The sequence below is a fragment of the Phyllobates terribilis genome, unplaced genomic scaffold (genome assembly GCF_046119375.1).
Source record: "Phyllobates terribilis strain yellow unplaced genomic scaffold, ASM4611937v1 Scaffold_8__6_contigs__length_399053987, whole genome shotgun sequence".
Classification (NCBI taxonomy): Eukaryota; Metazoa; Chordata; class Amphibia; order Anura; family Dendrobatidae; genus Phyllobates; species Phyllobates terribilis.
Window position 1 is genome coordinate 211,809,380 of NW_027362768.1, and position 144,179 is coordinate 211,953,558.

Consider the following 144,179-nt stretch of genomic DNA (forward strand, 5'->3'; position numbering starts at 1 on the left):
TAATGCCCCTTGGAAGAGACGTGGAGGTTACAGTAGCATAACAAGATGGTTTTAATGACCCTTGGAAGAGTGGTGGAGGTCGCAGTGCAATAAAAAGACAGTATCAATGCCCCTTGGAAGAGTTGTGGAAGTCACAGTGGAATAAAAAGACAATATCAATACTCCGTGGAAGAGTGGTAGAGGTCGCAGTGGAATAAAAAGACAATATCAATGCCCCTTGGAAGAGTGGTGGAGGTTGCAGTGGAATAAAAGACACTATGAATGCCCCTTGGAAGAGATGTGGAGTTCACAGTAGCTTAACAATACGGTTTTAATGCTCCTTGGAAGAGACGTGGAGGTCACAGTAGCATAACAAGATGGTTTTAATGACCCTTGGAAGAATGGTAGAGGTTGCAGTGGAATAAAAATACAATATCAATGCCTCGTGGAAGAAACGTGGTGGTCACAGTAGCTTAAAAAGACGGGTTTAATGCCCCTTGGAAGAGAAGTGGAGGTCACAGTAGCTTAACAAGACAGTTTTAGTGGCCCATGGAAGAGACGTAGAGGTCACAGTAGCTTAACAAGAAGATTTTAATGCCCCTTGGAAGAGTGGTGGAGGTCGCAGTGGATTAAAAAGATAATATCAATGCCCCTTGGAAGAGTGGTCGAGGTCCCAGTGGAATAAAAAGACACTATCAATGCCCCATGGTAGAGATGTGGATGTCACAGTAGCTTAACACGAAGGTTATAATGCCCCTTGGAAGAGACGTGGAGGTCACAGTAGCTTAACAAGATGGTTTTAATGCCCATTGAAAGAGTAATGGAGGTCGCAGTGGAATAAAAAGACAATATCAATGTCCCGTGGAAGAGACGTGGAGGTCACAGTAGCTTAACAAGACGGTTTTAATGCCCCTTGGAAGAGACGTGGAAGTCACAGTAGCTTAACAAGACAGTTTTATGCACCTTGGAAGAGACGTGGAGGTTACAGTGGAATAAAAAGACCATATCAATGCCCCGTGGAAGAAACGTGGAGGTCACAGTAGCTTAACAAGCCTGTTTTAATGCCCCTTGGAGGAGTGTTGGAGGTTACAGTGGATTAAAAATACAATATCAATGCCTCGTGGAAGATAAGTGGATGTCACAGTAGCTTAACTAGACTGTTTTAATGCCCCTTGCAAGAGCCGTGGAGGTCACAGTAGCTTAACAAGATGGTTTTAATGCCCATTGACAGAGTAATGGAAGTCGCTGTGGAATAAAAAGACAACATCAATACCCTGTGGAAGAGATGTGGAGGTCACAGTAGCTTAACAAGACGGTTTTAATGCCACTTGGAAGAGACGAGGAGGTCACAGTAGCTTAACAAGATGGTTTTAATGCACCTTGGATGAGTGGTGGAGGTCGCAGTGGAATAAAAAGACAATATCAATATCCCGTGGAAGAGATGTGGACGTCACAATAGCCTAACTAGACGGTTTTAATGCCCCTTGGAAGAGCCATAGAGGTCACAGTAGCTTAACAAGATGGTTTTAATGCCCTTTGGAAGAGTGTTGGAGGTTGCAGTGGAATAAAGAGGCAATATCAATGCCCCTTGAAAGAGTGGTGGAAGTCGCAGTGGAATAGAAAGACAATATCAATGACCCTTGGAAGAGTGGTGAAGGTCGCAGTGGGATAAAAAGACAATATCAATGCCCCTTGGAAGAGACGTGGAGGTCACGGTAGCTTAACAAGACGGTTTTAATACCCCTTGGAAGAGAGGTGTGGGTCACAGTATCTTAACTAGACGGTTTTAATGCCACTTGGAAGAGTGGTGGAGGTTTCAGTGGAAAAAAAAGACAATATCAATGCCCCGTGGAAGAGAAGTGGAGGTCACAGTAGCTTAACAAGACGGTTTTAATGCCCCTTGGAAGAGTGGTGGAGGTCGCAGTGGTATGAAGAGACAATATCAATGCCCCTTGGAAGAGTGGTGGAGGTCGCAGTGGAATAAAAAGACAATATCAATGCCCCGTAGAAGAGACGTGGAGGTCACAGTAGGTTAACAAGATGGTTTTAATGAGCCCTTGGAAGAGTGGTGGAGGTCGCAGTGGAATAAAAAGACAATAACAATGCCCCGTGGAAGAGACGTGGAGGTCACAGTAGCTTAACAAGACGGATTTAATGCCCCGTGGAAGAGACTTGGAGGTCACAGTAGCTTAACAAGACGGTTTTAATGCCCCTTGGTAGATTGGTAGAGGTCGCAGTGGAATAAAAAGACAATATCAATTCCCGTTGAAAGAGTAGTGGAGGTTGCAGTGGAATAGAAAGAAAATGTAAATGCCCCCTTGGAAGAGTGGGGAGGTCGCAGTGAAATATAAAGACAATATCAATGCCCTGTGGATGAGACGTGGAGGTCACAGTAGCTTAACAAGATGTTATTAATGCTCCTTGGAAGAGACGTGGAGGTCACAGTAGCATAACAAGATGGTTTTAATGCCCCTTAAAAGAATGGTGGAGTTCGCAGTGGAATAAAAAGACAATATCAATGTCCCGTGGACGAAACGTGGGGGTCACAGTAGCTTAACAAGATGGTTTTAATGCCCCGTGGAAGAGAGGTGGAGGTCACAGTAGCTTAACAAGACGGCTTTAATGCCCCATGAAAGAGATGTGAATGTCACAGTAGCTTAACAAGACGTTTTTAATGCCCCTTGGAAGAGTGGTGGAAGTCGCAGTGAAACAAAAAGACAATACTAATGCCCCTTGGAAGAGTGCTGGAGGTCGCAGTGGACATAAAAGACAATATCAATGCCCCTTGGAAGAGACGTGGAGGTCACAGTAGCTTAACAAGACTATTTTTATGCCCCTTGAAAGAGTTGTGGAGGTCGCAGTGGAATAAAAAGACAATATCATTGCCCAGTGGAAGAGACGTGGAGGTCACAGTAGCTTAACAAGATGATTTTAAAGCCCCTTGGTAGAGACATGGAGCACACAGTAGCTTAACAAGATGTTTTAAATGCCCCTTGGTAGAGTCGTGGAGGTTACAGTGGAATAAAAAGACAATATCAATGCCCCATGGAAGAGACGTGGAGGTCATAGTAGCTAAACAAGAAGGTTTCTGTGCCCCTTGGAAGAGAGGTGGAGGTCGCAGTGTGATAAAAGACGATATCAAGACCCCTTGGAATAGTGGTGGAGGTCGCAGTGAAATAAAAAGACAATATCAATGCCCTGTGGAAGAGACGTGGAGGTTACAGTAGCTTAACAAGACGGTTTTAATGCCCCTTGGAAGAGTGGTGGAGGTTACAGTGGAATAAAAAAACAATATCAATGCCCCTTGGAAGAGTGATGGAGGTCGCAGTGGAATAAAAAGACAATATCAATGCCCCGTGGAAGAGATGTGTAGGTCACAGAAGCTTAACAAGATGGTTTTAGTGTGCCTTGGAAGAGACGTGGAGGTCACAGTAGCTTAACAAGAAGGTTTTAATATCTCTTGGAAGAGTGGTGGAGGTCGCTGTGGAATAAAAAGACAATATCAATGCCCTGTGGAAGAGACGTGGAGGTCACAGTATCTTAGCAAGACAGTTTTAATGCCCCTTGGAAGAGACGTGGAGGTCACAGTAGCTTAACAAGTCTGTTTTAATGCCCCTTGAAAGAGTGGTGGAGGTCGCAGTGGAATAAAAAGACAAAATCAATGCCCCTTGGAAGAGTGGTGTAGGTCGCAGTGGAATAAAAAGACATTATCAATGCCCCGTGGAACAGATGTGGAGTACACAGTAGCTTAACAAGATAGTTTTAATGCCCCTTGGAAGAGACGTGGAGGTCACAGTAGCTTAACAAGACGGTTTTAATGCCCCTTGAAAGAGTGGTGGAGGTGGCAGTGGAATAAAAAGACAATATCAATGCCCTTTGGAAGAGTGGTGGAGGTCGCAGTGGAATAAAAAGACAATATCAATGCCCCGTGTAAGAGACGTGGATGTCACAGTAGCTTAACAAGATGGTTTTAATGCCCCTTGGAAGATACGTGGAGGTCAGAGTAGCATAACAACACGGTTTTAATGACCCTTGGAAGAGTGGTGGAGGTCGCAGTGGAATAAAAAGACAGTATCAATGCCCCTTGGAAGAGTGGTGGAGGTCGCAGTGGAATAAAAAAACAATGTCAATACCCTTTGGAAGAGTGGTGGAGGTCGCAGTGGAATAAAAAGACAATATCAATGCCCCTTGGAAGAGTGGTGGACGTCACAGTGGAATAAAAAGACACTATCAATGCCCCGTGGAAGAGATGTGGAGTTCACAGTAGCTTAACATGACGGTTTTAATGCTCCTTGGAAGAGACGTGGAGGTCACGGTAGCATGACAAGATGGTTTTAATGACCCTTGGAAGAGTGGTGGAGGTCACAGTGGAATAAAAAGACATTACCAATGCCCCTTGGAAGAGTGGTGGAGGTCGCAGTGGAATAAAAAGACAATATCAATGCCTCGAGGAAGAAACGTAGTGGTCACAGTAGCTTAACAAGATGGTTTTAATGCCACTTGACAGAGAAGTGGAGGTCACAGTAGCTTAACAAGACGGTTTTAATGCCCCTTGGAAGAGTGGTGGAGGTCGCAGAGGAATAAAAAGACAATATAAATGCCCCTTGGAAGAGTGGTGGAGGTAGCAGTGGAATAAAAGACAATATCAATGCCCCTTGGAAGAGTGGTGGAGGTCGCAGTGGAATAAAAAGACACTATCAATGCCCCATGGAAGAGATGTGGATGTCACATTAGCTTAACACGACGGTTTTAATGCCCCTTGGAAGAGACGTGGAGGTCACAGTAGCTTAACAAGACGGTTTTAATGCCCATTGAAAGAGTAATGGAGGTCGCAGTGGAATAAAAAGACAATATCAATGCCCCGTGCAAGAGACGTGGAGGTCACTGTAGCTTAAGAAGAAAGTTTTAATGCGCCTTTGAAGAGACGTGGAGGTTACAGTGGAATAAAAAGACAATATCAATGCGCCGTGGAAGAGTGGTGGAGGTCGCAGTGGATTAAAAAGACACTATCAATGACCCGTGGAAGAAACGTGGAGGTCACAGTAGCTTAACAAGACGGTTTTAATGCCCCTTGGAGGAGTGTTGGAGGTTATAGTGGATTAAAAATACAATATCAATGCCTCGTGGAAGAGACGTGGAGGTCACACTAGCTTAACAAGACTGTTTTATTGCCCCTTGCAAATTACGTGGAGATCACAGTAGTTTAACAAGATGGTATTAATGCCCCTTGGAATAGTGGTGGAGGTCGCAATGGAATAAAAAGACAATATCATAGCCCCGTGGAAGAGACATGGAGGTCACAGTAGCTTAACAAGACGGTTCTAATGCCACTTGGAAGAGTCGTGCAGGTCACAGTAGCTTAACAAGATGGTTTTAATGGCCCTTTGAAGAGTGGTGGAGGTCGCAGTGGAATAAAAAGACAATATCAATACCCTGTGGAAGAGATGTGGAGGTCACAGTAGCTTAACAAGACGGTTTTAATGCCACTTGGAAGAGACCTGGAGGTCACAGTAGCTTAACAAGATGGTTTTAATGCCCCTTGGAAGAGTGGTGGAGGTCGCAGTGGAATAAAAAGACAATATTAATACCCCGTGGAAGAGATGTGGAGGTCACAATAGCCTAACAAGGCGGTTTTAATGCCCTTGGAAGAGCCGTAGAGGTCACAGTAGCTTAAAAAGATGGTTTTAATGCCCCTTGGAAGAGTGGTGGAGGTCACAGTAGAATAAAAAGACTATCTCAATGCCCCTTGGAAGAGTGGTGGAGGTCGCAGTTGAATAGAAAGAGAATATCAATGCCCCTTGGAAGAGTGGTGGAGGTCACAGTGGAATAAAAAGACAATATCAATACCCCGTGGAAGAGACCTGGTGGTCACAGTAGCTTAAGAAGACGATTTTAATGTCACTTGGAAGAGACGTGGAGGTCACACTAGCTTAACAATATGTTTTTAATGCCCCTTGGAAGAGTAGTGGAGTTCGCAATGGAATAAAAAGACAATATTAATGCCCCGTGGAAGAGACGTGGAGGTCAACGTAGCTAAACAAGACGATTCTAATGCCCCTTGGAAGAGACGTGGAGGTCACCGTAGCTTAACAAGACGATTTTAATGCCCCTTGAAAGAGTGGTGGAGGTCGCAGTGGGAAAAAAAGACAATATCAATGCCCCTTGGAAGAGACGTGGAGGTCACAGTAGCTTAATAAGACGGTTTTAATGCACCTTGGAAGAGATGTGGAGGTCACAGTATCTTAACAAGACGGTTCTAATGCCACTTGGAAGAGTGGTGGAGGTTACAGTGGAATAAAAAGACAATATCAATGCCCCGTGGAAGAGAAGTGGAGGTCAAAGTAGCTTAACAAGACGGTTTTAATGCCCCTTGGAAGAGTGGTGGAGGTCGCAGTGGTATGAAGAGACAATTTCAATGACCCTTGGAAGAGTAGTGGAGGTTGCAGTGGATTAAAAAGACAATATCAATGCCCCGTGGCAGAGACGTGGAGGTCACAGTAGGTTAACAAGATGGTTTTAATGCCCCTTGGAAGAGACGAGGAGGTCACAGTAGCTTAAAATTTGGTTTTAATAAGCCCTTGGAAGAGTGGTAGAGATCGCAGTGGAATAAAAAGACTATATCAATGCCCATTGTAAGAGTGGTGGAGGTCGCAGTGGAATAAAAAGACAATAACAATGCCCCGTGGAAGAGACGTTGAGGTCACAGTAGCTTAACAAGACGGACTTAATGCCCCGTGGAAGAGACGTGGAGGTCACATTATCTTAACAAGACTGTTTTAATGCCCCTTGGTAGAGTGGTAGAGGTCACAGTGGAATAAAAAGGCAATATCAATGCCCCTTGAAAGAGTGGTGGAGGTTACAGTGGAATAGAAAGACAATGTAAATGCCCCCTTGGAAGAGTGGGGAGGTCGCAGTGGAATAAAAAGACAATATCAATGCCCCGTGGAAGAGACGTGGAGGTCACAGTAGCTTAACAAGATGTTATTAATGCCCCTTGGAAGAGAAGTGGAGGTCACAGTAGCATAACAAGATGGTTTTAATGCCCCTTGGAAGAATGGTGGAGGTCGAAGTGGAATAAAAGAGAATATCAATTCCCCGTGGACGAAACATGGATGTCACAGTAGCTTAACAAGACGGTTTTAATGCCCCTTGGGAGAGAGGTGGAGGTCACAGTAGCTTAACAAGATGGTTTTAATGCCCCTTGGAACAGTTGTGGAGGTCGCAATGGAATAAAAAGACAATATCAAAGCCCCGTGGAAGAGACGTGGAGGTCACAGTAGCTTAACAAGACGGTTTTAATGACCCTTGAAAGAGACGTGTAGGTCACAGTAGCTTAAGAAGACGGTTTTAATGCCCCTTGGAAGAGATGTGGAGGTTACAGTAGCTTAACAAGATGGTTTTAATGCCCCTTGGAAGAATGGTGGAGGTCGCAATGGAATAAAAAGACAATATCAATACCCTGTGGAAGAGATGTGGAGGTCACAGTAGCTTAACAAGATGGTTTTAATGCCCCTTGGAAGAGACGTGGAGGTTACAGTAGCTTAACAAGATGGTTTTAATGCCCCTTGGAAGAGTAGTGGAGGTCTCAATGGAATAAAAAGACAATATTAATGCCCCGTGGAAGAGACGTGGAGGTCAAGGTAGCTAAACAAGATGATTTTAATGCCCCTTGGAAGAGACGTGGAGCTCACAGTAGCTTAACAAGACGATTTTAATGCCCCTTGGAAGAGTGGTGGAGGTCGCAGTGGGAAAAAAAGACAATATCAATGCCCCTTGGAAGAGACGTGGAGGTCACTGTAGCTTAACAAGACGGTTTTACTGCACCTTGGAAGAGATGTGGAGGTCACAGTATCTTAACAAGACGGTTCTAAAGCCACTTGGAAGAGTGGTGGAGGTTACAGTGGAATAAAAAGACAATATCAATGCCCCGTGGAAGAGAAGTGGAGGTCACAGTAGCTTAACAAGACGGTTTTAATGCCCCTTGGAAGAGTGATGGAGGTCACAGTGGTATGAAGAGACAATTTCAATGACCCTTGGAAGAGTGGTGGAGGTCGCAGTGGATTAAAAAGACAATATCAATGCCCCGTGGAAGAGAGGTGGAGGTCACAGTAGGTTAACAAGATGGTTTTAATGCCCCTTGGAAGAGACGTGGAGGTCACAGTAGTTTAAAAAGTTGGTTTTAATGAGCCCTTGGAAGAGTGGTCGAGATCGCAGTGGAATAAAAAGACTATATCAATGCCCCTTGGAAGAGTGGTGGAGGTCGCAGTGGAATAAAAAGACAATAACAATGCCCCGTGGAAGAGACGTTGAGGTCACAGTAGCTTAACAAGACGGACTTAATGCCCCGTGGAAGAGACGTGGAGGTCACATTAGCTTAACAAGACTGTTTTAATGCCCCTTGGTAGAATGGTAGAGGTCACAGTGGAATAAAAAGGCAATATCAATGCCCCTTGAAAGAGTGGTGGAGGTTACAGTGGAATAGAAAGACAATGTAAATGCCCCCTTGGAAGAGTGGGGAAGTCGCAGTGGAATAAAAAGACAATATCAATGCTCCGTGGAAGAGACGTGGAGGTCACAGTAGCTTAACAAGATGTTATTAATGCCGCTTGGAAGAGACTTGGAGTTCACAGTAGCATCACAAGATCGTTTTAATGCCCCTTGGAAGAATGGTGGAGGTCGCAGTGGAATAAAAGACAATATCAATGCCCCGTGGACGAAACGTGGAGGTCACAGTAGCTTAACAAGACGGTTTTAATGCCCTTTGGAAGAGAGGTGGAGGTCACAGTAGCTTAACAAGATGGTTTTAATGCCCCTTGGAACAGTGGTGGAGGTCGCAATGGAATAAAAAGACAATATCAAAGCCCCGTGGAAGAGACGTGGAGGTCACAGTAGCTTAACAAGACGGTTTTAATGCCCCTTGGAAGAGACGTGGAGGTTACAGTAGCTTAACAAGATGGTTTTAATGCCCCTTGGAAGAGTGGTCGAGGTCGCAATGGAATAAAAAGACAATATCAATACCCTGTGGAAGAGATGTGGAGGTCACAGTAGCTTAACAAGATGGTTTTAATGCCCCTTGGACGAGACGTGGAGGTTACAGTAGCTTAACAAGATGGTTTTAATGCCCCTTGGAAGAGTATTGGAGGTCGCAATGGAATAAGAAGACAATATTATTGCCCCGTGGAAGAGACGTGGAGGTCAACGCAGCTAAACAAGACGATTTTAATGCCCCTTGGAAGAGACGTGGAGGTCACAGTAGCTTAACAAGACGATTTTAATGCCCCTTGGAAGAGTGGTGGAGGTCGCAGTGGGAAAAAAAGACAATATCAATGCCCCTTGGAAGAGACGTGGAGGTCACAGTAGCTCAAAAAGACGGTTTTAATGCACCTTGGAAGAGATGTGGAGGTCACAGTATCTTAACAAGACGGTTCTAATGCCACTTGGAAGAGTGGTGGAGGTTACAGTGGAATAAAAAGACAATATCAATGCCCCGTGGAAGAGAAGTGGAGGTCACAGTAGCTTAACAAGACGGTTTTAATGCCCCCTGGAAAAGTGGTGGAGGTCGCAGTGGTATGATGAAACAATTTCAATGACCCTTGGAAGAGTTGTGGAGGTCGCAGTGGATTAAAAAGACAATATCAATGCCCCGTGGAAGAGACGTGGAGGTCACAGTAGGTTAACAAGATGATTTAATGCCCCTTGGAAGAGACGTGGAGGTCACAGTAGTTTAAAAAGTTGGTTTTAATGAGCCCTTGGAAGAGTGGTAGAGATCGCAGTGGAATAAAAAGACTATATCAATGCTGTTAGAACCTTGCTGTTATTTTTTTTTTCCTTTGCTGGTCACATGACCTTGTTGGCCTATTTAATCCTGCTCCGCCCTTCTGGCTTTGCTGGACTTCATTGTATATCTACTTTCTAGCTAGCCTGTGCTCTGTATCTAGCTCTGTTAGTTTGCTTGGTCTATGGACCTCTATGTTCTATCTATTTTGTTTGTTCGTCTGTCTGCTACTATTTCTGTTAGGAGGTGTCCCATATTCCTCCCAGTCCTTAGTACTTGTAGGGATTCCCTCCCCACATCTATAGGTCTCCGTACAGACTAGATTAGGACTTTAGCAGGTCTGATCGCAGGATCAGGTTCCCTGTTACATCGTAGGGATTCAGCTGAGTCCTATAGTAGGGACAGATCTTCTCTCTTTCCTTAGCTTTGGTAGCAGAACATAACAGTAAGTCCAGCCAAGCCAGAAGGGCGGAGCAGGATTAAATAGGCCAACAAGGTCATGTGACCAGCAAAGGAAAAAAAACCTAACAGCAAGGTTCTAACAGTGGTGAACCGATGGAGATTGGATCGGTGGCACCTCGCTCTCAAGAAAAAGACCGTCGTTTTTCGGAAGGCTTGTGTTTCTATTGCGGAAAATCTGGTCATTTGATTAAAAGCTGTGAGCTTCGTATGAAGAAAGAAAAAAAAATGGTCAGTCACGCCCGTATTGCCTGTTTAAATTCCAAGGGTATATTTTTAGCTGCTTCCACGATTGCTCAGGAAAAATTAATGGAATTTCGGGTGTTTGTTGATTGCGGGTCTACACTGAATGTAATTGATGTGGGATTCGTGGAAAAACTCAATTTAAAACCTGAACCTTTATCATCCCCCATTGCTGTGGTTTCTGTGGATGGCTCCCCTTTGAAGAATATTACTCTCAAGGTCAGTGAATTTCCTCTCACTATTAATGGTGTTCACCATGAGAAATTGGATTTGGTAGTGTTGAATAACTTGCCTTCTCCAGTAATATTGGGTTTGCCCTGGTTAAAATTTCACAATCCTGTACTGGATTGGTCTACCAGTGAAATTAAATCCTGGAGCCATAAATGTTATGACAAGTGTTGTAACGGGCGTATTGCAGCTTTGGATAGGGGAGAATTGCCTGTTCCTATTCAGGATTTTTGGAGAGTTTTTTCTGAGAAAGAATCGCAGGTTTTGCCTCCCCATAGAGACTATGATTGTTCTATTGAATTTGTCCCTGGAGCGATTCTTCCTAAAAGTCGTTTATTTAACCTTACTATTCCTGAGAGGAAGGCTTTGGAGGAATACATACAGACAAGTTTGGCCGCTGGTCCCATTAGGCCCTCTAAGTCTCCTGTGGCGGTTGGATTTTTTTTTGTAAAAAAAAAGGACGGCGGTTTACGTCCTTGTCTGGATTTTCGTGAGATTAACAAAATTACGGTACGCAATCCTTACCCACTGCCATTGATTCCTGATCTGTTTAACCAGTTATTGGGGGCCAAGTGGTTCTCTAAAATTGACCTTAAGGGGGCATACAATCTGTTGCGCATGAAGGAGGGTGATGAATGGAAGACTGCTTTTAACACTCCTGTGGGTCATTTTGAGAATCTGGTTATGCCTTTTGGTCTTACTAATGCTCCTGCATTTTTTCAGAATCTGATTAATGACATCCTTAGACCTTTGATCGGTAAAAATGTGGTTGTGTATTTGGATGACATTTTGATTTATTCGCCAGATCTGGAGTTTCATTGGCGGAGCGTGCGTGAGTTATTACAGTTATTAATGGACAATTCGCTTTTTGCTAAGCTGGAGAAATGTGAGTTCGCTGTACAGAGAATTAGTTTTTTGGGCTACATTATCTCCAGCAAAGGTTTTGAGATGGATCCGGTTAAGGTTCAGGCTGTGCAGGAATGGCCTAGGCCTATTGGTTTGAAATCGATACAGAGGTTTTTGGGTTTCGCCAATTACTAAAGAAAATTCATAAAAAATTTTTCTAGTATTGTCAAACCTCTGACTGATCTCACCAGGAAAGGTGCTGATGCGGTTCAGTGGTCTTCTGAGGCCATTGAAGCTTTTGTGTATCTCAAGGAGAGGTTCACCTCTGCTCCCATCCTTATGCAGCCTGATGTTACTAGGCCGTTTTTGGTTGAGGTTGATGCTTCCTCTGTGGGGGTTGGCGCAGTATTGTCTCAGGATAACGGGGATGGATTACATCCCTGTGCCTTGTTTTCAAAAAAATTTTCGGAGACTGAATTGAATTACGATATTGGTAATCGGGAATTATTGGCTATTAAACTCGCATTTGAACACTGGCGCCACTTCTTGGAAGGTGCGGAATTTCCCGTTCAGGTTCTTACGGATCATAAAAATCTGATATATCTTGATGCTGCCAAGCGCCTGAATGCCCGTCAGGCTAGGTGGGCACGGTTTTTCTCGCGGTTTAATTTCTCCGTTACTTACATCCCTGGTACTAAGAATGTTAAGGCGGATGCCTTGTCTCGCAGTTTTTCTCCCATAGTCGGTGCTGAGAAAGAGGAAAACATTTTACAAGAAGGTGTTGTGATAGCTGCTTTAGACTCCGTTTTGGAAGATGAGATTCTTAAAGCTCAGGAGAATGCCCCATCTAACACTCCTCATGGGAGGTTGTTTGTGCCTGGGACCTTTAGGAGAGATTTGTTTGTTGAGTGTCACGAATCTCGGTTGGCAGGTCATCCCGGAATCTCTGAGACCAAGAGACTGGTGGGTCGCAGTTTTTGGTGGCCTGGATGGCAGAAGGAAGTCATTAAGTGGGTGCGCCAATGTACTATATGTGCTAGATCTAAGTCCTCACATACTCCTGCTGCGGGGTTACTTTGTCCTTTGGAGGTCCCCAGTGCTCCTTGGACACATTTGGCTATGGACTTTATAACTGACCTTCCCCCCTCTGAGGGTTTTACTGTCATCTGGGTGGTCGTGGACCGTTTTAGCAAGATGTGTCACTTGGTTCCCTTCGTCAAACTGCCCTGCGCTAAAACTCTCGCTAAGGCCTTTGTCAAGGAAATTGTCAGACTTCATGGCGTTCCTACTGACATTGTTTCTGATAGGGGTCCTCAGTTCGTGGCTCGTTTTTGGCGTGCCTTTTGTGACAGGTTGGGAATTCATTTGTCGTTTTCGTCCGGATATCATCCTGAATCTAATGGCCAGACAGAAAGGAAAAACCAGGATGTTGAGCAGTTCTTGCGTTGTTTTGTGGCAGACAATCAAGAGGGGTGGTCTGAGTTTCTGCCACTTGCCGAATTTGCTCTGAACAATCATACATCTTCTTCTGCTGGTTGTTCGCCTTTTTTTTGTTGTTCTGGGAGACATCCGTCGTTTGGGTCGTTCTCCAAGTTGGGATCTGCCGTGCCTGAGGAGGAGAATTTTTCCGGTGATTTGGAAAGAGTTTGGACGGATGTGCGTGGTAATCTTCAGGAGGCCAACAGAAAATCTAAAGACTACTTTGATAGGAAACGACAGGAGGTTTTGTTCGCTGTTGGTGACATGGTTTGGTTGTCCTCTAGGAATCTGCGGTTGAGGATTCCTTCTAAGAAATTGGGTCCCAAGTTTGTAGGGCCCTTTAAGGTGCTTCAGGTTGTCAACCAATCTGCTGTTAGGTTGGAGGTTCCTACCTCCTGGAGAATTAATCCGGTCTTTCATGTCTCTCTGTTAAAAAAAGCTGTTGTGTCGGATGGTGACGCCTCTGCCTCTGTTCCTCCGGTGGTGGAGGACGGGGAATATGAAATTTCTCACATCCTTGACTCTAGACGGTATAGAGGTAGTTTGCAGTATCTTGTGGCCTGGAAAGGTTTCGGACCCGAGGATAACTCTTGGGTGAGGTCAGATGATGTTTCCGCGTCCAGACTTATCAGAGCGTTTCACAGGAGATTTCCTGATAAGCCTGGTCCTAGGGGATCCGGAGGATCATCTTAGAAGGGGGGGTACTGTTAGAACCTTGCTGTTAGGTTTTTTTTCCATTGCTGGTCACATGACCTTGTTGGCCTATTTAATCCTGCTCCGCCCTTCTGGCTTTGCTGGACTTCATTGTATATCTACTTTCTAGCTAGCCTGTGCTCTGTATCTAGCTCTGTTAGTTTGCTTGGTCTACGGACCTCTATGTTCTATCTATTTTGTTTGTTCGTCTGTCTGCTACTATTTCTGTTAGGAGGTGTCCCATATTCCTCCCAGTCCTTAGTACTTGTAGGGATTCCCTCCCCACATCTATAGGTCTCCGTACAGACTAGATTAGGACTTTAGCAGGTCTGATCGCAGGATCAGGTTCCCTGTTACATCGTAGGGATTCAGCTGAGTCCTATAGTAGGGACAGATCTTCTCTCTTTCCTTAGCTTTGGTAGCAGAACATAACATATGCCCCTTGGAAGAGTGGTGGAGGTCGCAGTGGAATAAAAAGACAATAACAATGCCCCGTGGAAGAGACGTTGAGGTCACAGTAGCTTAACAAGACGGACTTAATGCCCCGTGGAAGAGACGTGGAGATCACATTAACTTAACAAGACTGTTTTAATGTCTCTTGGTAGAGTGGTAGAGGTGACAGTGGAATAAAAAGGCAATATCAATGCCCCTTGAAAGAGTGGTGGAGGTTACGGTGGAATAGAAAGACAATGTAAATACCCCCTTGGAAGAGTGGGGAGGTCGCAGTGGAATAAAAAGACAATATCAATGCCCCGTGGAAGAGACGTGGAGGTCACAGTAGCTTAACAAGATGTTATTAGTGCCCCTTGGAACAGACGTGGAGGTCACAGTAGCATCACAAGATGGTTTTAATGCCCCTTGGAAGAATGGTTGGAGGTCGCAGTGGAATAAAAAGGCAATATCAATGCCCCGTGGACGAAACGTGGAGGTCACAGTAGCTTAACAAGATGGTTTTAATGCCCCTTCGAACAGTGGTGGAGGTCGCAATGGAATAAAAAGACAATATCAAAGCCCCGTGGAAGAGACGTGGAGGTCACAGTAGCTTAACAAGACGGTTTTAATGACCCTTGGAAGAGACGTGTAGGTCACAGTAGCTTAAGAAGACGGTTTTAATGCCACTTGGAAGAGACGTGGAGGTTACAGTAGCTTAACAAGATGGTTTTAATGCCCCTTGGAAGAGTGGTGGATGTCGCAATGGAATAAAAAGACAATATCAATACCCTGTGGAAGAGATGTGTAGGTCACAGTAGCTTAACAATATGGTTTTAATGCCCCTTGGAAGAGACGTGGAGGTTGCAGTAGCTTAACAAGATGGTTTTAATGCCCCTTGGAAGAGTAGTGGAGGTCGCAATTAGTGTTGAGCCACCCCCGTAGTGTTCGAGTTCGGTTTGGTTCGTCAAACACCCGTGTGTTCGCCGAACTGTTCGTCGAACTGTTCGTCGAACTTCTTCGAACACCGTTAAAACCAATGGCAGGCAAACAAAAACACATAGAAACACATAGAAAACACCTTCAAAGGTGTCCAAAAGCTGACAAACTGCTCAGAAGACATAACTAACACATGGAAAAGTGACAAGTACATATAGTCATGCGAAAAGAAAAGAGGTGGAGGAGTAAAAGGAGGGGGAGACACAGATATAGGCATGTCATGCCCTTCTAAAATCCAAAAAGTGAGAAGCCGACACGGCCAGTTCGTTCCTGCCCGTGCCACCTCCGTGTCGCCGGGTTTGTGCCAGAGCCGCGGTGGACCCTGACGGCCAGCCCCCCTCTCCCAATACTGGTGCCTGTCCGCTGGTGGGTCGAGCCCCCCTGCAGTGGGGGGGGTAACATCTGCAGAAGAAAGACCATCTTCCAGCCAAGCTAAGATGTCGACTTCTTTTCGTGGACAATGTGATACGATCCCTTTCTTACGGACACGCCCATCGCTACAAATTCCAGATGAGGCACAAAAACAGCAGGTGCTTCAGCGGATATCAAGTGCTCCTTCAAGGGGGCTCTCCTCCACCTCAATTTCAACATCACAAATATTCCAGTCCTCAGAGGTGTCACCCCAATCGCACTTGCTTCCTCACAGCTCCCAAGTCTCCAGCTGCCCGTCTGAGTATGGGGTAACACAGATGGTTGAGTCTGCAGAGCTGTTTACTCATATTATAGCCTGCTCCAGAGCTTCTGTTAATCCAGACGAGGAAATGATCTGCACTGATGCCCAGAATCTTTATAAGTCGGATCCAGGACCAGATGAAGAATGTTCTGAGCATAATGTAGACCCTCGTTCCCAAACTGTCACTCCTGTTGGTGGAGACAATGATGAAGACGATGATGAGACTCAAATACCTGATTGGAGCGACAACTTGACTTTTCGGTCAGGGCAGGAAGAGGTTGGCTTTGAGGACGACGGGTGTGATAACACACAGGGTGATGATGACGAGGTTGGAGATCGCACTTACTGTCAACCCACAGTCAGCCAGTCGATGAGGTCAACGGAGGAGGTGGAGGAGGATGTGACTAGCCCAGGGGATGGGGATGACTCGGTACCCGGGCCTTTGCCTGGCCTTGGGGATGTCGCGGTGGTCGGCTCCCTGGCCCGTACCCTGGGGTCACTCTTTAAAAGAGTGGATAATTGTTAATTATATAAGAGTTTGTGAAGCCACCTGTGGTATCTGGTGAGAAGCACCAGCACTGCAGCAGTCCACTGAGACCCGTGATAAGGCTGCTCGATGGTATAGCTCCCAACAGGTGGAGCTAGGTCTCAGGGCAGCTTATGCAGGGGGAATGCAGGACAGGCGAGACCCAGCTGGGTCAGAGCAAGAACGGGAACGGACACGGTAGTCACTTCAGTACCTTTTACTGGAGGAAATTCAGGCACATCCCGGAGCACTGTAGGGTGAAGGGTGAATATCAGGATCCTCCCCAATGAGCGGGTGTAGGGCCTCCTGTTTCTTGTCTCTGCGTAGTAAGTTTCTGACCTGCCTGGAGCTAGGCCTAACTTTGTCTCTGTCCTGCGCTGGCTGACCTTGTGGTAGGGCCTTCTCTTGGAGTTCACGCTCCCACTATGCGGGGCCTAAGCATCTCCTGGCTCTGTTACGTATCAGCACCTTAGCCATCCTGGGACTTGTAGTTCTCCAGGGATTCCAGTTATGCCTTACTGAATCTAGTTAGAAGGAGCCTCGTGCTCCACTGCTGAATTATTAACTGAGTTCTCTAGACTAGACTGAGCTCCACTACAGACTGACCTCTCTTAGGCTTCTCTACTGAAGGAACTCTTCAGAGGAACTGAACTGCCTAGCTCCACCTTCCCTATTTATATCCCTAACGGGCTCCCTCTGCTGGTCTGAGGTGGAAGGTGGAGATGTGTGAATGTTTATGGGGGCCTCTTGTGGAGGATTCCATCAATACACTCTTCTAGGATATGTGATACCAAGCACAGTGGGGCGTCACAGATGCTATTGACGACGAGGTTAGGTTGCGCCTTCCTGGACACAGATGGAGTACTGGAAGCACGTCAACAACTGCATCCTCAACCACAACTCTGCCTCTGACCACAAGTCGTAGTGGCTCTTCAGGTCGCATGGGCTCTAAGCCTTGCATAGCCTGGGCATTTATTCAGAATGATAAGGATGACCCAACTCGTGTTATCTGTAATATTTGTAACCAAAACATAAGTAGAGGCCAAAAAATCCATAGTTTGAGTACTTCATGCATGAACCGGCACATGGATATGAAGCATAAGTTGCAGTGGGAAGCTCACTGTCCTACAATGCGGCCTAGCAGGCTGGGCCAACCTCCGTCAGCCCCATCTTGTGCATCCGCGGCCTCTTCATCCTCTGTGACTGGGGGGACAGTAGTCACACATGTTTTTGGACGCAGACCTGCCACCTCTTTACCTGCAACAGCCAGTGTGATTGGCAGGTCATCAGTTCATTGGGAAGTGGAAACACCTGCTGGTGTTGAGCGCTCTCTGACATCGAGAGCACCAGCTTTGGATCAAGGCAATCTAACATGTCCGCCTGCATCTTCCTCACAGACCGGCAGTTTGCCGGGGACATCTTACTCAACCCCGTCTAAGCACAACAGCCAGCCCTCGGTCCCTCAGATGTGGAAAAGTAAAAGACCATTTCCTCCTAGCCATGAGAAAGCTAAGAGGTTGAATTTCACCATCTGCAAGCTCTTGGCTACAGAAATGCTGCCTTTCCGCCTGGAGGACACAGTGGATTTTCGAGACCTTATGTCCGTCTCAGTGCCCCAGTACCAGATGCTCAGTTGGCACTACTTCTCAAAGAAAGGTGTGCCTGCGCTCCACCAGCATGTCGCACACAACATCACCGCTTCTTTGAGAAACTCTGTGTGTGACAGGGTGCATTTCACCACAGACACTTGGACGAGTAGGCATGGACAGGGGCGTTACATGTCGCTGACTGGGCACTGGGTAACTATGGTGACAGCAGGACAAGGGGCTGCTGTCCAAGTCTTACCGTCCCCACGAGTTGTGCGTCATTCCTCTTTATCTCGAAGTTCCTCCACTGCTTCTGCCTCCTCAACCTCCTCTCGGTCCTCCACCTGCACCCAAAGCCTGTCTGGTAATGCCACCTGCATTCTAACTGCACAGAAGGAATCCTGCACACCTCCTTACTATGCTGGCAGCAGGGCCCAACGGCATCAGTGTTTACTTTGAAATGTCTGGGAAATGTGAGTCACACAGCTGAGGAGTTGTGGTCAGCTCTGGAGACCAAGTTTCATGAATGGTTGTCTCCACTGGACCTGCAACCAGGGAAGGCCGTGTGCGACAATGCTGCATCGCCGGGGCAATGTCACACACGTGCCTTGTATGGCTCACGTGTTGAACCTGGTTGTCCATAAATTGTTAGCCCACTATCCCGGACTAGATGGCCTTCTGCAGGGGGCACGGTCGCTGTGTGCTCACTTCCGCCGTTCGCATCCCGCAGCTCAATGACTTACATCTAGAGATGAGCGGTGTTCGACTAGAACTGTTCGCCAATCTCAAATTCGAGCTGTTTTGGGCGTTGTTCGACTTGTTCGACGAACCCGAACGATTTGCAAAAAATTCGGCTGTTCGAGGTTATGTTCGATAACTGTTCGTGCACCAAAAGCGTGTCCTGCATGTCTGGTGCTATTTAGAGCACCAATCATGCAGGGATTGTCTGCCACTCACTGTAATGCCACAGCCATGGTGGTTGTGGCATTACAGTGATTGCCCAAATCGATGGGAACAGTGCCAACAGTGAAACATGAAAAGCCGGCAATTCAGCAGCGGCATACACCGGTACCTGACAATTTAGAACCGAAAGAATAGAGCTTCACACATAGATTAGATAGATATAAACATGTCAGTCACATATATAAGAAGTACAGTGACAGTGTTGCTTACTGTACTTGTCATTTAGCGTAAAGGATTTATCAAAAAAAATAATAGTGTTTTCATGCACCGTCTCTTTAAAAAAGCCAGCCGGCAATTCAGCAGCGGTACCCGACAATTTAGAATAGAAGGAATAGAGAATCACAGATAGATTAGATAGATAGAAACATGTCAGTCACATATATATGAAGTACAGTGACAGTGTTGATTACTGTACTTGTCATTTAGTGTAAAGGATTTATCAAAAAAAATAATAGTGTTTTCATGCACCGTCTCTTTAAAAAAGCCGGCCGGCAATTCAGCATCTGTACCCAACAATTTAGAATAGAAGGAATAGAGAATCACACATAGATTAGATAGATAGAAACATGTCAGTCACATATATATGAAGTACAGTGACAGTGTTGCTTACTGTACTTGTCATTTAGTGTAAAGGATTTATTAAAAAAAATAATAGTGTTTTCATGCACCGTCTCTTTAAGAAAGCCGGCCGGCAATTCAGCATCTGTACCCAACAATTTAGAATAGAAGGAATAGAGAATCACACATAGATTAGATAGATAGAAACATGTCAGTCACATATATATGAAGTACAGTGTTGCTTACTGTACTTGTCATTTAGTGTAAAGGATTTATTAAAAAAAATAATAGTGTTTTCATGCACCGTCTCTTTAAGAAAGCCGGCGGCAATTCAGCATCTGTACCCGACAATTTATAAGAGACAGAATAGAGCTTCACACATAGATTAGATAGATAGAAACATGTCAGTCACATATATATGAAGTACAGTGATAGTGTTGGTTACTGTACTTGTCATTTAGTATTAAAATAAAGGATTTATTATTAAAAAAATTGGCGTGGGGTTCCCCTTAATTTTAGGCTCTAGCGGAGGTTAAGCAGACAGCTGGGGCAGATGTTTGAAGCCTGGGAAGGGGGTAATACCCACGGAGCTTCCCAGGCTACTAATATCAGCCCCCAGCTAAATACATAGCCTTTACTAGCTATTAAAATGGGGGACCCCCCCAAAAAAATGACGTGGGGTCCCCCCTAATTTAATAGCTAGCAAAGGCTAGGCAGACAGCTGGGGGCTGATATTAATAGCCCAGGAAGGGAGCCATGAATATTGGCCCCCTCCCAGGCTAGAAACACCAGCCGTCAGCCGCCCCAGAAATGGCGCATTCATAGGATGCGCCAATTCTGGCACTTAGCCTCGCTCTTCCCACTGCCCTGGTGCGGTGGCAGGGAGTGATAGGGCTGGCTTTGATGTCAGCTTATAATGCCAGCTGACATCAAGCCCAGGTTAGTAATGGAGAGGCGTCTATAAGACACCCCCATTACTAACCCCATAGTCAAAGTTAAAAAAAACACAAACACCCAGAATAAAGTCCTTTAATTGAAATAAAGACACAATTCTTTATTGTTCTAAATTAAACCATACTTACCGTCACGCCCATTCCAGCTGAAGCCAACGATCTCCTGTAATAAAAATAAAATAATAAAGCTACCTCATCCTTACTTTCCATGGTTCCCACGACAGCTTCAGCTCTGCTACATCGAGATGACAGGCTGGACCGCAGCAGAACGCTGCCATCCAGCCTGTCATCCCGCAGACACTGAGAAGAGCAGGCTTGCTTGCGCTCCACATTGTCTCTCTGTGACGGCATAAAGATGAGCCGAGGTCATGTCCAATGAACTCGGCTCACCTCATGCACGTCACTTACAGCGTAGGAGAATTCTCACGCTGAAGCGCTGAGTGCAGGAGAATTCTCCCACGCTGTCAGTGACGTGCAGGAGGTGAGCTGAGTTCATTGGACATGAACTCGTCTCATCCTTATGCCGTCACAGCCAGACACTGCAGAGCGCAAGCATGCCTGCGCTTCTCAGTGTCTGCGGGATGACAGGCTGGATGGCAGCGTTCTGCTGCGGTCCAGCCTGTCTTCTCGATGTAGCAGAGCTGAAGCTGTCGTGGGAACCATGGAAAGGTAAGGATGATGTTGCTTTATTATTTTTCTTTTATTGCAGGAGATCGTTGGCTTCAGCTGGAATGGGCGTGATGGTAAGTATGGTTTAATTTAGAACAATAAAGGATTGTGTCTTTATTTCAATTAAAGGACTTTATTCTGGGTGTTTGTGTTTTCTTTTAACTTTGACTATGGGGTTAGTAATAGGGGTGTCTTATAGACGCCTCTCCATTACTAACCTGGGCTTGATGTCAGCTGGCATTATAAGCTGACATCAACCCCAGCCCTATTACCCCCTGCCACCGCTACAGGGCAGCGTGGAAGAGCGAGGCTAAGTGCCAGAATTGGCGCATCCTATGAATGCGCCATTTCTGGGGCGGCTGACGGCTGGTGTTTCAAGCCTGGGAGGGGGCCAATATTCATGGCACCCTTCCTGGGCTATTAATATCAGCCCCCAGCTGTCTGCCTAGCCTTTGCTAGCTATTAAATTAGGGGGGACCCCACGTCATTTTTTTGGGGGGGTCCCCCATTTTAATAGCTAGTAAAGGCTATGTATTCAGCTGGGGGCTCATATTAGTAGCCTGGGAAGCTCCGTGGGTATTACCCCCTTCCCAGGCTTCAAACATCTGCCCCAGCTGTCTGCTTAACCTCCGCTAGAGACTAAAATTAAGGGGACCCCCACGCCAATTTTTTTTAATAATAAATCCTTTATTTTAATACTAAATGACAAGTACAGTAACCAACACTATCACTGTACTTCATATATATGTGACTGACATGTTTCTATCTATCTAATCTATGTGTGAAGCTCTATTCTGTCTGTTATAAATTGTCGGGTACAGATGCTGAATTGCCGGCCGGCTTTTTTAAAGAGACAGTGCATGAAAACACTATTATATTTTTTAATAAATCCTTTACACTAAATGACAAGTACAGTAAGCAACACTGTCACTGTACTTCATATATATGTGACTGACATGTTTCTATCCATCTAATCTATGTGTGAGGCTCTATTCCTTCTTGTCTAAATTGTCGGGTACCGGTGTATGCCGCTGCTGAATTGCCGGCCGGCTTTTTTAAAGAAAGCGTTTTCTGAGCAGTTTGTCAGCTTTTGGACACCTTTGAAGGTGTTTTCTATGTGTTTCTATGTGTTTTTGTTTGCCTGCCATTGGTTTTAACGGTGTTCGACGGTGTTCGACGGTGTTCTAAGGTGTTCGACGAACAGTTCGACGAACAGTTCCTCGAACATCCCGGTGTTCGACGAACCGAACCGAACCCGAACACTACGGGGGTGGCTCAACACTACTTACATCTCTACAGAAGTCGTTGGGCCTGCCAGTTCACCGGCTGAAATGCGATGTGCCGACACGGTGGAATTCAACTCTGACCATGTTGCAGCGACTGTGGCAGCACCGACAAGCCCTGGTGCAATACGTTCTGACGTATAGCCTGGGCCAACGAGATCCAGAGGTGGGGCAAATCACGCTGCAGGAGTGGTCTCAGATCAGGGACCTATGAAGTTGACGCGCCCCCTGGGCCGTGGGGTACCCTTAACCGGGCCGGTAGACGCTGGGGGTTGTAGTCACTGTGGCGGTGACCCGGTCCGTGATCGAGGGCGGTCAATCCAAGGGTAATTTGTATATATGGGTTTTATAATGTCCGACTACGCCACCTCTGGAGTGGGGCAAAAGGGGCCGCCGCTGTGGAACAGTCCTCTGAAGCTGGTGGTTTTGCAGCAATGGTATTATTACTCACCACAGGAAGAGTGTAGCTTGAGGGCAGTGTGGGTGGATGATGGTGGTTGTAGTGCAGGGAGTCAGTAATGAACACAGAGTCCGTGTGATGCAGTCCCAAGATCTTTACTCACAGTTGTTGCAGTCCAGATTACAGGTACCAGAGCAATCTCACCCGTCGTGCTGTGCGTACTCAGTGAGGGGCTCAGTCCACCCCCAGATAGCTCCGGAGTACTTAGCAGGACCCCCTTCTGTGTGTCCTTTCTCTGGCCTTCTACCTGCACCTCACACCCAGTGACACTTCTATCCGGTATCCTCGGGCCTTGGCGGGCGACTTGTGTTCCGTCCCCTGGGTCCTATGTGGCTACCTTCTTAGTGAGACTGGTGTGGACTTTTACCTGCAGTACATGAAATGCTGCAGCCTCCGGTTTCTAGTTGAGCCTTGCTGTTTCTCCGCTAGTTGAGGGACCGGTTCCCCTTATCTGGTCTGACCCCTCTACCTCCTGGTAGCAGCAGGAGTACGGGTGGCCTTCTGCATGGCCCATAGCCCTAGGGTCCCTTCGGTTCCTGGAGCCTTCCTGCTCCCACTCCTCTCTTCTCTCCTTCAGTCCTGGGCCTCCCAGGCTAGGCCCGCCTCCGGAGCAGAGCTCATGCCGAGCCTCTGCTCCTGTCACTTTTCCTCCTCTGACTGGCTTGCTCTTTCTAAGATAGCTTCCTATTTATACTCTCCCTGTCATGTGCTCCGCTAAGCTGCTCCCCTAAGCACCCACTACATAGGACCCTTCCACCAGCTAGGGACCTGGGACTGTGCTCTCCCTTAGGAGCAATCTTGCCCTACCCCCACTGCGGGTATGTGTTGGATGCAGGTGTTAGGGTCCCGAGCCATATGCCTTCCTTACCTGAGGGTGAGATACCACACCTCTGGGTGAGATGCAGTAACTCTGTGGCGACTGAACCCTCAGGGGCGCCACACACCCTTCTGCACAGTTTTGAAATGGCGACGAAGATGTTTAGTGCTGACGACGATGCCATTATCAGCATGACTATTCCGGTGATTTACATGCTGGAGCACACACTAAACAGAATTCAGAGTCAGGTGGTGGGACAAGAGGAGGTGGAGGAAGTAGAGGAGGAGTCGTATGCGGAAGGGATAACATCTCCAAGGTCCAGACGGTTGGCAGCACCAAGGCGGCAGGCATGGGAGGGTGGGGGAGAGGGATTAACCAGGGCGCCTGATAGCAGCCAAACTGTTGAGGAAGGTGCAGGAGCCGAGGAAGAAGTGGAGGACGAACTGGCGATGGGCATGGAAAACTCATCAGATGAGGGAGACCTTGATCACATTTCTGTTGTGCGAGGTTGAGGGGAGAGGGCAGAGGAAGGAAGCATGATTCTTACCTCGCTACCAACACAACAAGGACTTGGTCCTCCTGGATGCGCAAGACTCATGAGTGCCTTCTTGCTGCACTACCTGCAACATGACCCTCAGATTGTCAGAATTCGAAGTAATCCCGACTACTGGGTTGCCACACTCTTAGATCCCCGGTGCAAAAGTAAATTTGCCGAAATAATTCCTGCCATAAAAAGGGATTGACGCATGCAGGATTATCTGCAGACGCTGTTGCAGAATCTTACATGTGCTTTTCCACAAAACACCAGTGGTGCACGTAGTGAATCTCACAGTTCTAACTTGCCAACCGTGGGACTATCGAGTCTTCATCACTCAAACCGTAACAGTAACACAGTATCTGCTGGTAACAGCAATTTTGTGGAATCGTTTCACCACTTTTTTAGACCATCCTTTGCAAGGCCACAGGAGACAAGAAGTCTGACACATAGTCAACGCCTAGAGAGGATAGTGCAGGAGTATCTCCAAGTGAACATCGAAGCCATGACTGTGTCACTGGACCCTTGCTCATTTTGGTATTCCAATCTGGAAAAATGGCCGGAGCTCGCCACTCACGCCTTGGAGATCTTGTCATGCCCTGCAGCCAGTGTTCTCTCTGAACGTGTGTTCAGCGCTGCTGGTGGTGTGCTGACAGATAAGCGCACGCGTCTGTCCACTGAGAATGTAGACAGACTCAAGTTCATAAAGATGAATAAATCATGGATTCGCAAGGACTTTTCTACCCCTGTGTTATCCTTGGGAGACTAAAACCTTGAGGATTTGGTAAAATCACCTCACCAACCGTCTTAAGCAAATGTGGGGCAATTGATGCCACTTAACCCTAGAACGCATGACCATAAAAATCTACACTTTCATACACCTGGGGCCTTTTAGGCTCATGTGCAAATAACATGGAATAACTCAAACTCAAATGACAAACAACTATATGCATGAAGAATACCTAGAGTTTCAAAATTCTAACTAAAGTAATCTTGCAGAAAATAGAAAACAATTAACAGGGCGGGCCTGCGAGGCCCCAGGTATGCGTTCTAGGGTTAAGTGGTGTCTGTGCCACAATTTTGGGAAAAAATGGAGACTCTTTTTGGAGTCCCCTTGCTGTGTCTTGGGGTAACACAGATGGTTGAGTCTGAAGAGCTCAGAGGTCTGCTCCAAATCTTCAGTGTCTGCTAGTCAGTGTAGAATTTTTAACTGCATCTAGCCTAGGCAATACAGTTTGGGCGTAGTAGCCCAGCTGCGAAGCAAGCTGCACCGCCTGTGTATCTAATAAGAATTTTTAAATGCATCTAGCCTAGGCAGACTGTGGGGACCCCCAACCAAACCCAGACGCTCAGCCCCCCTACCGCCCCCCTTTCCTTGACAATACAATAATGTAACTCTTACAACTGGATGGGTGAGGATCGGTCACAGCTTTATTAACTCTTTATACTCATTCCATTAGAAAGGCATTTTATTTCTAAAATAATTCAGCTTGTTGCAGCATGCCCTGGGTCTCCACTCCGGCAAGTTGGCCAACAAGTGTAACTCTCCAACATGTCCTTTCTATTTCCAGGCCACGGAGGATCCTGCGTACTCGTATGCAGGACTCTGACCCCCACCCATCACTCTTAACGCTTGTTCCACTCCGTCCTGGAGTCCTGACAGGAATATGTCCAGTTCAATATTCATTAAGTGAACAACGTCGGGCCGTAAGAGGCCTGCTTTATCTCCTTCCAGTTGTCGGTGTCATACCACTACACCGCCTCTGTCTCTTCTAAATTTTGCCATCCGAATATTTATTACCCGCCTTGTCCGTTCGATGGCTGTGATGTCTCGCGCACCTTGCCATACCGCTATCGGCACAATCTCTGACCATACTATCGCTAGTTTTGTGAAAAATTCTCTGAAGCGCTCAGTGTCTAGTTTCATTATTGCCATTAGCTATGCGCTGTTATGATGACCTAGGTTGTTTCCCCCGGCCTGTATAACTAAGATGACCAGACATCTTGCCTCTCTCCCTACCTTGATTACCTCCATTAGTACCTGTGGCCTTAGCAGGCCTCTAATACCTCTCTAGTTGAAATATGTGATATGAAACTCTAATTTCCTCCCGCCTGGGCAGACTTTCGCCCTTTTTTCTGCCCAATACATATACGAGTGGCCTATCACCCACACTGTTGGCTTAGCGTCACCTGTAAAAGAAACAAACCACGTTAGGATAACAAGTCCGGTCTTATGTATCTTGCCAAACACGTGGATCGCCATCTCCCTATCCTCTGAACTTCCGTTTCTGACAGTCCTGCTCTTGCTGCTTCCGTGGCCGCGCCTATGCGGAATGAGTGTGTCCCGTAATCTTTGGGGTGGTTCCCTGCCGATGTTATGCATTTATTAAATATAGCTTGGAACTGGTATCTTGATAATGGCATTCCATCAATGTGTGATAGGAAGAAATTACTTTGTGAACTGATGGTTAGATATGTTTTTACTATTGTTACCCAACTCAGTGTACCGTTTGTGGGTTGTAGAAGTACCCAAGTGCCCCTGCCCGCTGGAACCGTTTTCGATTTGTGTATTCGTAGACGTATTGCATTATTGGCTATGACTACGTCCTGGTGTAATAAGCCTCCACTGGTGGTAATTTTGGATTGAGGGACTAATTCGCTTATGCATAGCGCCCCGAAGAAGGCGATCACAAATGCAGTAGACAGTAGTGTTGCTTCAAATTGTGAGTGTCATGTTAATGGTGTTAGGGATATGATGTGAGAAATCAGTTTTAGTGACACGGGACGGGACGTCTACACTCCTGACTTGGCTGACCCCTTTTCCACCCTTTTATGGATTGTCTGATGATGAACCTTTGTCACATCTCCCCAATTCAGTAGTTGGAAGTGAAATGCTACTCCGGTCAGACACCGCTGCGCTGACGCCCCTGATATGCCCCTCATAATTAGCTGGTGGAGAAATTCTATGGTGACTTGTGATCTGGCTTGTTCACATTGGTCAACCCGTCTGCCTGCTACTAGTCGTGTCCACTCTTCCCATGCCTTACCGTATGCTTGCCACGTCGACGGGGCAACTGACGCTCTGATTAATGGCATCAACTATTCGCCACTAGATCCCATAGGGAAGGTGGGCAACTGTTGCCCGATGGGTGGGCGTTGTGGAAGAGCTCTGTGAAAATCTGCCAATTGAATTGTTATAAAGCGTTAGCAGCAGCTTTAGACCCCTCAGCATAGTGGCTAGCGCGGACTCATACATTGTGTTTTAGGCACAGGAATGCTAGCCTGGGTAGTAGGCCTAGCACTGGGGGAGACGATGATGCCATCTTATTAATGCAGTGCGCTAGGCTGGTGTTTTTTGTTATGAAGCGTATATTTTTGTAAGCCAGGCACGCGCCCCATATTTCTATTGCTACCACTATTGGGAAGAAAAATTATTTTCAGGGCTAGATGCAGCTAAAAATTATTATCAATTTAAAAGCTGGTGGAGCTTGGTATAGATGGACTAATACAATGAGTCCCACACGCTGCTAGAAGGCCAAATATTTTTTCAGAGCTAGATGCAGATAAAAATTATTTTTCATTTGCAACCTGATGGAGGTCAGTATAGATGGACTAATAGAGAAAGTCCCACACACTGCTAGAAGGACAAATATTTTTTCAGAGCTAGATGCAGACAAAAAATTATTTTCAGTTTGCAACCTGATGGAGGTCAGTATAGATGGACTAATAGAACAAGTCCCACACACAGCTAGAAGCCCAAATATTTTTTCAGAGGTAGATGCAGAAAAAAATTATATTCAGTTTGCAACCTGATGGAGGTCTGTATAGATGGATTAATAGAACAAGTCCCACACACAGCTAGAAGCCCAATATTTTTTCAGAGGTAGATGCAGAAAAAAAATATATTCAGTTTGCAACCTGATGGAGGTCAGTATAGATGGACTAATAGAGAAAGTCCCACACACTGCTAGAAGGCCAAATATTTTTTCAGAGCTGGATGCAGATAAAAATTATTTTTAATTTGCAACCTGATGGAGGTCAGTATAGATGGACTAATACAGAAAGTCCCACACACTGCTAGAAGGCCAAATATTTTTTCAGAGCTGGATGCAGATAAAAATTATTTTTAATTTGCAACCTGATGGAGGTCAGTATAGATGGACTAATAGAGAAAGTCCCACACACTGCTAGAAGGCCAAATATTTTTTCAGAGCTAGATGCAGAAAAAAATTATATACAGTTTGCAACCTGATGGAGGTCAGTAAAGATGGACTAATAGAACAAGTCCCACACACAGCTAGAAGCCCAAATATTTTTTCAGAGGTAGATGCAGATAAAAATTATTTTTAATTTGCAACCTGATGGAGGTCAGTATAGATGGACTAATAGAGAAAGTCCCACACACTGCTAGAAGGCCAAATATTTTTTCAGAGCTAGATGCAGACAAAAAATTATTTTCAGTTTGCAACCTGATTGAGGTCAGTGTAGATGGACTAATAGAACAAGTCCCACACACAGCTAGAAGCCCAAATATTTTTTCAGAGGGAGATGCAGAAAAAAATTATATTCAGTTTGCAACCTGATGGAGGTCTGTATAGATGGATTAATAGAACAAGTCCCACACACAGCTAGAAGCCCAATATTTTTTCAGAGGTAGATGCAGAAAAAAAATATATTCAGTTTGCAACCTGATGGAGGTCAGTATAGATGGACTAATAGAGAAAGTCCCACACACTGCTAGAAGGCCAAATATTTTTTCAGAGCTGGATGCAGATAAAAATTATTTTTAATTTGCAACCTGATGGAGGTCAGTATAGATGGACTAATAGAGAAATTCCCACACACTGCTAGAAGGCCAAATATTTTTTCAGAGCTGGATGCAGATAAAAATTATTTTTAATTTGCAACCTGATGGAGGTCAGTATAGATGGACTAATAGAGAAAGTCCCACACACTGCTAGAAGGCCAAATATTTTTTCAGAGCTAGATGCAGAAAAAAATTATATTCAGTTTGCAACCTGATGGAGGTCAGTATAGATAGACTAATAGAACAAGTCCCACACACAGCTAGAAGCCCAAATATTTTTTCAGAGGTAGATGCAGAAAATAATTATATTCAGTTTGCAACCTGATGGAGGTCTGTATAGATGGATTAATAGAACAAGTCCCACACACAGCTAGAAGCCCAATATTTTTTCAGAGGTAGATGCAGAAAAAAATGATATTCAGTTTGCAACCTGATGGAGGTCTGTATAGATGGATTAATAGAACAAGTCCCACACACTGCTAGAAGGCCAAATATTTTTTCAGAGCTAGATGCAGAAAAAATATATATTCAGTTTGCAACCTGATGGAGGTCAGTATAGATGGACTAATAGGGAAAGTCCCACACACTGCTAGAAGGCCAAATATTTTTTCAGAGCTAGATGCAGAAAAAAATTATATTCAGTTTGCAACCTGAAGGAGGTCAGTATAGATGGACTAATAGAGAAAGTCCCACACACAGCTAGAAGCCCAAATATTTTTTCAGAGGTAGATGCAGAAAAAAATGATATTCAGTTTGCAACCTGATGGAGGTCTGTATAGATGGATTAATAGAACAAGTCCCACACACAGCTAGAAGGCCAAATATTTTTTCAGAGCTAGATGCAGAAAAAAATTATATTCAGTTTGCAACCTGATGGAGGTCAGTATAGATGGACTAATAGAACAAGTCCCACACACAGCTAGAAGCCCAAATATTTTTTCAGAGGTAGATGCAGAAAAAAATTATATTTAGTTTGCAACCTGATGGAGGTCAGTATAGATGGACTAATAGAGAAAGTCCCACACACAGCTAGAAGCCCAAATATTTTTTCAGAGGTAGATGCAGAAAAAAATTATATTCAGTTTGCAACCTGATGGAGGTCAGTATAGATGGACTAATAGAGAAAGTCCCACACACAGCTAGAAGCCCAAATATTTTTTCAGAGGTAGATGCAGAAAAAAATTATATTCAGTTTGCAACCTGATGGAGATCTGTATAGATGGATTAATAGAACAAGTCCCACACACAGCTAGAAGCCCAATATTTTTTCAGAGGTAGATGCAGAAAAAAAATATATTCAGTTTGCAACCTGATGGAGGTCCGTATAGATGGACTAATAGAGAAAGTCCCACACACTGCTAGAAGGCCAAATATTTTTTCAGAGCTAGATGCAGAAAAAAATTATATTCAGTTTGCAACCTGATGGAGGTCAGTATAGATGGACTAATAGACCAAGTCCCACACACTGCTAGAAGCCCAAATATTTTTTCAGAGCTAGATGCAGAAAAAAATTATATTCAATTTGCAAACTGATGGAGGTCAGTATAGATGGACTAATAGAATGATGCTATGCCCAAAAGGTTTTACTTCACTAGGTGCAGTAAAAAAATTGGTATTCTATACACAGGTGGTATAGCTTGCAACACAGATAGGCTACTCCACTGACTAACACACTCTACAATAGGCCAAAAAGAATTAGCTTTGCTAGATTTAGCCAAATGCTGTGAAAAAAAACTTGCACAGCACTGGCACAGACCTGCCTGGCAAAAACTGATAGGAACTGATGTAACTTAGTCCTGAAAAGGACTGCAATTACAATTAGTCTTTACTCCCAACCTATCTATTTAAGAACACAGACCTGCCTGATAAAAGTCGTAGAAAATGCTGTAACCTAGTCCTTAAAAGAACTGCAATCACAACTATTCCCTACTCCCAAGCTATCTGTAGATTTGTGCGAAAATTGGCTTGAAATTAACAAGGTATAGCGCACACACTAACAGCGGTGCCATCTAACACGCAGCTGCAGCAGTGAGAAAATAGTGGCGACGGGGAAAATGGCTGGGTCTTATAGGGCAAGGACATGTGACATACACTGCCAATGACACATGCCCTTGCTTGTGTGAAAAAAAGCAGTTCGCTCCGTGTGTGCTCTGCTGATAGGCTGACAGATTGCACCTCCCCACTGTAAATGCGGGAAAGAGAAAAAAAAAATGGAGATCTTCATTATTCCTGCAGAGATCCATCCCCTGCCCCTCCCCCTGCCCCGCTGTACACTCAAACTGCGTATTAACATTTTCAGCATTACTGAGAAAAAATCCAGTTATGATTTTGGTGCACGAACAGTTATCGAACATAACCTCGAACAGCCGAATTTTTTTCAAATCGTTCGTGTTCGCCGAACGGCTCGAACACCGCCCAAAACAGCTCGAATTTGAGACTGGCGAACAGTTCGAGTCGAACAATGCTCATCTCTAGTCACATCACTCTGCTGAGGACAGTCAGTACCTTACCCGTGCTGATGGGGTTCCCTGGAATGAGAGTGGCAGGAGACCGGTTCCCTCCCAAACAGTCATACGACCTAACAGTACCTCCACCATTAGGTGCTGGCGGTGTCAGGGGCTGGGACATGTGGTTGCTAACTGCCCCGTGACTACGGAACCCATGGACGATGGGTTTATCCGCCAGGTCTCAATGTATGCCCAGACTGTCTGCACTTCGAGCACCGACCCCCCCCCCCCCCCGAACAGTAAATCCCAACTGTGCCAGGTACTGGTTAATGGGTACCCTACGGATGCCCTCCTAGATTCGGGGAGCCTAGTGACTTTGGTACATGGGTCGCTGGTGGCAGGAGACAACCCCAGTGGACGGACAGTCGGGGTTCTGTGTATCCATGGGGACCTCCGAGAGTACCCAACTGCGGAGGTAGTTTTGTCTACGCCATGTGGGACATAAAGACATAAAACATGTGGTGTGGGTGGTAAAAACTCTTCCCTATGGGACTGTGTTGGGAAGAGACTTGCCCCTGTCCTGAACTCTGTGGAAAAACAAAATCCACTCTCCCCCGGTAGAATGTGTTACAGGCGCTGTACCCGACGAACCCGAGTCGGGGTACCTGCCGTAGGGGTATCCAACCTAGGGACAGATTGTGACCCTGATAGGTTTCCCCTAGAGGTGCTGGCAGTAGAGGTCGAGGAGACCCAATCGATCCCCCGAGCTGGAAGTGTCCCGGGGCATGTTTGGGACAGCTCAGCTACAGGATCCCACTCTGACATAGACGTGGGAAAGGGTGTTAGAGGTAAATGGGGTAGCTCAACAGCCCGGTGCAGATACTGTATTTCCACTCATGGTAGTCAATGGTGAGTTGCTCTATAGGGTAGACAAGATCAGGGACGAGGTCGTGGAACAGACCTTGTCAAGTACACGTAGTCATGTCTGACCTGACTCAGGGCTCCTCCTGCCTGGCCAACCCGTCCGCATTTTGGTGTTGGCTGCCTCTTCTATATTGTATTGTAAAGTTATAGGGTTGCAGAGCCAGGCTCCATCGTAGTAAGCGTCCATTGTCCCCAGAGACTCTGTTCAGCCAGGTGAGTGGATTGTGATCAGTAACCACAGTGAATTCTCATCCATACAGATATGGCTTTAGTTTCCTAAGGGCCCATACTACAGCCAGGCATTCCTTTTCAACATTTGCATAGGCCACTTCCTGGTCCAGCAGTTTCCTGCTTAGTTAGGCAATGGAGTGCTCCTCCCCAGCTGCATTCACCTGGCTGAGTACAGCTCCAAGTCCATAAGAAGAGGCATCTTGTCTGCACGATAAATCTCCTCTTGTAGTCTGGAGCAGCCAGAACAGGTTTGCAGACCAGGGAATCCTTCAGCCAGTTAAAAGCCTCATCACAGGATGGAGTCCAGGTCACCAGCCTGGGCATCGTTTTCTTGGTGAGGTCTGTAAGAGGCTTGGCCACAGTGCTGAAATGAGAAAAAAATTTTGGTAATAACTAGCAGTGACCAAAAAAGCCATAACTTGTTTCTTGGTTTGGGGTACAGGCCAGTCTCCAATGGCCTGGATTTTGGCAGGTTCAGGCCGTAGCTTCTCCCCTCCTACTCTATGCTCTAGGTACTGGACTTCACCAATCCCCAATTGGCATTTATCGGGTCGAATGGTTAGGCCTGCTGCAAGAATCTGGTCAAGAACAACTGCTACTTGATTCAAATGTTCCTCCCACGTCTGGCTGAAGATGGCAATATCATCTAAGTAGGCACAAGTAAAGTCGCCATAACCCCGGAGGATCTGGTCCACCATTCTCTGAAAGGTTGCAGGGGCATTCTTCATTGCGAAAGGCATGTTTACAAATTCATACAGACCAAAGGGGGTTATAAAAGCCGACCTTTCTCTCCCTCCCTCTGTTAGAGGGATTTGCCAGTATCCCTTACGGAGATCTAAGGTAGTGACATATCGGGCCCCAGCAAGCCGGTCTAGAAGTTCATCAATACGGGACATTGGGTAAGGATCACTGATGGTATGGTCATTTAGTTGTCTGTAGTCCACACAAAACCGAGTACGCCCATCTTTCTTGGGTACTAACACCACAGGAGAAGCCCAAGGGCTATGGGAGGCCTGCATTACCCTGAGCTGTAACGTCTCCTCCAGTTCATGCTGCATGGTGATTTTAACTGATTCTGGTACCCGGAAAGGGGCCTGCTGTATGGAACGGATACCCGGAGTGTCCACATGATGTTGGCTTACTGTGGTTTGACCTAGTCGGGATGAGAAAGCAACCTGTCTTTGATGGAGCACTCCTAGCATCTGGGTTTTCTGTAAGGAATCCAGGTGATCTCTCAGAGGAACCTGTTCCACAGTGGGCGGGGCCCTCGCTGCTTCCACAAGATCAGGTAGTGAATCCTCCTCCTCCTGACTGTCTTCTGAAGCAAGCCGACAGCTTGCTATCACTGGTAGTGACCTGTCATGGCACTCATTAATCATATTCACATGGACAGTCTTTTGTCTTAAACCCTGGTCATCTAAACCAAGAAGGTAATTGGTGTCATTAAGTTTCCTGAGAACCTGGAAGGAACCCTCCTATGTTGTCTGCAGTTTATTTTGCCAATGGGGAACTATCATTAAGACCTGTTGTCCTTCTGCAAACTCCCTATAGCATGCTTTGTGGTCATACCACGTCTTCTGTCTGGTTTGAGCCATCCGCATATGATCCTGAGCAAAACTAGCAAGTTGAGCAAGGGTTTCCCGAAGCTTCAGGACATATGGAACAACAGGGGTTCCTGCATCGTCAACTTGCCCCTCCCAATATTCTTTTAGCAGGATTAAAGGTCCTCTGACCTTTCTTCCATAGAGAATCTCAAAGGGGGAGAACCAAGTGGACTCCTGGGGGACTTCCCGATAAGCGAACAGAAGATGGGGTAGGTACTTCTCCCAGTCTGAATCCCTGTCAGTGAAGGTCCTCAGCATATTCTTCAAAGTGCCGTTGAATCGTTCACAAAGTCTATTTGTTTGAGGATGATAAGGTGTCGTTCGGATTGCTCGTACTCCACAAGTGTGCCACAGACACTGTACCAGCTCCGACATGAACTGTGAGCCTTGGTCTGACAGAATCTCACTTGGGAATCCTACTCTGGTTAAAATGGTAACCAGGACCTCGGCCACCTTGGCTGCACAAATACTTGACAAGGCCACAGCTTCTGGATATCGGGTTGCATAGTCCACAACAGCAAGAATGTACTGCTTTCCAGATTTACTTGGTTTAGCCAGGGGTCCAATGATATCGACAGCTACTCTTTGAAAGGGTTCTTCTATTATAGGGAGCAGTTGCAAGGGTGCCTTTGGGTAATCTCCTGGTCGCCCTCTATGCTGACATATGTCGCACGTTCGGCAAAAATGCGCCATGGCCTGAGAAATCTCAGGCCAATAAAAAATTTGAGTCAATCGTCTCTCAGTGCGGGTTTTCCCTTGATGGCTAGCAGTAGGAATGTCATGAGCAAGGTGTAATAGGGAGACTCTGTATTTCTGAGGGACAATCAGCTGTTTGCTATAAGCCAGGGGTTCGTCTAGGGAGTCAGGGTTGGTAACCCGATATAGAAGTCCATTTTCTCTGATAATTTTTTCCCCTAAATGCCCTATTTCAACCCGAGCTGTAAAACTAGATAGGGTGAGGTAAGTCTCTACCTCTTGTCTAAACTGAACTTTATCCCAAATGACAGTCATATGATCCCCACAAGAAGAGTCACTCACCGGCCGTGAAGGCTGTTCTGGTGGCATTACTTCCATTGACTGGGTGAACACGTCCACATCTGCTTCTCTCTTGGCTTGACTTCGAGTTACTGCACTGACAAAGTCACATTGAAGATTCCCCATGTCGTTTCCTAGAAGAACATCTGCAGGAAGGCCGCTCATCACACCAATCATGCATTGTTTTGCCCCAAAGCCATAATCCAGGGTCACACTCGCTCTTGGACTATATCTCTGAGTACCTCCAGCCAATTCAATGGAAATTCCTGGCCCCTTTTGAATTGCTTCCGGTTGAATTATTCGGGGATCGGCTATAGTGAGAAAAACCCCAGTGTCACAAAAGCCAACAACTTTTTGCCCATCTAGCACGACCTCCTGTAGATGTTTGTGCTGCAGATCAGATGAACAGGTGGCTGTGGCACGCACCCCATAGACTCCTGGTAGGGGAGCCAATATATCAGAGTCACTTGGCCAATCATAACGGGGTGAATCCAGCTCTTCTCCTGTTGAAGGTGTCTGTAGATAATGGACAGGCAAAGGTGGTTTGTAGCTGTTCTGCCTCTGAACACCTGGACAGGTGGCTTGAAGATGACCAGGCTGCCCACATCCATAACGTCTGCGTTCCCTGATTTTTTTCTCCACTTCGTATTCCAAAAGAGGAGGCAGGAGTAATGGGAGGCACATTCACACAGGGTCCCCCATGAGTTGGTAGTCTAGTGGGACGGTGAACATTGGAGGTCGCCAAGGTTGGGGAGCTGGTAGCTTTCTTCTCACTGACTAGTATTTTTTTCCACTGAGGTTTGATGGTGAGAACCTCATCAGCTAGAGCAGTAGCTTGTTCCACTGTCGCTGGTTTCCTCTCATGCACCCATTCCCGGATCTCAGAGGGGAATTTGGCATAGAATTGTTCTTTTAGGATGACCTGGAGGAAGGTCTCCCAAGTTAAGGCTCACTCTCCCTCCAGCCAGCGATTACATACTTGTTTGAGCCTGTGGGCATACATCTTGAAAGACACTTCCCCTTCACAGGCTAAGGAGCGGAACTGAGCCCTGTAAGTGTCTGGAGTTACAGCACAATGTTCCAAGATGGTCTCTTTAATGTTCCCATAATTGCAGTTCTGCCGAGAGTCCATAGCTCTAAAAGCTTCAGCAGCTCCCCCCTCTAAGAGCCCCACTAGATGTCTGACTTGCTCCCTTTCCGGGACTTTCATTAATCGACATTGATGTTCGAAGTCCTGGAAGAAGCCCTCAATGTCATCTGCAGCCTCATTAAACGGCTTGAAGTCCTTACGGGACAGCCTTGGGAATTCCCTCATGGTGGGTGCTGTGGTTACAGTCTGGAGCTTCTAGCTGCTTCTACCATGCGCTACCTCTCCTTAGCTGTGTGGATGGCCTCCCTCTTATCTTCTATGGTGGCCTCATCTCCAAGCAATGCCATATCCTCCTCATACCACACAACCCACTGACTTTTGGGTTTTTACCTCCAGCTACCGTCTTTCCTCCCCTTGCTTTGGAAATCCTTCCTCGGTGCCATCATTCAGGCAAGCTTCTTCCAAAGCCTCAATTAATTGCTCCTTGGACAGTCCTTTGTAGCCGACTCCTACTTCACGGGCCTATGTTTGTAGGCTCAACACAGTCCAATTCCTGTATCCTGAGGTTCTGGTTCCAGATGTTGATGGGCCTCTGTTCTCCATTCCTTCTTCTCTGATCCCACAGCTGCCAACCAGTTTGTGATGGGGTGTGCGATACAGCAGTAAGGGACACCAGGCCAATGATCAATCCAACGAGATTTATTGAGGCAGGGAAAATAGAACATCAAATATCAAGATTGTTCCTTAGTGTCCACAATGAGTCCACGCCCAAAAGGGAATAGTTCCGGGGGCGCCACTCGGCAATCCGAGAAAAGGTAGAAATAATCCTGGGATGAGTTCGATGGATCCAACAGATGAGGGACACAACACAATCCCACATGGCAGTTTCTAACCATCCACACATGGGCAGCAGGATCTCGCCTCAGCATAAGATCCTAGCCCTTTTCACGGCAGCACACAACTAACTGGCCAAAACCATGTGTCTATTGTTCTGTGTCCTGGGATCAGCCCATCGATGGGGGAGGGGTTCCACCTATTTTGAATATGTGTCTACATTGAGAAGTTTCCAGAAGCTACAGGCTTATTTTGGATGAGTCCTATGCTGAAAAGAACAAAGACAGAATCTCTCACTAGGTGTTGACCCAGGCCTAATTACATAGCAGTCCACGAACACAGACCGGGGGAGGGACACGCTGTTACAAGGGCCCATTGCAAAATCCGCTCGTGGACACCAACATATACTGGTGATCGTCAACTATGCCACCCGGTACTCGGAGGCTATACCGCTACGCCACACCTAGGCAAAACTGATTGCACGGGAGCTGTTTGTCATGTTCTGTCACCTTGGACTACCTAAGGAGATCCTGATGGATCAGGGGACCCCTTTTATGTCCAAAGTGACAAGGGAACTGTGCAAACTGCTAAAAATTAAACAACTGTGCATCTCAGTGTACCACTGTCAAACCGACGGGCTAGTAGAACAATAAAACCCTCAAGTCCATGTTAAAAAAGGTGATTTCTAAGGGATGGAATTGGGATATGTTGCTACCCTATTTGATGTGAGGTACCCCAGGCTTCCACAGGGTTCTCTCCCTTTGAGTTATTGTACGGCAGACACCCTAGAAGTCTGCTGGACGTAGCCAAAGAGACGTGGTAACAAGAGTAGACTCCACATAGGAGTATAATTGAACACGTGGCTAGTATGCAGGACCGGATCGCGGCGGTCATGCCCATCGTGAACGAACATCTGTTAGATGCCCAGGCCACCCAGAGGCGCACATATGATAAAAGAGCCAGAGTCAGGTCTTTTAACAAGGGCGATCGGGTGTTAGTACTGGTACCCACAGCCGAGAGAAAGCTCATGGCCAAGTGGCAAGGGCCATATGAGGTTCGAGAAAAGGTGCGGGAGGTAAATTACTGGGTGTATCAGCCCAGAAGGAGAAAACCTGAGCAGCTTTATCATGTAAACCTGCTAAAACCTTGGAAAGATCGAGAGTGTTTAGTTACAGATGTCACTCCGGGCATATCACCAGAGAGTTCTCTACCTTCAGCCAGGGATGTGTCCAAGGGAGAGGTCAGGATTAGTGATGAGAGAGCACTAAAATGCTCGGGTATTCGCTGCTAGGGTCGAGCAAATTGGAATAATCAGGTGCTCGACCCAAGCAACGAGCCCAATGTACAGTACAGACCAAAAGTTTGGACACACCTTCTCATTTAAAGATTTTTCTATATTTTCATGACTATGAAAATTGTACATTCACACTGAAGGTATCAAAACTATGAATTAACACATGTGAAATTATATACTTAACAAAAAAGTGTGAAACAACTGAAAATATGTCTTATATTCTAGGTTCTTCAAAGTAGCCACCTTTTGGTTTGATGACTGCTTTGCACACTCTTGGCATTCTCTTGATGAGCTTCAAGAGGTAGTCACCGGAAATGGTCTGCTAACAATCTTGAAGGAGTTCCCAGAGAAGCTTAGCACTTGTTGGCCCTTTTGCCTTCACTCTGCGGTCCAGCTCACCCCAAACCATCTCGATTGGATTCAGGTCTGGTGACTGTGGAGGCCAGTTCATCTGGCGTAGCACCCCATCACTCTCCTTCTTGGTCAAATAGCCCTTACACAGCCTGGAGGTGTGTTTGGGGTCGTTGTACTGTTGAAAAATAAATGATGGTCCAACCAAACGCAAACCGGATGGAATAGCATGCCGCTGCAAGATGCTGTGGTAGCCATGCTGGTTCAGTATGCCTTCAATTTTGAATAAATCCCCAACAGTGTCACCAGCAAAGCACCCCCACACCATCACACCTCCTCCTCCATGCTTCACGGTGGGAACCAGGCATGTAGAGTCCATCCATTCACCTTTTCTGTGTCGCACAAAGACACGGTGGTTGGAACCAAAGATCTCAAATTTGGACTCATCAGACCAAAGCACAGATTTCCACTGGTCTAATGTCCATTCCTTGTGTTGTTTAGACCAAACAAGTCTCTGCTGCTTGTTGCCTGTCCTTAGCAGTGGTTTCCCAGCAGCTATTTTACCATGAAGTCCTGCTGCACAAAGTCTCCTCTTAACAGTTGTTGAAGAGATGTGTCTGCTACTGTTATGGATCCGGGTGGTGGAACCTCTGTGCTGCGGTGCAAGGAGGGACCAGAGGGGCGTAACTAGGTATCAACTCATAGAATCATAGAATGGAAGAGTTGGAGGGGGCCTCCTGGGTCATCTTGTCAAACCCTCTGCTCAAAGCAGGATACACTAAATCATCTCAGACAGATATCTGTCCACCCTCTGTTTGAAGACGTCCATTGAAGGGGAACTCACCACCTCTCATGGCAGCCTGTTCCACTCATTGATCACCCTAACTGTCAAAAAGATTTTTCTAACATCTAATCTGTGTCTCCTCCCATTCAGTTTCATCCCATTGCTTCTAGTCTTTCCTTATGCAAATGAGAATAAAGATGATCCTTCTACAATGTGAAGCCCTTGAGATATTTGTAGACAGCTATTAAGTCTCCTCTCAGTCTTCTTTTTTGCAAGCTAAACATTCCCAAATCCTGTAACAGTTCCTGATAGGACATGGTTTGCAGACCGGTCACCATTCTGGTCGCTCTTCTCTGAACTTGCTCCAGTTTGTCGATGTCTTTTTTAAAATGTGGTGCCCAAAACTGGACTCAGTATTCCAGATGAGGTCTGACCAAAGAGGAGTAAAGTCCGATAATGACTTCACGTGATCTAGACTGTATGCTTCTCGGACCAACCAAGGTCGTACGGCTGCAGAATCGACTCCGTGACCAGGGAAGGATCGAGCAGAGGGACCAGGTGCTTCTCTGGGGACCGACCTTGTATGAGAGCAGGTGACTCCCACGGGTCAGAAGGCAGGGACTGATCGGTACAGGAGATGAGCACGGCAGGCAAGCTGACTGGTGATCCCGGCAGACGGGCTGGCAGACACGGCAGGTAACAAGCAGGAGCCTCCAGGTAGGCTGGCTGTTAGGCACGGCAGGCAACAGGCAGGTGCTCCTAGGTAAGCGGGCTGGCAGGCATGTCAGGTTACGGGCAGGAGCCTCCAGGTAGGCTGGCTGGTAGGCACGGCAGGTAACAATGGCTGGTAGGCACGGCAGGTAACAAGCAGGTGCTTCTAGGTAAGCAGGCGGGCAGCGCCCATTGACAGACTGGCAGACTGGACTGTAGACAGACTGTCGGGCAGGAGAGTAGACAAGCTGGCGGACTGGACAATATAACGGACTACCACTGGCCTGACCACCCTGAGCCACGGAACCGGGTTGCCACTACTACTCCCATCGCTCCCTATTGCCCGGATCCGAGTGCCCCACGGCCCAGGGGGCGAGTCAGCTTTGGCGTAGTCGGCAGGATTTCGTGCCCGCAACCACCGGGTACTGCATGCCTGAAAAAGACTTTTGTAACTTACCTGTGGAGTCTTTTCCCGCCGTCTTCTGCCGTCTTCCCGCCATCTGCAGCTGCTTCCCGCCATTGGACGCCATCTTCAGGACGCCGCGCGGGAAGAAGAGGGGCGTGGACGTCAAAACCGCGCGAGATCCGAAGCTCCGCCCCACGCACCGACGCTGCGCAAGGTCCTGGAAGGGAGAGAGAGCGACGCTGACGTCATCAGGACGCGACGCCAGGTCCTCGTCCATAGCAGCAGCAGCGGAGCCGCGGCCTACAGAAGAGGATCGTCGGAAGGTAGGCCACGCTTAACTAGGGGGGAGGAAGATGTCGGACACAGAGGCCCCCACTACCACCAACGCAGCTGCAGCAGCGGTGATGCCCTTTTCCCTGCCCTACATCCCGGGAGCGGCCTGGCTGCCCAAGTACTCAGGGGAGCCCCATGCCCTAACTGACTTCAAGGAAAGACTGTATAGTTTGTTCTAAGTTTACCCCCTGACAGAGGAACAGAAGGTCAGCATATTGACAGGGCAGTTAACAGGCGCAGCCCAAAGGGAGGTAAAATCATGGCCCATTGAGGAGAAAGGGACTGTGAAGGGTATTCTGGCCCGGCTGCGGGGTACCTTTGATACACGTACCTCCGCTGAAATTAAAATGAGGTTCTATGGATGTAAGCAGCGGGCACAGGACAGCATCAGAGACTATGCCCTAAATCTGCAGGAAGCCTTGAGGGCTATTCAACAAACTGACCCTGGCAGTGTGCAGGAAACCGATAAGCTGCTAACAGAACAATTCATAGAGGGTCTGCTGTCCAGCGCCCACAGGGCCCAGCTGCGCCTCATGTTCTTCCAGAACCCCGACCTGACCTTTGCCCAATTTAAGGACAGGGCAATAAGGGTGCTCCGTGAATCTGCAACCAGTGGCGCTATAAACCCCCGGCGCCCTGCTATCACCTACCACCAGGAGGCGGCGCCCTCCTCTATGGACTCCGTGGAGGCTGATGCACAGGCCCTGAACCAAGCCCCGTCGAAAGGCCTGCACCACCAAGTCTAGGAGCTGACCAGGAGCGTCGCGGCGTTGACCAGGACCGTCCAGGCGTTGCAAGTGGACCCGTCAAGACCCATCAAGCTGGCTTCAAGTCCGGAGGATGTCCCGTGGCGTCGACAGAGGAGGATCCCGTCGTTCCGAGGGAGGCCCACAGACCGCTACGCAGAGGATGGACAGCCCATTTGCCGTCGATGCAACCAGCCCAGACACATTTCCAGGTACTGTAATTTAAACGGGTCCAACCTGGGGCAGAGGGCCGACCCCCAGGCATAAGATCACCAGGCCCTTACAATTGGCGTAATAAGTACGTTGGGGGGCGCCCGGTTTTACCCGTGGTGCTGGACGGTATCCCCATGAGCGCCTTGCTGGATACTGGGTCGCAAGTAACCACAATCCCTTATGTACTTTTTAAGCAGTATTGGACTGATGCTGATATCACACGGTATCCAGACAGTAACTTGAGCATCATCGCCAGTAATGGCTTACCTGTGCCGCAGATGGGGTTCAAGGAGATGACCATTAAAATTGGTAAAGTTGAACTGCCGGCACAGGGAGTGATTATTGTGGACATTGACCGTCATGAAAGTCACCCTAAAATAACTGTGGGTACTAACATAATTGAAAATTGTCTTTCAGAAGTAATTGTAATTCTACAACAGGTGGCGGTGAATGCTAGTTCCAGCCAAAAGAGAGTCCTCAACAAGGAGATAAAAGCCCTGATGAGACGGCAGCAGGTAGAACTGTCTGGTGGTGAGATCGGTAGCGTAAGACTCAGTGATCCATTCCCCATTTCCATGCCTCCCAAAAGTGAAATGATGATCTGGTGTCGGACTGCAATCGGGTTGGGAGGTAGAGACTACCAAGCCATGGTAGAACCCGTGTACTCAGACAGCAGGCCCACCATTTTGACAGCCCGGGGGGTGGTTGATGTCCGTCATGGGAGGGTGCCCGTCCGCATCCTCAACATTAGGGAGAGGGAGGTACACTTACCCAGGTACGCTACACTCGCCAAACTGTTTGTTGTCGAACACCAAGCTATCAGGGCCGTGGAACCCTTGCCTCCATCTCCTCAGGCGGAGGGTAATGGCTCCCAGAAACAAAAGGAGGACTGGTGTCAGAAACTCCACGTGGGTGCTGACTCCACTCCCCTGCACCAAAAACAAGGAGTCTACCGGGTGGTATGGGAGTACGAGAGAGTCTTTAGTAAGCACCCGCTAGACTTCGGCAGAGTAAAAGGGATAGAACACCACATCCCCACAGGGAGCCACCCACCAATAAAAGAGAGGCACAGACCTGTACCCCCTGCACATTATCAGAACGCCAAGGGTATGCTAAGGGAGATGAAAGAAGCTGGGGTCATTAGAGACATCTGTAGCCCCTGGGCAGCCCCCTTGGTTCTGGTCAAAAAGAAAGACGGCACCATGAGAATGTGCGTGGACTATAGACAAATCAACCGTATCACCCACAAAGACGCATATCCGCTGCCTAGAATAGAGGAGTCTTTAGCCGCACTAAAATCTGCTAACTTCTTTTCTACTTTGGACCTTACTAGCGGGTACTGGCAGGTTCCTGTGGCAGAGGCTGACAAGGAGAAGACCGCATTCACCACCCCGATGGGACTGAGCGAATTCAACTGTATGCCTTTCGGGCTCTGCAACGCACCAGGGACCTTCCAGCGGCTGATGGAATGCTGTCTAGGGCACCGAAACTTCGAGACGGTCCTCCTCTACCTGGACGACGTGATCGTCTATTCGAAGACCTACGAGGACCACCTAAAGCACCTGGCCGAGGTGTTCGAAGCCCTGGCAGGCTATGGCCTGAAGGTGAAACCATCGAAGTGTCACCTGCTGAAACCAAAGGTCCAGTACCTAGGGCACGTGGTAAGCGCGGAAGGAGTGGCCCCTGACCCTGACAAGGTCACGGCAATCAAGAGCTGGCCAAGCCCCTCGAACATCAAAGAGGTGAGACAGTTTCTCGGGTTGGTAGGCTACTACCGAAGGTTCATCCCCGGGTTCACTAAGATGGCAGCTCCTATGCAGGACCTCCTGATCGGACAGTCCAAGTCCAGAAGTCAAAAGCCACCCTTCAAGTGGGATAAACCGGAAGAGGAGTCCTTCCGCCAGCTAAAGTTGGCCCTCACTGGGGATGAGATCCTGGCCTACCCTGATTATGGCCAGCCTTTCATTCTCCACACAGATGCCAGTAATGTGGGACTGGGAGCCGTACTGTCCCAAAACCAACAGGGCAGAGAACGGGTGATCGCATACGCCAGCCGGAAGCTGAGGCCCACCGAGAGGAACCCGGAGAATTACAGCTCCTTCAAGCTAGAATTCTTGGCGGTGGTGTGGGCCGTGACGGAATGCTTCAAGCATTACCTGGCCTCCGCAAAGTTCACCGTGTACACGGACAACAACCCGTTGACACACCTGGACAATGCAAGACTGGGTGCCCTGGAACAGCGGTGGATGGCCCGTCTCTCCAACTATGACTTCGTGATCAAGTACCGGGCAGGCAAAACCAATGCCAACGCGGACGCCCTATCAAGAATGCCTCACTTACCTGAAGGTGACGAAGACCCAGAAGAGCTGGAAGAGGTAGAACTCCCTGCGTTTCACCGGTATGGAGCCGCTCAACACTCTCACCGCGTGAAGGAGGAGGATCTAACAACTGTGATGATGAATCCCCTACCTCACCACAGCTGGGCCGAGACCCAAGATAGTGACCCTGCAGTCCGCCTGGTGAAAGATCTGCTGACCCGGGAAGACGCCCGCCTAGATCCAGATGCCCCAGAGGAAGCCAAGCAGCTATGGAAGGAGAAGAGCAAGCTGTTCCTCTACGAAGGCAAGTTGTGCAGAAGGATTGTCAACCACCGGACGCACGAGCTGACCTGGCAAGTCGTGGTTCCAAGGCGGGATGCAGCTATGGTCCTGGGAGCTTACCATGACAGAGCGGGACACTTCGGTTGGAAGAAACTGGAGTTCCTGCTAAGAGGAAGGTTCTTTTGAGTCGGCATGAGAGGAGCTGTAGAAAAGTGGTGCAGAGACTGTGGCCCTTGTCACCTAAGGAGGAAGGACCGTACCAGCCAGAAGACACCCTTGAAGCCCATCGTCACCACGCAGCCTCTTGAGCTGGTAGCTCTGGACCATGTCAAATTGGCTCCCAGCCGGTCAGGATACATCTATGCCCTGACAATCGTGGACCACTATTCCCGTTTTCTAGTGGTGGTCCCGGTTAAGGACTTGACAGCCCAAACAGCGGCCAGAGCCTTCCAGCAATACTTCTGCCGTCCACACGGGTATCCGGAACAGGTCCTGACAGACCAGGGTCCAGCGTTCGAGGCTGAAATCTTCCAGGAGTTCTGCAACCTCTATGGCTGTAAGAAAATACGGACAACGCCTTACCACCCCCAAACCAACGGGATGTGTGAGAAGATGAACAATATAGTTATTGATCTCCTGAAGACGTTGCCCCTGGAGGAACGCAGCCTGTGGCCAGAAAAATTGCCGGACCTGGTAGACATGTACAACAACATCCCAGTGAACGCTACAAACTGCACCCCGGCTTACCTAATGCGAGCTAGACCAGGTAAGCTGCCCGAAGACCTGGAGATGGGAGTCCTAATACCTGAGGACACCTCCCCGGATGCGGACTGGGATACGGAAAGGCAACTGCAGTACAAGAAGGTACAGGAGAGTGTGGAGAAGAGCCTGGCCCAGGTGAGAGAGAAGCAAGAAAGACTCTTCAATCAACACGCCCCTGCTAGTCCCCTAGAACCTGGTGAGCAAGTCATAAAGCGAAAAAGAAGGCTACATAAGTTGGACGACCAGTGGGAAAGGGAACCCTACACCGTACTGCAGTCTGACCACGACAACCCAAAGGTGTGCGTAATCACCAAGGACGGAGGAGAAACCACTAGTGTCGTCTCCAGAGACCACCTCAAAAGGTGCCCCGAGCAACTCCGTAGTGCAGAAGAGGATCAGAGTGACCTTGAACCCGCAGAGGACAAGGAAGAAATGATCAGCACCGATCTCTGAGAGTTCCCTCAGTCCTGGACTCGCATAAATGATGCCATAGTGGTACCTGTCCTGCATTTCCTGCAACCGGCACAGCAACAACCAACACCAGAGCCGGAAGGTGAAGAGGAGCAAGCGGTTCCAGAGGCAGAAGAGCCTGTACCAGCAGCCCAGGAGAGTCAACCCTCTGCTGACAGTGAGCCTGCCATGCCTGCGGTGAGCCAAAGGACCCGCATACAGCTGCCTGCCCTACCTGTACACCCAGCTGGTAGCTGTACCCCTAACGCTAGTGGGGAAAGCCAGGTTGGTCCACCACCAGACAGTGGGTTAAGGAGGTCAACCAGGAGCACAAAGGGGCAGATACCCGCTCGCTGGAGAATATAGAGTGTACTAAATTGTAAATAACCTTGTTGCCAAATGTTAAATTGTTTGCCAAGTTACATGCATGTTTGGTAATTCTGTGTTTCAGTCTCTTGCAGCAACCGTAAGGACTCACAGGTTATGGACTTTTTATAACCGGGACCTTGTATGGACTGCGTTCGGAGCTTAACCCAGGAATGAACTAAGACTGTGAAGGACTTGGGGTAGGACAGACCCCCACCTGGTTAAGGCTCCCGTTGTTCTGGTGATATGGACACCCGGTCACAGACCACACTGTGACCTTAAGAACTCAATTTGTGTGTCGTCTGTCTATTAATTTTTATTGTTATGCATATTGTCTTTGTTTACTGTTTAGTCCCGGAGTACTAAATTTCACTAGGGGGGAATGTGTCACCCTACCTGGATGCCACAAATGTAATAAAGCTGTGTCTGAGAGCAAGGGGGAGGTTCTCTGGCCAGGGGAACATTAGCATGCAATGCCTCCTGTCTCAGGCCAGTAGGGGGAGCAGGCTGCCCCTATAAAAGCTGGTACTGAGAGCAGGGTTAGGGAGAACCAGATGACCTGCCTCAGGACTGAGACGTGTCTCAGCAGAGCAGGGACAGACAGTTGCATTGTAACCTAAGAGGAAGTGTGGCAGGAGAAGAGCCACAAGCCAGAGACAAGAGGCGAAGAGAGCCTGTCTTGGCAGAGAAAAGACTTAATTTTACCAGACTTTGGTGTCTGAGGCTGGAAGGATTCCACATCCCCCAGCAGAGAACCAGTCCGCAAGGGACTGTACATTCCTTGGCCTAAGAAGCCTGGAGGCCCTGCCACAACCGAAGGGACCAGTAAAGCCGTACAAGGCTGGGAGCAGAAAGGAACCCACGTCGCAGGCCATACAGGCGAGAATACACGGAAAGCTTGGAAATGTGGGCTGTTACCCTATAAAGAGGAGATAGCCAGAAGGAGTGCAGAAAGCACGGTAGGCCTACACCCTCACCCTGACCAGGGCCAATTTCCCCGTTGCTCTCAGACATCCAGGTCCCCTCCTAGCCGGGACTGTTTATGGGTCAGTTTGCCTGTTTAGTAAAGACCCTGGACTGCAACCTGTTGTCTGTGTGCTCCTTGCTCCTCCAGCACTATCAGCACTGGGACTCTCACTACCATCACTCCCACCATCCACTATACTGCCCTGGGGCCGCACTCTTCCCGTGGGGAGTCACACTACCATAGCTGCACACCTCATCAGCCCCAGTGGTCTGCATGCAGCGGCGGTTCCTAATAACCGCAATCCACGGGTGGCGTAGTCGGACATAATCAATATAACGGACTACCACTGGCCTGACCACCCTGAGCCACGGAACCGGGTTGCCACTACTACTCCCATCGCTCCCTATTGCCCGGATCCGAGTGCCCCACGGCCCAGGGGGCGAGTCACTCTGGTATGCCTTGGCTTCTACCTCATGAGAGTTCATGTTATTGCTAACTTTGCAGCTGCTATTGGGCTCGTGGGCAGGTGAGAAAGGAATACCTTCAGAATCAAATCCTCTGGTGGGCACAATGTTTTTCAATCTGAAACAGCTTCTCAGTGGGAGTTGTATTTCACCACAGCTATATTCTTTAGCTCGGTGAAAGGACTGGCATAGAGGGAAACCGTATCTACCCCGGCTGTCATTTCTCTGTCGCCAGGTTCCGCCCATTGTCACACACGACCATGCCTGGCTATATGTTCAGCGGTGAGAGCCACAGATCAGGCTGCTGTGTTACAGCTTTCAACAACTCTGCAGCGCTGGGCGGTTTGTCAATTAACCATTAAGCATGTTATCTTCAGCACAGCCTATTGCCGCTTGGCCAAGGCAGTGCTGCAGTGCTTTCAGCTTGTGACTGATGTGGTATTACATAGTATTACATAGTTTATAAGGCCGAAAAAAGACAAGCGTCCATCCAGTTCAGCCTATTTCTTGTGCACTGCAGCTATTCCGCAGCGTTGATCCAGGGGAAGGCAACAAAAAACCATGCGGTAAAGGCCAATTTACATCATTGAGGAAAAATGGTCATTTCGGAGATGTAGGAGGAAGTGCATAAGCTGAGCAATGTGATTGCATTGAGGTTAAATTGGTGACGCTGTTTTTTACACTAAAGAAAGATCCTATTGTTTTGTTTTTTGTTTAAGTTATTTTTTAAGACAAATGTATTCACAGGGAAATGTCATTTTAACATTTTACAACCTTATCTGGCAATGTGGTGTGTGACACATCATCAGACACATCCTGTTTTATTTATGATGGAGGGACTCTGAAAGTCACAAAGCCTATTTTTATAGGGACATCAGACGACCCTTACTATTCTCAAAAGGCCAGCAGTCGGCCCTTGCTAATGTTAGAGAGCCATCAGCCGACTATACTTTGTTGTTCCCATTATTAACAAGTGGGTCGCCTATACTGTTATTGCGTATCCAGTGACTGCAAGGGCTGCCAAAAATGTGGACGCAACCCAATACCCCTTTGAAAAGACATAGAGGAGGGTCTCAGTAAAAAAATGTTCCCATTATAAAGGAGCGGGTCTCCTATAGTGGTAATGCCCATGCTGTGACTGCAAGGGCTGCCAAAATTTGGGAAAAACCCCACTAAGAATTTAAAGACACATAGAGCAGGGCCACAGTAACGACAAATTCCCATAAGAAAGGAGAGAGAATGGTATACAGTTATAAAGTATGCAGTGAGTCCAACGGCTGACCAATTTCAGGAAAAACCCCACTAAGAATTTAAAGACACACAAAGCAGGGCCACAGTAATGAGTAGAGATGAGTGGTGTTCGACTCGAACTGTTCGCCAATCTCAAATTCTAGCTGTTTTGGGAGGTGTTCGAGCCATTCGACGAACACGAACGATTTGCAAAAAATCTGGCTATTCGAGGTTATGTTCGATAACTGTTCGTGCACCAAAATCGTAACTGGATTTTTTCACAGTAATACTGTTAATCAATGTTAATAGACAGTTTCAGTGTAGAGTGGGCAGGGGGAGGGGCAGGGGATGGATCTCTGCAGAAATAATGCCGATCTCCATTTTTTTTTTCTTTCCCGCATTTACAGTGGGGAGGTGCAGTCTGTCAGCCTATCAGCAGCGCACACACGCAGCGAAGTGCTTTTTTTTCACACAAGCAAGGGCATGTGTCATTGGCTGTGTATGTCACATGTCCTTGCCCTATAAGACCCAGCCATTTTCCCTGTCGCCACCATTTTCTCACTGCTGCAGCTGAGTGTTAGACGGCACCGCTGCTGCTGTGGGCGCTATACTTTGTAACTGTGTGAATTGCAAGCAAATTTTCTCTTAAATAGACAGAAAGGTTTAGGGAGTAGGGACTAGTTTGTAATTGCAGCCCTTTTGAGGGCTAGGTTACAGCAGTTCCTAGCACTTTTAGCAGGCAGGTCTGTGCTCTTAAATCGACAGATAGGTTGGGAGTAGTGACTTGTTGCAATTCCTGCCCTTTTGAGGGCTAGGTTACATCAGTTCCTATCACTTTTTGCCAGGCAGGTCTGTTTTAGTGTTGTGCAAGTGTTTTTCACAGCATTTGGCTAAATATAGCTAAGCAAATCCTTTTGGGCCTCTTGCAGTGTGTGTTATTCAGTGGAGTAGAGTATCTGTGCTGCAAGCTACACCACATGTGTATGTAATACAAATTTTTTACTGCACCTAGCCAAGTAAAACCTTTTGGGCTTGTAGCAGTGTGTGGTACTCATTGTATTAGGCCATCTATACCAAGCTCCACCAGCTTTGAAATTAATAATAATTTTTAGCTGCATCTAGCCCGGAAAATAATTTTTGGGCTTAGTAGCAGTGTGTGGTACTCATTGTATTAGGCCATCTATACCTAGCTCCACCAGGTTTGAAATTAATAATAATTTTTAGCTGCATCTTGCCTGTAAAATAATTTTGGGCATATTAGCAGTGTGTGGTACTCATTCTATTAGGCCATCTATACTAAGCTCCACCAGCTTTCAAAGTCCAAATAATGTTTAGTTGCATCTTGCCTGGAAAATAATTTTGGGCATATTAGCAGTGTGTGGTACTCATTCTACTAGGCCATCTATATTAAGCTCCACCAGCTTTCAAATTCCTAATAATTATTAGCTGCATCTTGCCTGGAAAATAATTTTGGGCTTGTAGCAGTGTGTGGTACTCATTGTATTAGGCCATCTATACCAAGCTCCACCACCTCTGTATCTAATAAAATTGTTTTACTGCTTCTAACCAAACCAATCCTTTTGGGCTAGTACCACAATTTGGCCACTCAGCTCTGCTCGGTTTCCATCCATCGTTTTTTGTGCAAACAACTCCAGAGTTGTCAATTAGTTAGCTACCAAAATAAGTGGCAAAAGGCCTGCTGCTGGTGGAAAGGGGAATAGGCGTGTTGGGAAGGGAAAAAAAGGTTGTGTCCGTGGGGTAGATGTTAAAGCAACAGTAACATCTGCAGAAGAAAGACCATCTTCCAGCCAAACTAAGATGTCTACTTCTTTTAGTGGACAATGTGATACCATCCCTTTCTTACTGCCACGCCCATCGCTACAAATTCAAGATGAGGCACAAAAACAGCAGGTGCTTCAACAAATATCAAGTGAACCTTTAAGTGGGCTCTCCTCCACCTCAACTTCAACATCACAAATACTCCAGTCCTCAGAGGTGTCACCCCAATCGCACTTGCTACCTCACAGCTCCCAAGTCTCCAGCTGCCCATCTGAGTATGGGGTAGAACAGATGGTTGAGTCTGCAGAGCTGTTTACTCATACTATAGCCTGGAAATCAGAGGTCGGCTTCAGAGCTTCTGTGAATCCAGACGAGGAAATGATCTGCACTGATGCCCAGAATCTTTATGAGTCGGATCCAGGACCAGATGAAGAAGGTTCTGAGCATAATGTAGACCCTTGTTCACAAACTGTAACTCCTGTTGGTGGAGACAATGAGGAAGATGATGATGAGACTCAAATACCTGATTGGAGCGACAACTTTAGTTTTTTGTCAGGGTAGGAAGAGGTTGGCTCTGAGGACGACGGGTGTGAGAACACACAGGGTGATGATTACGAGGTTGCAGATCCCACTTACTGTCAACCCACAGTCAGCCAGTCGATAAGGTCAGCAGAGGAGGAGGAGAAGGATGCTAGTGACGACGAGGTCAGGTTGCGCCTTCCTGGACAGAGACGTAGTACTGGAAGCACGTCAACAACTGCATCCTCAAACACAACTCTGCCTCTGACCACAAGTCGTGGTGGCTCTTCAGGTCACATGGGTTCTAAGCCTTGCATAGCCTGGGCATTTTTTCAGATCGATAAGGATGACCCAACTCGTGTTATCTGTAACATTTGTCACCAAAAGCTAAGTAGAGGCCAAAAAATCCAAAGTTTGAGTACTTCACGCATGAACCGTCACATGGATATGAAGCATAAGTTGCAGTGGGAAGCTCACTGTGCTACAATGCGGCCTAGCGGGCCGGGCCAACCACCATCTGCCCCATCTTGTGCATCCGCGGCCTCTTCATCCTCTGTGACTGGGGGGACAGCAGTCACACCTGTTTTGAGACGCAGATCTGCCACCTCTTTACCCGCAACAGCCAGTGTGATGAGCAGGTCATCATTTCATTTGGAAGTGGAAACACCAGCTGGTGTTGAACGCTCTCCGACATCGAGAGCACCATCTTTGGATCAAGGCAACCTAATTTTTCCGCCTGCATCTTCCTCACAGACCGGCAGTTTGCCGGGGACACCCTACTCAACCCCGTCTAAGCACAGCAGCCAGCCCTCGGTCCCTCAGATGTAGACAAGTAAAAGACCATTTCCTCCTAGCCATGAGAAAGCTAAGAGGTTGAATTTCACCATCTGCAAGCTCTTGGCTACGAAATGCTGCCTTTCCGCCTGGTGGACACAGAGGATTTTTGAGACCTTATGTCCGTCGTAGTGCCCCAGTACCAGATGCCTAGTCGGCACTACTTCTCAAAGAAAGGTGTGCCTGCGCTCCACCAGCATGTCACACACAACATCACCGCTTCTTTCAGAAACTCTGTGTGTGACAGGGTGCATTTCACCACAGACACTTGGATGAGTAGGCATGGACAGGGGCGTTACATGTCGCTGACTGGGCACTGGGTAACTATGGTGACAGCAGGACAAGGGGCTGTTGTCCAAGTCTTGCCATCCACATGAGTTGTGCGTCAATGCTCTTTATCTCGAAGTTCCTCCACTGCTTCTGCCTCCTCAACCTCCTCTCGGTCCTCCACCTGCACCCAAAGCCTGTCTGGCCATGCCATCCACTTTCTAACTGCGCAGAAGGGATCCTGCACACCTCCTTACTATGCTGGCAGCAGGGTTCAATGTCATCAGGCGGTTTTTACTTTGAAATGTCTGGGAAATGTGAGTCACACAGCTGAGGAGTTGTGTTCAGCTCTGGAGAACCAGTTTCATGAATGGTTGTCTTCACTGGACTTGCAACCAGGGAAGACCGTGTGCGACAATGCTGCAAACCTGGGTGCGGCCCTTCGCCGGGGCAATGTCACACACGTGCCTTGTATGGCTCACGTGTTCAACCTGGTTGTCCAGCAATTTTTAGCCCACTATCCCAGACTAGATGGCCTTCTGCAGAGGGCACGGTCGCTGTGTGCTCACTTCCGCCATTCGCATCCCGCAGCTCAGCGACTTACATCTCTATAGAAGTCGTTGGGCCTGCCACTTCACCGGCTAAAATGCGATGTGCCAACACAGTGGAATTCAACTCTGCACATGTTGCAGCGACTGTGGCAGCACCGACAAGCCCTTGTGCAATACGTTCTGACATATAGCCTGGGCCAACGAGATCCAGAGGTGGGGCAAATCACGCTGGAGGAGTGGTCTCAGATCAGGGACCTATGCACCCTTCTGCACAGTTTTGAAATGGCGATGAAGATGTTTAGTGCTGACGATGCCATTATCAGCATGACTATTCCGGTGATTTACATGCTGGAGCACATGTTAAACAGAATTCGGAGTCAGGTGGTGGGACAAGAGGAGGTGGAGGAAGTAGAGGAGGAGGAGTTGTATGCGGAAGGGCTAACATCTGCAAGGTCCAGACGGTCGGCAGCACCAAGGCGGCATGCATGGGAGGGTGGGGGGAGGGGGATTAACCAGGGCGCATGGTAGCAGCCAAACTAGTGAGGAAGGTGCAGGAGCCCAGGAAGAAGTGTAGGACGAAATGGCGATGGGCATGGAAGACTCATCAGATGAGGGAGACCTTGATCACATTTCTGTTGTGCGAGGTTGGGGGGAGAGGGCAGAGGAAGAAAGCATGATTCTTACCTCGCCACCAACACAATAGGGACTTGGTGCTCCTGGATGCGCAAGACACGAGTGCCTTCTTGCTGCACTACCTGCAACATGACCCTCGAATTGTCAGAATTCGAAATAATCCTGACTACTGGGTAGCCACACTCTTAGATCCCCGGTACAAAAGTAAATTTGCCGAAATAATTCCTGCCATAGAAAGGGATTCACGCATGCAGGAGTATGAGCAGAGACTGTTGCAGAATCTTTCATGTGCTTTTCCACAAAACACCAGTGGTGCACGTAGTGAATCTCACAGTTCTAACTTGCCAACCATGGGAAGTCGAGTCTTCAGCACTCAAACCGTAACAGAAACACAGTATCTGCTGGTAACAGCAATTTTGCGGAATCCTTTCACCACTTTTTTAGCCCATCCTTTGCAAGGCCACAGGAGACAAGAAGTCTAACACATAGTCAATGCCTAGAGAGGATGGTACAGGAGTATCTCCAAGTGAACATCGAAGCCATGACTGTGTCACTGGACCCTTGCTTTTTTTAGGCTTCCAATCTGGATAAATGGCCGGAGCTCACCACTCACGCCTTGGAGATCTTGTCATGTCCCGCAGCCAGCGTTCTCTCTGAACGTGTGTTCAGCGCTGCTGGAGGTGTGCTGACAGATAAGCGCACGCGGCTGTCCACTGACAATGTAGACAGACTCACGTTCATAAAGATGAACAAATCATGGATCCGCAAGGACTTTTCTACCCCTGTGTCATCCTGGGGAGAGTAAAAGGTTGAGGATTTGTTAAAATCACCTCACCAACCGTTTTAAGCTTTCAAATTAATAATAATTTTTAGCTGCATCTAGCCCGGAAAATAATTTTGGGCCTGTAGCAGTGTGTGGTACTCATTCTATTAGGCCATCTATACTAAGCTTCACCAGCTTTCAAATTAATAATAATTTTTAGCTGCTCTTGTCTGGAAAATAATTTTGGGCATAGTAGCAGTGTGTGGTACTCATTCTATTAAGCCATCTATACTAAGCTCCACCAGCTTTCAAATGAATAATAATTTTTGTTCTCTCTGAACATGTGTTCAGCGCTGCTGGTGGTGTGCTGACAGATAAGCACACGCGGCTGTCCACTGACAATGTAGACAGACTCACGTTCATAAAGATGAACAAATCATGGATCCGCAAGGACTTTTCTACCCCTGTGTCATCCTGGGGAGAGTAAAAGCTTGAGGATTTATTAAAATCACCTCACCAACCGTTTTAAGCTTTAAAATTACTAATCGTGTTTATCTGTATCTTGGCTGGAAAATAATTTGGGCTTTGTAGCAGTGTGCCATTTAAGTGGTGTGTGTGCCCCAAATTTTTGGAAAAAATGGAGACTCTTTTTGGAGTCCCCTTGCTGTGTTTTACGTGACGTTGGCATCGTCAATTACAGGTGGGTTGGGTCTCACCCCCCCCCCTTTTAACCGTAAGAAACTAAGTACACTATGGCTTGGGGTAACACAGATGGTTGAGTCTGAAGATCTGTTTACTCAGAGGTCTGCTCCAGAGCTTCAGTGTCTGCTAGTCAGCATAGCAACCCAGCTGCGAAGCAAGCTGCACCGCCTGTGTATCTAATAATGATTTTTAACTGCATTTAGCCTAGGCAGACTGTGGTGACCCCCAACCAAACCCTGACGCTCATCCCCCTACCGCCCCCCTTTCATTGACAATACAATCATGTAACTCTTACAACTGGATGGGTGAATCGGTCACAGCTTTATTAACTGTTCATACTCATTACATTAGAAAGGCATTTTATTTCTAAAATAATTCAGCTTGTTGCAGCATGCCCTGTGTCTCCAGTCTCCACAAAGGCAAGTTGGCCAACAATTGTAACTCTCCAACATGTCCTTTCTATTTCCAGGACACGTAGGATCCTGCGTACTCGTATGCAGGACTCTGACCCCCATCCATCACTCTTAATGCTTGTTCCACTCCGTCCTGGAGTCCTGACTGGAATATGTCCAGTCCAATATCCATTAAGTGAACACAGTCGGGCCATATGAGGCCTGCTTTATCTTATTTCAGTTGTCCGCCTCTGTCTCTTATAAATTTTGGCATCCAAATATTTATTAGCCGCCTTGTCCGCTCGATGGCCGTGATGTATCGGGCACCTTGCCATACCGCGCTCGGCACAATCTCTGACTATTTTTGTGAAAAATTCTCTGAAGCGCTCAGTGTCTAGTTTCATTATTGCCATTAGTTATGCGCTCTTGTGATAACCTAGGTCGTTTCCCCCTGCCTGTATAACTAAGATGACCGGACCTCTTGCCTCTCTCCCTACCTTGATTACCTCCATAAGTACCTGTGGCCATTGCAGGCCTCTAATACCTCTCCAGTTGAAATATGTGTTATGAAACTCTAATTTCCTCCCGCCTGGGCAGACTTTCGCCCTTTTTTCTGCCCAATATATATACAAGTGGCCTATCACCCACACTTTTGGCTTAGCATCACTTGTAAACGAAACAAACCACGTTAGGATAACAAGTCCGGTCTTATGTATGTCGCCAAACACGTGGATCACCATCTCCCTATCCTCTGAACTTCTGTTTCTGACAGTCCTGCTCTTGCTGCTTCCGTGGCCGCACCTATGCGGAATGAGTGTGTCCCATAATCTTTGGGGTGCTTCCCTGCCGATGTTATGCATTTATTAAATATAGCTTGGAACTGGTATCTTGATAATGGAGTGCCATCAATGTGTGATAGGAAGAAATTACTTTGTGATCTGATGGTTTTATATGTTTTTACTATTGTTACCTGACTCAGCGTACCATATGTGGGTTGTAGAAGTACCCAAGTGCCCCTGCCCGCTGGAACCGTTTTCGATTTGCGTATGCGTAGACGTATTGCATTATTGGCTATGACTACGTTCTGGTGTAATAAGCCTCCACTGGTGTTAATTTTGGATTGAGGGACTAATTCGCTTATGCATAGTGCCCCAAAGAAGGCGATCGCAAATACAGTAGACAGTAGTGTTGCTTGGAATTGTGAGTATCATGTTAATGGTGTTAGGGATATGATGTGAGAAATCAGTTTTAGTGATGGAACGTCTACACTCCTGACTAGTGTTGAGCCACCCCCGTAGTGTTCGAGTTCGGTTCGGTTCGTCGAACACCTGTGTGTTCGCCGAACTGTTCGTCGAACTGTTCGTCGAACACCTTCGAACACCGTTAAAACCAATGTCAGGCAAACAAAAACACATAGAAACACATAGAAAACACCTTCAAAGGTGTCCAAAAGCTGACAAACTGCTCTGAAGACACAACTAACACATGGAAAAGTGACAAGTACATATAGTCATGCGAAAAGAAAAGAGGTGGAGGAGTAAAAGGAGGGGGAGACACAGATATAGGCATGTCATGCCCTTCTAAAATCCAAAAAGTGAGAAGCCGACACGTTCAGTCCGCTCCTGCCCGTGCCACCTCCGTGTCGCCGGGTTTGTGCCAGAGCCGCGGTGAACCCTGACGGCCAGCCCCCCTCTCCCAATACTGGTGCCTGTCCGCTGGTGGGTCGAGCGAGCCCCCCTGTGGTGGAGGCAGCTCTAAGCTTTTTAATTTAAATTGTCTCTCTAATTTGAATGAATACACTTTAAATCCATTTACAAGGATCTATTGGAGGGCAAGTCTCATGCCAGCAGCCGCGTAATTCCAGCTCCAGTAGCGTCCACTAAAGCTGCTGCAGTTAAAAAGCTTTTATAAGGATCGAGCTCGGCTGTCCACCGCAAGGCATCCTACTGCCAGTCCCAGCCCCTATGCCTTGGGGTGCCTCCTGATGCTCTTCACTGAGTATCCCGTGGTCCCGAAGCATTTCCTTTGAAAAAATTAAGTGTCAAAACTACAGGTGGTGTAGCTTGCTTAACAGCCGGGATAATCCGCTGACTAGCAGACACTGCTACTAGGCACAAAGTATTTCCTGGGCTAGATGCAGTTAAAAATTTGTAATTAGATACTCTCGTTGGATGCTGAGAAAGCATTCCATAGAGTCTCCTGGCACGCCATATATGATTCTCTTAAAAAGCTTGGGGTAGGGGTCTAGGGGACCCTTTTATAGCCAAAATCACGGCCCTGTATCGCAATACGTCACCTAGGCTGAAGATAAATGGAACTGTATTACCCTGAGGGCTCGGTTGCTACAGAGGTATTGCACCTCACCCAGAGGTGTGATATCTCACTCTCAGGTAAGGATGGAGTGTGGATCAGGACCCGACACCTGCATGCATTACACCACATTGCCGTGGGGCAGGGCGACCAATATGCCCCTGAGATGGGCACGACAGTCCTTTTCCCTGGCTGGAGTGGGGGGAGGGAACACTGAGGAAGGGGAACCCTGTAGTGCAGGAGCAGGGAGGAAGCAGTTCCTGGGTGCATTGAGAAGGGAGTTTAAAAAGTGGGAACCATCTTAGTTCAGTGCAGAGAAGTCTGAGCAGAAGTGGCAGGGAGCAGGGGCTCTGCATGAGCTCTGCTCCGGAGGCGGGCCTAGTAACAGAGGCCCAGGCCTGGAAGAGGGAGAAGGAAGGAAGAGGAGCGGAGAAGGCTCCAGGAATGAGGAATGAAGGGATCCCAGGGGTGCGGACGGGCGAGTCGCCACCGCACGCCCGAATCCACCTGCGTGGAGGGGTTAGGCCAAAGGGGGAGACCGGTCCCCGAAACTAGTGGAGGCAGGAAACGACCCTCAGCTAGAAACCGGAGGCTGTGACATTTTATGTGGTGCAGCCCCTCGCTACACCCGCTAGGAAGGCACCACATAGGGTAAGGGAAACTGGCGCCAAGTTTACCAAGAGGAGGCCCGAGGCAACCGGACAGAAGGGTTGGTAAGAAAGGCCAGACAAAGGACACACAAAGGGGTCCTGTGAAGCGCTCCAAAGTTATCTGGGAGTTGTCTGAGCCCCTCACCTGGTGAGCACAGTACGACGTGGGCAGCCGTTACCTGCAGACGTGGTCTGGATAATAAGAACTGTGAGTGAAGGCCCTGGACTGCATCACTCACTCCGTGTCGTTACTGCTGCTGCCCTGCACCATCACCCCCATCCTCCGCATACACTGCCCTGAGGCTATACTCCTCCCGTGGGGAGTTATGCTACGCTCTGCTGCACCCACAACACCAGCCTCAGCGGTCTGCCCTGGAGCGGCGGTTCACTCTGACCGCAATCCACGGGTGGCGTAGTCGGACATTTAAACATCAAAACCACATAAATAGTTCCGCCACTGGTTTGACCGCCCTGAGCCACGGAACCGGGTCGCCGCCACGGAGACTACAACCACCAGCATCCACCAAAAAGGGTCCGGCTCCGGGTGTCCCAAGGCCCAGGGGGCGCGTCAGAACATTTTCATCACCTTTCACAATCACCAATGGGACAAGGCAGGGATGTTCTCTGTACCCTCTCTTATACATCCTAGTGACGGAGCACCTGCTCTCATCAATTCGCCATAACCCCAATATTAGGTGGATTGAGGTGGGAGGCACCGAGTACAAGTGCTCTCTATTTGCTGATGATGTCCTAGTATATATCACTCAATCACATATATCCATCCATGCTGTTATGGCTGAAATAGATCACTTTGTTACATGGTCAAATTTTAAAATCAATGCAGCGAAGTCTGAGGCCCTCGATGTCTCCCTCCCCAAATCCATATAGGATTCCATCCAGTCCAACTTTCCCTTTGCCTGGCCCTCACAGGGTATCAAATACTTAGGAATTCCTATTCATAGAGACCTCTCCCATCTATGTTATCTTAATTTTGGGCCCTTTATTGAACAACTCCTTACAGACCACGGTTGGCAACTTAGAACTGTAAGATTCACTACGTGAACCACTGGTGTTTTGTGGAAAAGCACATGTACACTGTGTTCCAAATTATTATGCAAAAAGTGTTTAGGAGTGATAAGGGAAGAATTTGTTTGTTTGTCAGTTAAACTCATTGATGGTGATGTGTGTCAGGGCTCTTTATATCACTGTAAGCAATTGCAGACACCTGTGCTAATTAGTTTGGCAGGTGTGTCCAATGAAAGGCAAGACTACTTAAGAAGGCTGTCTCATATTATTAAGCAGCCTACATTTTCTGCCAAAATGGGAAAGAAAAAGGATGTGTCGGCTGCTGAGAAGCAACAAATTGTGGATTGTTTAGGTCAAGGCATGACTACAATCAACATTGTGCAATGATCAGGATGAAGTGTCTTGGCAATCAAGAAGTATGTAGCTGATTCACAGTACACACGTGTGCATGCTGATAAGGGCAAATTGAGGACTCTTTCCTACAGGCAATTACGTCAGGTTGAAAGAGCAGCGGCAAAAAAGCCTTGTCATAGCAGCAGACAAGTTTTTGAAGCTGCTGGTGCCTCCAACGTCCCCCGAACAACAAGATGCAGGGTCCTTCAGAGGTTTGCAGCTGTGCATACGCCATCCTGTCGACCTCCTCTATCCACTTCACACAAGCAGAAACGGCTCCAGTGGGCCAAACATTACATGAAGACTGATTTCAAAACTGTTTTGTTCACGGATGAGTGCCGTGCAGCGCTCGATGGTCCAGATGGATGGAGTGGAGGATGGCTGGTTGATGGACACCCTACGCAAACACGGCTACAGCGGCAACAAGGAGGAGGTGGAGTAATGTTTTGGGCTGGAATCATGGGGAGAGAGATTGTCGGCCCCTTTAGGATCCCTGAAGGCGCTAAAGATGAACTCCATAATGTATGTGGATTTTCTCAAACAGCACTTCCTGCCATGGTTCAAGAAGAAGAACCGTGTATTTCACAGCAAGATCATTTTTTTGCATGATAATGCACCATCTCATGCTGCACATAAAACATCTGCATCTCTGGCTGATATGGGCATAAAAGGGGACAAACTTATGGTGTGACTCCCATGCTCCCCTGACCTCTACCCCATTCAGAACCTCTGGAGCATCATCAAAAGGAGTGTCTATGATGGCGGGAGGCAGTTCACATCTAAGCAACAGCTCTGGGAGAGTATTCTGTCCTCATGCAAAACAATTGAAGCAGAAACCATCCAAAACCTGACAAATTCAATGGACGAGAGAGTTCAGAAGCTCCTTTCGAACAAGGGGTCCTATGTGAAAATGTAACATCACCTAGAATAAAGTTTTGAGTTGAAAACTGTTTGATTTCAGTTTCTAATAACCTGCTAATGCTTATAATTTCAAAAATGACCATTTTTTTGGTCTTTATTAAAATGAAAAGGTTGATCGAAAAGTTTGGCGGATCTAAGAGTGTGGCAACCCAGTAGTCATGATTACTTCGAATTCTGACCATATGAGGGTCATGTTGCAGGTAGTGCAGCAAGAAGGCACTTATGTGTCTTGCGCATCTCGGAGCCCCAAAATTATTTTCCGGGCTAGATGCAGCTAAAAATTATTATTAATTTTAAATCTGGTGGAGCTTAGTATAGATGGCCTAATAGAATCAGTGCTGCACACTGCTACAAAGCCCAAATTATTTTCCAGCCAAGATACAGATAAACATGATTAGTAACTTGAAAGCTTAAAATGGTTGGTGGGGTGATTTTAACCAATCATCCATCTTTTACTCTCCCCAGGATGACACAGGGGTAGAAAAGTCGTTTTGGATTCATGATTTGTTCATCTTTATGAACGTGAGTCTGTCTACATTATCAGTGGAGAGCCGCGTGCGCTTATCTGTCAGCACACCACCAGCAGCGCTGAACACACGTTCAGACAGAACGCTGGCTGCGGGGCATGACAAGATCTCCAAGGCGTAAGTGGCTAGCTCCGGCCATTTATCCAGATTGGAAGCCCAAAAAGAGCAAGGGTCCAGTGACACAGTCATGGCTTCAATGTTTAGTTGGAGATACTCCTGTACCATCGTCTCTAGGCGTTGACTATGTGTCAGACTTCCTGTCTCCTGTGGCCTTGCAAAGGATGGGCTAAAAAAGTGGTGAAATGACTGCGCAAAATTGATGTTACCAGCAGATACTGTGGTTCTGTTATGGTTTGAGTGCTGAACACTTGACGGTCCCACGGTTGGCAAGTTGGAACTGTGAGATTCACTACGTGCACCACTGGTGTTTTGTGGAAAAGCACATGTAAGATTCTGCAACAGTCTCTGCTGATACTCCTGCATGCGTGCATCCCTTTCTATGGCAGGAATAATTTCTGCAAATTTACTTTTGTACCGGGGATCTAACAGTGTGGCAACCCAGTAGTCAGGATTATTTCTAATTCTCCCAATTCGAGGGTCATGTTGCAGGTAGTGCAGCAAGAAGGCACTCATGTGTGTTGCGCATCCAGGAGCACCAAGTCCCTGTTGTGTTGGTGGCGAGGTAACAATCATGCTTCCTTCTACTGTCCTCTCCCCCCAACCTCGCACAACAGAAATGTGTCAAGGTCTCCCTCATCTGATGAGTCTTCCATCAGTTTGTCCTCCACTTCTTCCTGGGCTCCTGCACCTTCCTCACTAGTTTGGCTGCTACCATGCGCCCTGCTAAAACCATCTCCCCCACCTTCACATTCCTGTCGCCTTGGTGCTGCCGACCGTCTGGACCTTGCAGATGTTAGCCCTTCCGCATACAACTCCTCCTCCTCTACTTCCTCCACCTCCTCTTGTGCCACCACCTGACTCCGAATTCTGTTTAACATGTGCTCCAGCATGTAAACCATCGGAATAGTCATGCTGATAATGGCATCGTCAGCACTAAACATCTTCGTCGCCATTTCAAAACTGTGCAGAAGGGTGCATAGGTCCCTGATCTGAGACCACTCCTCCAGCATGATTTGCCCCACGTCTGGATCTCGTTGGCCCAGACTATACGTCAGAACGTATTGCACCAGGGCTTGTCGGTGCTGCCACAGTCGCTGCAACATGTGCAGAGTTGAATTCCACCGGGTAGGTACATTGCATCTTAGCCGGTGAAGTGGCAGGCCCAACGACTTCTGTAGAGAAGTAAGTCGCTGAGCTGCGGGATGCGAACGGCGGAAGTGAGCACACAGCGACCGTGCCCTCTGCAGAAGGCCATCTAGTCTGGGATAGTGGGCTAAAAATTGCTGGACAACCAGGTTCAACACGTGAGCCATACAAGGCACGTGTGTGACATTGCCCCGGCGAAGGGCCGCACCCAGGTTTGCAGCATTGTCGCACACGGCCTTCCCTGGTTTCAGGTCCAGTGGAGACAACCATTCATGAAATTGGTTCTCCAGAGCTGACCACAACTCCTCAGCTGTGTGACTCACATTTCCCAGACATTTCAAAGTAAAAACCGCCTGATGACGTTGAGCCCTACTGCCAGCATAGTAAGGAGGTGTGCAGGATCCCTTCTGCACAGTTAGAAAGCTTGTGGCATGACCAGACAAGCTTTGGGTGCAGGTGGAAGACCGAGAGGAGGTTGAGGAGGCAGAAGCAGTGGAGGAACTTTGACATAAAGAGGATTGACGCACAACTCGTGGGGACGGCAAGACTTGGACAGCAGCCCCTTGTCCTGCTGTCACCATAGTTACCCAGTGCCCAGTCAGCGACATGTAACGACCCTGTCCATGCCTACTCGTCCAAGTGTCTGTGGTGAAATGCACCCTGTCACACACAGAGTTTCTCAAAGAAGCGGTGATGTTGTGTGCGACATGCTGGTGGAGCGCAGGCACACCTTTCTTTGAGAAGTAGTGCCGACTGGGCATCTGGTACTGGGGCACTGCGACGGAAATAAGGTCTCTAAAATCCTTTGTGTCCACCAGGCGGAAAGGCAGCATTTCTGTAGCCAAGAGCTTGCAGATGGTGAAATTCAACCTCTTAGCTTTCTCATGGCTAGGAGGAAATGGTCTTTTACTTGTCCACATCTGAGGGACCGAGGGCTGGCTATTGTGCTTAGACGGGGTTGATAAGGGTGTCCCCGGCAAACTGCCGGTCTGTGAGGAAGATGCAGGCGGACATGTTAGGTTGCCTTGATCCAAAGGTGGTGCTATCGATGTCGGACAGCGCTCAACACCAGCTGGTGTTACCATCTCCAAAGAAAATGATGACCTGCCAATCACGCTGGCTGTTGCGGGTAAAGAGGTGGCAGGTCTGCGCCCCAAAACAGGTGTGACTGCTGTCCCCCCAGTCACAGAGGATGAAGAGGCCGCGGATGCACAAGATATGGCAGATGGTGGTTGGCCCGGCCGGCTAGGCCGCATTGTAGCACACTGAGCTTCCCACTGCAACTTATGCTTCATGTCCATATGCCGGTTCATGCATGAAGTACTCAAACTATGTATTTTTTGGCCTCTACTTAGCTTTTGCTGACAAATGTTACAGATAACACGAGTTGGGTCATCTTTATCGATCTGAAAAAATGCCCAGGCTATGCAAGGCTTAGCACCCATGCGACCTGAAGAGCCACCACGACTTGTGGTGAGAGGCAGAGTTGTGTTTGAGGATGCAGTTGTTGACGTGCTTCCAGTACTACATCTCTGTCCAGGAAGGCGCAACCTGACCTCGTCGTCACTAGCATCTTTCTCCACCTCCTCTGCTGACCTCATCTCTTGGCTGACTGTGGGTTGACAGTAAGTGGGATCTCCAACCTCATCATCATCACCCTGTGCGATATCACACCCGTCGTCCTCAGAGCCAACCTGTTCCTGCCCTGACAAAAAACTAAAGTTGTCGCTCCAATTAGGTATTTGAGTCTCATCATCGTCTTCTTCATTGTCTCCACCAACAGGAGTTACAGTTTGGGAATGAGGGTCTACATTATGGTCAGAACCTTCTGCGTCTGGTCCTGGATCCGACTCATAAAGATTCTGGGCATCAGTGCAGATCATTTCCTCGTCTGGATTCACAGAAGAGCTGGAGTCGACCTCTGATTCCCAGGCTATAGTATGAGTAAACAGCTCTGCAGACTCAACCATCTGTTCTACCTCATACTCAGACGGGCAGCTGGAGATTTGGGAGCTGTGAGGAAGCAAGTGCGATTGGGGTGACACCTTTGAGGACTGGAGTATTTGTGATGTTGAAGTTGATGTGGAGGAGAGCCCACTTAAAGGAGCACTTGATATCCGTTGAAGCACCTGCTGTTTTTGTGCCTCATCTGGAATTTGTAGCGATTGGCGTGGCCGTAAGAAAGGGATCTTATCACATTGTCCGCTAAAAGAAGTAGACATTTTAGTTTGGCTGGAAGATGGTATTTCTTCTGCAGATGTTACTGTTGCTTTAACACCTACCCCACGGACACAACCTTTTTTCCCCTTCCCAACACGCCTATTCCCCTTTCCACCAGCAGCAGGCCTTTTTCCACTCATTTTGGTGGTTAACTAATTCACAACTCTGGAGTTGTTTGCACAAAAAAACAATGGATGGGAACCGAGCAGAGCTGAGTGGCCAAACTGTGGTATTAGGCCAAAACTATTGGCTGGGTTAGATGCAGAAAAAAATTATATTCAATTTGCAACCTGATGGAGGTCAGTATAGATGGATTAATAGAACAAGTCCCACACACAGCTAGAAGCCCAATATTTTTTCAGAGGTAGATGCAGAAAAAAATATATTCAGTTTGCAACCTGATGGAGGTCTGTATAGATGGACTAATACAACAAGTCCCACACACAGCTAGAAGCCCAATATTTTTTCAGAGCTAGATGCAGAAAAAAATTATATTCAATTTGCAACCTGATGGAGGTCAGTATAGATGGAGTAATAGAACAAGTCCTACACACAGCTAGAAGCCCAAATATTTTTTCAGAGCTAGATGCAGATAAAAATTATTTTTAATTTGCAACCTGATGGAGGTCAGTATAGATGGACTAATAGAGAAAGTCCCACACACTGCTAAAAGCCCAAATATTTTTTCAGAGCTAGATGCAGAAAAAAATTATATTCAGTTTGCAACCTGATGGAGGTCAGTATAGATGGACTAATAGAGAAAGTCCCACACACTGCTAGAAGGCCAAATATTTTTTCAGAGCTAGATGCAGAAAAAAATTATATTCAGTTTGCAACCTGATGGAGGTCTGTATAGATGGATTAATAGAACAAGTCCCACACACAGCTAGAAGCCCAATATTTTTTCAGAGGTAGATGCAGAAAAAAATATATTCAGTTTGCAACCTGATGGAGGTCTGTATAGATGGACTAATACAACAAGTCCCACACACAGCTAGAAGCCCAATATTTTTTCAGAGCTAGATGCAGAAAAAAATTATATTCAATTTGCAACCTGATGGAGGTCAGTATAGATGGAGTAATAGAACAAGTCCTACACACAGCTAGAAGCCCAAATATTTTTTCAGAGCTAGATGCAGATAAATATTATTTTTAATTTGCAACCTGATGGAGGTCAGTATAGATGGACTAATAGAGAAAGTCCCACACACTGCTAAAAGCCCAAATATTTTTTCAGAGCTAGATGCAGAAAAAAATTATATTCAGTTTGCAACCTGATGGAGGTCAGTATAGATGGACTAATAGAGAAAGTCCCACACACTGCTAGAAGGCCAAATATTTTTTCAGAGCTAGATGCAGAAAAAAATTATATTCAGTTTGCAACCTGATGGAGGTCAGTATAGATGGACTAATAGAGAAAGTCCCACACACTGCTAGAAGGCCAAATATTTTTTCAGAGCTAGATGCAGAAAAAAATTATATTCAGTTTGCAACCTGATGGAGGTCTGTATAGATGGATTAATAGAACAAGTCCCACACACAGCTAGAAGCCCAATATTTTTTCAGAGGTAGATGCAGAAAAAAATATATTCAGTTTGCAACCTGATGGAGGTCAGTATAGATGGACTAATACAACAAGTCCCACACACAGCTAGAAGCCCAATATTTTTTCAGAGCTAGATGCAGAAAAAAATTATATTCAATTTGCAACCTGATAGAGGTCAGTATAGATGGAGTAATAGAACAAGTCCCACACACAGCTAGAAGCCCAAATATTTTTTCAGAGGTAGATGCAGAAAAAAATTATATTCAGTTTGCAACCTGATGGAGGTCTGTATACATGGATTAATAGAACAAGTCCCACACACAGCTACAAGCCCAATATTTTTTCAAAGGTAGATGCAGAAAAAAATATATTCAGTTTGCAACCTGATGGAGGTCAGTATAGATGGACTAATAGAGAAAGTCCCACACACTGCTAGAAGGCCAAATATTTTTTCAGAGCTAGATGCAGAAAAAAATTATATTCAATTTGCAACCTGATGGAGGTCAGTATAGATGGACTAATAGAATGATGCTATGCCCAAAAGATTTTACTTCACTAGGTGCAGTAAAAAAATTGGTATTCTATACACAGGTGGTATATCTTGCAACACAGATAGGCTACTCCACTGACTAACACACTCTGCAATAGGCCAAAAAGGATTAGCTTTGCTAGATTCAGCCAAATGCTGTGAAAAAAACTTGCACAGCACTGGCACAGACCTGCCTGACAAAAACTGATAGGAACTGATGTAACCTAGTCCTGAAAAGGACTCCAATTACAATTAGTCTTTACTCCCACAATCTATCTATTTAAGAGCACAGACCTGCCTGATAAAAGTCGTAGGAAATGCTGTAACCTAGTCCTTAAAAGGACTGCAATCACAACTATTCCCTACTCCCAAGCTATCTGTAGATTTGTGCGAAAATTGGCTTGAAATTAACAAGGTATAGCGCACACAGCAACAGCGGTGCCGTCTAACACGCAGCTGCAGCAGTGAGAAAATGGTGGCGACGGGGAAAATGGCTTGGTCTTATAGGGCAAGGACATGTGACATACACTGCCAATGACACATGCCCTTGCTTGTGTGAAAAAAAGCACTTCGCTCCGTGTGTGCGCTGCTGATAGGCTGACAGATTGCACCTCCCCACTGTAAATGCGGGAAAGAGAAAAAAAAATGGAGATCTTCATTATTCCTGCAGAGATCCATCCCCTGCCCCTCCACCCACCCCGCTGTACACTCAAACTGCGCATTAACTTTAATTTTCATCATTACTGAGAAAAAATCCAGTTATGATTTTGGTGCACGAACAGTTATCGAACATAACCTCGAACAGCCGAATTTTTCTCAAATCGTTCGTGTTCGCCGAACGGCTCGAACACCGCCCAAAACAGCTCGAATTTGAGATTGGCGAACAGTTCGAGTAGAACAACGCTCATCTCTACTCCTGACTTGGCTGACCCCTTTTCCACCCTTTTATGGATTGTCTGATGATGAATCTCTTTGTCACATGTCCTCAATTCAGTAGTTGGAAGTGAAATGCTACTTCGGTCAGCCACCGCTGCGCTGACGCCCCCGATATGCCCCTCATCATTAGCTGGTGGAGAAATTCTATGGTGACTTGTAATCTGGCTTGTTCACATTGGTCAACCCGTCTGCCTGCTACTAGTCATGTCCACTGTTCCCATGCCTTACCGTATGCTTGCCACATCGATGTGGCAGCTGACGCTCTGATTAATGGCATCAACTATTCTCCACTAGATCCCATAGGGAGGCTGGGCAACTGTTGCCCGATGGGTGGGCGTTGGGGAGGAGCTCTGTGAAAATCTACCAATTGAATTGTGATAAAGCGTTAGCAGCAGTGTTAGACCCCTCAGCATCCTGGCTAGCGCGGACCCATACATTGTGTTTTAGGCACAGGAATGCTAGCCGGCGTTGTAGGCCTAGCACTGGGAGAGACGATGATGCCATATTATTAATGAAGTGCGCTAGGCAGGTGTTTTTTGTTATGAAGAGTATATTTGTGTTAGCCAGGCGTGCGCCCCATATTTCTATTGCTACCACTATTGGAAACAGTTCCAGGACTGTCTGTTTTTTTGTCAGCACTTGTTCTGCCCAATATGGAGGCCATAAGCTTGTGCACCATTGGTTATTTAGTATCGCTTCATATCCGCCTGATTCTGCCACCCGGTGAATAATCTTAGTTGAATGTTGGACTGTTCTGCTGACATAAATAACGTGTGACCGTTGAATGATTATAAGAGGTTTTCCACACCTCTAAGTCCGCCCGTAGCTGCCTGCTGATTCTGATTGTATGACTCGGTTTAGATGCCCCTTTTGTTGCGGGGGATAAATGAAGAGAAAAAACCCTTCCGACTGGCATCACCCGGCTCGCAAACACGAGGAGACCTAGTAATACTTGCATTGCATCTGCTGTAGTGTTACTTTCCATACTGCGCAAAAAACCTAGATCAGGTGTAATGTTTTGGTATTTTTTCCCATAGGAGGCGGAACAACCTTGCTGTGGTGTCGATTACGATTTTTTTTAGTTGTGGGGCCTATGTTTTTGGTTGGGCATAGTGGGACTCCAAACCGACGGGAAATGTTTGTGAATTCGTTGAGTAAGGGGCAGCGTAAGTGGATGACCAATCGCCACATGGCAAAAAAAGAAAGGAAAAAAATCAGCTCACCCACCTAGAAGATCAACAGCACGGAGCCAAGGAGTGCTACCAGACGAACATGAGAAACCAGGAAGATCCAGCTGAACAAATCTTCTAAAATCCACTTTTTATTGGGTCATACAAAAAATATTTTAAAAGTCCACCTTGGAGAAGAACAGCAAACGCGTTTCAAACTAAAGGTTCTTAATCAATGCATAGCAAAAAAACAGCAAGGAAGTGGTATTTATATTTCATGTCCTGCTATGCACCTGTTCAAGGCTGAGTTAATCAGAAATTTAAACACACATACCATGTTAAAATCGTAAAGCATAGAAACAATGCATATAAATGTAAATAATCCAAAAGAAAAAGAAAAGAAAATATATATAATAATCTATAAATGATCATTCATAATGATTAGTGTTGAGCGAGCACTAAAATGCTCGGGTGCTCGAAGCTCGGGCCGAGCTCACTGTGATACTCGGGTGCTCGACCCGAGCAACGAGCCCACTGTTAGTCTATGGGAGACCCGAACATTTTTGCGGCGGCTCCCCCGGCAGTCTGTAGAAAGCCTAAAAAGTGCCCAAAGCGATAGTGACAGTGCTCAAATGACATGGGGACAGCATGGGGATCGCCCCAGGAAGCATTTCTGACCCCCAGGTCACTGCTGTCAACAACGTGGTCAGAGGTATTAAGCCACTTTTACAGGCTCACAATAAAACGTTCAAAAACGAAAGTGAAAGTGCTTTCCTGTGAAATATGTTAACCCCTTAACGACCATGGGTCTTTCTGTTTTTGTGTTTTCCTTTCTTGCTCCCCTTCTTCCCAGAGCCAGAACTTTTTTAATTTTCGTTTAATATGGCCATGTGAGGGCTTATTTTTGGTGGGACGAGTTGTACTTTTAAACACCATCACTGGTTTTACCATATCGTGTGCTGGTAAATGGGAAAAAAATTCCAAGTGCAGTGAAACTGCAAAAAAAAATGCAATTCCACAGTTGTTTTTTGGGTCCTTTTTTACCACGTTCACAGATTGCTAAAACTGACCTGCCATCATTATTTTCCAGGTAGTTACAAGTTCATAGACACCAAACATGTATAGGTTATTTTTTATTTAAGTGGTGAAAAAAAAATCCAAAGCTTGCTAAAAAAAAACAAAAAGATGACGACATTTTCCGAGACCCTTAGCTTCTCCATTTTTCGGGATCTAGGGCCAGGTGAGGGCTTATTTTTTGCGTGCCGGGCTGACGTCTTTATTGATACCATTTTGGGGTAGATCCGATGTTTTGATCGCCTGTTATTGCATTTTATTGCAAAGTTGTAGCGACCAAAAAAACTTAATTCTGGCGGTTAAAATTTTTTTCTCGTTACGCCGTTTACTGATTGTATTAATTCTTCTTTTATATTGATAGATCGGGCGATTCTGAACGCGGCGATACCAAATATGTGTATGTGTTGTTTTTTTTATATATATATATTTTATTTTGAATGGGGCGAAAGGGGGGTGACTTAAACTTTTATATATTTTTTATATTTTTTATTTTTTTAAAAACTTTTTTTTTACACTTTCTGCTTGCTTCTATAGTCTCCAGAGGAGACTAGAAGCAGCAGTTGTCTGATTGCTTCTACTACATACAAGCGATGAGCAGATCGCTTGTATGCAGGAGAAATGCTCACTTGCTATGAGCGCTGACCACTAGGTGGCGCTCATAGCAATTGAGACATGACAACCACAGCCGTCTGCTGCAGACCCTGAGTTGTCATGCCCACCCATTGGTGACCCGCGGTCACGTGACGGGGTCACTGATGGGCGGGGCTTAGGACTACCGGAAGCCCAAGTTAAATGCCACTGTCAGAGATTTAACATGTTAACAGCCGCGGATGGATTGTGATTCCAATAATCAGCTGACATGTGTTCGCTTCAGTGCGGGCTCACCGCCGGAGCCCCCGCTGAACCGGCCTTCCCGACCTGGTGCGTACTATTACTGACCAGATCGGAAAGGGGTTAAGGAACATCCTTTCCAGGGTAAAGACTTGTGTATAAGGTAAAATAAATAACCAAAAACAAAAATACTCCTCCACACCTTGGGCTATGTTCACAAGTAGCATTTTTTATGCGTTTTTGCACGTTTGTATTGCTTTCAACCGTGACAAATGCATTCACCGGGAAATGTCATTTTAACATTTTACAACCTTATCTGGCCATGTGCTGTGTGACACATGCATACAGTGCTAAAAAGACATGGGAACAGCATGGGGAAGACCCCTGGAAGCATCTCTGACACCCAGGTCACTGCCTAAAAGTGTGCCCATCAGAAGTGATCCTTGCCGCAACAGAAGATGCAGACTTGCAACTATCCCCGTGCAAGTCCTTGTCCTAGGCCAGTGTTCAATTGTACCTCCCCCATAACTTGCAATACAAGCGCAAGTATGCAGCCTGCCACCCACGCACCCCCAGGCTGCAATACCATACTGCTAGCTTGCTTGCACTTGAAATTGGGCCTTTTAGGCATGTGGAGGTGGAATCTGGCCACCACATCATGGCTGCGTCGGTAGCGTGGTATTCATACTCAGTCCTCAGCCGCCCGGCGGCTGGGTGTCCACGCTTGGTCCCCAGCCGCCAGGGGGCGGCCGGGTGTCCATACTCAGTCCCCAGCCGCCCCGCGGCCGGGTGCCCACACACAGTCCCCAGCCGCGTGGGGGTGGCCGGGTGTCCATAAACGGTCCCCAGCCGCCCCTATTTGTCCCGGTGCGCCTTATACACAAGCGCGCATACCAAAACATTACCTGTGCCCTCCCCAGTGCATTTAGTGGGAAGGACAGCCTAACCACAAACACGTGGACAAGTGAATGTGGCCAGGAATGGTCCATCTCACTGACGCCTTCACACTGGGTTAATATTGTGGAAGCCGGGACACAGTTGGACACTGGGATGCAACACGTCCTCCAGACATAGAGGATTGCGGGTCCTGGGTCAATCAGGCTTCAACACAAAGTTCAGAAGGTAGACAGCAGCAGTGGTCGGCCTCCTACACAACGAGTAAATTATTCATGATCATGAGGCCATCCACCTCCTTAGCTTTCTGTTCCTTGGAATGCAAGCGCATGTATGTAGTAGCAGCTAGGCCTGAGGTGGTCAGCGTTTTGGCGCATATTCTACCTCCTTCGAGGATTGCTGGATGTTTTTCTGCTACTATCCCAGTTCTATGACTCCTGTTAAAACAAAGCTTCAGGTGATGAATGATGGATGAGGTGGTGGCAAAGGAGAAAGAGCAGGAGGAACAGGGACCATTCACATCAATATCAGGCCAGCCAACCACACATGTCTTGTAGGATATGTTTCTGTACCAAAAGGAGCAGTTCAGCTACACAGTTATAAGGCATACAGTGAATGCAATGCCTACCAAAAATTTCGAGCCACTCCAATGCCCCTTGGAAGTGACATGGAGGTCAGAGGGCCTTAACTAAACCGTTTTTTCCATTTATAGCAACTGGGTCTCCTGTACACTGTTGGCCTAAGCAGGGAATGGAAGGCTTTCCAAAAATTATTAGGCACTGCAATGTCCCTTGAAACAGACGTGGATTACAGCGTATTAAAAACCTTCTACCCGTTATTGGGGAGTGGGTCTCCCTTAGTGTTCGCTCATGCATTGAAAAGCAAAAGCTGACAAAAATTAGGAGGAAATGCAATGCCCGTTGCAAGAGTCGTGGAGGTTAGAGGTAATTAAAAACAACATGTCAATGCCCCTTGGAAGAGCTGTGGAGTTCAGAGTGGTTTAACAAGACGGTTTTAATGCCCCTTAGAAGAGACGTGGAGTTCAGAGTGGTTTAACAAGACAGTTTTAATGCTCCTTGGAAGAGATGTGGAGGTCGCAGTAGCTAAACAAGACGGTTTAAATGCCCCTTGGAAGAGTGGTGGAGGTCGCAGTGGAATAAAAAGACAATATCAATGCCCCTTGGAAGAGTGGTGGAGGTTACAGTGGAATAAAAAGACAATATCAACGCCCTGTGGAAGAGACGTGGAGGTCACAGTAGCTTAACAAGACGATTTTAATGCCCCTTACAAGAGCCATGCAGTACAGCATATTAAAAACATTATTCCCATTATTGGGGAGTGGGTCTCCCATAGCCTTTGCCTATGCCTTCCAAGCAAAAGCTGCCAAAAAATAGGAAGGGGGAACTTGCAATGTCCCTTACAAGAGCCATGCAGTACAGCATATTAAAAACATTATTCCCATTATTGGGGAGTGGGTCTCCCATAGTCTTTGCCTATGCCTTCCAAGCAAAAGCTGCCAAAAATTAGGACAGAGGAACTTGCAATGCTGGCAACATGGACCACGGTCACACTGGTGGTATAGTGGTCGTGGAGGCTGAGGATAAGGAGAAGAGCAAAAAACAGCCAAAATGAGGAAGCGTATACCCATGTGTGGGTGTGAAGCGATGCATGGGAATACAACTCCCGAAATAACACAGTGGATTTGACTTTATGTTACTCTGCTGTCATTTGGTGGTGATGAGAAGTCTGGCCCAATCCAGCCCTTGTTCATTTTGATAAGGGTCACCTTGTCAGCATTGTCAGTTGACAGGCGAGTGCGTTTATCAGTTATAATTCCCCCAGCGGCACTAAAAACACGCTCCGATAACACGCTAGCGGCAGAGCAGGCCAGGACCTCCAAGGCATACAGAGTGAGTTCATTCCAAGTGTCCAGCTTGGATACCCAATAATTAAAAGGCACAGAGGAATCAGGGAGGACGCTGGTACTCCCTCACCATCTTTTGAAACTTTCCACTCCTTGTGAGAGTACCCTGCGCCTCAGGGCCTGTAAGCTGGGCAGGTCTCAGAAATCTGTCCTAGAACATTGACAGTGTTCCCCTGCCTCTGCTGGATTAGAGTTGCATCTCTCTCGCCTGTATGCCTTAGTTGGGCAGCGAACTGTGACCTCTGCCGCTACCGTGTTCAGATGGGAATTTTTTTAATAGTTCTGCAGCAAGGACCTTCTGGTACTGCCCCATTTTTGTAGACCTCTCCAACTCAGGAATAAGAGAGTGAAAGTTCTCCTTGTAGAGGGGGTCTAAAAGTGTCATCAACCAGTAATGACTGTCACGCAACATTTTGACAATGCAAGGGTCACGGTTAAGGCAGCGTAACAAAGTCAGCCATGGGTGCCAGACTGGTAACGGGCAAGACTTCCGTGTCCTCACCAAGATGACGACTGATAGTGTTGAGCGATCACTAAAATGCTCGGGTGCTCGAAGCTCGGGCCGAGCTTACCGTGATACTCGGGTGCTCGACCCGAGCAACGAGCCCAATGTTAGTCTAGGAGAGACGCGAGCATTTTTGCGGCAGCACCCCCGGCAGTCTGTAGAAAGCCTAAAAAGTGCCCAAAACGATAGTGACAGTGCTCAAAAGACATGGGGGCAGCATGGGGATCACCCCTGGAAGCATTTCTGACCCCCTGGTCACTGCTGTCAACAACGTGGTCAGAGGTATTAAGCCACTTTTGCGGGCTCACAATAAAACGTTCAAAAACGAAACTGAAATGGTTTTCCTGTGAAATATGTTAAGGAATTTCCTTTCCAGGGTAAAAACTTGTGTATAAGGTAAAATAAATAACCAAAAACAAAAATACTCCTCCACACCTTGGGCTATGTTCACAAGTAGCATTTTTCATGCGTTTTTGCACTTTTGTATTGCTTTCAACCGTGACAAATGCGTTCACCGGGAAATGTCATTTTAACATTTTACAACCTTATCTGGCCATGTGCTGTGTGACACATGCATACAGTGCTGAAAAGACAAGGGATCAGCATGGGAAAGACCCCTGGAAGCATCTCTGACCCCCAGGTCACTGTCTAAAAGTGTGCCCATCAGAAGTGATCCTTGCCGCATCAGAAGATGCAGACTTGCAACTATCCCCGTGCAAGTCCTTGTACCAGGGCAGTGTTCAATTGTACCTCCCCCATTCCTTGCAATGCAAGCGAAAATATGCAGCCAACCACCCACCCACCCGCAGGCTGCAATACCATACTGCTAGCTTTCACTTGAAATGGGGCCTTTTACTTTGGAGGAGGCCGAAGCTGGCCACTACCTCATGGCCGCTTCGGCAGCGAGGTATCCATACTCTGTCCCCAGCCGCCCGGCGGCCGGGTGTCCACGCTCGGTCCCCAGCCGCCAGGTGGCGTCCAGGTGTCCATACTCGGTCCCCAGCCGCCCTGATTTCTCCTGTCACCTTCCCCCACACTTTTCTTAGCCTTGTCTGCTTTAGGGCAGCATTGGACGAGCCCACCAGAGAACCAGACTCCTCCGATGGGCCCTGGCTTCTCCATCAGGGGAGTTGAGAGTGCCTAGATGAGGAGCATGATGATGATGATAGAAGTTAGCATCTGCTTTGCTTTCTTGAAATGCAAGCGCATGTATGTAGTAGCGGCTAGGCCTGAGGTGGTCCGCGTTTTGGCGCATATCCTACCTCCTCCGAGGATTGCTGGATGTTTTCCTGCTGCTATCCCAGTTCTATGACTCCCGTTAAAACAAAGCTTCAGGTGATAAATGATGGATGAGGTGGTGGCAAAGGAGAAAGAGCAGGAGGAACAGGGACCATTCACATCAATATCAGGCCAGTCAACCAGATATGTCTTGTAGGATATGTTTCTGTAACAAAAGGAGCGGTTCGGCTACACAGTTATAGGGCATAGAGTGAGTGCAATGCCTACCAAAAATTTTGAGCCACTCCAATGCCCCTTGGAAATGACATGGAGGTCAGAGGGCGTTAACTAAACCTTTTTTTCGATTTATAGCAACTGGGTCTCCCGTGCACTGTTGGCCTAAGCAGTGAATGGAAGGCTTTCCAAAAATTATGAGGAACTGCAATGTCCCTTACAAGAGCCATGTGTAGCACCCCAGGGGTCTGGTCACCACAGTAATAGAGATATTACGTCGGAGAGCAAGTGGGAGGTTTCCTGGTCTGGATCCCTTAAACATGCAACATCCTCCTGCCCCAGTCCTGGGAGGGGAGAATTCTGCCCTTATAAACTGGATCTGGGGTGGGGTTGAGTGAGTCAGAGAACAGTCAGAGTCAGAGTGAGAGCAAGGGAAAGTGACAGCAAGGAGCTCTGTAAGAGCTAGGAGGTAAAGACCAGGGGCTGGAAGCTGAGCAGAGCTCGCCCTGGCAGAAGACAATAGGAACCGGACACAGGAGTCCGAAGCTGTGAGAACTTATATATCCAGCAGCAGAAACCAGCTGGCAGGGGATTTCAGGTCCTCTGGCCATAGAAGCCCGGAGGCTCAGTCACAAGCAAGGGACCTGCACCGCCATCGTGGAGCGGAGGCTAACAGAAGGCCCCAAGTCACCAGCCATACGGGTGAGCACTACATGGTAAACTCAGGGACGTGGGCTTCTTCTACCCGCTTACAGCAAGGTAGCCAGGAAGAGTGCAGACAGACGGGGAAGCCTAGAACTCCACCTGGCCAGGGGAACTCCAGCTTGCTCACAGACTGACCAGGCCTCTTATGCTAGCCAGTACTCCCGGGAGGGTCTACCTTATAATCATCAGTAAAGACCCTGAACTGCACTGCAAAGACTCTGAGTCGTTCCTGCTGCGCTCATGCACCATCACCCCCATCATCCACACTCACTGCCCTGAGGCTATACTCCTCCCGAGGGGAGTTATCCCATTCTATGCTGCGCACACAACACCAGCCTCAGCGGTCTGCCTCGCAGCGGTGGTACTCCCTGACCGCAATCCACGGGTGGCGCAGTCGGACAATTAACCTCAAAACCTAAGAAAGACTGCCACTGGTTTGACCAGCCTGAGCCACGGGACCGGGTCACCGCAACGGAGACTACAGACCCCAGAGACCTGGCACCGGGTATCCCACACACGTGTACACACGGCCCAGGGGGCGCGTCACATGCAGTACAGCATATTACAAACATAAGTCCCATTATTGGGGAGTGGGTGTCCCATAGTATTTGCTTATGCCTTGCAAGCAAAAGCTGCCAAAAATTAGGACGGAGCAACTTGCAATGCCTCTTACAAGAGCCATGCAGTACAGCATATTACAAACATAAGTCCCATTACTGGGGAGTGAGTCTCCCATAGTATTTGCTTATGCCTTGCAAGCAAAAGCTGCCAAAAATTAGGACGGAGCAACTTGCAATGCCCCTTACAAGAGCCATGCAGTACAGCATATTACAAACATAAGTCCCATTATTGGGGAGTGGGTCTCCCATAGTATCTGCTTATGCCTTGCAAGCAAAAGCTGCCAAAAATTAGGACGGAGCAACTTGCAATGCCCCTTACAAGAGCCATGCAGTACAGCATATTACAAACATAAGTCCCATTATTTGGGAGTGGGTCTCCCATAGTATTTGCTTATGCTTTCCCAGCAAAAGCTGCCAAAAATTAGGACGGAGCAACTTGCAATGCCCCTTACAAGAGCCATGCAGTACAGCATATTACAAACATAAGTCCCATTATTGGGGAGTGGGTCTCCCATAGTATTTGCTTATGCTTTCCCAGTAAAAGCTGCCAAAAATTAGGACGGAGCAACTTGCAATGCCCCTTACAAGAGCCATGCAGTACAGCATATTACAAACATAAGTCCCATTGTTGGGGAGTGGGTGTCCCATGGTATTTGCTTATGCTTTCCCAGCAAAAGATGCTAAAAATTAGGACGGAGGAACTTGCAATGCTGGCACCCTGGTGGTGTAGTGGTGGTGGAGGCTGAGGATAAGGAGAAGAAGATTAAACAGCCGAAACGAGGAAGGGTATACCCATGTGTGGGTGTGAAGCGGTGCATGTGAATACACCTCCCGAAATAACACAGTGGATTTGACTTTATGTTACTCTGCTGCCATTTGGTGGTGATAAGAAGTCTGGCCCAATCCAGCCCTTGTTCATTTTGATAAGGGTCAGCTTGTCAGCATTGTCAGTTGACAGGCGAGTGCGCTTATCAGTTATAATTCCCCCAGCGGCACTAAAAACACGCTCCGATAACACGCTAGCGGCAGAGCAGGTCAGGACCTCCAAGGCGTACAGAGCGAATTCATTCCAAGTGTCCAGCTTGGATACCCAATAATTAAAAGGCACAGAGGAATCACGGAGGACGCTGGTACGATCGGCAAGGTACTCCCTCACCATCTTTTGAAACTTTCCACTCCTTGTGAGAGTACCCCACGCCACAGGGCCTGTAAGCTGGGCGGGTGTCAGAAAACTGTCCCAGAATGTTGACAGTGTTCCCCTGCCTCTGCTGGATTGGAGTTGCATCTCTCTCACCTGTACGCCTTGGTTAGGCAACGAACTGTGACCTCTGCCGCTAGCGTGTTCAGATGGGAATTTTTTAAGAGTTCTGCAGCAAGGGCCTTCTGGTATTGCCCCATTTTTGTAGACCTCTCCACATCAGGAATAAGAGAGTGAAAGTTCTCCTTGTGGCGGGGGTCTACAAGTGTCACCAACCAGTAATGAATGTCACCCAACATTTTGACAACGCGAGGGTCACGGTTAAGGCAGCGTAACATAAAGTCAGCCATGCGTGCCAGACTGGTAACGGGCAAGATTTCCGTGTCCTCACCAAGATGACGACTGACCATGCTCTCCTCCTCCTCCTCCTCTTCCTCCTCCCCCCTGTCCTCAGGCCACCCACGCTGAACCGACGGTATGACACTTGTACAGGTACTACCGTCTACAATGCATGATAGCAGCTCCTGTTCTTCCTCCTCCTCCTCCTCCTCTCCCTCATTGTCCCCCAATGCACATTGGGATGAGATGAGGCTGGGCTGTGTGTAATCGCCCGCTACGGCTTCTTGATCCATCTCATCATACTCTGTCTGCAATGCCTCCTCTTTAATTCTCTGCAGAGAGCGTTGCAAAAGACAGACAAGTGGGATGCTGATACTAATGATGGCGTCATCGCCACTCACCATCTTGGTGGCCTCCTCAAAGTTTGTCAGGATGGTACATATGTCAGACATCCAGGTCCACTCCTGAGGTCTTATGTGTGGAGTCTGACCTGAATATCGATGGCCTTGTTGCAGCTGGTACTCCACAACTGCTCTCTTCTGCTCACAAATCCTTTGCAACATGTAGAGGGTAGAGTTCCAACGTGTGGGGACATCACACACCAGTCGGTGTGCCGGAAGCTGCAAACGCTGCTGCAACACAGCAAGGGCGGCGGAAGCTGTAGCCGACTTGCGAAAATGAGCTGACAGGCGGCGTACTTTCACGAGCAGATCTGGCAACTCGGGGTACGATTTAAGAAACCGCTGAACCACGAGGTTAAGCACATGAGCCAGGCATGGTACGTGTGTGATCTCACCTCGCCTCAGAGCCGCCACCAGGTTACGGCCATTGTCACACACGACCATGCCGGGATGTAGGTTCAGCGGTCTCAGCCACAGATCTGCCTGCTCTTTCACAGCTGTCCACAACTCACAAGCAGTGTGAGGTTTATCACCTAAGCTTATGAGTTTCAGCACAGCCTGTTGCCGCTTGGCGGAGGCAGTACTGCAATGCTTCCAGCTTGTAACTGATGTGGTGATATCTGAGATGGAAGCTGAACATGAGGAGGAGGAGGAGGAGGATGCGCAGGAGCTGTACACTGTGGGGGCAACTCTGACTGACATAGGGCCCGCAATCCTCAGTGTGGGGAGGATGTGTTCCGTCCCAAGGTCCGACTGGGTCCCGGCTTCCACTATGTTTACCCAGTGTGCCGTCAGAGAGATGTACCGTCCCTGGCCACAAGCACTTGTCCACGTGTCCGTTGTCAGGTGGACTCTCGCAGTAACTGCGTTGTTGAGGGCACGGCAGATGCTTTGGGACACGTGCTTGTGTAGTGCGGGGATGGCACACCGGGCAAAATAGCGTCGGCTGGGGACCGAGTACCGAGGGACGGCCACTGCCATAAGATTGCGGAAGGATTCCGTCTCCACCAGCCTAAAAGGCAGCATTTCCAATGCAAGCAGTCGTGAAATGTGCGAATTTAGGACTGTGGCCTGTGGGGCGTTAGCTGCGAATTTCCGCTTTCATTCAAAGGTCTGGGATATAGTAACATAGTTTGCAAAGCCGAATAAAGACTTGCGTCCTTCAAGTTCGACCGGTTAGTTCTGTAATTGCTAAAGTTGATCCAGAGGAGGGCAAACACCCCAAATGATTTGGCCAATCTTCACCTGAGGAAAAATTCCCTCCCGACTCTGAAACCAGCAGTCAGAATAAATCCCTGTATCAACCTACTATTTTATTTTATTTTTAAGTATATGCTGAAATCTGCCTGGTATCTAGAAATGCATCCAGTCCCCGCTTGAACTGGTGTAGTGAATCCGACATTACCGTCTCCTCACTCAGTGAATTCCATATTCTCACTGCTCTTACCGTAAAGAACCCCTTCCTATGCTGGTGCTGAAACCTTTTCTCTTCCAGTCTTAGTGAGTGCCCTCTTGTTACCGTAATATCCCTCCTTTTGAACAAATCCCGGGCAAGGTCTCTATACTGTCCCCTAACATATTTGTACACATTTATTATGTCCCCCCTCAACCTTCTCTTTTCCAGGATGAATAGTCCTAGTTTTGCCAACCTCTCTGGGTATTGCAGTCCCTCCATTCCCCTTATTAATTTTGTTGCCCTCCTTTGTACCTTTTCAAGCTCATTTATATCCTTTCTATATATTGGGGCCCATAACTGAGCACAGTATTCCAAGTGTGGTCTGACCAGTGCTTTGTACAGTGGAAGAACAATGTTCTCATCCTTTGCAGCTATACCTCTTCTGATACATCCCATTACCCTGTTTGCCCTTACAGCAGCGGCCTGACTTTGGGCACTCCAATTTAGTTTGCTATCAATCAAGATGCCCAAGTCCTTCTCCATCTCTGAATTCCCCAATGATTTCCCATTCAGTGAGTACTGGTGACTTCCATTTTTCCTTCCCATATGTATGACCTTACATTTCTCCTCGTTAAACCTCATTTGCCATTTAATGCTCCACCTACCCAGCTTATCCAAATCCCTCTGTAGGTCTGCACTGTCCTCTTTTGTATTAATTTTTTACATAACTTTGTGTCATCTGCAAATATTGATATTTTACTATTTATCCCGTTGACTATGTCGTTAATAAAGATATTAAATAACACTGGGCCTAGTACAGACCCCTGTGGTACCCCACTAGTGACGCTTACCCAATCTGAGTATATTCCATTTATAACCACCCTCTGCCTTCTATCCTTTAGCCAGTTAGCTACCTACTTGCAGACATTTTCCCCCAGCCCCATCATTCTCATTTTGCATACCAACCTATTATGTGGCACGCTATCGAACGCTTTTGAGAAGTCGAGATACACGACATCCACTGGTTCCCCCTGATCTACTCGAGAGCTAACCTCCTCGTAGAAGTCAATCAGGTTTGTTTGGCAGGAGCGATTCCTCATGAATCCATGTTGGTTCGGGATTAAAAGATTATTAGCATCAAGATGCTCCGTAATTGCCTCTTTAATGAAGCTTTCAAAAATTTTGCCCACAACGGACGTCAGACTCACCGGCCGATAGTTTCCGGCATCACTTTTCGCTCCCTTTTTGAATATTGGCACTACATTCGCCTGTCGCCAATCAAGTGGCACAGACCCAGTCTCAACAGAGTCCTTAAATATAAGATATAACGGTCTGTCTATCACATTACTTAGTTCCCTTAGTACCCGTGGGTGTATGCCATCAGGTCCTGGTGATTTGTTTATTTTAATGTTACTGAGGCGTTTCTGTACCCCAGCTTGGGTTAGATTTGTCATACTTAGTGGAGGATTAAGTTTGTCACTTCTCATTTCTCCTGTTAGTTCGATTTCCTTTGTGAAAGTTGTCGAAAAAAAAATTATTTAATAGATTAGCTTTATCCTCATCTTTCTCTATGATTTTGCCTTCCTCACTTTTTATCGGTCCAATATTATCCGATTTAATCCTTTTACTATTTATATACGTAAAGAACAGTTTGGGATTTGATCTACTTTCCCTAGCAATATGTCTCTCTGTTTCCTCCTTCGCTATTTTTATTTGTTTTTTACAGGTTCTCGTTTTTTCCTTGTAACACATTAGTGCTTCCTTACTGTTTTCCTGTTTTAATCTCTTGAATGCCTCTTTTTTGCTATTTAACGCCCCTTTTACGTTCTTGTTCAACCATATTGGTTTCCTCTTATTTCTGGCCCTTTTATTCCCATATGGTATATATCTCTCGCACTGAGTATTCAGAATTCTTTTGAAGGTTTCCCATTTACTATTCGTATTCCTTTAAGTACTTTGTCCCAGTCAATAAGTTGAAGGTTTTCTTTCAGCTGATCAAACTTCGCCCTCCTAAAGTTTAATGTTTTTGTTGTTCCCTTATTGATAACCCTACTGAAGGGCATTTTGAAGTCGATAATATTATGGTCGCTATTACCTAGGTGCCCCCCTATCTGTACCTCAGTTATTCTATCAGGCCTATTAGTCAATATTAAGTCCAACACGGCCTTCCCTCTCGTTGGTTCCTGCACTAGTTGGGAGAGATAATTATCCTTAATATTTGTCAAGAACCTTTTACCTTTCTGAGATCTACAGGTTTCTGTTTCCCAGTCAATATCCGGGTAGTTGAAATCCCCCATTACAATCACTTCATTATGTTTTGCTACTTTGTCTATTTGTCCTAATAGCAGATTCTCATTCTCCTCTGTTATATTTGGTGGCTTATAGCAGACCCCCAGTAATATTTTATTATTATTTTTAGTTCCCTCTATCTCTACCCACATGGACTCGACCCCCTCTTCTCCCTCTCCTATATCTTCCCTTAGTCTGGGTTTTAGACATGACTTTACATATAAGCAGACTCCTCCGCCTTTCCCCTGTTTCCGGTCCCTTCTAAATAAACTATAATCTAATAAATTTACCGCCCAGTCGTAGCTATCGTCTAGCCAAGTCTCTGTTATACCTACGATGTCATACCTCTCCTCCGATATAAGCGCCTGCAGCTCATCCGCCTTATTGGTCAGGCTTCTTGCGTTGGTCAGCATGCAAGATAAAACTTTGGGGTTATTTAGCATCCTATTCTTCTCTAACGATCTAACTGTACTATCCCCACCCCCCTCTCCACCCTCAATATATTCACTTCTCCCCTTCCCCCTTGCTTGCCTCACATCCCACCTATTTCCTTGGTTTCCCCCCCCCGTCTCTAGTTTAAAAACTCCTCCAGCCTATTAGCCATCTTCTTCCCCAGCACTGCTGCACCCTCCCCATTGAGGTGCAGCCCGTCCCTACGGTAGAGCCTGTAGCCGACCGCGAAGTCGGCCCAGTTCTCCATGAACCCAAACCCTTCCGCCTTGCGCCAACTCTTTAGCCACTTATTCACCTCCCTAACTTCCCGTTGGCGCTCCTGTGTGGCTCGCGGGATTGGTAGTATTTCTGAGAAAACTACCTTGGAGGTCCTTGCCCTAAGCTTCCTACCTAGGTCCCTGAAATCATTTTTAAGGACCCTCCATCTACCACTCACTTTGTCATTGGTGCCGATGTGGACCATGACCGCTGGGTCTTCGCCAGCCCCACCCAGTAACTTGTCAACCCGATCCGCGATGTGCCGGACTCGAGCGCCAGGGAGGCAGCACACCGTTCGGCGATCCCGGTCTTTGTGACAGATTGCCCTGTCTGTCCCCCTAATAATAGAGTCACCCACTACCAGAACCTGTCTTGCCTGCCCTACACTTCCCCCCTCCCCCTCATTACTGGAGCATACACTCCCCCGGCGGTCAGAGGATCTGTCGTGCTCCAATAATGCCGGTTCTGAACCAGCCTTCCTGTACTTCTTCCCTCTATCCCTCCTAACTGTTATCCAGCTCCCTGCCTGTTCAGCCTGCACTTCCCCTCTATGGTCCACCCCCAGTATTGACCCATTGAGTGTCTGCTCGGTGAGCAGCAAACTCCGTTCCATGTTGTCGATGCTCCTCAGTACCGCTATCTGAGCACTTAGATCCAGAATTTGGGCTTCCAAGTGCACGATATGCTCACATCTCTCGCAGCAGTATGGATCCTCGAGCGGTTGCTCACGGAATGCATACATTGCGCAAGATGTACACTGCACGGCTCCGGCCAACATGGACGTCATTCTAAATATGGGGATACAGTCAGTATATATATATACAAGTACAAAACACAATTATTTATATATAGGTGTATGGACGGGGATCAATTAGGGATGTGCAAGTGTATCAATTAGATATCGGCGGGGGATCAGTTAAGTATCAAGTATGGACGGGGGAATCAGATAAGTAGGTCAGGTGGATTAATTAAGTAAAAAGTAAAGTAAAGAAAGAATGAAACACAGTCAGCAATTCAGTCCTAAGTCCTCCCTTCCAAACTCCCTGAATCCAAAGTCACTGAAAAACAAGTCACACACTTACTTTCATTCGCACTTACGCTCCGGACACACGCAGCTCGTTCACACTCGCAAACTAAGAGATTTAAAGAGCTTTTTTTGTTTTTTTTTTCTTCCTTTTCCAGCAATGTACCCTTCACCTCAATGCACTTCCAAAGGACTTGATGTCCAACCAGCTGCCCCTTATAAACCCTTAATTATGACCCCATCCCCTTAATTAACCCCTTGTGAGTAAATCTACACTTCAGGATTTTATTGCAATGTAGTTAACCCTTAAATACACAGGTAGTAAACTAAGAAACTAAAACTGTAGTGAGAAAATAGGTTTTAAAAAGCCCAATAAATCTAAACAGGTAGAAAAGCACTCAGCAGGTCACATTGCAGCACTCACCGCAATTCACACAGGTATTTTCTGCAGGATTCCCAAATACCTCTTCACTGAAAAACAAGTCACACACTTACTTTCGTTCGCACTTACGCTCCGGACACACGCAGCTCGTTCACACTCGCAAACTAAGAGATTTAAAGAGTTTTTTTTTTTTTTTTCTTCCTTTTCCAGCAATGTACCCTTCACCTCAATGCACTTCCAAAAAAAAAAAAAAAAAAAATGGACAATTGAACGCTGCGGTGGGACGTGGACGTGGACGTTGATGCTGTTTCTTGAGAAACTGCCATAACAAGTGAAGACTGAGAGGAGGGGGCATCTTTACATGCAGTATGGACAGGGGATTGCCTTGCACACACAACAGGGGGTTCTATTGCACGCACAACAGTGGAAGAAGCTGTGGTGACACCCGCTGACACTGGTCGTGGACCCTGGGTTTCGCCCCACAAAGTCGGGTGCTTTGCTGCCATGTGCCTGATCATGCTGGTGGTGGTCAGGCTGGTAGTTTTGTCACCCCTGCTGATGCTGGCATGGCAGGTGGAACATATGGCCTTTTTGGGGTTATCAGCAGAGTCTTTAAAAAAATTCCAGACTCTGGAAGACCTACCGCTTGTACTGGCAACGTCCCTCGTGTTGGTGTTACGGGGAACGGTTGCCTGCCTTCTGTCTGTGGCCACCACACTGCTTCTTTCTGCCTGTTGGGGTACTCTGCCTCCCTCCCCCTGTGTGCTGCTGGCCTCACTCTGCATGTCCTCCTTCCACGTTGGGTCAGTTACTAGATCATCCACCACCTCCTCCTCTTCCACTTGCACACCACGATCCTCCTCCTCACTTCCTGGCAATTGTGTCTCGTCATCGTCCACCTCTTGTGACAGATTGCCAACATCGACTTCCTGTGGCCGTGGCTGTTCAAATATTTGGGCATCGCAACATGGGATCTCCTCTTCCACCACTTCAAGCGTATCAGGCGAGGGGCCCAAATATGAAAATGGACCAGTGAACAGCTCTTCAGAGTGTCCAAGTGTGGGATCACTTGCTGTCTGACGACACTCGGCATGGTGGGAGGAAGGAGCATCAGGGTGAGGAGGAGTATGCAGTCGAGACTCACGGCTACTAAGAGTTGACCGTGTGGAAGACAGACCGGAGGTGGTGGTGCCCAGGTAACTGGAAGTATTGTCTGCTATCCAATTAATAACCTGTTCACACTGATCAGTTCTCAATACTGGTGTTGTTCTGTGCTTCCCTAGTAATTCGGTCAAGAAGTGGGAGCGAGAAGATGTGGCTGTTGGTTGTGGCACATTTTCACCTTGGCCACGGCCCCATCCTCTGCACGAACCATCACCAGAACGTCCACTTCCACGTCCCTTGTCACGCGCCTTGCCCATTGTAAATGAAGTAAAATAGCTTACACTTGCACTATCAATGGAAAAAGGGTAATAAAGAGTAGATTAGAACCGTGGAAGAGGAAAACCACAGTTATTGTTTACTGGGGTATACCACACTTTTTTAAATAGAGATATTTGCGGCTGAACAGTGAGCGACACACTCAAACTGTTTTTTTTAGATACAAATGGCCCAAAAGTGGATAATACAGAAGTTTGTACCGTGGAACTGCAAAACCACACTTGTATTTCTCGGGCCTACACCAGACTATTTTCAACAGATATATTTGTGTCTGAAAAATCAGGGAGACACTATTTTTTTTTTTTTTACAGCAAAAAATGCAAAAAGCATGATAATACAGATTTTTTACCATGGAACAGCAAAAGCACACTTCTGTCTCTCTGGCCTACACCAGACTATTTTCAACAGATATATTTGTGTCTGAAAAATCAGGGAGACACTATTATTATTTTTATACAGCAAAAAATGCCAAAAAACAGGATAATAGAGATGTTTTACCGTGGAACATCAAAACCACAGTAATAATTTACTGGTGTATACCAGGATTTTTAAAATATATATATATTTGCGGCTGAACAGTGAGCGACACACTCAAACTGTTTTTTTCAATACAAATCGCCCATAGAACTGCAAAACCACACTTCTATTTCTCTGGCCTACACCAGACTATTTTCAACAGATATATTTGTGTCTGAAAGATCAGAGGCACACTTTTTTTTTTTGGGGGGGGGGGGCACCAAAAGGTTAATAAGATGGGTATTTGTACATTGTGAAGGAGGAAAAAAAAAAGAGGATTTAGATAAAAAAAAAGGATTTTTCCTGGCCCCCAGGACCTGGAGCTAAGTCCAGCAATTTCAGCAACAGGAGCAGCACACAGGACTGTAATGCAACGTTTGCTGGTATAACCACTGCGTCTCCTATACAGCCTGCCTGCCTGCCTGCCTGATAGTCCTTCTCAGGACTAATATCCATCCCAGGTATGTTTGTTTGATCTGGCAGCCTTTACAGACCCTACACTAACTATTTTGCATGATATATCTCTCCCTAAATCAGCAGCGCTGTCCCTACACTGTCTGATCCGGAGTGACTGTGTCCAAGATGGCGGCGCCCGGTTTTAAATACTCGGGGTGACGCTGTGCGGCCAGCCAATCACTGTAATGCCCACAACAACATGGCTGCGGCATTACAGTGACTGGCTGGCAATCCCTGCATGTTCATTGGCTCTTTAAAGAGCGCCAAACATGCAGGGCGGAGACCCGAGCTCCCGCCCGAGTAACCCGGAAATGCTCGGTGCTCGCCGAACATCCCGAGTAGCGTGATGCTCGGGCGAGTACCGAGCAGTGTCGAGCATGTTCGCTCAACACTAATAATGATACATCAAATCATGTCAGATGTTTAAACCCGCTGGTACACATGTAAAGTATAAATCCACCAACTTTCTCTATTAAGAAGCTTTCTCCTATAATCATCCACCAAATCTCCACCAATCGCCACGGCCCACGGAGCGGACACAACAGTCAGTGAATCCTTCCTTATTTAGTATAGAGTCTACTAATACTTTGGGCGTATTAGCCCAGCTGCAAAGCAAGCTGCACCGCCTGTGTATCTAATAATAATTTTTAACTGCATCTAGCCTAGGCAGACTGTGGGGACCCCCAACCAAACCCAGACGTTCTGCATCTATCCCAGCCAATCATTTGATAGTATTGCTAGTAGCAGAGTCGCATGGGCTCTAAACCTTGCATAGCCTGTGCATTTTTTCTGATCGATAAGGATGACCCAACTCATGTTATCGGTAACATTTGTCACCAAAAGCTAAGTAGAGGCCAAAAAATCCATAGTTTAAGTACTTCATGCATGAACCGTCACACGGATATGAAGCATAAGTTGCAGTGCGAAGCTCACTGTGCTACAATGCGGCCTAGCGGGCCGGGCCAACCACCATCTGCCCCACCTGTGTCATTCTGGGGAGACTAAAAGCTTGAGGATTTTGGAAAATCACCTCACCAACCATTTTAAGCAACTCTGGGACAATTGATGCCACTTAAGTGGTGTCTGTGCCACAATTTTGGGAAAAAAAATGGAGACTCTTTTTGGAGTCCCCTTGCTGTGTTTTACATGACGTTGCCATCGTCAATTCCAGGTGGGTCAGGTCTCCCCCCCCTTTTAACCGTAAGAAACTACATACGCTATGGCTTGGGGTAACACAGATGGTTGAGTCTGGAGAGCTGTTTACTCATACTATAGCCTGGGAATCAGAGGTCTGATCCAAAGCTTCAGTGTCTGCTAGTCAGCGGAGTAGCCACCGCCTGTAGATCTAATTACAATTTTTTTTTTCAAATTCAAGTTTTTTTTATTTTTGTGTTGAAAAAGTACAAGAAAATACAATATACATAGTAAAAGGGGTAGTATAACTATAAATCTATGCATAACGACAGATACATTTGGGGGTACAGGGAGGGTTTTCCATCAATATCCAGATCAAGCATGTATTTTTCCATATGAAAGATAGAGAGAGAGGGAGCGGACCACGGCAGACCACCAATCAATAGAGTGCGAATATGATCATTGTTGTGCCGACATCACGGATAACTTTAGTTGGGGGCTAGATGGTAGGCGTCAGAGTTTTGCAAATCAATCCAATACCTCCAAATCACACAGTATCTATCAACATCAGCCGGTGAGATGGCAATCAGATGCTCCATCCTATTAAAGAGGGAGATCTCCGCAAACCATTCCTCCACAGTGGGTGGGTCTCTGCTTTTCCAGTGTCGTGGAATGACATTCTTAGCTGCCTGTATTAGGTAGCCTATTGATGATCTTTTATAACTACGTTTACTTATTGGTAACATTGATAAAAAGAGGGCTTCTGGCATATTAGGGATAGTCAAACCAGTTATTTTCTCAATCATGGGAACCACCTTTGCCCAAAATGCATTTATCATAGGGCATGCCCACCATATGTGTGACATTGTCCCTTTGCACTCCCCACATCTCCAACATCTATCTGAGACCACTGGATACCATCTATGAAGGACTGCTGGTACCTGGTACCATCTAGAGATAATTTTGAAGGAGGTTTCCTGAGCTTTGGACCCTATTGAGGTTTTATGTGTTAGGAAGAAACATTTATCCCATTGTGAGTCAGAGAAGGACTTCCCCAGCTCCCTTTCTCATGCACCGCAGAATCCTGACCTATTGTCAGTTACCTGGGCAATGAGGAGATTATACAGTAGGGAGATGGAGTGTGTAGGGGGTGACAATGATAGGCTCAATTTTTCAAAGTTTGTGAGTTCTCTATGAAGATGTGTGCACTTATTCACAGTTGAATAGAAGTGTTGTAACTGGCTATATTCAAAATTAGCCTTCGAGGAAGTGGCTCTTCCTTGTAACAAGTCATTGAAGGGGAGCAGTGAAGTATTGGAGATGACATGAGAAAATAATATCGGGTGGGATTTATTTGAACCGAGAAATCTATTTGCAGATAGTCCTGGTGGGAAATCGGGATTATCTGAAATTGGGAGCAAGGGGCCCTGGGGGTCGATTGAGGATAAGCTTTTTTTTGGGGATCTCAAAGCCAAAGCAGTGGCATAAGTACTATATGACATGAGGCCAAGAGAGGGGACAATTAAATGGGCGCACCATGGGAGAGTGGTAAGAGCTTTAGGACAAATGGATTGAGCTATTTTGACCCACAATTTCCCCTCCGAATGATGGAAGAAGTCCAGGATTCTAGCGTGTACTGCTGCCATGTAATGCCTTCTACAATCCGGAAGGCTAAGGCCCCCCTTTTGTTTGTGTCTGATCAGAACGTCCCCCCCAATGCGTGGAAGCCCACTTACCCAGATAAATCTGCAAAAGCTACTGCCTATTCTTTTCAAAAAATTTGAGGGAATTACCACGGGAATGGTTTGGAAGAGGTATAAGAGTTTAGATAGGACGTTCAAGAAGTAAGATCTCTATGGAGTTGTTCAATAAAGGGCCCAAAATTAAGATAACATAGATGGGAGAGGTCTCTATGAATATGAATTCCTAAGTATTTGATACCCTGTGAGGGCCAGGCAAAGGGAAAGTTGGACTGGATGGAATCCTGTATGGATTTGGGGAGGGAGACATCGAGGGCCTCAGACTTCGCTGCATTGATTTTAAAATTTGACCATGTACCAAAGTGATCTATTTCAGCCATAACAGCAGTGATGGATATATGTGGTTGAGTGATATATACTAGGACATCATCAGCAAATGCAGAGCACTTGTACTCGGTGCCGCCCACCTCAATCCCCTTAATATTGGGGTTATCGTGAATTGATGAGAGCAGGTGCTCCATCACTAGGATGTATAAGAGAGGGAACAGAGGACATCCCTGCCTTGTCCCATTGGTGATTATTAAAGGTGATGATAATGTTCCATTTATCTTCAGCCTAGCTTACGGATTGCGATACAGGGCCATGATTTTGGCTATAAAAGGGTCCCCTACCCCAAGCTTTTTAAGAGAATAATATATGGCGTGCCAGGAGACTCTATGGAATGCTTTCTCAGCATCCAATGAGAGTATCTAATTACAAATTTTTAACTGCATCTAGCCCAAGCAATACTTTGGGCCTAGTAGCAGTGTCTGCTAGTCAGCGGATTAACCCAGCTGTTAAGCAAGCTACACCACCTGTAGTTTGGACACTTATTTTTTTCAAAGGAAATGGTTCAGGCCCCCGGGACACTCAGTGAAAAGCATCGGGGAGGCACCCCAAGGCATAGGGGCTGGGACTGGCGGTAGGACGCGTTGCGGTGGACCGCCAAGCTCGATCCTTATAAAAGCTTTTTAACTGCAGCAGCTTTAGTGGACGCTACTGGATCTGGAACTCTTTTTTTATTTATAAAAGTACAAAAACACAAAAACAAAACACAAATACAAACATTATACAAGAAAAACCAAAAACCCCAGCAAGACAAGCCCAAATCCAAAATTATACAGAGTCCAACAAACTAACACATGACACTTGACACTAAACACAAGACACAGAACGTCCTCGTTTTTACAAAAGACCCCCCAGCAAGGGAAGACCTTCCGTACCTACCAGCCAGGCCATGCCCTAAAGCGCACAAGACCCCTAACATCCGCAACATTCATACCTGCACATTCACACCTAACCCCAAAAAGGAAAACTAAATAACTGGCCCACCACCCAAAATAAGAGATGGGCCACCCAGCCAAAACTAACACTCTACACGCACAATTTTTTTTTTTCCCCACCACCATTTTTAAACACCCAAGGTCCCACGAAATTCTGTGGCCATATACACGCAAAAAGGGTCCTTTTTCCCACATCCCGCAGAACGTCCTTTTACAAAACACTCCTTCCCTCTCCCCCCCTGAAACCTCCCACCCAACCTAAAACTACACCCCCCCACGTGCAATACACATAAATATACATACAATACACATATACATACAATACACAACATAACAAGTCTGTTTTAACAATATACTTAGCAATGACATGATAATATAAACTAACCACAAAGAATCAACCATAAATCAAAAATCAGACCCAAGTTCAGTGCTTGCAAGCCCTATATTCCGATTCCGATACCGCAAAACAAAAAATCTTCAATGTGAGGGGAGCAGCCCACCACCAGGGAACTGGAGACTACAGAGGCTCTCACCCTAATCTAACACACAACACCCTGTCCCTCCCTATTAAAGAAAAAGAAAACCATGTCCCTACCGCCCTACCAATCTTTCCCTACCTGTCCCTACCTGTCCCTCACTGACCCTCACTATCAACCTAATACTAACTAACTATCCCTAAGGACTGTCCCTATCTGTCCCTCCCTGACCCTACACAACTATCTGACCCTACAAATAAATATAAAATATAGAAAGGGACTAAACTAACCCTATCACAGACACACGTACCCTAACTCTCCCTAGGGCACATTAAATGAGAACCCCCTCCATAGAAGGGTAGCCCTCCCTGCACCCAGCCTCTCATACTCCAGCGAGCGCACTTTTGCCAGGTCACCCAGGATGTTCCTAATCACCTCTTCCCGGGGGAGGACTTTCTGCTGGGTGGACACTAAACACCGTGCATTCCACGTGTAAAACCTAGTCACTAAACTAACTAAGAAAACAGTGCCCCGATCTCGGCCACCAAGGGACCTGAATGCCCCATAGGCCCACTCCGCATAGGAAAGGCCTGCCAGCCTGGACCAGCCAATGGAAGCACCCACCCTACTGTAGACCTCTGTATTAAAGGGGCACTGAAGCAGGAAGTGCTCCATGCTCTTGAGCATGCCGCCACACTCCTCGCGGGGACAATCCCGGTCATCAGAGTTCCTGTACTTCAGGATGTCCCTCACATACAGTCTCCCATGGAAGCAGCACCAAGCCATATCCCAAAACTTCAAGGGGATCCGCTTAGAGTTCAATAACCCAAGCCCTACCTCCAGATCCCGGCTCGGGCAATCCTTGAGCGCCAGGGGCTTCTGAAAGTGGGTCAACAGGACCCTATTGTCAAGTAACCTCCTTGACAAGGTTCTGATCTTCCACACTCCCAGACCCCACCGGCGGATCACCTTCAGAACCGGGGTAGCATAAGCTGAAAGATGCCCATGAGGCGTTCGAAGGTCCTTCACCTGCCCTCCTGTCTCCCATTCCTGGAAGAAAGGCCGAAACCACCCCCTACAGGAGAATACCCACGGAGGAGCCCTCTCTAACCAGAGGTTGGCGATGTTTGCCTTAAGAAAGGTGTTTACTAAGAACACCACTGGGTTGACCATACCCAACACTCCTAGTCTCCTCGTGCGGTACGTGACCTCCCTCTTGATTAGGTTCAGCCTATTCCCCCATAATAGTTGGAAGAACAGGCTGTAGACCCGTGTCCAAAGAGGCTCTGGCAAGATGCAGACGCTGCCCAGATATATTAATAAAGGGAGCAAATAACCCTTGGCCAGGCTAACCCTTTCCCTCAGGGTCAAGGACCAACCCTTCCACTGATACACCTTCTGGGCGGCAATCTTAAGTCTGCCCTCCCAATTTTGCTGGGGATAGTCCCCCGGGCCGAAACTGATGCCTAAAATTTTTGCTGTGGCCTGAGGCCCTGGAAGGGTGTCTGGGAGATCAAAACTAGGATCTCCCCCTCCCAGCCAGAGACTCTCACACTTATCCCGGTTGATCATGGACCCGGATGCCACCGAGTAGCGCTCAACCTCAGACATGACCCAATCTGCCTCCCCTCTCGAGGATACAAAAAGGGAAACATCATCGGCGTATGCCACTACCCCCAAGGTGGCCTCTGGCTCCGCCTGGTCCATCCTGACTCCCACCAACGGTCCACGCTCCACCCTCCTTAGAAGGGGGTCGATTGCGAACACGTTTAACAGTGGGCTCAGAGGACAGCCCTGGTGGACACCAGAATTCACCTCAAAAGGGTGTCCGACCCAACCGTTCACGAGCGGAAAAGTCTCTGCCCCATTGTATAACACTCTCAACCAATCAACAAACCTCCCGAGCAGACCTTACCTCAGAAGGACGGACCAGAGGTACTCATGGTTAACCCGGTCAAAGGCTTTCGCCTGGTCTAAGGACAGCAAGTACCCCTTCCAGTGCCTGCCCTGCTCTGCTCCACTGCCTCCCGGACACCGAGCACAGCACTAAATGTACTGCGGCCGGGAACAGAGCAGTGCTGGGCCCTCAAAACGAACCGGGGTGAAAATTTCACCAACCGATTAAAAAGCACCTTTGCCAGAACCTTTGGACCCGTATTGAGAAGCGCTATGGGACGCCAATTCTCATTACGGGACGAGTCTTTACCCTTTGACAGGATAATCAGGGCTGACTTCCTCATTGAACTGGGCAGAGTGTCCGAGGAGAGACACTCATTAAACACCTCAGTCAAGAGGGGGACCAAAGAGTCCCTAAAGGTCTTGTAAAACTTGGATGTTAAGCCATCAGGACCAGGCGACTTTTTGGGCCGAAGCCCATCAATCGCCCGCCTCACTTCCTCTTCCCTGATTACTTCTGCCAAAACATGAAGAGAGGGGTCATCCCCTGGCTCGGGGATGGTTTCAGCCAGGAAAGCTGACATCTCATCCCGATCAGGTACCCTCCTCCCCAAGAGGTGCGAGTAGAAGGATCTGACCACCTCCAGGATCCCTGATTTGGATCTGTTCAGGGACCCCGTACTGTCGATCAGTCCTGTTACCACCTTACAACTCACTGACATCCTGCAGTTCCTGTAAGGGTCGGGCGAGCGGTACCTCCCGAAATCCCTCTCAAAAACCAAGGATGTGTGTCTATCATACTGACACCCCTTGAGCAAGGTCTTCACCCTGGAGAATTCTTCGCGGTCCCCTCCAGTCGAGACGAGCTGCTCGAGTTTCCTCCCCAGATCCCGATACAGGCGGTACCTGTTCAGGTCCCTGAGGCACATCTGCAGGTAACGGCTGCCCACATCGTACTGTGCTCACCAGGTGAGGGGCTCAGACAACTCCCAGATAACTTTGGAGTGCTTCACAGGACCCCCTTTGTGTGTCCTTTGTCTGGCCTTTCTTACCAACCCATCTGTCCGGCTGCCTCGGGCCTCCTCTTGGTAAGCGCCAGTTTCCCTGACCCTATGTGGTGCCTTCCTAGCGGGTGTAGCGAGGGGCTGCGCCACATAAAATGTCACAGCCTCCTGTTTCTAGCTGAGGGTCGTTTCCTGCCTCCACTAGTTTCGGGGACCGGTCTCCCCCTTTGGCCTGACCCCTCCACGCAGGTGGATTCGGGCGTGCGGTGGCGACTCGCCCATCCGCACCCCTGAGATCCCTTCGCTCCTCGTTCCTGGAGCCTTCTCCGCTCCTCTTCCTTCCTTCTCCCTCTTCCAGGCCTGGGCCTCTGTTACTAGGCCCGCCTCCGGAGCAGAGCTCAAGCAGAGCCCCTGCTCCCTGCCACTTCTGCTCAGACTTCTCTGCACTGAACTAAGATGGTGCCCACCTTTTATACTCCCTTCTCAATGCACCCAGGAACTGCTTCCTCCCTGCTCCTGCACTACAGGGTTCCCCTTCCTCAGTGTTCCCTCCCCCCACTCCAGCCAGGGACAGGGACTGTCGTGCCCATCTCAGGGGCATATTGGTCGCCCTGCCCCACGGCAATGTGGTGTAATGCATGCAGGTGTCGGGTCCTGATCCACACTACATCCTTACCTGAGAGTGAGATATCACACCTCTGGGTGAGGTGCAATACGTCTGTAGCAACCGAGCCCTCAGGGTGCTACAGTTCCATTTATCTTCAGCCTAGGTGACGTATTGCGATACAGGGCCGTGATTTTGGCTATAAAAGGGTCCCCTAGACCCCTACCCCAAGCTTTTTAAGAGAATCATATATGGCGTGCCAGGAGACTCTATGGAATGCTTTCTCAGCATCCAACGAGAGTATCTAATTACAAATTTTTAACTGCATCTAGCCCAGGAAATACTTTGTGCCTAGTAGCAGTGTCTGCTAGTCAGCGGATTATCCCGGCTGTTAAGCAAGCTACACCACCTGTAGTTTGGACACTTCATTTTTTCAAAGGAAATGCTTCGGGACCACGGGATACTCAGTGAAGAGCATCAGGAGGCACCCCAAGGCATAGGGGCTCGGACTGGCAGTAGGATGCCTTGCGGTGGACAGCCGAGCTCGATCCTTATAAAAGCTTTTTAACTGCAGCAGCTTTAGTGGACGCTACTGGAGCTGGAATTACGCGGCTGCTGGCCTGAGACTTGCCCTCCAATAGATCCTTGTAAATGGATTTAAAGTGTATTTATTCAAATTAGAGAGACAATTTAAATTAAAAAGCTTAGAGCTGCCTCCACCACAGGGGGGCTCGCTCGACCCACCAGCGGACAGGCACCAGTATTGGGAGAGGGGGGCTGGCCGTCAGGGTGCACCGCGGCTCTGGCACAAACCCGGCGACACGGAGGTGGCACGGGCAGGAGCGGACTGAACGTGTCGGCTTCTCACTTTTTGGATTTTAGAAGGGCATGACATGCCTATATCTGTGTCTCCCCCTCCTTTTACTCCTCCACCTCTTTTCTTTTCGCATGACTATATGTACTTGTCACTTTTCCATGTGTTAGTTGTGTCTTCTGAGCAGTTTGTCAGCTTTTGGACACCTTTGAAGGTGTTTTCTATGTGTTTCTATGTGTTTTTGTTTGCCTGCCATTGGTTTTAATGGTGTTCGAAGGTGTTCGACGAACAGTTCGACGAACAGTTCGGCGAACACACGGGTGTTCGACGAACCGAACCGAACTCGAACACTACGGGGGTGGCTCAACACTAGTCGCAAGTCACCATCCCTGAGGTCCAGGGGCGAGGAAACCCCTTGAGAAGACCCCGAGGCCCCGGCCACTACCCCCGCAGAACTCCGGGGACTCGCGGCCGGGAGGGCAGATGGACCAGCCCCCTCCCCGTGCTCCCCGCTACCCACAGACGCTCCATTCATGACACACTGCCATTTGCATCCTCAGCCACAGCCACTTCCAAACCCACACTATCACCATTTGTATCCACGGTCACCCCACTCGCCCTGCTCCCACTCCCATACGCTCTGGGGTCAACGTTTTTCTTTTACTGGGTGCACTTTCTGGGCACAGTTTCACCACCGTCCATATTATCAGTGACAGTACTGCCACCTGTTGGTGGCGTCTTCCCTGCCGGGGGGTTCTGCACACTCAGTGCTGCTGGCCCTTTAAGTACCACACTGCATGGTTTAAGTAGGGCAGCACAACTGCTCCCAGTATGCCTGGAGCTTCCTGTCTTACAGGCAGGAAAAGAGCCAGGTGTAGCTCCTCCCCCTGCACCAACCAGCCCTGCTGCAGCCCCTGCCCCAGGTAAGCCCCCAGACACGGGGGACCCCGACACGCAGGCACCTGTATTCACCACGGCTGCAGCCCCCCCACTGGCACTGACCGCAGCTGCGGTCTCTGCTGCTCCAGGAGCAGCCACCGGCACAAAGCCACGCCCCCTGGGCATGGCCACACCCACATGGGCGGACCCACCTGGGAAGCCACGCCCCCAGCGCCCGGCAGCACAGTACTGCTCACTGTGGCCACTCCTACATGGGCGGGCCCTGCCTGGGAAGCCACGCCCCTGCACCCGGCAGTGCAGTGTGACCCTCTGAGGCCACTCCCACATGGGCGGGGGACGCCAGGGAGGCCACGTACCCAAAAAACGGCCACGACGGGACCCCCAAAGCCGACCCGGAGCCGGGTCTACTCTTAGGGGTCCCTGGTCCAGCGGCACCAATTCCCGGAGGCACAGCACCCCCCACTGTCACTCCCTTGGCCACAAAGAGCTTGGCCACAGCAACTTCGGCGGCCTGCCCCAGGCTAGGCCACTCCCCCTCGGCGTCCACCAGTGGCGGAGCCCCCAGCACTGATCCATTACTGGGCCCCTGCGCCGGGGGCCCCGACTTCGCCACGGACCCCGCCAGGGGAGCAGGCCCCACCACCTTCCTTTTACGAACCGGCTCTGCCGGAGTCACCGGCCCAGCACTTTTTGCCCTGCCAGATGCCGTACCAGGTGCCTGGGTCCCCAAAAGCGATCCAGATTTTTTAACGGATCCGTGAGTGAGGGACCCAGACACTTTCCCAGCACACGCCACCGGAGATGCTGCCCCGGCTGCCCGTGTGCCGCCAGCAGTTCAGATGGCAGCGGCAGTTACGCTCGCCGCCCCCCGCACACCAGCAGGTACACCAGGTGCCAGGCCAGCCCCCTCTCTCACAGGGGATCCAGCCTGAGCACCACCATGGTTTTTGCCTGCCGCCTGGCCGCCCTCTGTGCCATGCTCCATGTCAAACTCATCCGACACACCACCTTCATTACTGCAAACATAGGCGGCGCTCTGCGTGCCATGGCCTATAGTCTCCCCGCTCCCTCGCTGCGGACCCACAAAAGGGCCCGAGCCGGAGTGGGTAGCTGGTGCCGCACAACGGGACCAGGGGGCCCCAGAGAGGGGGACAAACACAAATTTATGTGCAACAGATGTTATTTTTTTTTTCCTTACCTTCTTTGCTTTCCTCTTCATCCCCCTCCCGGTTGCCTTGTCCTCGCAGATCTCATCCCCGAATATCAGCTGATTAAAACGTACCGGGGACTCGATCTGCCGGATCTGCTTCATGACGAGGCAGCCCCCCTCATTGCTGCTACTACCACCCTCATCATCCTCCCCCTCGCTCCCGCTGCCCTCTGAAGGGCTAGAATCAGACGGGAGAGCCATCTGCTCGGGGGCTACCCCGCTATGCGACGCCTGGAGATCACTTACCAGGCCACCAGATGGCGGGTAGGGCGCGACTTCCTCCTCACAGTCCTCTTCCTCCTCCTCCTCATCCTCTACCGCCACCATCTGGCTGGAGCTCCGCGACCCCTCCAGAGATCCACCGGCCATGGCTCTGAACCGGTCATCATTCATGAGTTTTTCTCGGAATGGCCCGCTGCCGGCCAGGATGGTACACCGCCGATTCTCCACCTCCTCAATGGTTTTCTTGATCTTCCTGACCACGGCGGATAGCTCAGGCTTCTTGCTGCTAGAGGCCCTGTTGGACCTCTCCTGAACTACCCTCAACTCCCACCAGAGAGATTTTAGCTTCCTAGAGGCGTCCTCATACTCGCATACTATGCGGGAGTCATAGCTGACCGTGGACTCCTTCGCCACCTTGGTGCCCCATTCAAGGGGCACTGCTGCAGCACCCCTGCTCATACTTGGCCTACCTCCGGGGGGAGGAGCCGCCACGGCCGTGGCCTCGGGGGTCCCTCTGGTCTTCATGCTGGACTCCCTGCCTTTTCCGGACCTGGTCATCCCGGCCGGGATGGTATTCCTCCCGCCCCCCACCAGCTTGGACCGGGGGGCAGGAGCCGGGGGCCCAGAGGCCAATCCCAGGACAAGCCTGCTTTTCTGGGAAGGGGGCAGACAAAAAGTCCCAGATGGAAAAGCAAAACCTCCCTTTCCAGGAGCTCTCTCCACACCCCAAACACAGCAGCACACGGCAGGCTCCGCCTCTTCCTGCTACGCGGCTGCTGGCATGAGACTTGCCCTCCAATAGATCCTTGTACAAGGATTTAAAGTGTACTCATTCAAATTAGAGAGACAATTTAAATTAAAAAGATTAGACCTGCCTCCACCGCAGGGGGGCTCGCTTGACCAACCAGCGGACAGGCATCAGTATTGGGAGAGGGGGGCTGGCCGTCAAGGTCTGGCACAAACCCGGCGACATGGAGGTCGCACGGGCAGGAACGGACTGACCGTGTCGGCTTCGCACTTTTTTGGTTTTAGAAGGGCATGACATGCCTATATCTGCGTCTCCACCTCCTTTTACTCCTCCACCTCTTTTCTTTTCGCATGACTATATGTACTTGTCACTTTTCCATGTGTTAGTTGTGTCTTCTGAGCAGTTTGTCAGCTTTTGGACACCTTTGAAGTGTTTTCTATGTGTTTTCTATGTGTTTCTATGTTTCTATGTGTTTTTGTTTGCCTGCCATTGGTTTTAACGGTTTTCGAAGATGTTCGACAAACAGTGCGACGAACAGTTCGGCGAACATACGGGTGTTCGACGAACCGAACCGAACTCGAACACTACGGGGGTGGCTCAACACTAATCATAAACACCCTTTAAAAAAATTATGTGGGTGTTGCATCACGGACCAGGGTCACCCTGGTGATATGGTGGTGAAGGATGAGGAGAAGGAGGAGGACAAGAGCAAATAGCCAAAATCAAGAAGCGTATACCCATGTGTGGGTGTGAAAAGGTGCATGGGTATACATATCCCAAGAAAAGACACTGGATTTGAGTGTATGTTACTCTGCTATGATTTGGTGGTGTTGAGAAGTCTGGCCCAATCCAGCCCTTGTTCATTTTTATAAGAGTCAGCCTGTCAGCATTTTCAGTTGACAGGCGGATGCGTTTATCAGTTATAATTCCACCAGCGTCACTAAAAACACGCTCTGATAAAACGCTGGCAGCAGGGCAGGCCAGGACCTCAAAGGCATAGAGAGCCAGTTCATTCCACGTATCCAGCTTGGATACCCAATAATTATAAGGCACAGCGGAATCACGGAGGACGTTGGTACGGTCAGCAAGGTACTCCCTCAGTAACTTCCCAAACTTTGCACTCCTTGTGAGAGTACCCCGCGCCTCAGGGCCTGTGCGATGGGAGGGTCTGAGAAAACTCTCCCAGAACTTTGACAGTCTTCCCCTGCCTCTGCTGGATTGAAGTTGTGTACTCCTTGGTTGTCCAACAAAGTGTGCCTTCTGCCACCAGCATTTTCAGATGGGAATTTCTTTAATTGTTCCGCAACAAGGGCCTTCAGGTACAGCCCCATTTTTGTAGACCTGTCCGCCTCAGGAATAAGAGATATAAAGTTCTCCTTGTAGCGTGAGTCTAGAAGTGTCACCAACCAGTAATGACTGTCACCCAAAATTTTGAGAACACGAGGGTCATGGGATAGGCAGCGTAACATAAAAACAGCCATGCGTGCCAGACTGCTAACAGGCAAGACTTCTGTGTCCTCACCAAGAGGATGACTGACCATGCTCTTCTACTCCTCCTCCTCAATGTCCCCTAGCCATCCACTCTGAACAGACGGTATGACAGTTGTGCAGGTAGAACCGTCTATAGTGCATGAAACTAGCTCCTGTCCTTACTCCTCCTCCTCCTCTTCCTCATTGTCACCCAATCCACGTTGGGATGAGATGAGGCTTGGCTGTGTGTAATCACCCTATATGGTTCCTTGCTCCATCTCATCCACAATGCATCCTCTTTGATTGTGAGCAGAGAGCGTTTCAGAAGACAGAGAAGCGGGATGGTGATGCTAATTATGGAGTCATTGCCGCTCACCAAAGTTTTGGTGGATGATACAGATGTCTGACATTCATGTCCACTCCTGAGGTCTTATGTGTGGAGTCTGAACTGAACACCAATGGCCTTGTTGTTGCTGGTACTCAACAACTGCCCTCTTCTGCTCACAAATCCTTCCCAACAGCTGCAGTGTAGCGTTCCAACGCGTGGGGACATCACACACCAGTCTGTGAGCAGGAAGCTGCAAAAGCTGCTGAAACACGGCAAGGGCGGCAGAAGCTGTAGCTGACTTTCTAAAATGGGCACACAGGCGGCGTACTTTAACAAGCAGATCCGGCAGCTCCGGGTAGGATTTGAGAAACCGCTAAACCACGAGGTTAAGCACATGGGCCAGGCATGGTACGTGTGTGACCTCGCCTCGCCTCAGAGCCACCACCAGGTTCCGTCCATTGAAACACATGACCATGCCTGGCTGTAGGTTCAGTGGTGTGAGCCACAGATCTGCCTGCTCTTTCAGAGCTGTCCACAACTCTTCAGCATTGTGCGGTTTTTCATCTAAGCATATTAGCTTCAGCACAGCCTGTTGCCACATGGCCGAGGCAGTGCTGCAGTGCTTCCAACTTGTGACTAATGTGGTCATTTTGGAGATGGAGGCTGAAGAGGAGGAGTAGGCTGAGGAGGATTAGGTGCAGGAGCTGTAGACCATGGGGGCAACCCTGATTGACCTAGGGCCCGTAATCCTTGGAGTTGGGAGGACGTGTTCCATCCCAAGGTCCGACTGGGTCCCGGCTTCCACTATGTTACCCAGTGTGCCGTCAGCGAGATGTGCCATCCCTGCCCACAAGCACTTGTCCACGTGTCCGTGGTTAGGTGGACTTTCCCGGTAACTGCGTTGTTGAGGGCACGACTATTGTTTTCGGACACCTGCTTGTGTAATGCGGGGACGGCACACCGGGAGAAATAGTGGTGGCTGGGGTCCGAGTACTGAGGGACAGCCACCGCCATCAGGTTGCGTAATGCTTCAGTCTCCATGAGCGTAAAAGGCAACATTTTGAGCACAAGCAGTCGTGAAATGTGATAATTTAATAGTGTGGCCTGTGGGGCATTGGCTGCATATTTGCGCTTGCGTTCTAAGGACTTGGGTATGGACAACTGAACGCTGCACTGGGACAAGGACATGGACGTGCTTCCTGATGCTGCTACTTGAGAGTACGCAACGACAGGTGCAGGGCATGAGGCATCTTTACATGCACCATGGACTTGCATGCACAAGAGCGGAATAAGCAATGGTGCCACCTACAGACACTGTTCCTGGACCCTGAGGTTCGGCCCACAAAGTTGGGTGCTTTGCTGCCATGTGCATGATCATGCTGGTGGTGGTCAGGCTGGTCGTTTTGCCACCCCTGCTGATGCTGGCCTGGCAGGTGGTGCAAATGGCCTGTTTGAGGTTATCGGCAGAGTCTTTAAAAAACAACCAGTCTCGGGAAGACCTAACAGTTGTACTGGCAACTTCCTTCGTGTTGGTGTTACGGGGAATGGTTGCCTGCCTTCTGTCTGCGGCCACCACACTGCTTCTTCCTGCCTGTTGGGGTGCTCTGCCTCCCTCCCCTTGTATGCTGCTGTCCTCACTCTGCATGTACTCCTGCCAGGTTGGGTCAGTTACTATATCATCCACCAGCTCATCTTCCACTTCCGCAACCTGGTCCTCTTCCTGATTCTCTGGCAATAGTGTCTCATCATCGTCCACCTCTTGTGACACTTTCCCACTGCCACCTTCGTGTGACCATGGCTGCTCAAATATTTGGGCATCGCTACACGCGATCTCCTCTTGCCCCGCTTCAAGTGGACCGGGCGAGAGGCCTGAATCTATAAATGGAAAAGTGAACAGCTCTTCAGAGTGTCCGAGTGTGGGATCAGTTGTCTCCGGGTACTCGGCATGGTGGGAGGAAGGAGTATCAGGGTGAGGAATATGCGGTCCAGACTCACGGCTGCTGAGACTTGAGCATGTGGAAGACAGGGTGGTGGTGGTGGTGGCTAAGGGACTGGAAGCATTATCCGCTATCCAACCAACAACCTTTTGACACTGCTCTGGGTTCAATAGTGGTGTGCTGCAGTCCCCTAGAAATTGGGACAGGAAGGTCAGGCGAGAAGATGTGGGTGTTTGTTGTGGCACAATTTCGGCTTGCCCACGTCCTTGTCCTCGGCGTCTGCATGCACCATTACCATCAGGTCCAGTTCCCCGTCCCTTGCCATGTGCCTTGCCCATTTTAAATGGAGGTCAGTAACTTCCACACTCACTACAAATGACTGAGTTTGGAACGAACTTATATGTGATCGTGTGATGGAGAAAACCGAGTTTTAAATACCTGGCCTGTATGTAAGTAGTTTGAACAGCAAACTGCTGTGAATTGCTTCACTGACACACTGAAAGAGATTTTTAATGGAGGCCAGAAATGGCAGTATTTTCTGACAGCGCATATGTGATCCATTTGACAGAGAAAACAGAGTTTTATATACCTGGCCAGTAGGTAAGTAGTTTGAACAGCAAACTGCGGTGAATTGCTTCACTGACACACTAAATTAAATTTGCTTTTTAAGCAAATAATAAGGATTAAGATCCAAAGAAAAGTATTCCTGGCCCCTGAGATCTGGGCCTTTGTATAGAAATATCTAACAGCAGCAGAGGCAGAATTGAAATGGAGCCTCTTGTGCTATATGCACTGCTGTCTGCTATACACAATGTCTGCCTATACACCCTGTCTGCCTGATATCTCTGCAGATGGATTAGTCCCCAGAAGGACTGTTTGTTAAGATGGATATGTGTAATGTACGGTTTTTCTCCCTACACTACCTAATACACAATCAAATCTCTCCCTAACGCAGCAACAGCTCTCTCTACACTGTTTGATCCGGAGTGACTGTGATGAGCATGGCGGCGCCAGGTCTGATATAGACCTAATGACACTGAGCGGGCAGCCAATTACTGTAATGCCCACAACCAGCATGGCTACTGCATTACAGTGCATGGCAGGCAATCCCTGCATGTTCATTGGCTCTCTAAAGAACGACAAACATGCAGGGAGGGGACCCGAGTTCCCGCCCGAGCAACCCGAAAATACTCAGTGAGCGCCGAGCATCTCGAGCAGTGAGATGCTCAGGCGAGCACCGAGCAGTAGCGAGCGTGCTCGCTCATTACTAGTCAGGATAAGTGATGCTCTCACTAAATAGCAGCGACGGGAGGTTCGCTCACTGGTGCAGCAGAATACCTATGTGTTCTCAGACCTACCGGGTAGGACTACAGTTCTCCAACATGACATTGTCACCGAACACGGGGTAAGGGTGCGAATGAGACCATACCGGGTACCCGAAGCCCGGAGGCAAGCCATCACGGCTGAGGTAAAACAAATGCTCCAGTTAGGCGTCATCGAGGAATCATGGATTGAGTGGGCTAGCCCCATCGTACTGATTCCGAAACCAGATGGATAGTTACGCTTCTGTAACGACTTACGAAAACTAAATGATGTGTCGAAGTTTGACCTTTATCCAATGCCCAGGGTGGATGAGCTGATTGAGAGACTGGGGCAGGCCCAGTACTTTACCACAATCGATCTCACCAAGGGTTACTGGCATGTACCTCTCACCAAATCGGCGAAGAAAAAGACCGCCTTCATAGCTCCGGAGGGTCTATATCACTATGTGGTCTTACCTTTTGGGTTACATGGGGCCCCGGCTACATTCCAGAGGTTGATGGACATAGTGCTCAAGCCTCATCAGCAGTACGCGTCCGCATATCTAGATGATATTATCATCTTTAGCACCAACTGGCATACGCATCTATCCCAGGTACAAGCAGTGCTGGATTCTCTCAGAGCCATGGAGTTAACATCAAACCCCAAAAAATGTGCGATAGGGCTAGAGGAATCCCGATATTTGGTGTATGTGATTGGCCGAGAAGTTATCAAGCCCCAAATCAATAATGTTGAGGCCATAAAAAATTGGCCTAAACTGTCAAGTACAAAGCAGGTGAGGGCATTCCTTGGCATCCTTGGGTATTACCACTGCTTTATACCTAATTTTGCTGGGAGAACGGCGGCCGTGACCGATCTCTTGAAAGGAAAAAAATCGGTAGAACACTCAGGCACAAGAAGCCTTTCAGTCAATGAAGTTGGCCCTGTTTGAACAGCCGGTCCTCATCAGCCCCAACTTCAAGGAAACCTTCATTGTACAGACAGATGCCTCGAAGGTAGGTCTAGGGGTGGTATTGTCACAAAAAGTGAATGGTGAAGAGCACCCGGTCACCTACAAGTAGAAAACTTGTCCTGGCAGAGAAAAACTATAGCGTGGTAGAGAAAGAGTGTTCGGCTATTAAGTGGGCCTTGAAATCGCTACGTTATTATTTACTCGGGCGTCAGTTCCGCTTGGTGACGGACCACTCACCCTTGGTATGGATGAGAAATACCAAGGAGAGGAATGCGCGAGTCATCATGTGGTTCCTGTCAGTGCAAAATTTCAGTTTCTCTGTAGAACATCGCCCTGGGAAGTCGCAGGCAAAGGCGGATGCCTTGTCCTGGGCACCCTGTATGGTGTCAAATGTTCAACCCCACAAGTTTGAATAGAGGGAAGGGATATGTGAGGCAGTGACCGGGATCATATAGAGACCTATTAAATCCATTGGAGTGCATTGCAGTCACAAACTCACCTGCGGCTGCAATGCAGGACTGAAGGTGAGCATTGACCTGGTCAGGCTATCTGGCTAAGGCAGATTAAGTAAAACCCGGCAAGGCCTTCATTTCTTGGGGGAGGCTACAGGAAGGCAGTGGGGCGTCCTCCTCCCTCCAACCCGGGTTTTCCAGTAGCTTAAAAACCCTGCACTAAGGATTACTGTTGATCTGTATTGGAACCTGCTAGAAGCTTAGCAGGAAAGCTCAGCAGGATTGAGTGTGGCTGAACCAACGCCTGGGAAGGCTCTGCACCTGTCAGGCTCTGAGCGGCCCGGTGTGGCCGCTGCCCACGGCAACCGTTGTTTAAGGACTCGTGTTAACCCGGCTGCGAACCGGAGAACTTTTCTGTTTACCTGTGAGTTGCTGAATAAAGCTGTTTATGTAGGACTTACTTGGATCACTGCCTCAGTTACTGCACGGTGTGAACACCTCCACCTTACAATATATATATATTACACTGCTCAAAAAAATAAAGGGAACAGTCAAATAACACATCCTGAATGAATGAAATATTCTCATTGAATACTTTGTTCTGTACAAAGATGAATGTACTGACAACAAAATCACACACAAATCATCAATGGAAATCAAATTTATTAACCAATGGATGCCTGGATTTGGAGTCAACCCCAAAATTAAAGTGGAAAAACACACTACAGGCTGATCCAACCATAATGTAATATCCTTTAAAACAAGTCAAAAGGAGGCTCAGTATTGTGTGTTTGACTCCACGTGCCTGTATGACCTCCATACAATGCCTGGGCATGCTTTTGATGAGATTGCGGATGGTCTCCTTTGGGATCTCCTCCCAGACGTGGACTAAAGCATCTGCCAACTCCTGGACAGTCTGTGGTGCAACGTGACGTTGGTGGATGGAGCGAGACATGATGTCCCAGATGTGCTCAATCGGATTCAGGTCTGGGGAAATGGCGGGCCAGTCCATAGCTTCAATGCCTTCATCTTGCAGGAATTGCTCACACACTCCAGCCACATGAGCTCTGGCATTGTCCTGCATTAGGAGGAACCCAGAGCCAACCGCACCAGCATATGGTCTCACAAGGGGTCTGAGGATCTCATCTCTGTACCTAATGGCAGTCAGGTTACCTCTGGCGAGCACATGGAGGGCTGTGCGGCCCTCCAAAGAAATGCCACCCAACACCATTACTGACCCACTGCCAAACCGGTCATGCTGAAGGATGTTGCAGACAACAGATCGCTCTCCACGGCATCTCCAGACTCTGTCACGTCTGTCACATGTGCTCAGTGTGAACCTGCTTTCATCTGTGAAGAGCAAGGGCGCCAGTGGCGACTTTGCCAATCCTGGTGTTCTGTGGCAAATACCAAGCATCCTGCACGGTGTTGGGTTGTGTGCACAACCCCATCTGTGGATGTCGGGCCCTCATACCACCCTCAAGGAGTCGGTTTCTGTTTTTAGCTGCTTTTTTCTTGCCATAATACAAATTCTATGTAAAGAAAACGAGTGGCCATCATTACTTTAAGAAATGAAGGTCAGTCAGTGCGAAAAATTGGGAAAATGTTGAAAGTGTCCCCAAGTGCAGTTGCAAAATCCATCAAGCGCTACAAAGAAACTGGCTCACATGAGGACCGCCCCAGGAAAGGAAGACCAAGAGTCACCTCTGCTTCTGAGGATAAGTTTATCCGAGTCAGCAGCCTAAGAAATCGCAGGTTAACAGCAGCTCAGACTAGAGACCAGGTCAATGCCACACAGCAGCAAGCACATCTCTACAACAACTGTTAAGAGGAGACTTTTGTGCAGCAGGCCTTCATGGTAAAATAGCTGCTAGGAAACCACTGCTAAGGACAGGCAACAAGCAGAAGAGACTTGTTTGGGCTAAAGAACACCAGGAATGGACATTAGACCAGTGGAAATCTGTGCTTTTGTCTGATGAGTCCAAATTTGAGATCTTTGGTTCCAACCACCGTGTCTTTGTGCGATGCAGAAAAGGTGAACATGCTTGGTTCCCACCGTGAAGCATGGAGGAGGAGGTGTGATGGTGTGGGGGTGCTTTGCTGGTGACACTGTTGGGGATTTATTCAAAATTCAAGGCATACTGAACCAGCATGGCTACCACAGCATCTTGCAGCGGCATGCTATTCCATCCGGTTTGCGTTTAGTTGGACCATCATTTATTTTTCAAATGGACAATGACCCCAAAAACACCTCCAGGCTGTGTAAGGGCTATTTGACCAAGAAGGAGAGTTATGGGGTGCTACGCCAGATGACCTAGCCTCCACAGTCACCAGACCTGAACCCAATCGAGATGGTTTCTGGTGAGCTGGACCGCAGAGTGAAGGCAAAAGGGCAAACAAGTGCTAAACATCTCTGGGAACTCCTTCAAGATTGTTGGAAGACCATTTCCAGTGACTACCTCTTGACGCTCATCAAGAGAATGCCAAGAGTGTGCAAAGCAGTCATCAAAGCAAAAGGTGGCTACTTTGAAGAACCTAGAATATAAGACATATTTTCAGTTGTTTCACACTTTTTTTGTTAAGGAAATAATTCCACATGTGTTAATTCAAAGTTTTGATGCCTTCAGTGTGAATGTACAATTTTCAAAGTCATGAAAATACAGAAATTTCTTTAAATGAGAAGGTGTGTCCAAACTTTTGGTCTGTACTGTATATATTGGTGGGACTATCAAATCCCTACTGATCCCTATTAATGGTGAGCGAGAACTAAAATGCTCGGCGCTCATTGCTCTAGTTACTTCTGTCTATTTTGTTGTTCTCTCCTTCTACATTTACAATACATTGGTAAGTCATTCACATTACGAGGGCTGTTTACTAGTGATGGGCAAACACTAAAATGCTTGGATGCTCGATGCTCGGGTCGAGCAAATCGTAATGCTCGGGTGCTTGACCCGAGCAACGAGCCCAATGTAAGTCATTGGGAAACTCAAGCATTTTTCCGGTGGTCCCCACTCGGAGGTCTGCAGGGGGCCTAAAAATTGCCCAAATTGATGGGAACAGTGCTGAATTTACATGGGAACAGCATGGAGAAGACACCTGTAAGCATCTCTGACTCCCATGTCACTGCTGTGAACAATGTTGTCAGAGTATTATGCCATTTTTATGGACTCACATTAAAACATACAAAACCTAAACCAAAATGAATTTTCCTGGAAAAATGTTAAGGAACATTCTTTCCAGCCTAATGACAAAAAAAAATGCTCCTCCACACCTTGGGCTATGTTCAAACGTTGTGTTTTTGATGCATGATTGCACTTTTGCATTGCTTTCAACAATGAAAAATACATTAATCTGTAAATGCATTTTAACATTTTACTACCTTGCCCATGTGGTATGTGAGACATGATCAGAGACATCCTGTTTCATTTATGAAGGAGTGACGCTGAAAGTCACAAAGCCTATTTTTATAAAGCCATCAGGCGGCCCTTATTATTGTTAAAGGGCCAGCAGTTGGCCCTCATTATTGTGAGAGTGTCATCAGCTGGCTGTGCTTTGTTGTTCCCATTATAAAGGAATTGGTCTCCTATACTGTTATTGTGTATGCAGTGACTGCAAGGCCTGCCCAAAATTTTGAAAAACCCCAATACACATTTGAAGAGACGTAGAGGAGGGCCTCATTTAAAAAAAAATCCCATTATTAAGGAGTTGATCTCCTATACTGTTATTGCGTATGCAGTGACTGTAAGGCCTGCCCAAAATTAGTAAAAACCCCAATACATCTTTGAATAGACATAGGGGAGGTCATCAGTTAAAAAAATGTTTACATTATTAAGGAGCAGATCTCCTATGCTGTTTTTGCGTATGCAGTGACTTCAAGGCCTGCCCAAAATTTGGAAAAACCCCAATACCCCTTTGAAGAGTCAGAGTAGGTCCTCAGTTAAAAAAGTGCTCTCCTTATTAAGGAGAGGGTCTCCTATACAGTTATTGCGTATACAGTGACTTCAATGGCTGCCAAAAATTTGGACGCACCCCAATACCCCTTTTGAAGAGACATAGAGGAGGGCCTCAGCAAAAAAATTTTCTCATTATAAAGGAGTAGGTCTCCTATAGTGGTAATGCCCATGCAGTAACTGCAATCGCCGCCAAAAATTTGGACGCATCCCAATACCCCTTTGAAGAGACGTAGAGGAGGTCCTCACTAAAAAATTGTTACAATTGTTAAGGAGTTGGTCTCCTATAGTGGTAATGCCCATGCAGTGACTGCAAGGGCTGCCAAAAATTTGGACGCACTCCAATAACCCTTTTGAAAAGGCATAAAGGAGGGCTTCAGTAAAAAAAAATTTCTCATTATAAAGGAGTGGGTCTCCTATAGTGGTAGTGCTCGTGCAGTGGCTGCAATCGCTGCCACAAAATTGGACGCACCCCAATACCCCTTTGAAGAGACATAAAGGAGGTCCTCACTAAAAAAAATTGTTACCATTGTTAGAGTGGCTCTCCTATGCTGGTAATGCCCATGTACTAAGTGCATGGGCTGAAAAACATTTACCCCTGGGGGGTATACATGAACATACAGTATAACATACATAATTGTAGAGGTAGGCCTCTAAAAGAATTTCCTACGGGCATCATAAACACCCTTAAAAAATTATGTGGGAATTACATCACGGTCACTCTGGTGTTATAGTGGCGGAGGAGAAGGAGAGGGAGGAGGACAACAGAAAATAGACAAAATCAGGAAGCGTACACCCATGTCTGGGTGTGAAGAGGTGCATGGTAATTGACCTCCCCCAAAAAAAGCCACTGGATTTGACTTTATGTTCTGCTGCTATCATCCGGTGGTGTTGAGAAGTCTGGCACAATCCAGCCCTTGTTCATTTTGATAAGCATTATCAGCATTTTCACTTGACAGGCACCTATCAGTTATATGCCCCCGACGGCACTAAAAACCCGCTGTAACAAAACGCTAGCGGCAGGGCAGGCCAGGACCTCTAAGGCGTAGAGAGACAGTTCATGCCACGTGTCCAGCTTGGATACCCAATAGTTGTAAGGCATAGAGGAATCACAGAGGACACTGGTATGTTTTCCAAGGTACTCATTCAGCATCTTCCAAACAGAAAATAGAAAAAATTAGGAAGCGTATACCCATGTCTGGGTGTGAAGAGGTGCTTGGGAATAGACCCCCCCACCCCAAAAAAAAAGCCACTGGATTTGACTTTATGTTCCACTGATATCATCCGGTGGTGTTGAGAAGTCTGGTACAATCCAGCCCTTGTTCATTTTAATAAGAGTCAGCCTATCAGCATTTTCAGTTGACAAAACGCTAGTGGTAGGGCAGGCCAGGACCTCCAAGGCGTAGAGAGTCAGTTCTTGCCACGTGTCCAGTTGGAAACCCAATAATTATAAGGCACAGAGGAATCACAGAAGACAATGGTACAGTCGGCTAGGTACTCCTTCAGCATCTTCCAATACTTTTCCCTACTTGTCAGAGTACCCCGCGTATCAGGGCCTGTGCACTGGGAGGGTCTGAGAAAACTGTCCCACACCTTTGACAGTGTTCCCCTGCCTGTGCTGCATCGTATTTGTGTCTAACTTCCTCTGCCGCCAGCATTTTCAAATGGGAATTTTTTTGTATAATTCCGCAACAAGGGCCTTCTGGTCCTGCAACATTTTACTAGACCTCTCCACCGTGGGAAGGAGAGATAGAAAGTTCTCTTTGTAGCATGGGTCTAAAAGTGTCACCAACCAGTACTTACTGTGAGCCAAAATGCGTACAATCCGAGGGTCACGGGAAAGCCAGAGAAATATAAAGTCAGCCATGTATGCCAGATTTACAACAGCCAAGTATTTCCTGTCCTGACCAAGAGGACGACTGTCCATGCTCTCCTCCTTATCCTCCTCCTCCTCGTTCTTCCTCTCCTCAGGCCTTCCATGCTGAACAGACGGTATGACAGTAGTGTAGGTAATACTGTCTGTAGCTCAGGAAACCAGCTTCTGTGCCTCTTCCTCTTCCTCCTTCTCATTATCACCCAATCCACGTTGGGATGAGATGAGGCTGGGCTGTGTGGCATCATCCTGTATGATTCCTTGCTCCATCTCATCGTTCTCTCTGCAATGCTTCCTCTTTAATAGTGAGCAGCGAGCATTTAAGTAGACAGAGAAGCGGAATGGTGATGCTAGTTATGGCATCATCGCAGCTCACAACCTTGGTGGAATCCTCAAAGTTTTGGAGGATGGCACAGACGTCTGACATCCATGCCCACTCATCAGCTCTTATGTGTGGAGGCTGACCTGAATAATGACGGCCGTGTTGAAGCTGGTACTCAACAACAGCCCTGTTATGCTCACAAATCCTTCCCAAAATCTGCAACGTTGAGTTCCAACGCATGGTGAGATCGCACACCCATCGGTGAGCTGGAGGCTGCAAATGCTGCTGAAGCACGGCGAGGGCGTCAGTAGTTGTAGATGACATTCAAAAATAGGCAAACACGCGGCGTACTTTGACAAGCAGCTCAGTCAGATCTGGGTAGGTTTTGAGAAATTGCAGAATCACTAGGTTGAGCACTTAGGCCAGACATGGTATGTGTGAGAGCTCGCCTAGCTTCAGAGTCGCCACCAGGTTCCGGCCATTGTCACACACCACCGTGCCTGACTGTAGGTTCAGCAGTGACAGGCACAGATCTGCATGCTCTTTTACAGCTATCAACAACTCTGCAGCAGTGTGCGGTTTGTCACCTAAGCATATTATCTTTAGCACTGCCTGTTGCTGCTTGGCAGAGGCAGTGCTGCAGTAATTCCAGCTTCTGACCGATGTGGTCATTTCAGAGATGGAGGCTGAAGAGGAGGAGGAGGTGCAGGAGCTGAAGAATGTGGGGACAACCCTGATTGACCCAGGGCCCGCAATACTCGGAGTCGGGAGGATGTGTTACATCCCAGGGTCCAACTGGGTCCCGGCTTCCACTATATCAACCCAGTGTGCTGTCAGCGACATGTACCTTCTCTGGCCACAAGCACTTGTCCATGTGTCCGTGGTTAGGTGGACCTTCCCAGTAACAGTAATTGTTGATTGCACCGGTAATTTTCTGAGACACGTGATTGTGTTATGCGGGGACAGCACAGCAGGTGAAATAGTGGCAGCTGGGGACATAGTACTGAGGGATGGCCGACGCCACGAGGTTGCGGGATGATTTAGTCTCTACAAGACTAAAAGACAACATTTTAAGTGCAAGCAGTCAAGAAATGTGACAGTTTAGTATTGTGACCTGTGGGGTGTTGGCTGCATATTTGTGCTTGCATTCAAAGAACTGGGGTAGGGACAAATGAATGCTGCACTGGGACAAGGACGTGGACGCTGGTGGTGATGGCTGCAAGTGTGCAATGACAGGTGCAGGGCAAGAAGCATCTTTGCATGCACCATGGACAGAGGATTGGCGTGCTCGCACAACAGCAGGACAGGCAGTGATGTTACCCACTGACACAGTTCCTGAACCCTGGCGTTCAGCCCAAGTAATCGGGGGCTTTGCTGTCATGTGCCTGAGCATGCTAGTGGTGGTCAGGCTGGAAGTTTTGCTGCCCCTGCTGATGCTGGCATGGCAGAGGTTGCAATAGACCTTTTTGGGGTTATCTGGACAGTCTTTAAAAAAGAGCCAAACTCTGGAAGACCTAACAGTTGGACTGGCAACTTCCCTCGTGTTGTTGTTCCGGGGAACAGTTGCCCGCCTTGTGTGTGTGGTCATCCCACTGTTTGTTCCTGCCTGTTGTGGTGCAATGCCTCCCTCCCCCTCTGTGCTGCTTTCTTCGCTATACATGTCACCTTGCCAGATTGGGTCAGTGACTTCATCGCCCACCACCTCATCTTCCACGTACGCACACTGAGCCTCCTCCTGACTTTCTGAAAATTGTGTCTCATCATCATCATCCACCTCTTGCGACATTTTCCTACCATGACCTTCGTGTGACCGTGGCTATTCGAATATTTGGGCATCGCTACATGTGATCTCCGCTTGAAGCGGGCTGGGCGAGATGAGAGGCCCAAATCTATAAATGGAAAAGTGAACAGCTCTTTGGAGTGTCCAAGTGTGGGATGGAGGAAGGAGGATCATAGGATGAGGAATATGTGGTCCAGACTCACGGCTACTGAAACTTGAACATGTGGAAGACAGGGTGGTGGTGGTAGCAAACTGACTGGAAGCATTATCTGCTTTCAAAGCAACAATCTTTTTACACTGCTCTGGCTTCAACAGTGGTGTTCTAGTAATTGGGACAGGAAGGTGTTATAGATCTGGGTGGTGGAACCTCTGTGCTGTGGTGCAAGGAGGGACAAGAGGGGCGTGACTAAGTATCTACTCGGCCTGACCAGGGTCACACAGCGGTTCAGTGGACTCCGTGAATGAGGGAGGGACCGAGCAGAGGGACGAGGTGCCACTCTGGGGCTGACCTCGTAGGAGAGCTGGTGACTCCCACGGGTCAGAAGGCAGGAACTGACCGGTACAGCAGAAGAGTACGGCAGGCAGGCTGACGGGTGGTCCAGGTAGTCAGGCAGGCTGATTCGGCTGATAAACAGACAGGTGCTCTGGGTAGGCAAGCTGGGGGGCACAACAGATAACGGGCAGGTGCTTCCAGGTAAGCAGGCAGGTGGACACAACAGGTAAAGGAAGGCAAGCAGGCACGGCAGGTACCAGGCAAGTGCTTCCAGGTAAGCAGGCTGGCAGGCACGGTAGGTAACAGGCAGGTGCTTCCAGGTAAGCAGGTGGGCAGAGTCCATAGACAGACTGGTGGACTGGACTGAAGGCAGACTGTCGGGCTGGAAAGTAGTCAGGCTGGCGGACTGGACTGAAGATCAGACTGGCGGACAAGACTGACTTGCAGAGGACCTGAGGGCTGAAGCAAAGTTAGTATCACAAAGCAACAACCTTGCACAGGCACCTCCATATTGGAGGAGGTGCTTTAAATAGAGAGAGTCCTCCGGCCATTGGTCAGGGACTTTTTAGGACGGTGCGCACGGCCTCTTTAAGAGGGAGGGAGTGCGCACCCTAAGCACAGTGCCCGGGAAGCTGCGTGCACCAGCAGCAGCAGCAGGGAGACTGGAAGACGCCAGAGCAGGAGCGGGGCGGTAAGGGGGACGGTGTCTCTGCCTAGCAGAGGGCAGAGACACCAATGCTACAGTACCTCCCCTTTACTCCCCCTCTTTTTTAGGCCTGCAAGAAATTCTTTAAGAAGAAGGGGGGCATGGATGTTCTCCCTGGGCTCCCAAGACCTCTCTTCCGGACCAAAGCCCTTCTAATCCACCAGAAAAAGGTTTTTCCTCTTACTCTTTTGGGGGCCAAAATGTTCTCTACCTCATAGACGTCCTCAGCGGAGACTGGAGCCAGGGTGGTACCTGGATCATCAGAAAAAGAATTAAGAATAACTGGGTGAGAAGGAAAGGAGTTGGGAAGGAGTTGGGAATCCGTAAGGTGGCCGGGAGTTTTAGCTTGTAAGCCAAGGGATTGATTTGCTGGAGAACCTCAAACAGGCCGATGAACCGCGGACCCAATTTATACGATGGTATTTTGAGCCGAACATGTTTGGAGGAGAGCCAGACCCAGTCTCCCAGACGGAATTGAGGCAGATCCAGGCGTCTCTTATCGGCATGTTTCTTCATCCGCTCAGAGGACAGAAGAAGTGAGGATCTAGTGTTCTCCCAAATGGTAGAATATTCGCTGACCAGAGACTCCGTGGCAGGATTGTCCACAAAAGCGGAAATGGGAAATGGAATCCGGGGGTGTTGGCCGTAGACCACAAAGAACGGGATTTGGAAGAAGACTCATTCTCATGGTTGTTAAAGGAGAACTCGGCCGAGGGCAGGAGCTCAACCCAATCGTTATGGTGAGCATTGACGAAGTGCTGGAGAAAGCTGGTGAGGACCTGGTTGATACGTTCCACTTGACCATTGGACTGGGGATGATTAGCAGAGGAGAAGTCCAGGGTGACATCCAGCAGCTTACACGTAGCTCTCCTGAAGCGCGAAGTGAACTGAACCCCACGATCAGACACAATGTGGAGGGGAAGGCCGTGGAGACGAAAGATGTGCTGGATGAAGTCCTTAGCCAGCTCTGATGCGGACGGGAGACCAGGCAGGGGGATGAAGTGAGCCATGTTAGAAAAGCGGTCAGCAACCACCCAAATGACAGTACAACCGGCAGAAACAGGAAGATCCGTAATAAAGTCCATAGCTATGTGTTGCCACGGTGCAGAAGATACAGGTAAGGGCTGGAGACGACCAGCGGGAAGATGCCTGGGAACTTTGTTACCGGCACAGGAGGAACAAGCCATGACCAAATCAGCAACATCCTTGCATAGAGAGGGCCACCAGTAATGCCAGGCGATGAGCAGGAAGGTCTTCCTCTGGCCAGCATGGCCGGCTAATTTGGAAGAATGACCCCAGAGAAGAACCTTCTTACGATCTGGAACAGCTACAAAAGTCTTACCGGGTGGAAGACGAGACAGGTCAAAAGGGGCCCACAGTCATTATTCTGGAGGGGTCGATGATATGCAGAGGCTCCTCCTCTTAGTCGGAGGACAGGAATGAGCGGAACAGAGCGTCGGCTTTAACGTTCTTGTCCGCAGGGCGGTTATGTAGAGTAAAGCAGAATCAGGCAAAGAACAGAGACCACCCGGCCTGATATGGATTGAGTCTCTGGGCATTTTGTAAATAGGCCAGGTTTTTGTGATCTGTGTAGATGACTACCGGGTACAGAGCCCCTTCCAGCAGGTAGCACCACTCCTCCAGCACCAATTTTATGGCCAGCAACTCACAATCTCCTATGGAGTAGTTGCGCTCGGATGAGGAGAAGAGCTTGGAGAAGAAGCCGGTTACCATTCTTCCAGATGGGGATTTCTGGGTGAGCACTCCTCCGGCTCTGGAGGAGGAAGAATCAACCTCCAGGAAGAACTGCTTGTTGCAATCCAAACGGTGCAGCACAGGGGTGGAGGAGAAGGCTTGTTTTAGGGAGACGAAGGCCTCCTCCTCTTCGGGAGTCCACTCCTTGGGATTCGCTCCCTTACGGGTGAGCACGGAGATGGGAGCGGTCCGGGAAGAGAAATGAGGGATGAAGAGGCTGTAATAATTTGCAAAGCCCAGGAATCGCTGAATCGCCTTCAGCCACTCTGGTCGGGGCCATTTTAAGATGACAGAAACCTTCTCGGGATCCATCTGAAGACCAGTCTCGGAGATATATCCCAGCAACGGAAGGGAAGTCTGCTCGAAGAGACATTTCTCAAATTTTGTGTAGAGACGATTCTGCCTAAGCAGAACCTGATGAACATTCCTCCGGTGTGAGGGCAGATCCGGAAAGAAGACCAAGATATTGTCCAGGTACACCACTATGCAAGAATACAAGAGGTCATGGAAAATGTCGTTAACTAGCTCCTGGAAGACAGCTGGGGCACTTCAGAGACCAAAGGGCATTACGCTGTATTCATAGTGATCGTCCCGGGTGTTAAATGCTGTCTTCCATTCGTCTCCCTGGCGGATCCTGACCAAATTGTACGCCCCACGAAGATCAGGCTTGGTGAAGATCTTCGCGCCTTTAAGGCGGTCGAACAGATCCAAGATGAGAGGCAGGGGGTGTAACGGGTCTGGGAGGCGGAACCTCTGAGCTACTATACAAGGGGGCAGTCCTTGTAAGGGAGCGGGTGGCGACCAGGGAAGACGGGCAGGAGGTCACAGCAGGTGACCGGGACAGTCTCTGAGTGAACGGGCTGGAGGTCACGGCAAGTGACCGGGGCAGTCTCTGGATGAACGGGCTGATGGTCACAGCAGGTGACCGGGACAGTCTCTTGAGTGAACGGGCTGGAGGTCACGGCAAGTGACCGGGGCAGTCTCTGGATGAACGGGCAGATGGTCACGGCAAGTGACCGGGGCAGTCTCTGGATGAACGGGCAGATGGTCACGGCAAGTGACCGGGGCAGTCTCTAGGTAAAGGGTTGGTACGACCTGTGGCGGCTGATGATAGACGTGAGCTCCCAGGTGAGCAGGCAAGAGTCTCTGGATGAACGGGTGGTCACAGCATGTGACGGCGGAGCCTCCAGGAAGACCAACAGACAGGCGGCAGATGAGCGCTCCCAGGTGAGCGGGCAGAAGTCTCTGGACAGGCGGGTGGTCACAGCACGTGACGGCAGAGCCTCCAGGTAGGCTAGTAGACAGGCAGCTGATGAGCGCTCCCAGGTGAGCGAGCAGGAGTCACTGGACAGGCAGGTGGTCACAGCACGTGACGGCGGAGCCTCCAGGTAGACTAGTAGGCAGGTAGCAGGTGTGTGCTCCCAGGTGAGCGGGCAAGCTGGTCCATAGACAGACTGACAGGAGTTGGAAGGCAGACCGTCGGACCTCGGGCAAGCAGGCAGGTGGCTGATGTGCGCTCCCAGGTGAGCGGGCAGGCTGGTCCTTAGACAGACTGACAGGAGAAGTAAGGCAGACCGTCGGACCTCAGACTAGCAGGCAGGTAGCAGATAATCAGGCAGGAATCTGGCAGGTAACTGGCAGGTAACTGGCAACGGGACCCGAGGGCTGAAGCAAAGTAGTGAACAGTGCAACAACATTGCTCGGGCACCTCCATTTTGGGGGAGGTGCCTTATATATGGTGAAGTCCTCCGGCCATTGGCCGGGGACTCCTTAGGACGGCGCGCGCGGCCCCTTTAAGAGGGAGGGAGAGCGCGCGCGCGCACCCTAAGCACAGTGGCCAGGAAGGAGCGCGCGCTGCCAGCAGAGCGGGAGGAGGACGCCGGGCACGGAGCAGAGAGGTGAGGGGAACAGCGTCCCTGCCTAGCAGAGGGCAGGGACGCCGGCGCTACAGTACCCCCCCCTTTAGGCCCCCCCTTTTTTAGGCCAGACAGAAATTTAGCTAGGATAAGAGGGGCATGGATGTTCTCCCGGGGCTCCCACGTTCTCTCCTCAGGACCAAACCCCTTCCAATCTACTAGAAAAAAGGTCTTTCCTCTTACCCTTTTGGTGACAAGAATGTTCTCTACCTCAAACTCGTCCTCAGCAGAAACCGGAGCAGGAGGCGTACCTGTAGACTTGGAAAAAGAGTTAAGTACCACAGGTTTGAGGAGAGATACATGGAAGGAGTTAGGGATCCGTAAGTTGGCCGGGAGTTTCAATTTATAGGCCACCGGGTTGATCTGACTGATGACCTCCAGAGGACCGATGAACCGAGGCCCTAACTTGTAAGAAGGTATCTTGAGTCGGACATATTTAGATGAGAGCCAGACTTTATCTCCAGGACGAAATTGTGGAGGATCCAGGCATTTTTTGTCAGCGTGTCTTTTCATCCGTTCGGACGACTGAAGGAGTGCGGATCGGGTACTCTCCCAAATGGAGGAAAATTTGCTAACGAGAGATTCCGCAGCCGGGTTGTCCACAGAGGTGGAGACAGGAAAAGGAATCCGAGGATGCTGACCGAAGACTACAAAAAACGGGGATTTGGAGGAGGATTCGCTCTCGTGATTGTTATAGGAGAACTCGGCCCAAGGTAGGAGATCCACCCAGTCTGAATGGTGGGCATTAACGAAGTGCCGGAGGTAACTGGTCAGGTTCTGATTGATCCGCTCCACTTGACCATTGGACTGTGGGTGGTAAGCGGAAGAGAAGTCCAGGGTGACGTCTAGCAGTTTACAAGTGGCTCTCCAGAAACGTGAGGTGAACTGTACCCCACGATCCGACACGATGTGGAGGGGCAGGCCATGAAGACGGAAGATGTGGCGGATAAAGTCTTTAGCCAGCTCGGGTGCAGACGGAGGCCTGGCAGGGGAATAAAGTGAGCCATCTTGGAAAAGCGGTCAGCGACCACCCAAATGACCGTACAACCGGCAGAGACGGGGAGATCAGTTATGAAGTCCATAGCAATATGCTGCCAGGGGGCAGCAGGCACAGGAAGCGGAAGAAGGCGACCGGCTGGCAGGTGTCTCGGGACTTTGTTGCGGGGGCAGGACACACAGGCAGAAACAAAGTCTATTACGTCCTTGTGCAGGGTAGGCCACCAGTAGTGCCGGGCAATAAGCTGGAGGGTCTTTTTCTGACCGGCGTGGCCAGCTAGTTTAGACGAGTGACCCCAGTGTAGGATCTTCTCCCGATCAGGTACTGATACGAACGTCTTACCGGGAGGGAGACGATTTAGACTCACGGGAGCCACCTGCATTACTCTGGCGGGATCGATGATATGTTTAGGTTCTTCCTCGAGATCGGATACCAGAAAGGATCGGGACAAGGCATCTGCTTTGACGTTTTTGTCAGCCGGGCGAAAATGAAGAACAAAATCAAAGCGAGCAAAAAACAAGGACCACCGGGCTTGGCGCGGGTTAAGTCTCTGGGCATGCTGGAGGTAAGCCAAGTTCTTGTGGTCAGTGTAAATTATTACCAGGTGGAGAGCCCCCTCGAGTAGGTAACGCCACTCCTCCAATGCCAGCTTGATGGCCAATAACTCTCGGTCTCCTATGGAATAGTTGCACTCAGAAGAGGAGAAGAGTTTGGAGAAGAAGCCACAAGTTACCATTCTCCCGGAAGATGATTTTTGAGTAAGTACCGCTCCGGCTCCAGAAGAGGAGGCGTCAACTTCCAGAAAGAACTGCTTGTTGCCGTCTGGGCGATGCAGCACCGGGGCGGAAGAGAAGGCCTGTTTTAGGGAAAGAAAGGCCTCCTCTGCTTCGGGCGGCCACTCTTTGGGATTAGTACCCTTACGGGTGAGCGCGGAAATTGGGGCAGTCCGGGAAGAGAAGTGTGGTATGAAGAGGCGGTAGTAGTTGGCGAAGCCCAGGAATCGCTGAATGGCCTTCAACCCCTCCGGTCGAGGCCATTTCTCGATGGCAGACAGTTTCTCTGGATCCATTCGTAGGCCGGTCTGAGAAATAATGTAGCCCAAAAACGGAAGCGAGGTCTGCTCAAAGAGGCACTTCTCGTATTTAGCGAAGAGGTGATTCTGCCTGAGCCTGAGCAGGACCTGACGAACGTCCCTCCGGTGAGTCTGGAGATCCGGAGAGAAGACCAAGATGTCGTCCAGGTACACCACTACGCAGGAGTAGAGAAGGTCCCGGAAGATGTCGTTGACCAACTCTTGAAAGACGGCAGGAGCGTTACAGAGACCAAAGGGCATTACCAGATATTCATAGTGGCCGTCCCGGGTGTTGAATGCCGTCTTCCATTCATCCCCCTGACGGATACGAACCAGGTTGTACGCCCCACGGAGGTCCAGTTTGGTGAAGATTCTAGCCCCCCTCAGACGATCAAATAACTCCGGAATGAGCGGAAGGGGGTACTTATTCTTCACCGTGATCTGGTTAAGGCCTCTATAGTCTATACAGGGACGGAGAGAGCCGTCCTTCTTTTTGACGAAAAAGAAGCCTGCTCCCGCCAGGGAGGTAGATTTCCGGATGAATCCCCTGGCCAGATTCTCCTCAATATATTCGGACATCGACCGGGTCTCAGCAGCGGATAAAGGATAAATACGCCCACGGGGAGGAGTAGTACCAGGTAACAGGTCGATAGGGCAGTCGTATGGTCTATGAGGGGGTAGTGTCTCTGCTTCCTTTTTATTAAAGACATCAGCATAAGACCAATAAGGAATCGGAAGTCCGGGTAGATTAGCTGGGGTAGGAGAAGGACGGACGGGATGGACGGGAACCAGACAGGTCTTATGGCAGTCCTGTCCCCAGCGAAGGACTTCTCCGGTCTGCCAGTCAAGCACGGGTGCATGTCTCTGGAGCCAAGGTAGGCCTAGCAAGAGGGCGTGAGGGAGTCCAGGCAGAACATGAAAGGAGATACTCTCAGAATGCAGCATTCCCACCTGCAGAGTAATGGATTCGGTGATGAGTTGGATGGGGCGTGGTAAGAGACCCCCATCCACGGCAGCAACAGACAAAGGTACAGCCAGAGGTTTGGTGGGGATGCGGTATTTCTCTACCAGGGACTGTGAAATAAGATTTCCGGCTGCTCCAGAGTCAAGTTGGGCTAGTTCGAAATAACGGTTCTCCCCGCAGACGATTGAGACTGACAACAGCAGAGATGGAGAGGATTTATTCTTGTCTAGGTCGACCTCTCTGAGCGAACCTAGACACAGGCGTTTCCCGACCTCTCCAGGCAGGCACGGATCCGGTGCTCCTTACTGCCACAGTAGAAGCAGCTCCCCTCGGCACGGCGTAAGTCCTGACGGGTTTTGACCATCTTGGTCTGGTCGACCTGCATAGGCTCAGGAGAGTGTACCTGGGTAGAGACGGAGGGAGTGACGGGTTTCTGAAAAGTAGGAGCTAGACGAGGTAACCTCCTCTCACGGGTGACCTCTTTGGCACGCTCCTGGAACCGTAGGTCAATCCGGGTGGCAAGAGTTATTAGGTCATCGAGAGTGGTAGGAATGTCCCGACCGGCAAGTTCATCTTTAATACGGCCGGACAGACCCTCCCAGAAGACGGATACCAGAGCGTCGTTATCCCAGGCCAGCTCCGAGGCAAGGGTACGGAACCGTATGGCATATTGGCCCACGGTGAGACTTCCCTGACGGAGGCGTAGCAGTGATGATGCGGATGAGGTCTTCCGTCCGGGTTCGTCGAAGACTTTCCGGAAAGCCGTGAGAAAAGCAGGCAAGTTGGACACCAGGGGGTCTCCTCTCTCCCATAGAGGATTTAGCCAGGCCAGGGCCTCCCCAGTGAGATGGGACATGATGAATGCAATTTTGGCCCGGTCGGAGTTAAACTGGTAGGACAATAGTTCAAAATGCAGGGTGCACTGATTTATGAAGCCCCGAGCCTGGGCGGAGTCGCCTCCGAAGCGAGGAGGTGCAGAAAGCCGGGGTCCGGGGTAGGATACCATGGTATTGGTGGATAGCGGAGCTGCCGGACTGCGAGACATGGCACTGGCGGAGGTTGCTGGTGGAGCAGTCAGAGTGTCCAGGCGAGTATTGACATTCCGCAGGTGACCCAGGATGGACTCCTGTTGGGACCTTTGACGGGACAGTTCATGACACAGGTCCGAGAGCGAGGGAGCTTGGGTGCCACCGGGTTCCATGGCCCGAGCAAACTGTAACGGGTCTGGGAGGCGGAACCTCTGAGCTACTATACAAGGGGGCAGTCCTTGTAAGGGAGCGGGTGGCGACCAGGGAAGACGGGCAGGAGGTCACAGCAGGTGACCGGGACAGTCTCTGAGTGAACGGGCTGGAGGTCACGGCAAGTGACCGGGGCAGTCTCTGGATGAACGGGCTGATGGTCACAGCAGGTGACCGGGACAGTCTCTTGAGTGAACGGGCTGGAGGTCATGGCAAGTGACCGGGGCAGTCTCTGGATGAACGGGCAGATGGTCACGGCAAGTGACCGGGGCAGTCTCTGGATGAACGGGCAGATGGTCACGGCAAGTGACCGGGGCAGTCTCTAGGTAAAGTGTTGGTACGACCTGTGGCGGCTGATGATAGACGTGAGCTCCCAGGTGAGCAGGCAAGAGTCTCTGGATGAACGGGTGGTCACAGCATGTGACGGCGGAGCCTCCAGGAAGACCAACAGACAGGCGGCAGATGAGCGCTCCCAGGTGAGCGGGCAGAAGTCTCTGGACAGGCGGGTGGTCACAGCACGTGACGGCAGAGCCTCCAGGTAGGCTAGTAGACAGGCAGCTGATGAGCGCTCCCAGGTGAGCGAGCAGGAGTCACTGGACAGGCAGGTGGTCACAGCACGTGACGGCGGAGCCTCCAGGTAGACTAGTAGGCAGGTAGCAGGTGTGTGCTCCCAGGTGAGCGGACAAGCTGGTCCATAGACAGACTGACAGGAGTTGGAAGGCAGACCGTCGGACCTCGGGCAAGCAGGCAGGTGGCTGATGTGCGCTCCCAGGTGAGCGGGCAGGCTGGTCCTTAGACAGACTGACAGGAGAAGTAAGGCAGACCGTCGAACCTCAGACTAGCAGGCAGGTAGCAGATAATCAGGCAGGAATCTGGCAGGTAACTGGCAGGTAACTGGCAACGGGACCTGAGGGCTGAAGCAAAGTAGTGAACAGTGCAACAACATTGCTCGGGCACCTCCATTTTGGGGGAGGTGCCTTATATATGGTGAAGTCCTCCGGCCATTGGCCGGGGACTCCTTAGGACGGCGCGCGCGGCCCCTTTAAGAGGGAGGGAGAGCGCGCGCGCGCGCCCTAAGCACAGTGGCCGGGAAGGAGCGCGCGCTGCCAGCAGAGCGGGAGGAGGACGCCGGGCACGGAGCAGAGAGGTGAGGGGAACAGCCTCCCTGCCTAGCCGAGGGCAGGGACGCCGGCGCTACAGGGGGTACTTATTCTTGATGGTGATCTGGTTTTGGCCCCTGTAGTCGATACATGGCCGTAGTGAGCCGTCTTTATTTTTAACGAAGAAGAATCCTGCTCCAGCCGGAGAAGTAGATTTCTGAATGAATCCCCTAGCAAGATACTCCTCAATGTACTAAGACATGGCCCGGGTCTCAGCCAGCGACAAGGGGTAGATTCGCCCGTGGGGGGGAGAAGCACTGGGTACCAGATCGATTGGGCAATCATACAGCCTATGAGGTGGAAGTGTCTCTGCCTCCTTCTTGTCAAAGACGTCCGCATAAGACCAGTAGGGTGCCGGCAGACCAGATAGATTAGCTGGAGAAGACGGAGGTCGAGCTGGATGAACTGGAACCAGGCAGGTCTCATGGCAGTCCTGCCCCCAACGGAGCACCTCACCGGATCGCCAATTCAGGACGGGTTCATGACTCTGCAGCCAGAGAAGACCTAGCAATAGGGAGTGAGAGAGTCCGGATAGCACATGAAAGGAGATCTTCTCCGAATGCAGCATTCCCCCTTGCAGGGTCACTGGCTCTGTGACGAGCAAGATGGACTCCGGAAAGAGTCTCCCATCCATGAAAGTGACTGCCAATGGTTCAGCCAGGTGTTTGGTAGGAATCTGATACCGCTCCACAAGGGCCTGAGAAATTAGATTCCCAGCGGCTCCAGAATCCAGGTGGGTGGTCTCAAAGAAGCAGGTCTCTCCACTGGAAATAGAAACGGAAAGAGTCAAGGACGGAGAGGATTTACTCTTGCCTAGGACGACCTCTCCGAGTGGTTCAAGACACTGGAGTTTCCCGGCTTCACCAGACAGGAATTGATCAGATGCTCCTTACTGCCAGAGTAGAAGCAGCTCCCCTCGGCTCGGCGAGTCTCTTGGCGAGACTTGACCATCTAGGTCTGGTCAACTTGCGAGCATGACAAGGGAATTGCTGGTTGGGAGGCAGATTTCTGGAATACAGGAGCGAGACGAGGAAATCTTCACTCCCGGGTAGTCTCCTTAACTCGTTCCAGGAAACGGATGTCAATCCGGGTAGCTAGTGACACCAGGTCATCCAGGGTGGAAGGGATGTCACAACCGGCTAGCTCATCCTGGATCCGTCCGCAAAGACCCTCCCAGAAGGTGGACACCAGGGCCTCGTTGTTCCAGGAAAGCTCAGGTACAGGCAGGCAAGCGGGCACGGCAGGTAACAGGCAGGTGCTTCCAGGTAAGCAGGCTGGCAGGCAAGGCAGGTAACAGGTAGGTGCTTCCAGGTAAGCAGGCGGGCAGAGTCCATAGACAGACTGGCCGACTGGACTGAAGGCAGACTGTCGGGCTGGAAAGTAGTCAGGCAGGCGGACTGGACTGAACATCAGACTGGCGGACAAGACTGACTTGCAGAGGACCTGAGGGCTGAAGCAAAGTAAGTATCACAAAGCAACAACCTTGCAAGGGCACCTCCATATTGGAGGAGGTGCTTTAAATAGGGAGAGTTCTCTGGCCATTGGTCGCGGACTTTTTAGGATGGCGCGCGCGACCCTTTTAAGAGGGAGGGAGTGCACACCCTAAGCACAGCGTCCAAGAAGCTGCGTGCCCCAGCAGCAGCAGCAGGAAGGCCGGAAGACGCCGGAGCAGGAGCGTGACGGTAAGGGGACGGCGTCTCTGCCTAGCAGAGGGCAGAGACGCCGATGCTACAGAAGGTAGTTCGACGTGATGTGGGTGTTTGTTCTGCTCCCTCAGCAGGCACAGTTTCATCTTGCCTATGGCCTCGGCCTTTGCGTACACCATCACCATAACGTTCACTTCCCCGTCCCTTGCCATGCGCCTTGCCCATTTTAAATGGAGTGTAATATTTGGCCCGCTCCAAAAAATGTCATAATTATTACTGCAGTAATATGGAATCACATCTGATGACCACAGTTTTAGGAAGTAATCTTACAGATGTGATATTGGTCAGCAACCTAGTGTGAATAGGATGAACAACATCCAAGTGGCAGACTTTAAATGAAAGGTAATATTTGGCATGCACCAAAAAAAGTCACGATTATTACCGCAGTAATATGGAATCACATCTGATGACCACAACTTTGGGAAGTGGCCTTATAGATGTGGTATTTGTCAGTAACCAAGTGTGAATAGGATGAACAACACCCAAGTGTTGTGCTTCCACAATACAGCAAAGTGAATAAAATAAAAATAATCTGACTGTATTCTGCTAATAAACAAATGGAACAGCAAAATGGTGTACTGTATTGCTTTTTAAGCAAATAATCAGGATAAACAGCAACAAAAAAATTATCCCTGATTTCTAGGGCCATGGATATCTGCAACAGCAGCAGCAGGCGGAACGTGCATTGGACCCTATTCTGCTGTATAAAGTGTCCACAAACTCTGCCTGCCTAACTCCTGCTATCACCAGTAATATATGCTGCTGGATTAGTCCTTTAGAAGGACTGTTAGTTCAGATGGATATATATCTTGCTGTGGAATACCTATACCTAACTAATAAACTGCCAATTCTGTCCCTCACTCAGCAGCACTTCTCCCTACTCTGCCTGTTTCTGGGGTAGATTGTGACGAGCATAGGGTCACTAGGTCTTATATAGACCTGATGACGCTATGAGGCCAGCCAATCACTGTAATGCCGCAACCAACATGGCTATGGCATTACAGTGAGCGGCAGGCAATCCCTGTATCCTAATTGGCTGTCTAAAGAGCGCCAAACTTGCGAGGCAGGGACCCGAACTCCTGCCCGAGCATCCCAGATGTACTTGCCTAGCGCCAAGCATCTCGAGCAGTGAGATGCTCGGGCGAGTACTGAGCAGTGGTGAGCACGTTCGCTCATCACTAGTTACCGCCGATCAAAGCCCCTGATGAGCAGGCACAGCTGAGGGGAGAAGTAGTCTCTGCGCTCTTTAAATAAATAAAAGTAAAAGTCTACATTAAAATAAAAAACACCTTGTTCTCACCTGTCTTCCATCCTCCCGATGTCCCACGCAGACCCGATCACCCGGCATCTGGCAATACACTGACGGCAGCACGCTTGCTCCCGGCAGTGTATTTCGCAGCGCTGCAAGTGTAGCACCCCGAGGGCTCGGCTGCTACAGGGGTATTGCACCTCTAACCAGAGGTGTGGTATTCCACTCCCGGGTAAGGATGGAGTGTGGACTAGAACTCAGTTAGCTGCATGCACCACACACACCCCATTTCCGAGGAACAGACCGACGGTACTCCCACTAGAAAGATGTGCAGGTACGACAGCTTCTGTTCCTGGCTGGAGTGGGGAGGGGGTGGAGGAATATCCCAGTGGTGTAGGGGCAGATGGGAGTGGGTTTCTGGGCATAGGAAGGAGCCCATTGGTTGCTAGTCACCTGGGCTCGGGTGTCAGAGGGAGTATAAAAAGTGGGCACCATCTTAGGAGTGAGTTCAGTCAGACAGAAGAAGAGTGAGAAGAGGAGTGACAGGGAGCAGCAGCCCTGTCTGGGTGCTGCCCCTGGAGGGAGCAAGAGTGAAGAAGAAAGGAACAAGAAGCAAGGAAAGAATGAAACATAAGGAGAGGCCCAGAGACATGAAGCAAGAAGGAACCCGAACACGCTAGGAGTCAGCGGGTGAAGGGTTGGCAGATCAGGGTACCGGATCCCGAACTGGTGGAGGCCACTTATCCTCAGCCAGGAACCGGAGGTCGTGGCCACGTCTTGGTGCGACCACTCACTACACCCACCACGAAGGCACGCCACATAGGGTCAGGGAGACCGGAGAAAGGTTTCGCCACCAGAAGGCCCGAGGAAGCTGGACATGGGTGGGTCCCTAGTGGGGACGGCCAGAGAAAGGAACGGAGAAAGGAGTTCAAGGTCACACTCTGGAACTGCCTGGGGGTTGGTCGAGCCCCGTACCTGGTGGACGCAGCATGGCTCGGGTCGTCATCACCTGCAGGACTGACGTTAATAACAACTGTGAGTAAAGCATTGAAAACTGCAATCAGTCTCTGTGTTCCATCGCACCACCAGCACCATAGGTACCGGGACGCTCTTACTATCACTCCCTTCACCCGCACCAGCTGCCCTGAGGCTATACCTCTCCCGTTGGGGGTTATACCACCATAGCTGCACATATATACCATCGGCCTCAGCGGACTGTTTTGCAGTGGCGGCCTTGCGACCGCAAATCAACGGGTGGCGTAGTCGGACACTAATACCATCATACCAATAACTGCCACTTAGTTTGACCACCCTGGGCGCGGACCGGGTCACCGCCACACGAAGACTACTACCCCCATCGGATCCGGCTCCGGGTATCCCCCGCGCGCACGCGCGACGCACTACAGCACTGGCCCAGGGGGTGAGTCACAAGGAGTGAGTTCACCTGAGTACATCAAATGGAGATCAGCTGACGAGCTCCAGGAGCTCACTTTACAGCATCGGTGTTGAGTGGGAGTTTTCCCACGCAACTCTGATGCAGTACATGAGGTCACTGGGGCTTATCAGCTGATCTTCAGTTGATGAACTCAGGTGACCTCAGCCCCAACATGCAGCTTCAAGCCTGCAGCAGCTCCTGATCATTGCCACATACCCAAACTCACAAGCAGCATGTCAATTTCTGTAGCAGAGACGCTTGTCTCCGCTACAGATTTTGACTTATTGAAATGTCGTATGCAGTGTATCTGCATGTATTGACAACAAAAGTGTGTCATTAGAACACAGTGTTTTGGATGCAGCGAAAATACGCTGCTTGCAAAGCCCTGCTGGTTGCTGTTTGTGGGGACGTAGTGGCTAACGAAACAGCTGTGAGCTGTTTATAGCCAGGGAACATGTTTGCCTAATGCCCCTTCCTAAGCTAAAAATAGCAGCTCTCAGCTGCCCCAGAAATGATATAAATGAGAATGCTAATGAGATTGGGTTTAGCTGACACCTAGCCCTTTTGTTTGATGATGACAAGGTGTCAATCAGACCCTTTCAGTATTAAACCTAATTAAAGTAAAGAGTTAAATAAACACACACACAGAGTAAAACACTTTATTTGAAATACAACAGACACATTCTTTAATCATTTAAATTAACCAATATACTCACCCAAGGTCTGACGGTAATCCAAGGGTTAAAGCGATGTCACACGTTTCTTTTTTCAAATATCTTTCTTTAGCTCCAAAAAACATTAATTGATGTGCAAAAATGCACCAAAAAACGCATTACAAATGATTCTATGATTCTATGAAATAAAGATATGATATCACCTACACCTCCAAAGAATGGAAGTGTGGAGAGGAGAAAAAAAGAGGAAGTGAGAGAGAAAAAAATGGGTTAAGAACAGAAGGTTGTGTTAGATTGCACAGGCTTTAGGATGGAACATAATTTTTCACTACAAATGTTACATATGCTCCCAGGTGGAAGTGTGCTTTCCATGGGCGTACCCACCATGGGTCAGGGGGGGGAAGCTGCCCCCCCCCTGGAAGACGGGACGCACGCCGCACACCAGGGCCAGCGTCAGCAACCAGCGCACCTGGGCAAATGCCGGGGCCCTGAGCAGGCAGGGGGGCCCCTCGCCGTCAGCGCCCGCTCCCTCCCGCTTGCTCAGCTCCCCGGCACCCGGCACAATGCTTACCCCTCCCCATTCCTCCACGCAGCAGCTCATGCATCCTCCACGGCTGCTGCACTGTGATGTCTCAGGTGAGAGGACGCGGTGATGTCTTTACACCGCGCTCTCTCCTGAGCAGTCACAGCGCAGAGCAGGATGAGGCCAGCGACGCTGGCGTCCGGAGTAGCAACAGCAGGTGAGAAGTGAGGTGAGTATTTGATGTTTTTTTATTATTGTATGGAGGCCTGTGGCAGTATAAGGGAGGGGGTGAGGTGGGTGTGTGTGACATCCTGCATGGGGCATTATAAAGGGGGGGTGACATCCTGCATGGGGCATTATAAGGGGGGTGTGACATCCTGCATAAGGAAATTATAAGGGGGGGGGTGACATCCTGCATGGGGCATTATAAGGGGGGGGGACATCCTGCATGGGGCATTATAAGGGAAGGAGGTGTGTGACATCCTGCATAGGGCATTATAAGGGAGGGGGGGTGACATCCTGCATGGGGCATTATAAGGAAGGGGGCTGTGTGTCATCCTGCATGGGGCATTATAAGGAAGGGGGGGTGTCATCCTGCATGGGGCATTATAAGTGGGGGTGACATCCTACATGGGGCATTATATGGGGGGGAACAGCCTGCATGGGGCATTATGTGGGGGGAACATCCTGCGTGGGGCATTATGTGGGGGGAACAGCCTGCATGAGGCATTATGTGTGGGGAACAGCCTGCATGGAGCGTTATATGGGGGCCAGTATTCTGTATGGAGCATTATATGGGGGTCAGTATTCTGTATGGAGCGTTATATGGGGGCCAGTAGCCTGCATGGAGCGTTATATGGGGGCCAGTATCCTGCATGGAGCGTTACATGGGGGCCAGGATTCTCTATGGAGCGTTATATGCGGGCCAGTATCCTGTATGGAGCGTTACATGGGGGCCAATATTCCGTATGGAGAGTTATTAGGGGGCCCCAGTATCCTGTATGGAGTGATATATGGGGGCCAGTATTCCGTATGGTGCGTTATATGGGAGCCAGTATTCCGTATGGAGCATTATATGGGGGCCAGTATTCTGTATGGAGCATTTTATGGGGGCCAGCATTCTGTATGGAGCATTTTATGGGGGCCAGTATTCTTTATGGAGCATTATATGGGGGCAAGTATCCTGTATGGAGCGTTATATGGGGGCCAGTATTCTGTATGGAGCATTATATGGGGGCCAGTATTCTGTATGGAGCATTATATGGGGGCCTGTATCCTGTATGGAGCGTTATATGGGGGCCAGTATCCTGCATGGAGCGTTATATGGGGGCCAGTATTCTGTATGGAGCGTTATATGGGGGCCAGTATCCTGTATGGAGCGTTATATAGGGACCAGTATCATGTATGGGCATTTTATGGGGGCCAGTATACTGTGTGGAGCGATTCATTGGTTTCTGAGCTACTGTGGAATTTACAATAGATATCAATCGTGTAATGTAAGAAGTGAAATCTTTGCATTGTACTATATATATATTTCTCTTCGGTATCTGTGACCATGGCTTGCCCACCCCCCCCTAGTTTTGATCCTGGGTATGCCCATGGTGCTTTCTATGGTGAAGTTCCCCACCCTGACCTGAGACAAAACTAAACAGTAGTGATGCGCGAGCATGCTCGCTACTGATCGGTGCTCGCCCGAGCATCTCACTGCTCGAGATGCTCGGCTCTCGCCGAGTATTTCCGGGGTTGCTCAGCAGGAGCTTGGGTCCCCTTCCTGCATGTTTGGCGCATTTTAGAGCGCCAATCAACATGCAGGGATCATCTGCCACACACTGTAATGCCGCAGCCATGTTGGTTGTGGCATTACAATGATTGGCTGGCCACACAGCGTCATCAGGTCTATATCAGACCTGGAGCCGCCATGCTCATCACAGTCACTCCGGAATCAGACAGTGTAGGGAGAGCTGCTGTTGAGCTAGGTAGAGAATCACTTGTTTCTAGTTAGTGTAGGTATGCCAGACTATATTAGAGACACATATCCATCTCAATTAACAGTCATTCTGATGACTAATCCTGCTGCAGAGATATCAGTGCTAGGCAGGCAGGCAGGATATATAGCAGACTGCAGTGCACATAGCAAGAGGGTCCATTCCAGTTCTGTCTGGTGATACTTTTACAGATATTTGTAGAAATAGGCCCAGGTATCAGGGGCCAGGAATATATTTTTTTAACTTAATCCTGATTATTTGCTTAAAAAGCAATCTAGAGAACACAGATTATCTGCGCCATTTGCTTTTGGCACTGCAAAATAATGCCAGGTCCTTTCCATATTACAGCGCTAAAAATACAGCTATTTAAAACTTTGGTTTGTCCGTCACATGGATCACATATAATTGCGCTGAAAATATTGCCATCTCTGGCCTCCATTGAAATTTTGCTGCAGTGTGTCAGCGAACTTATTGACACGAGGTCGACGCTGTTAAAAATAGTTACCTCCAGGGCAGCTATTTAAAACTGTAGTTTGTCTGTCACACGGATCACATATAAGTTCGCTAGAAATTCAGCCATTTGTAGTGAGTGTGGAAGATATTGTCCTCCATTTAAAATGGGCAAGACACGTGGCAAGGGACAGGGAACTGGACGTGATGGTGATGTTGCATGCAGAAGCCGAGGCCGTGGATAAGCTGAAATTTTGCCACAACAAACACCCACATCTTCTCGCTCGACCTTCCTGTCCCAATTTATAAGGGACAGCAGAACACCACTATTGAACACAGAACAGTGTGAAAAGGTTATTGGTTGGATAGCAGATAATGCTTCCAGTCACTTAGCCACCACCATCATACTGTCTTCTACACGGTCAAGTCTCAGTAGCCGTGAGTCTGGACCGCATATTCCTCACCCTGATCCCCCTTCCTCCCACCATGCCAAGTGCCCAGAGACAACTGATCCCACACTTGGACACTCTGAAGAGCTTTTAATTTTTCCATTTATAGATTTGGGCCTCTCGCCCAGTCCACTTGAAGCGGGGCAAGAGGAGATCGCATGTAGTGATACACAAATATTGAGCAGCCACGGACTTGCGAAGGCGACGGTGGGAAAGTGTCACAAGAGGTGGACGATGATGAGACACAATTGCCAGAAAGTCAGGAGGAGGATCAGGGTGCGGAAGTGGAAGACATGGTGGTGGATGATATAGTAACTGACCAACCTGGCAGAGGGACATGCAGAGCGAGGACAGCAGCACACAGGGGGAGGGAGGTAGAGCACCCCAACAAACAGGAAGATGCAGTGTGGTGGCCGCAGACAGAAGGCGGGCAACCGTTCCCCCGTAACACCAACATGACGGAAGTTGCCAGTACAACTGTTAGGTCTTCCTGAGTCTGGTTGTTTTTTAAAGTCTCTGCCGATAACCCCAAAAAGGCCATTTGCACCACCTGCAGGACAGCATCAGCAGGGGTAGCAAAACTACCAGCCTGACCACCAGTAGCACGATCAGGCACATGGCAGCAAAGCACCCGACATTGTGGGCCGAACCCCAGGGTCCAGGAACTGAGTCTGCAGGTGACAATACTGCTTCTTCCGCTGTTGTGCGTGCAAACCAATCCCCTGTCCATAGTGCATGCGAAGATACCTCCTGCCCTGCACCTGTCATTGCATACTCTCAACTAGCACTATCAGCAAGCACGTCCTTGTCCCAGTGCAGCATTCAGTTGTCCATACCCCAGTCCTTGGAACGCAAGCTCAAAAACGCAGCCAACGCCCCACAGCCCACACTACTAAATTCACACATTTTGCAACTGTTTGCTGTCGAAATGTTGCCTTTTAGGCTCATGGAGACAGAAGCTTTCCGCAACCTGATGGCGGTGGCCATCCCTCGGTACTCGGTCCCCAACAGCCACTATTTCTCCCGGTGTGCCTTCCCTGAATTACTGAAGCACGTGTCCCACAACATTAGCCGTGCCCTCAACAATGCATTTACTGGGAAAGTCCACCTAACCACGGACACGTGGACAAGTGCTTGTGGGCAGGTACGGTACATCTCGCTGACAGCACACTGGGTTAACATAGTGGAAGCCAGGACCCAGTCGGACCTTGCGACGGAACACATTCTCCTGACCTCGAGGATTGCAGGCCCTAGGTCAATCAGAGTTGCCCCCACAGTCTACAGCTCTTGCACCTCATACTTCTCAGCCTCCTCCTCCCCTTCAGCCTCCATCTCCAAAATGACCACATCAGTCACAAGCTGGTAGCACTGCAGCACTGCCTCTGCCAAGCGGCAACAGGCTGTGCTGAAGCTAATATGCTTAGGTGACAAACCGCACAATGCTGAAGAGTTGTGGACAGCTCTGAAAGTGCAAGCAAATCTGTGGCTGACACCACTGAACCTACACCCAGGCATGGTCGTGTGTGTCAATGGCTGGAACCTGGTGGTGGCTCTGAGGCGAGCTCACACACGAACCAGGCCTGGCCCATGTGCTAAACCTCGTGGTTTAGCGGTTTCTCAAAAGCTACCCAGAGCTGCTTGTCAAAGTACGCCGCCTGTGTGCCCATTTTAGAAAGTCAGCTACAGCTTCCACTGCCCTTGCCGTGCTTCAGCTGCGTTTGCAGCTTCTGGCTCACAGACTGGTGTGTGATGTTCCACCAGTGTAGAGTTCCCCATGCATTGGAACTCTACACTGCAGATTTTGGGAAGGATTTGTGAGCAGAAGAGGGCAGTTGTTGACTACCAGCATTAACAAAGTCATCGGTATTCAGTTCAGACTCCACACATAAGACCTCAGGAGTGGACATGGATGACAGACATCTGTACCATCCTCCAAAACTTTGAGGACTCCACCAAGATGGTGAGCGGCGATGACGCCATAATTAGCTTCACCATCCTGCTTCTTTGTCTTCTGAAACGCTCTCTGTTCACAATCAAAGAGGATGCATTGCAGGCGGAGCGCGATGAGATGGAGTAAGGAACCATACAGGGTGATTACACACACCCCAGCCTCATCTCATCCCAACGTGGATTGGGTGACAATGAGGAAAAGGAGGAGGAGGAAGAACAGGAGCTAGTTTCATACACTATAGAAGGTACTACCTGCACAACCGTCATACCGTTTGTTCAGCGAGGATGGCCTGAGGACAGGGAGGAGGAGGAGGAGAGCATGGTTAGTCGTCCTCTGGTTACACTCCTGTCAGTGTATACAGTGCTGTCTTCAACAGCAGTCACTTCAGTGATTTCTGATGTGGCTGCTGTAGAAGTCACCCGAATCGCCGTCAGACACAGGGATTATGTCATGACGGTGGACAGGTGAGGGATATTGTTGTTTTTTATTTTTGGTTTCTTACAGGAGAAGAGGGATTCGGGGACTGAGAGTTAGGTGAGTCTTAAAAGATACGCCGCATGTCCATGTCCACAGGTGATCCGCAGACACAGATGAACGTATAGTGGACATGGGATTTCTACAAATCCCATCCACTGTGCTCTAACACCTGGACACTGCGGGTTTGACGCAGCTCCTGATCATGTGCCCATTACCTTAAAGCTATGCCCAACCTTTCTTAGCTCCAAAAAACATTCATTGCTGTACACAAATGCATGCAAAAATGCACCAAAAACTCTGCAGCAAAGTGAATCAGAAACGTGAAGTGTCATGCACTCATTAAGTATTTTTTGATTTGGTGCAGAAATTAATCATCAGCATGTCAATTATCTGTGAGTTTTTGCCACATTTTTTGCCTGCATTTTTACAGTGCATTCAATGGGTGAAAACGCAGGCAAAACGCACCAAAAGCAAAAATAGAAAATAATCTTCAGCATGTCAATTCTCCGTGCATTGAATGCACTGAAAAAATGCAGCAAAATCGCAACAAAATCGCGGCAAAAATGCATGCAATAGCACGTATCAAAATTGTGGCGAAATCGCGGCAAAGATGCAGTAAACAAAACTCATCAATAATGCAGTAAAATCGCGGCAAAAACGCAAGCAACAAGGCTATGTTCACACATTGCGTTTTTTCAGCGATTTATTGATACATTGTTTATGCTAATTTATTGCTGAGTTTTACAGTACCAACAAAGTCTATGAGATTCCAAAAATTTCATGCACACATTTTTTTCCCCGAATAATAGGGCTATTTTCACAAGTTGTGTTTTTGCTGCATTTTTTTTCTGCAGCAAATCCTGATGTCTTGCCAGGAAGGTTTGTTCAGAATTTTTATTGCTTTTTCACTTGTATTTTTGGTGCGTTTTTTTCACTGTCCTTTTGTCTCTTTATGCATGTACGTAAAGTTCAGTGAAAAAAAAAATACCATCAGGTTCTGGCACAAAAATCACTGAAAAAACTGACACCTGCGTTTTTGGTCCAATGGGTGAAAAACGCTTAAAAACGCTGAAAGACGTGACATGCTCTATTCTGCAAAAAAACATGCAAAGCACAAAATACTGATAAAAAAAACCCAAGGTGTGCCAAAACCTGATGAGAATTTTTTGTTCAATAAATTTTAAGTACTTACATAAAGAGACAAAAGGAGTGAAAAAAAACCTGCAAACAACACTGAAAAAAACATACCAAAATTGCAGCAAAAAAGCAAGAAAAATCCTGAACAAACCTTCCTGGCAAGACATCAGGATTTACTGCAAAAAATAAACGCAGAAAAAAACGCAATGTGTAAACTTAGCCTAAGGCTATATTCACACACTGTGTTTTTTATGCTTTTTTATGCAAATTTGCAGCTGTGTTTTACAGTACCAGCAGAGTCTAGGAGATTCCAGAAATCTCATGCACACATCTTGGTTTTTTTATCAGGATTTTGTGCTGTGCATGTTTTTTTTGCAGAATTGGGCTATGTTCACACATTGCGGATTGCCACGATTTTACTGCGATTTTGATGCGTGTTATTGCTTTCGTTTTTTACGTGATTTTACCGCGATTTTGATGCGTTTTATTGCTTGCATTTTCGCTGCGATTTTACCTCAATATTGATGCGTTTTATTGCCTGCGTTTTTGCCACGATTTTGTTGTGTTTTTTGTTGTTATTTTGACTGCTTTTTTCAGTGCATTCAATGCACAGAAAATTGACATACTGAAGATTAGTTTCTATATTGGCTTTTGGTGTATTTTGCCTGCGTTTTTCATCCATTGAATGCGCTGAAAAAACATAGGCAAAAAATGCGGCAAAAACGCACCGAGAATTGACATGCTGATGATTATTTTCTACATGAAATCTGCAAGCCAAAAATACTCAACATGTGCATGACACTTCACGTTTCTCCTTCACTTTGCTGCAGAGTTTTTTGTGCGTTTTTTCATGCATTTTTTGATGCATTTTTGTACAGCAATTAATGTTTTTTGGAGCTAAATAAAGATATTTGAAAAAAGAAACATGGGACATTGCTTTAAGGACTCATACTCCTATGCGAGAAAAACAGATAAAAAATCAGATTGCACTCTGATCAATTTTATTCTATGAGAAACATCTCATCTCCAATTTTTTTTGTCAGTGGAAATCGGACTGAGAAAAAAATCACAGCATTGCCGCGTATTTCGGACGAGACTCATCAATGCAAGTCAATGGATGTGTGAAAAAATCTCACGGCACTTGGACCATGAGAGTGCCATCCGATTTTCACTCACCCATCTTCTTGAAACTCGACATTTTATCAGCCGCGTACAGTAAAATCACAGTGGTACCCGACATTATAGAATAGAGAGAATAGCTATACATACATAGAATAGTTAGATAGAAAGATGTCAGTGACATATATAAGTAGTAGAGTGACTGTGTTGCTTACTGTACATGTCATTTATTGCTAAATTAAAGAATAAAAAAATGGTGTGGGGTCCCCCTTGATTTTACACACCAGCAGAGGTTAAGCGGACAGCTGTGGGCAGATATTTGTAGCCTGGGAAGGGGGTAATATCCATGGAGCTTCCCAGGCTATTAATATAAGCTCCCAGCTGTATACTTAGCCTTTACTGGCTAATAAAATGGGGGATCCCACAAAAAATGCATGCCGGGTCCACCTATTTTAACAGCCAGCAAAGGCTATGCAGACAGCTGGGGGCTGATATTAATAGCCTAGGAAGGGGCCATGAATATTGGCCCTTTCCCAGACAACAAACACCAGCCTTCAGCCACTCCAGAAATGGCGCATCCATAAAATGTGCTAATTCTGGCACTTAGCCTCTGCTCTGTACATTGCCCTGTGTTGGTGGCAAGTGGGGTTATTGGGATGAAGTTGATGTCAGCTTATATTGGCAGCTGATATCAAGCCCAGGTTAGTAATGGAGAGGCGTCTATAAGACGCCCCCATTACTAACCCCATAGTGTAAGTAAAATGTAAAATAAAAACACCCTCACCCAGAATAAAACATCTTATTTGAAATAAAACAGACACCCTTTAATATTCTAAATTAAACCATGCTAAGCTTCACGCCCATTCCAACTGAAGCCAATGTCCCCTGTAATAAAAATAATAAATTAACCTCATCCTTACCTTTCTGCCCACGAAGATCCCATGAACAGATCGGCTGCATTGTAAAATGTAACCGCTCTATTCAGCAGCCGGCAATACACTGAGTCACTATTGCCAGCAAATGAGATCGGCGTGGTGAGTATTTTTCCATGCTTGCCAATGAGTTGAACTAAGGGAACTCATTGACATCAGCAACTAAGCAAAGAGAAATTTAAAGGCACGCCACAATAATATATAACTGCTACAAGAAATACTGGAGCAATATGCCATAATATAGAAATAATTTTTTATTTCAACAAATGGACATACACATACATATATTAAAAACGGAATAAAAGGTGAATATACAAGCAATAGTTGTGCACTAACAGATCAGTTGGAGGAGGTAAATCATCAGCTGAGTAGCTACCTTGTCTCTCCCATAGGAGTGCACACGTTGAGTTTTTTTTGACTTGCAGATTTGGTGCAGAAAATAATCATCAGCATGTCAATTCTCTGTGCTCTTTTGCAGCATTTTATGCTTGAGTTTTTCAGTGCATTCAATTGGTGAAAAAAGCAGGCAAAACGCACCAAAAGCCAAAATAGAAAATAATCTTCAGCATATCAATTCTCTGTGCATTTTTGCCTGCATTTTCACTCTATGAATACACTGAAAAAACACAGGCAAAATCGAGACAAAAAACATATGCAATCAAAATCAAAATCACAGAAAAAATTGTGGCAAAAATGCACAGAGAATTGACATGCTGATTATTTTCTGCTCCAAATCTGCAAGTCAAAAAATGCTCAATGTGTGCATGACACTTCATGTTTCTCATTCACTTTGCTGCAGAGTTTTTGGTGAGTTTTTGCATGAGTTTTTGTACAGCAATGAATGGCTTTTGGAGCTAAAGATATTTGAAATGTGGGACCTCGGTTCAAGGATATGTGCACACGAGCAGGAGCCGCTGCGGGATTGACGCTGTGTGCTTATGCAATGTCGAACCTGCAGCATCCAGATGTTACAACATAGTGGATGGGATTTGTAGAAATCCCATGTCCACTATGCGGACATCTGTGTCTGCGGATTACCCGCGTACACAGACATGGTTCAATGAACACATGCGGATTCACCTGCATTCAATAGAATGCAGCATTTTTGTCGCAGCATAAAGTATGCTGTGTCCAAAGCGCTTCTTGTCCTGATCGTGTGCACATACCCTAACCCCTGGATTACCGTCAGACCAGGGGTGAGTATTTTTGCTACATCCAAAATGCTGCGTTCTAGTGCCGCACTTGTTTTTTCAGTACATGTGGATCCATCACATGTAATGACATTTCAATCGGTCAACTTGCATCTCCTCTACAGAAATTGACATGTAGTGATGAACGAATATGTTTGAAATCCGATCTCCATACTTAAGTTAGACACGAATGTGCCACCTTCGGATTCATGATCGGAAAGGTTGAAATTCAGCTACCTTCAGAGCTTGTCGGTGCAGAGCTTGTCAGTGCAGAGCTTCTGAGTGCAAAGCACAGAAACCTTTTTTTTTCATTTGCTAATGTGATAGTGCAAGCTGTGTTAGCCCAGTTTTTCATTTTTTTGGTGGGTGAACTTTAGCTTTATGCACAGTAAAACAAATATTTTTTTCAGTTGGCAGGCAGAGTCCACCAAAGATTTTTTTGTGTGGCAAACGTCATACACAATGCTACGTGTCAGCTACTATGTTAGTGGCGGTGAACTTCAGCTGTTTTCAGAGTACAAAAATATATTTTTCCTGTTGCTAGCCACTGTCCACCAAAGATTTTTTGTGTGACAAACGTGATACAGTCAGCTAAAAGCTACCTACTATCTTAGTGGCGGTGAACCTCACCTGTTTTCAGAGTAAAAAAAAAGATTTTTTTCTGTTGCTAGGCAGAGTCGAAAAAATATTTTTTTCTGTCGCAAACGTGTTACACTCTGCTATAAGCCACCTAGTCTATTCAGAGATTGTGCAGAGTAAAAAAAACTTTTTTTTTGCTGTTCCTAACGTGATACAGCAGGATACATCTGAGTTTGAAATAGTTTGGAGAATATCTCCTATGTTATACAGGCGTCACCCACAGTAAAAAAAAAATACTTTGTTCGTTTCCTAACATTATACAGCAGGGACATCTCAGTTTGAAGTAGTTTGGAGAATATCTCCTATGTTATAGAGGCCTCATCCACAGTAAAAAATAATACTTTGTTCGGTTAATAACGTTATACACAAAGCCATATCTTACCCTGTCATTTAGTGCCGCTGAAATGCAGGTGTGTGCAGAGCTGTTGCAGAGGAAAAAATCTAATTTTGTTTTGCTAATAGCGTGCTCCTACCACAGTATTTGAGCAACATGAGTGGGAAAAAGAGAGGTCGTGGTGGAAGGGGGAATAGGCTTGGTGTTCAAGGTATACATGGGTTAGGTGGTAATTTTAGTGAAAGCACTAGTGAACCAACACCGTCATGTCCTATTAAAAGACAACTGACAACTTCCGGGCTACTCCACTCCCTTTGTTTGGCAGCCGCACTGCGATACACCTTGCTGATAAGGGCCAGAAAGAGCAGGTGCTCAAAATGATGGCAAGCGCTACTTCAAGAGGTCTCTCCTCTTCTTCCTCCATCTCACCATCACACACAGTACAGCCCACAGAGGTGGCACCCCAATTACCCTTGCTTTTCACCGTGTCACAATTGTCCAAGTGCCCAACTGACTGTAGCAAACCACAGATGGACAAGTCTGTAGAACTGTTCACCCATTCTATACCATGGGCATCAAAAGTGTACTCCAAACACTCACAGAATCAAGAAGAGGAGGAAAGCATCTGCACTGATGTCCAAAATTTTTTAGAGGTTGGATTCGGGTGAGGACGGAGTAGGATCCGAGCAGGTTCCTGACCCTCATCACCAGATGTTAACCACCGGGGAGGGAGGTGATCCTGATGAGACTCAGATACCTGAGACTCATACGGACTGTACTGTGTTGTCAGGGCAACAAAAAAAGAACGGTCACTTTGAGGGCAAGGAATGAGATAACATATTGGATGATGACGATGTTGAAGATCCTACTTGGTGTGAACCCAGAGTCATGTAGCTGAGTAGCTCATCTGAGGAGGTGGAGGAGGAAGATGAGGAGGTTACCTTCTGCCCCATCCTGGGTTCTTATCCCACTTCTCCCACATTGCAATCATTCAACTGTTTACATTTTATCAGTATTAAGGATGGTCCTTTTTTTTTTTTGTCCCAACTTTAATTTATTTGAAATTGCAAGTTGAACGTCCCTCCCCTTCCTAATTTTCCTATTGGTTTAAGTGTTCCTGTGGGTGTTCCCTATGTAACTGGCATCCATTTTGGGCCTTTAAAAACCCATCCATTCTCATGCTGTACACATTTGTTTTTTTTACTTGAAAAAGGTGCCTCTACGTCGTTGAAACACGTTGTTAATAAAAAGCCTTTTTCATCATCATCATCATCATCATCTCTGAAGAATTGATTCACTTCAGCAGCGCAGCCCAACTACCTGTTTATCCAACTGGATCCAATATCTCCTGGAGGATTTATCTTCCAGCCACGGGGCAGCAGCAGCTGTTTTTCTTCATGCCTTCATAGGAGTTGTACCTGTCACAACTCCATCAGGTGAGTGTAACCAGCACTCTCCTACTCTCCCTCCATAGTGTATCACCCTATTGTGCGCTCTGTTCCCCCCATTTAGATCTACATACCTTCTGCCCTACGGCACAGACATGAAGTGATGCAAGCATGAGGAGCACTGCATCCTTAGCAACAACTGTGGCTATAGCCAGCAGCGGTCGCGAGTCTGCAGCTTGCAGGGGTGGCAAGGGTTGCCTAGCGTGAGCCGTTTTTGAGACTGCAAAGAATGAGCCAACTCACGTTATCTGCACACTTTGCAAGAAAAAACTCAGTAGAGGGAAAAAGTGCAATAACTTGAATACTAGATGCATGAACCTTCACATGCGCACACAACATGCGTTACGTTGGGAATCTCACTGTGCTAAAATGCAGACAAGCGGATCTCAACAACCATCAGCTGCCCCATCAACCGCATCCACTGCTTCTTCCTCCTCCTCTGTTACCGTGGCAAGTATTGGTACGCAGGTCTCCCACCGCAAGACTTCTGGTTCTCTACCCACTCCAGTAAGGCTGAGTGAAAGCCGTCAGCTATAATGTAAGCGGACATGCCTGCTGTGTTTGTTTCACCGAGCACACCAAACATTTCTTAATCCACCATAACATCTGTGCCTGCACCTCACTCATGGTCCAGCAATTTGTCTGTTTCACCATACTCCGTCCTCTCTAAACACCGCAGCCAGCCCTCAGTCCCCCAGTTGTGGTCACGTAAAAGATTGTTTCATCCCACACATGACAAAGCTAAGAGTGTGAACTCCACCATCTCCAATCTGTTGGCCACGGAAATGCTGCCTTACTGCCTGGTAGATACAGATGGTTTCCAAAAGCTGATGGCCGTCGCAGTCCCCCAGTACCACTTGCCCAGTCACCATTACTTCTCTAAAAAGCAGTGCCTGTGCTACACCAGCATTTCGCAGACAACATCACCCGTTCATTGACTAAATCTATATCTGCAGGGTGCATTTCACCACAGACACATGGACGAGTAAGCATGGCCAAGGGCTGTGGAGACAGATTGGGAAGGGGCTGCTCTACAAATTTTGGAATCCCCAAGTCTTGCAGAATAAACTTCTGTATTTCACCCTTCATTCATTGATTCTGCCTCTTCCACCTTCTCTAGGGCCTACACCTGGGCAATCAACCTCTGCCTTAATGAGACATGTGTTCCAACAGTACAGAGGGAATCCACACCACCTCTGTATTGCACAACCAGCACTCTCCGCAGTCAGGCAGTCTTCAAATTAATATGCCTTGGAGATCGCAGTCATATAGCTGAAGGCTTGTGGACAGCTCTCCACGCTCAGTTTGAGCAATGTTTGTCTTCGATGAACCTGGAGCCAGGGAAGGCCATGTGCAATAATGGTGCAAACCTGTTGAAGGCCCTACGCCGAGGCAAACTCACACACGTTCCTTGCATGGCTCACATCCTCAACCTGGTGACACAGTGATTTCTATGCCACTATTCCAGCCTGGATCAGCTGCTTCAGAAAATACGGAAGCTGTGGGTTCACTTCCCCCGTTCGCAGCCCTCATGTCATCAACTTGCATCGATACAGAGGTCTTTGTCCATGCCAGTTAACAGGTTGATATGCGATGCGCCGACGTGGTGGAATTCTACTCTGCACATGTTGAGGTGACTGTGGCAGCAGCAACGAGCCCTGATGCAGTATGTCATGTTGTATAGCCTGGGCCAACGCAGTATGATTGTCGGGGCATATCACGTTTACGGAGTGGGAACAGATTAAAGGCCTCCGCACCCTTCTGCACAGTTTTGAAATGGCTACTAAACTAGTTAGTCTGACAGTGCCATCATCAGCATCACTATTCCGGTCATCTACATGCTGGAGCAGACTTTGAGTAGCGTGCAGCAGGAAGTGGCTGTCCCAGACAAAGAGGAGGATGCAGAAGGGATAAGAATGTTTCAAAGTTCCAGACTGTCGTTACACAGGTGGATGCCAAGTGATGTTGGCTTCCTGCGATCGAGGGGGTTTGGTGGTACCAGACATACTGTTAGTGAAGGTGCAAGAGCCGAGGAACAAGTAGAGGAGGAAGAGGTGACAGGCAAGCAACAGTCAGAAGATGAAGAGGATAATAATCCCCTCTGTGCTGAACGTGGTTGGCAGGAGGGGACGGAGGAAACATGCATCAATGTTATGCAGCCATCAATAGATTCTGGTTTTGGACCACCTGGAAGAGCCCGACATATGAGTGACTTCTTACTGCACTTTCTGCAACATGATCCTTGTGTAGTTAGGATTCAAAATAATGCTGACTACTGGGTTGCCACTCTGTTAGATCCATGTTATAAGAGTAAATTCTGCCAAATGCTTCCCGCTATGGTAAGGGACCCGCTGATGTTGGAAGTTTCAAAATGTAAAAAAACACTTCTTTCCGTGAATTTTTTTCTATCAAGGACTTCTTCTCAAATGCGTTCGATCACAGACTACAGTACAGACCAAAAGTTTGGACACAACTTCTCATTTATAGATTTTTCTGTATTTTCTTGACTATGAAAATTGTACATTCACACTGAAGGCATCAAAACTATGAATTAACACATGTGGAATTATATACTTAGCAAAAAAGTGTGAAACAACTGAAAATATGTCTTATATTCTAGGTTCTTCAAAGTAGCCATCTTTTGCTTTGATGACTGCTTTACACACTCTTGGCATTCTCTTGATGAGCTTCAAGAGGTAGTCACCCGAAATGGTTTTCACTTCACAGGTGTGCCCTGTCAGGTTTAATAAGTGGGATTTCTTGCCTTATAAATGGGGTTGGGGCCATCAGTTGTGTTGTGCAGAAGCCTGGTGGATACACAGCTGATAGCCCTACTGAATAGACTGTTAGAATTTGTATTATGGCAAGAAAAAA